The following is a 136,927-nucleotide window of genomic DNA, read 5'->3' as shown; positions in this document are numbered from 1 at the left end:
ACATATCTACGGACATATCAATATACATATCTACGGACATATCAATATACATATCTACAGACATATCAATATACATATATACGGACATATCAATATACATATCTACGGACATATCAATATACATATCTACGGACATATCAATATACATATCTACAAACATATCAATATACATATCTACAGACATATCAATATACCTATCTACGGACATATCAATATACATATATACGGACATATCAATATACATATCTACAGACATATCAATAAACATATCTACAGACATATCAATATACATATCTACGGACATATCACTTTACATATCTACGGACATATCAATATACATATCTACGGACATATTAATATACATATCTACAGACATATCAATATACATATATACGGACATATCAATATACATATCTACGGACATATCAATATACATATCTACAGACATATCAATATACACATCTACAAACATATCAATATACATATCTACGGACATATCAATATACATATCTACGGACATATCAATATACATATCTACAGACATATCAATATACATATCTACGGACATATCAATATACATATCTACGGACATATCAATATACATATCTACGGACATATCAATATACATATCTACGGACATATCAATATACATATCTACAGACATATCAATATACATTTCTACGGACATATCAATATACATATCTACGGACATATCAATATACATATCTACAGACATATCAATATACATATCTACGGACATATCAATATACATATCTACGGACATATCAATATACATATCTACAGACATATCAATATACATATCTACGGACATATCAATATACATATCTACGGACATATCAATAAATATATCTACGGACATATCAATATACATATCTACGGACATATCAATATACATATCTACAAACATATCAATATACATATCTACGGACATATTAATATACATATCTACAGACATATCAATATACATATCTACGGACATATCAATATACATATCTACGGACATATCAATATACATATCTACAGACATATCAATATACATATCTACGGACATATCAATATACATATCTACAGACATATTAATATACATATCTACGGACATATCAATATACATATCTACGGACATATCAATAAATATATCTACGGACATATCAATACACATATCTACAGACATATCAATATACATATCTACGGACGTATCAATATACATATCTACAGACATATTAATATACATATCTACGGACATATCAATATACATATCTACAGACATATCAATATACATATCTACGGACATATCAATATACATATCTACAGACATATCAATATACATATCTACGGACATATCAATATACATATCTACAGACATATCAATATACATATCTACGGACATATCAATATACATATATACGGACATATCAATATACATATCTACAGACATATCAATAAACATATCTACAGACATATCAATATACATATCTACGGACATATCACTATACATATCTACGGACATATCAATATACATATCTACGGACATATTAATATACATATCTACAGACATATCAATATACATATATACGGACATATCAATATACATATCTACGGACATATCAATATACATATCTACAGACATATCAATATACACATCTACAAACATATCAATATACATATCTACGGACATATCAATATACATATCTACGGACATATCAATATACATATCTACGGACATATCAATATACATATCTACAGACATATCAATATACATATCTACGGACATATCAATATACATATCTACGGACATATCAATATACATATCTACGGACATATCAATATATAGATATCTACGGACATATCAATATACATATCTACAGACATATCAATATACATTTCTACGGACATATCAATATACATATCTACGGACATATCAATATACATATCTACAGACATATCAATATACATATCTACGGACATATCAATATACATATCTACGGACATATCAATATACATATCTACAGACATATCAATATACATATCTACGGACATATCAATATACATATCTACGGACATATCAATATACATATCTACGGACATATCAATATACATATCTACAGACATATCAATATACATATCTACGGACATATCAATATACATATCTACGGACATATCAATATACATATCTACGGACATATCAATATACATATCTACGGACATATCAATATACATATCTACAGACATATCAATATACATATCTACGGATATATCAATATACATATCTACAAACATATTATTATACATATCTACGGACATATCAATATACATATCTACGGACATATCAATATACATATCTACAGACATATCAATATACATATCTACGGACATATCAATATACATATCTACGGACATATCAATAAATATATCTACGGACATATCAATATACATATCTACGGACATATCAATATACATATCTACAAACATATCAATATACATATCTACGGACATATTAATATACATATCTACAGACATATCAATATACATATCTACGGACATATCAATATACATATCTACGGACATATCAATATACATATCTACAGACATATCAATATACATATCTACGGACATATCAATATACATATCTACAGACATATTAATATACATATCTACGGACATATCAATATACATATCTACGGACATATCAATAAATATATCTACGGACATATCAATATACATATCTACAGACATATCAATATACATATCTACGGACGTATCAATATACATATCTACAGACATATTAATATACATATCTACGGACATATCAATATACATATCTACGGACATATCAATATACATATCTACGGACATATCAATATACATATCTACAGACATATCAATATACATATCTACGGACATATCAATATACATATCTACGGACATATCATTATAGATATCTACGGACATATCAATATACATATCTACAGACATATCAATATACATATCTACGGACATATCAATATACATATCTACAGACATATCAATATACATATCTACGGACATATCAATATACATATCTACAAACATATTATTATACATATCTACGGACATATCACTATACATATCTACGGACATATCAATATACATATCTACGGACATATCAATATACATATCTACGGACATATCAATATACATATCTACGGACATATCAATAAATATATATATGGACATATCAATATACATATCTACGGACATATCAATAAATATATCTACGGACATATCAATATACATATCTACAGACATATCAATATACATATCTACTGACATATCAATATACATATCTACAGACATATTAATATACATATCTACAGACATATCAATATACATATCTACAAACATATTATTATACATATCTACAGACATATCAATATACATATCTACGGACATATCAATATACATATCTACAGACATCAATATACATATCTACGGACATATCAATATACATATCTACAGACATATCAATATACATATCTACAGACATATCAATATACATATATACGGACATATCAATATACATATCTACAGACATATCAATATACATATCTACGGACATATCAATATACATATCTACAGACATATCAATATACATATCTACGGACATATCAATATACATATCTACAGACATATCAATATGCATATCTACAGACATATCAATATACATATCTACAGACATATCAATATAAATATCTACGGACATATCAATATACATATCTACGGACATATCAATATACATATCTACGGACATATCAATATACATATCTACAGACATATTAATATACATATCTACAGACATATCAATATAAATATCTACGGTCATATCAATATACATATCTACGGTCGTACCAATATATATATCTACGGACATATCAATATACATATCTACCGACATATCAATATACATATCTACGGACATATCAATATACATATCTACGGACATATCAATATACATATCTACGGACATATCAATATACATATCTACAGACATATCAATATACATATCTACGGACATATCAATATACATATCTACAGACATATCAATATACATATCTACAGACATATCAATATACATATCTACAGACATATCAATATAAATATCTACGGACATATCAATATACATATCTACGGACATATCAATATACATATCTACGGACATATCAATATACATATCTACAGACATATTAATATACATATCTACAGACATATCAATATAAATATCTACGGTCATATCAATATACATATCTACGGTCGTACCAATATATATATCTACGGACATATCAATATACATATCTACCGACATATCAATATACATATCTACAGACATATCAATATACATATCTACGGACATATCAATATACATATCTACGGACATATCAATATACATATCTACGGACATATCAATATACATATCTACGGACATATCAATATACATATCTACGGACATATCAATATACATATCTACGGACATATCAATATACATATCTACGGACATATCAATATACATATCTACGGTCGTACCAATATATATATCTACGGACATATCAATATACATATCTACCGACATATCAATATACATATCTACGGACATATCAATATACATATCTACGGACATATCAATATACATATCTACGGACATATCAATATACATATCTACGGACATATCAATATACATATCTACGGTCGTACCAATATATATATCTACTGACATATCAATATACATATCTGCCGGCGTCATCTTTTTAATAATTGTTGATCGATTCCCTTTTATGTTACTCATCATTTTTATTTTGATGGTTGATTTATATCAATTTAAGATACTTATCATCTTGATATTAATGGTTGATTTATTCCTAATTTGGTAAGATACAAATATTTCTACAAAAACGAAAGATACATACTTAATGGAACATATCAATATACATTTATGATAATCATTCTGCTGCAAACAAATCCTCATTGTTATCGGTGAAATGTGACTGTGTAGCATAAGAGATGCTTCGTGATTCTTACCCTTGGTTTAAAATGCTCGTTTGTCTCATTTACGAATTAATTGATAAATGATCGTGTTGAATAATTTAGGACATGGTTATCGTCACTTGGATATTGATACAGTTTTATTGATCAAGGCTATGTATGAACAAGTGTTCGAATGTCGCCTATTTAATTAAATATTTATTTAAGACTTAAGTTAGGAGCTAGGTTCCCGCTGACATCAGTCACGGTTGGGTTGACAGCTTATAGTACATTGACCAGGAGGTAGGCTTACTTATTTTATCTATTTCAGATATCAAGGATTTTACATATTAATCATCGACGAGTATAATGAATTAGATGGATATGATGCCGATTTCCCGTAGCGAGTTCCTTTCCTATCGTTAGCGAATTATCAATTCAACAAGCTGTATTGATAATTAATCTATATCCAAGCCGTGTGACACTACGTCAGGTACACAGCATCCAGGTAGGCGGACGGCGGTTACACAGATGGACTTGTTCTTTCTGCGATGATTTAACAGTAATGGATAGAAGTGCTATGGATTCCATCAACATATTTGGCTTCCTGTTTTTTATTCTACTTCAAGGTAAGTAATTATAAATATTTTGTTTAATTATGGTTGATAATTGTTTATGTATTAAGTTTCCTCCGGTAGGTATTGTGTTTGATGTTATCCACGTATGTTATAATGTAATTGCATGAGTAAACTCATTTACGTCTATCTAATCTGAATAATATTTATGATGGTAGAGATGTTTCCTCGAACATTTGTCGCATATCATAGGGTAGATGGACATGAGTAAAACGGTATGACTTAATATCCAATGATAATATTCCTAGATCACTTAGCTAGGATGTACATCTGATAACTCAATATATTGGCCATAGGTACAACTTATAATTCAACACAGCTCCGAAATATAAGTTATAACTAAGTATTGGTCATAGGTACAAATTATAACTAAACACAGGTCCGAAGCAAAAGTTATAACTCAATATTGGCCATAGGTACAAGTTATAACTCAACACAGCTCCGGTATACAAGTTATAACTTAATATTGGCCATAGGTACAAATTATAACTCAACACAACTCATAAGTACTGTACAACTTAAATTGAATGTAGAGTATGAAGAAAAGAGATTTACTGAGGGTCGGTTGAATAACAAATCGGATAAAGTGATGAAGAGGAAAATAATCAGAGTATCAAGATGGCCATAGATTAATTCCTTTTGCCATAGATTAATTAGTCTTTCAAGATTCACTGCTCTTTGACACTAGACGTTAGTCTTACGAGATTGAAGGAGGTAAACACCGCTCTTTGACAATAGACGTTAGTCTTACGAGAATGAAGGAGGTAAACACCGCTCTTTGACACTAGACGTTCGTCTTACGAGAATGAAGGAGGTAAACACCACTATTTGACAATAGACGTTAGTCTTACGAGATTGAAGGAGGTAAACACCGCTCTTTGACACTAGACGTTCGTCTTACGAGATTGAAGGAGGTTAACACCGCTCTTTGACTCTAGACGTTAGTCTTACGAGAATGAAGGAGGTTAACACCACTCTTTGACAATAGACGTTAGTCTTACGAGATTGAAGGAGGTAAACACCGCTCTTTGACACTAGACGTTCGTCTTACGAGATTGAAGGAGGTTAACACCGCTCTTTGACTCTAGACGTTAGTCTTACGAGAATGAAGGAGGTAAACACCACTCTTTGACACTAGACATTAGTCTTACGAGAATGAAGGAGGTAAACACCACTCTTTGACACTAGACATTAGTCTTACGAGAATGAAGGAGGTAAACACCGCTCTTTGACACTAGACATTAGTCTTACGAGAATGAAGGAGGTAAACACCGCTCTTTGACACTAGACATTAGTCTTACGAGAATGAAGGAGGTAAACACTGCCCTTTGACTCTAGACGTTAGTCTTACGAGAATGAAGGAGGTAAACACTGCTCTTTGACACTAGACATTAGTCTTACGAGATTGAAGGAGGTAAACACCGCTCTTTGACACTAGACATTAGTCTTACGAGAATGAAGGAGGTAAACACCACTCTTTGACACTAGACGTTAATCTTACGAGATTGAAGGAGGTAAACACCGCTCTTTGACACTAGACATTAGTCTTACGAGATTGAAGGATGTAAACACCGCTCTTTGACAATAGACGTTAGTCTTACGAGATTGAAGGATGTAAACACCGCTCTTTGACACTAGACGTTAGTCTTACGAGATTGAAGGAGGTAAACACTGCCCTTTGACACTAGACGTTAGTCTTACGAGATTGAAGGAGGTAAACACTGCCCTTTGACAATAGACGTTAGTCTTACGAGATTGAAGGAGGTAAACACTGCTCTTTGCCACTAGACGTTCGTCTTCGATATTCGCATGTTCTTTTGAAATCCGTTATTGAAAATTTTGAGTTTGGTTTAACCACCGGGAAATCTGCCCCTCCACATTCTAACTTTGAAATTTCTGTCGGTCTATTTTGAAAGCTCCGTCACATTCAGGAAGGTCCCATTATAGCTGAAAATTTTCTCTTTTTTTTTCTTTTTTTTCAATCCATTGTAACACCGTCAGAATTTAAGGGTGTTATATTCCAAACAAGAAACAGGATGTAACAACTTAGTATTGATATCGTGAACGTGCACATTATAAATAATGATAAAGTGTTGATATCTTGTGAAAGATAAATACTTACAAAGGCAAAATATGTCAATTTTATCAATGACATGTTACAAAAGTATAAAATGCAAGCACTGTTGGGAGATATTTGAAATGAGGCTAACATTACAATTAAATGGTTCTAAGATTTAAAATATGTTCAGTCCTCATCTGACAAGTCACCGAAGGATAAAAACTGTATCGTATAAATAAATATCATGTAATAACAAAAGCAGCATTTTATTCTTAATATTATCAGTAAACATATATATATATATATATATGTGTGTGTGTGTGTGTGTGTGTGTGTGTCAAGTAGTAATAACGACAGTACAGACAAGTAAATTGTCGAATTTTCGAGGCAATCTGCCCCTTTATCAAGACACATGTAAATTACATACGATCACATATAGACATAGAACATGGAAAAGTTACACAAATATAGTAGGTATAAACAACAAAAAATATCGTAATGTTGTAAAAATGATCCCCCTCGGCCGATACTTAATTCGCCGAGGGCCTATTATGATTAATAAGGAAACATCTTTGGTGGTGTACAGATGCGAAAAGTAAATGTTTACACTGTTTGAATTACTTCTTTACCCCATATAAACATTACAAGTAATTCGTATCCTCCATACATTTATGTGAGGATCCAGTGTTATCTGGATTATACTGTTCATATTACTTCTTTGACCCTTATATATATATATATATATATATATATATATCGATGTGAAGATTGTACGCGATTGATAGGAAACTTCAATACATTACTTGTCTTGGCGTTTACTTAATTAAAGAGACGTTTTAAACAGTGCTTCGATCTACCGATAAAATTGATTGGAATAAAATGATATGTCATTTTTTCCTTGTGTGATTTTGAAGTATAACCATTTCATATTTAAGATTTTTCCTGGATGAGTCAGAAATAAGCTGTAAATGTTTGAATCAATTAAAAGAATGGTACCATTTCCCAATAATGATTACTCTACCGTAAAACAGTAATAGTCGTTACAGTGTGTTAAGGGAATGACAATGAAAATTCAATCAATAGACAAGGAATCTGGCCAGGAATCTCGTTCTATGTGGCAGGCATGAAGACGTTTATATCTTTGAGAATAAAAATATAATTATGACATTTATAATAACAGTGTTGTAATGTACCTGGTTATATAAACACTAGATATATATATAACTGTAATTAATCTGGTTATATAAACACTAGATATGTATATAACTGTACTGTAATTAAATTGGTTATATAAACACTGGATATCTATATAACTGTACTGTAATTAAATTGGTTATATAAACACTGGATATATATTTAACTACTGTAATTAATCTGGTTATATAAACACTGGATATCTATATAACTGTACTGTAATTAAATTGGTTATATAAACACTGGATATCTATATAACTGTACTTTAATTAATTTGGTTATATAAAAACTGGATATCTATATAACTGTACTGTAATTAAGCTTGTTATATAAATACTGGATATCTATATAACTGTACTGTAATTAAGCTTGTTATATAAATACTGGATATCTATATAACTATACTTTAATTAATTTGGTTATATAAATACTGGATATCTATATAACTGTACTGTAATTAATCTGGTTATATAAACACTGGATATCTATATAACTGTACTGTAATTAATCTGGTTATATAAACACTGGATATATATATAACTGTACTTTGATTAAGCTTGTTATATAAACACTGGATATCTATATAACTGTACTGTAATTAAGCTTGTTATATAAACACTGGATATCTATATAACTGTACTGTAATTAATCTGGTTATATAAACACTGGATATCTATATAACTGTACTGTAATTAATCTGGTTATATAAACACTGGATATCTATATAACTGTACTGTAATTAAATTGGTTATATAAACACTGGATATCTATTTAACTACTGTAATTAATCTGGTTATATAACACTGGATATCTATTTAACTGTACTGTAATTAAGCTTGTTATATAAACACTGGATATCTATATTACTGTACTGTAATTAATCTGGTTATATAAACACTGGATATCTATATAACTGTACTGTAATTAAATTGGTTATATAAACACTGGATATCTATTTAACTACTGTAATTAATCTGGTTATATAAACACTGGATATCTATTTAACTGTACTGTAATTAAGCTTGTTATATAAATACTGGATATCTATTTAACTACTGTAATTAATCTGGTTATATAAACACTGGATATCTATTTAACTGTACTGTAATTAAGCTTGTTATATAAATACGGGATATCTATTTAACTACTGTAATTAATCTGGTTATATAAACACTGGATATCTATTTAACTGTACTGTAATTAAGCTTGTTATATAAATACTGGATATCTATTTAACTACTGTAATTAATCTGGTTATATAAACACTGGATATCTATTTAACTGTACTGTAATTAAGCTTGTTATATAAATACTGGATATCTATTTAACTACTGTAATTAATCTGGTTATATAAAAACTGGATATCTATATAACTGTACTTTAATTAATCTGGTTATATAAACACTGGATATCTATATAACTGTACTGTAATTAATTTGGTTATATAAACACTGGATATCTATATAACTGTACTGTAATTAATCTGGTTATATAAAAACTGGATATCTATATAACTGTACTTTGATTAAGCTTGTTATATAAATACTGGATATCTATATCACTGTACTGTAATTAATTTGGTTATATAAATACTGGATATCTATATCACTGTACTGTAATTAATCTGGTTATATAAACACTGGATATCTATATAACTACTGTAATTAATCTGGTTATATAAACACTGGATATCTATATAACTGTACTTTGATTAAGCTTGTTATATAAATACTGGATATCTATATCACTGTACTGTAATTAATTTGGTTATATAAACACTAGATATCTATATAACTGTACTGTAATTAATCTGGTTATATAAACACTAGATATCTATATAACTGTACTGTAATTAAGCCTGTTATATAAATACTGGATATCTATTTAACTACTGTAATTAATCTGGTTATATAAACACTGGATATCTATTTAACTGTACTGTAATTAAGCTTGTTATATAAATACGGGATATCTATTTAACTACTGTAATTAATCTGGTTATATAAACACTGGATATCTATTTAACTGTACTGTAATTAAGCTTGTTATATAAATACTGGATATCTATTTAACTACTGTAATTAATCTGGTTATATAAACACTGGATATCTATTTAACTGTACTGTAATTAAGCTTGTTATATAAATACTGGATATCTATTTAACTACTGTAATTAATCTGGTTATATAAAAACTGGATATCTATATAACTGTACTTTAATTAATCTGGTTATATAAACACTGGATATCTATATAACTGTACTGTAATTAATTTGGTTATATAAACACTGGATATCTATATAACTGTACTGTAATTAATCTGGTTATATAAAAACTGGATATCTATATAACTGTACTTTGATTAAGCTTGTTATATAAATACTGGATATCTATATCACTGTACTGTAATTAATTTGGTTATATAAATACTGGATATCTATATCACTGTACTGTAATTAATCTGGTTATATAAACACTGGATATCTATATAACTACTGTAATTAATCTGGTTATATAAACACTGGATATCTATATAACTGTACTTTGATTAAGCTTGTTATATAAATACTGGATATCTATATCACTGTACTGTAATTAATTTGGTTATATAAACACTAGATATCTATATAACTGTACTGTAATTAATCTGGTTATATAAACACTAGATATCTATATAACTGTACTGTAATTAAGCTTGTTATATAAATACTGGATATCTATATCACTGTACTGTAATTAATCTGGTTATATAAACACTGGATATCTATATAACTACTGTAATTAATCTGGTTATATAAACACTGGATATCTATATAACTGTACTTTAATTAATTTGGTTATATAAACACTGGATATCTATATAACTGTACTGTAATTAATCTGGTTATATAAACACTTGATATCTATATCACTGTACTGTAATTAATCTGGTTATATAAGCGCCTTAAATCGTATTGAAAATTACAGTGAAATTACAACACAAAAATAAAATATTATTTTATAATATACACTTGCACTTTAATATTAAACATCTAAAGGGTCTTACAAATATTGTATTCAACATTTTGTGTTACTATTGTAAAAAGAAAAAAGTTATCCATTCAAATGTCTTGTGCATAGCAGCCGTTCGAACTTGAACCATTCCCATTAATATTGTGTAAATCAATCGAGTTGAAAATAATAAGTATCGGCTTTAACAATAATTTGCTTCTCGCGAAGAACATCAAAGGCGCCACTCGGAGAGTTGCTTACCTTCACCAGAAGTACATGATATTTAGATAATCGTTCGGGAACGATTGTAGGAATACTGTCAATAATTTACTAAATAGGCCTACATTATTTGGTTAGGAAATGATGATTGATCCTTCACATACACATAGATACTGTTGCAGTGTGTTTATAATTAATATTACCTTAACAATGGCAAGCTTAATGAAACTTAACGTTAAAATCAGGTCGAGCCAGGTGGTTGGGGACATTTTTTTTTTCCGTGTTTGATGAATATCACCATATGTGAGGTTTTCGTTATAAGATTTAATACTAATGATAAAAATAACTACTTACAATTACCTCTGCATGACACTGAAATAGAATGAAACTGAGAAATACAATAATTCTACCTCCTCGATGTTATTGATTCTTCCAACAGACTACCTTATAACACTGAACGCCATTCGTCTATACAATCAGTGACTATTGTACTAAATAGATTTGGTTCTGACACGTTTCGGCCATCGGTGACGCAAATGTATTTCAATATATTTGAATTGATATTTCTGTTAATGAAAAACCGTTTGCATTTATAATGCAATCAATTTCTTGATTTCAATGACAGTTTGCCATTTCATTTTCATTAAAGGTCAAAAAAAAGTTATTTGGTTCCCAGCAGGGGAATATTTTTCAGAACTCGTTTTCCTAATTTTTCTTCTCGAGGTTATAAAAAGAAATTGTAATGTTTCAACACTGCTTATTTAATCATGTTTTTATCAAGTAATGAGAAGTTTCAACGCTTCACTTTAGCAACGAGATTACTCGAATTTTGTTATATAAACATGAATTAGGTTTGGTGCTTTTGCATGTTGATTTCAATTAATGACGACATGTTCTCATTAAGGAGTAGAACCGGTAATCGTAATTGCTTATTTTTTCTTGAATACATTTCGGATTTACTGTCTATACCTATCGATAAATCAACTCCAGAATACGTGAAAATATTACACGAAATATCAAGTTTTCCCTGTGTATCACGTTAGCAATTGTTGAATGGAAAATGTCATAGGCTATCTTATTCATAACTTTCATTACCCGACATTATGTAAACAGCCCAGGAACATCTCAGGAGAGATGCCGATGTTCCTTATGTTTACCCTGTAGGTGTAGAAATAAATTAAACCATACTTGTGGCAACTCATTTCGAATGACATTTAATTGGAAAATACATCTCCTATAACTGCTATTGTTCATCATGTCTAGCCCTGTGGTAAGTCTTCTAGTAAATAAGCAAGGGGGTGGGGATGGGGGGGGGGGGGGGGTATGAGATTAGCTGACCATTGCATTAGAAAAGTACGAAGGCGGATATCAGCCGTCAAGTTACTCGCATTTATGTGATGCGAATAACCTGACATAGTAAAATCACTTGACATGTTACTCTCATGTGATACGGGTAAGAGTTCGCACCATTGAAGAAGGTGACAATACACATGCCAAACCCATTAACATTCCAGGGTTAACACGTGCTTCACATCAACATAGCAAGTTAAAACCTTATCTTTGATTATTTGTGCTGCATAAAAAAATCTCTTGTCCAATGTCACTCAAGAGGATAAAATTGGGCTCAAATTTGGTAAATTAAGTAATTTCTCTTATTTCCTCAATTCTTTTTGGTATATAAAACCATTTCCCCCAAGTTAGATAAAAAAGAAATTCTCTTGCAATTAATCTGTGGTCATATATACATGCCACACGTTGGCTTAAAAACCCGGTTTAATCTTCGACAGTTGCCATGATAGCCTCTTTTGAAAGGTCAAGTAAAACTGTACTCTGGAATGTTAATGGGTTTTGCAAGTGAACAGTCATCTCCTTCGTGACTGTATACAGTTACTCGCATCATATGAGAGTAGCATGTCAATTGAATTTAGCCTATGGCAGGTTACTCGCATCTCATAAATGCGAGTAACGTGACGGCTGATATCGGCCATCGCAGAAAAGTGAATTACTGACACTATCTCAATGATGGCCCATTTTTGTTAAGCTCTTAAAATTCTTATTAGAAATTATAATCAATCAACCAATAGTACATGAAATCTATCACCTGTGTGCTAATGTTTATCTCTATACCGAAATATATAAACACATCCCATACGGACAAAGCCAGCTTGTATCAACTATATATATTTGTAGTCTTCAATATTACACACAGCTGAAAGCTGAGCAACATCGACTAATTGCTGACATACCAAACTAAAACAAATTCACAACCATGGTTCTGCTTTAACTCTTGTAATGAAATTTGATAAGAAAATCAAAAATATTTTTAAAATATATCAGTATAATATGATATATAATCCACAAAATAAAATATATGTATAATCCATACATTTTGATAGATAATACAAATAATTTGAGATGTTGCAACAATGGGTGAGATTAGAATTTGAAAAATTAGGTAAGCAAAAATAACAGAACAAAAAATAGATTCATGTATAAACACAAATAACGTTATTAATTCTATATATTAAATTTGTTGAGTGGATATCATTTTCACTTGGAACGAAACATAGGCGGAATTTTTAAGATTTTAATTATCAAATCGTGATTTCATATATAAATGCCGTCGTGTTGTTTAACATAACGTAACCCTATTGACAAGACTGTGAAATATGACTTCCTTGATCACCCCTCTTTAAGAAATTCCTAGAAAATAAGAGCTTTTATCAGCATATTTCTCGAGATATATATTATATTACATTCTTGTTCGCATGATATTTTGATTTATTATGCCATTCTACAAAAGCCATATAAGGTACAAGAAAATAGCTCAACATAAGTCGAAGGAAATGTCAAAACCTGGATAGTGAAGTGCAATATCCCGTAATTCAAAAAGTCTACAATTTTAATCAAAAAGTCAAAACAGTGAAAAAAAAACTTGGCATGTAGGTTCAGGTTCATGACTTAATTCCGCAAATAGTGTCTGGAAATACTGCAAGGCAAACATCGTGTTTTTATAATACATTTATAGTGCGATATAAGAAAGTGTAATATCGGTGCTAAAACGCGGTAGAATGATCATCAAATATACCTGCATTAAAAAAAACATTGGATAATGATGGACACTCCAATGGCATCTACCTCGGTATTAACGTTATACCTAAATACTACTGATTGACGGACACTCCAGTGATATCTACCTCGGTATTAACGTAATACCTAAATACTACTGATTGACGGACACTCCAGTGACATCTACCTCGGTATTAACGTAATACCTAAATACTACTGATTGACGGACACTCCAGTGACATCTACCTCGGTATTAACGTAATACCTAAATACTACTGATTGACGGACACTCCAATGGCATCTACCTCGGTATTAACGTAATACCTAAATACTACTGATTGACGGACACTCCAGTGACATCTACCTCGGTATTAACGTAATACCTAAATACTACTGATTGACGGACACTCCAGTGACATCTACCTCGGTATTAACGTTATACCTAAATAATACTGATTGACGGACACTCCAGTGACATCTACCTCGGTATTAACGTAATACCTAAATACTACTGATTGACGGACACTCCAATGGCATCTACCTCGGTATTAACGTAATACCTAAATACTACTGATTGACGGACACTCCAGTGACATCTACCTCGGTATTAACGTAATACCTAAATACTACTGATTGACGGACACTCCAGTGACATCTACCTCGGTATTAACGTAATACCTAAATACTACTGATTGACGGACACTCCAGTGACATCTACCTCGGTATTAACGTAATACCTAAATACTACTGATTGACGGACACTCCAGTGACATCTACGTCGGTATTAACGTAACACCTCAATACTACTGATTGATTGCAAGCTGATTGGCCTCGTTGTAATTGAAGTTTGTTTTTTTCCACGCATGATTGTTAATGTTGCGTCCCATTTTATTGATGATATTTTATTACTGTATTCATGTCAAATGTAAATCGTCGCAACAGGTCCCGCGTTGTGTCTGCACCACCTCACACGAATGCTTCATTTCTTATTACATTTATAAATATTTTTTACGAGAAACGCCATGTTGCATACAAGACTTCAACTTTCACATTATCGGGTCATTCGTGATCGCAGCTTGGATCACCTGTCATGGCAACAACGAGGATGATGGTTTTATCACCGTTTCGAATCTACAAACTTGTATGTACTACCAAATACTTCTAACAATACCTTTTTGTCTTTGAAATCATCTTTAAAAAAAATTGAATTAATTACGATCCATTGCATTCGTCTATCAACAATTTTTCGTCTCTAGGATCTATATGCCGATTTCGATACTTAAAACACTGTAGAGTTCAAATACTATCAACATCAACATTATCAACTTTAAAGCCACATCCTCCCAAAAAAAGTTTTCAGACTTAGTATATACCTAACAAATCATCGTGAATAAAAATAAAACTGGAGGAAAATGTGTATCTATGAAAGTATACGGGTAATTCTCAAAAATAATAACTTGGTCCGACAGACCAACGCCGAAACGCCGAATGCGTGAACTTGCCAAAACACAGATTCTGCCAAAAAGTATGCAAATGGGACTGGAATCGGCGAAACCCGAATATTTCCTTAGGAAAGGACATGATCCTTTGGAACTTAGCGAGAGAAGAAAAGGGAATATACTCGAATTCCGATTTTGCGCAGGACGTCTGTTAATTGGATTGCTGGCTAGGTTTTGAACATTGTCAACTTCACCGATCTAAAATTTTATCGATTTGCAAATTAAGTATTTAGATGTATGTTTGTTTATTTTGTTCAGTTATTACGCTAATATGCTGTTAATATGTTTAAATGGATGCATTATTAGGCAAAGCTTGCGTATATTCGATATTTAAACAACGGCCGTGTCTGTAGTTTATATCTGCAGTGCACGTTATTATAGCCTCGTTCCGTTCACGGCTCCGTGACAAATCTCCCGATAAAATTTAATGCGGCAAGTTATTTTTCGGCATAGCCGTCTAATTTTGTTTTGGCCCCGGATATGACGCGACAGGTGGCGTTTCTGTCAAGATGAAGTACGTGATTGGTCAATGTAGCGGTCAATGCAAAATGCAGATTTACAGTTTAAAACGAAACAAAGTTAAAGGGACCTCACGGTAAACCAATATTTATTTTGTATTTTCTATCTTATCATTGGGTATATCTTTAAAAAAATAACCTTCTGAACAAAAAATAACCATTCGAATTTGATGATGTATGCACATAAAAACATCAATTATCAATTATTAAAAGGTTATCACTCTGAATATGCAAATTTTGTGACATATACGATAAACGCATGCGCACAACAAACTAAAACACATGGAAATAAAAATGGCTTCCATTGTGAATCGACTGCGGTTGGAAACGATAACAGCTTCCGCAATGAAGAGAATAATAGGGAAATGGGTCAAACACAATCCTAGAATTAAACTTGGGAAGCAGTACAATAGATTGTAACAGTTCAAACATGAAAACAGCAGTAATACGGACGCCGCTCGTATTCTGCTTGATTGTTTGATAGTAGGTCATGACAATCTCGGTAATATTTACACAAACTCTGTAATAGTTTCACAAGCTCGGTAATATTTACACAGTCTGTACCAGTACATCGCTACTGTCACTATACTATATGAACAGTGTTTACACTTATTTACACATAAATATGTGTGCCGTAATATATACAGAACGTGTTATTTAACATTTAAACCACTGTATAATATCGTTATCCAACTAACCCAGACGGAATATAGATATTGCCTTGTAAACTATCGTCTGTTTGTGTTGCCACGATTTCAAAACAGTCACGTAATAATTTAAAAATAATTTCCGCGCTAAATTAAGAGGGGGATTCCCAACTAAATCGAGTGGTCAAGCTGGACATAGGGATTGACTGTGAACATTGGGACAGCACAGAAACATAACTGGAAAGGAACAAAACGCGTACATTCAGTGAAAATTGCAACGTTTATCGTGATGTCCCTTTTAAATTGAATGCAATCTGAATAAGTGGATGCATCTATTCAAATGACACATTTGCAGTCCTATCATCACCAAAAATGATTCAAACTGATATAATTTTGTTATCCGTGCTGAAACTGCGTATTTATTAATTAAAATGTAGTTCATTAATTTATTTCACCAGTAGTTTTACATTATAACCACCAGCATTAAAACTATGCCGTTTATCTTTTTTAAAGATATTTCAGGCGGCCAAGTCAGTGGTCATTTTAATGTTAAGAGAGCGTGAATGAGCATCCTGGATTACCATTAATACATATGTGTAACTAGAATTATTAGTTATTTGAGTGACTTTAACGCTTGCTGTATAAATCGTCCTATGGCACCCGATTACCCAAAATCAATTTTCATGAAACAGATAGAAGCGTGAAGGTATTTGTACATGAACAACGAAAAGTGCTGTACATTCTGACGAAGTGTTAATGTAGTCTGTTCGTGCCAGTCACGTGACCACACGAGGACCGAAGAAAGCATCCCGATAAGGACGTTGGACACTGAACATTGAAATTCGGTTGCGAAAACACGAAGAACTGACAGGGAAACTATTACATGATCTATTTATTCAAAAACAAAATAATGTATGTTCTGTTCAATTATAAATGCAACATTAACCCACATGCGCATGCAAACTGTTCTATTTCAGATTGACTATTCGTTCAATGATATCTGATTTGTGGAGGAGGAGATGACAATCTAGACAAAGCGTTCGCATCGGTCTTATTCCATACAAATTACGTAGCTGATCACTATCTCAACTGGGGCGCTAGCATCACGCTATATTAGTCTTTTGTACATTAAGCAATCATGATTGAACGTTTTTTTTTTTTTTTTTAATTGACTCTGAAATAAACCTCGCACACTGGTGAGTATGTAATTACCAAAGCTTTAGCAAACTACTCCCTTTGTTGACAATTGTTTCCATCGCGTGATGAGGGAATGAATATTGACAGATTCGGAGTTTTAATTGTATTGATGATTTACATTTGTCACGTGTCTGAACATTATAAAGATCAATAACAGCCCTTGTTTAAAGCGAAAATGTACACTTGGCAACATGTGGGCACACCTAGAGATAACTGTCCAACAGGACGACGATGGCAACATTTTACAACACCTAAAACACCTAGGACAAAGTCATTTGAAATGTTCCTTTTTAATGGATTGATTTCTGCATAAAATTATTGCCAATGACGTAATAAACAATAACGTGTCAACGACATGCCTATGTAGGGCCACCCAGCTCCGAGGTCACTACTCCAACGATATGTCTATGTAGGGCCACCCAACATCAAGGTCACTACTCAAACGACATGTCTATGTAGTACCACACAATATCGAGGTCACTACTCCAACGACATGTCTATGTAGTACCACCCAACATCGCGGTCACTACTCCAACGACATGTCTATGTAGTACCACCCAACATCGCGGTCACTACTCCAACGACATGTCTATGTAGTACCACCCAACATCGAGGTCACTACTCCAACGACATGTCTATGTAGTACCACCTAACATCGCGGTCACTACTCCAACGACATGTCTATGTAGTACCACCCAACATCGAGGTCATTACTCCAACGACATGTCTATGTAGTACCACCCAACATCGAGGTCACTACTCCAACGACATGTCTATGTAGTACCACTCAACATCGAGGTCACTACTCCAACGACATGTCTATGTAGTACCACCCAACATCGCGGTCACTACTCCAACGACATGTCTATGTAGGGCCACCCAACATCGAGGTCACTACAGCAATCATGTCTATGTAGTACCACCCAACATCGCGGTCACTACTCCAACGACATGTATATGTAGTACCACCTAACATCGAGGTCACTACTCCAACGACATGTCTATGTAGTACCACTCAATATCGAGGTCACTACTCCAACGACATGTCTATGTAGTACCACCCAACATCGAGGTCACTACTCCAACGACATGTCTATGTAGTACCACCCAACATCGCGGTCACTACTCCAACGACATGTCTATGTAGTACCACCCAACATCGAGGTCACTACTCCAACGAAATATCTATGTAGGACCACCTAACATCGCGGTCACTACTCCAACGACATGTCTATGTAGTACCACCCAACATCGAGGTCATTACTCCAACGACATGTCTATGTAGTACCACCCAACATCGAGGTCACTACTCCAACGACATGTCTATGTAGTACCACTCAACATCGAGGTCACTACTCCAACGACATGTCTATGTAGTACCACCCAACATCGCGGTCACTACTCCAACGACATCTCTATGTAGGGCCACCCAACATCGCGGTCATTACTCCAACGACATGTCTATGCAGTACCACCCAACATCGAGGTCACTACTCCAACGACATGTCTATGTAGGGCCACCCAACATCGCGGTCATTACTCCAACGATATGTCTATGTGGGGCCACCCAACATCGAGGTCACTACTCCAACGACATGTCTATGTAGTACCACCCAACATCGAGGTCACTACTCCAACGACATGTTTATGTAGTACCACCCAACATCGAGTTCACTACTCCAACGACATGTCTATGTAGTACCACCCAACATCGAGGTCCCTACTTCAACGACATGTCTATGTAGTACCACCCAACATCGAGGTCACTACTCCAACGACATGTCTATGTAGGGCCACCCAACATCGAGGTCACTACTCCAACGACATGTCTATGTAGTACCACCCAACATCGCGGTCACTACTCCAACGACATGTCTATGTAGTACCACCCAACATCGAGGTTATTACACCAACGACATGTCTATGTAGTACCACCCAACATCGAGGTCACTACTCCAACGACATGTCTATGTAGTACCACCCAACATCGAGGTCCCTACTCCAACGACATGTCTATGTAGTACCACCCAACATCGAGGTCATTACTCCAACGACATGTCTATGTAGTACCACCTAACATCGCGGTCACTACTCCAACGACATGTCTATGTAGTACCACCCAACATCGAGGTCACTACTCCAACGACATGTCTATGTAGTACCACCCAACATCGAGGTCATTACTCCAACGACATGTCTATGTAGGGCCACCCAACATCGAGGTCACTACTCCAACGACATGTCTATGTAGTACCACCCAACATCGAGGTCACTACTCCAACGACATGTCTATGTAGGGCCACCCAACATCGAGGTCACTACTCCAACGACATGTCTATGTAGTACCACCCAACATCGAGGACACTACTCCAACGACATGTCTATGTAGTACCACCCAACATCGAGGACACTACTCCAACGACATGTCTATGTAGTACCACCCAACATCGAGGACACTACTCCAACGACATGTCTATGTAGTACCACCCAACATCGAGGTCACTACTCCAACGATATGTCTATGTAGTACCACCCAACATCGCGGTCACTACTCCAACGACATGTCTATGTAGTACCACCCAACATCGAGGTCACTACTCCAACGACATGTCTATGTAGTACCACCCAACATCGAGGTCACTACTCCAACGACATGTCTATGTAGTACCACTCAACATTGAGGTCACTACTCCAACGACATGTCTATGTAGTACCACCCAACATCGCGGTCACTACTCCAACGACATGTCTATGTAGTACCACTCAACATCGCGGTCACTACTCCAACGACATGTCTATGTAGTACCACCCAACATCGCGGTCACTACTCCAACGACATGTCTATGTAGTACCACCCAACATCGAGGTCATTACACCTACGACATGTCTATGTAGTACCACCCAACATCGAGGTCACTACTCCAACGACATGTCTATGTAGGGCCACCCAACATCGAGGTCACTACTCCAACGACATGTCTATGTAGTACCACCCAACATCGAGGTCACTACTCCAACGACATGTCTATGTAGGGCCAACCAACATCGCGGTCACTACTCCAACGACATGTCTATGTAGGGCCACCCAACATCGAGGTCACTACACCAACGATATGTCTATGTAGGGCCACCCAACATCGAGGTCACTACTCCAACGACATGTCTATGTAGTACCACCCAACATCGAGGTCACTACTCCAACGACATGTCTATGTAGTACCACCCAACATCGCGGTCACTACTCCAACGACATGTCTATGTAGTACCACCCAACATCGAGGTCACTACTCCAACGACATGTCTATGTAGTACCACCCAACATCGAGGTCATTACTCCAACGACATGTCTATGTAGTACCACCCAACATCGCGGTCACTACTCCAACGACATGTATATGTAGTACCACTCAACATCGAGGTCATTACTCCAACGACATGTCTATGTAGTACCACCCAACATCGAGGTCACTACTCCAACGACATGTCTATGTAGTACCACCCAACATCGCGGTCACTACTCCAACGACATGTCTATGTAGTACCACCCAACATCGAGGTCACTACACCAACGACATGTCTATGTAGTACCACCCAACATCGAGGTCACTACTCCAACGACATGTCTATGTAGTACCACCCAACATCGCGGTCACTACTCCAACGACATGTCTATGTAGTACCACCCAACATCGAGGTCACTACTCCAACGAAATATCTATGTAGGACCACCTAACATCGCGGTCACTACTCCAACGACATGTCTATGTAGTACCACCCAACATCGAGGTCATTACTCCAACGACATGTCTATGTAGTACCACCCAACATCGAGGTCACTACTCCAACGACATGTCTATGTAGTACCACTCAACATCGAGGTCACTACTCCAACGACATCTCTATGTAGGGCCACCCAACATCGCGGTCATTACTCCAACGACATGTCTATGCAGTACCACCCAACATCGAGGTCACTACTCCAACGACATGTCTATGTAGGGCCACCCAACATCGCGGTCATTACTCCAACGATATGTCTATGTAGGGCCACCCAACATCGAGGTCACTACTCCAACGACATGTCTATGTAGTACCACCCAACATCGAGGTCACTACTCCAACGACATGTCTATGTAGGGCCACCCAACATCGCGGTCATTACTCCAACGATATGTCTATGTAGGGCCACCCAACATCGCGGTCATTACTCCAACGACATGTCTATGCAGTACCACCCAACATCGAGGTCACTACTCCAACGACATGTCTATGTAGGGCCACCCAACATCGCGGTCATTACTCCAACGATATGTCTATGTAGGGCCACCCAACATCGAGGTCACTACTCCAACGACATGTCTATGTAGTACCACCCAACATCGAGGTCACTACTCCAACGACATGTCTATGTAGTACCACCCAACATCGAGGTCACTACTCCAACGACATGTCTATGTAGGGCCACCCAACATCGCGGTCATTACTCCAACGATATGTCTATGTAGGGCCACCCAACATCGAGGTCACTACTCCAACGACATGTCTATGTAGTACCACCCAACATCGAGGTCACTACTCCAACGACATGTTTATGTAGTACCACCCAACATCGAGTTCACTACTCCAACGACATGTCTATGTAGTACCACCCAACATCGAGGTCCCTACTTCAACGACATGTCTATGTAGTACCACCCAACATCGAGTTCACTACTCCAACGACATGTCTATGTAGTACCACCCAACATCGAGGTCACTACTTCAACGACATGTCTATGTAGTACCACCCAACATCGAGGTCACTACTCCAACGACATGTCTATGTAGGGCCACCCAACATCGAGGTCACTACTCCAACGACATGTCTATGTAGGGCCACCCAACATCGAGGTCACTACTCCAACGACATGTCTATGTAGTACCACCCAACATCGAGGTCACTACTTCAACGACATGTCTATGTAGTACCACCCAACATCGAGGACACTACTCCAACGACATGTCTATGTAGTACCACCCAACATCGAGGTCATTACACCAACGACATGTCTATGTAGTACCACTCAACATTGAGGTCACTACACCAACGACATGTCTATGTAGGGCCACCCAACATCGAGGTCCCTACTTCAACGACATGTCTATGTAGTACCACCCAACATCGCGGTCACTACTCCAACGACTTGTCTATGTAGTACCACCCAACATCGAGGTCACTACTCCAACGACATGTCTATGTAGTACCACCCAACATCGAGGTCCCTACTCCAACGACATGTCTATGTAGTACCACCCAACATCGAGGTCATTACTCCAACGACATGTCTATGTAGTACCACCTAACATCGCGGTCACTACTCCAACGACATGTCTATGTAGTACCACCCAACATCGAGGTCACTACTCCAACGACATGTCTATGTAGTACCACCCAACATCGAGGTCATTACTCCAACGACATGTCTATGTAGGGCCACCCAACATCGAGGTCACTACTCCAACGACATGTCTATGTAGTACCACCCAACATCGAGGTCACTACTCCAACGACATGTCTATGTAGGGCCACCCAACATCGAGGTCACTACTCCAACGACATGTCTATGTAGTACCACCCAACATCGAGGTCACTACTCCAACGACATGTCTATGTAGTACCACCCAACATCGAGGACACTACTCCAACGACATGTCTATGTAGTACCACCCAACATCGAGGACACTACTCCAACGACATGTCTATGTAGTACCACCCAACATCGAGGTCACTACTCCAACGACATGTCTATGTAGTACCACCCAACATCGCGGTCACTACTCCAACGACATGTCTATGTAGTACCACCCAACATCGAGGTCACTACTCCAACGACATGTCTATGTAGTACCACCCAACATCGAGGTCACTACTCCAACGACATGTCTATGTAGTACCACTCAACATCGAGGTCACTACTCCAACGACATGTCTATGTAGTACCACCCAACATCGCGGTCACTACTCCAACGACATGTCTATGTAGTACCACTCAACATCGCGGTCACTACTCCAACGACATGTCTATGTAGTACCACCCAACATCGCGGTCACTACTCCAACGACATGTCTATGTATTACCACCCAACATCGAGGTCATTACACAAACGACATGTCTATGTAGTACCACCCAACATTGAGGTCATTACTCCAACGACATGTCTATGTAGTACCACCCAACATCGAGGTCACTACTCCAACGACATGTCTATGTAGTACCACCCAACATCGAGGTCAGTACTCCAACGACATGTCTATGTAGTACCACTCAACATCTAGGTCACTACTCCAACGACATGTCTATGTAGTACCACTCAACATCGAGGTCACTACTCCAACGACATGTCTATGTAGTACCACCCAACATCGAGGTCATTACACCAACGACATGTCTATGTAGGGCCACCCAACATCGAGGTCACTACTCCAACGACATGTCTATGTAGGGCCACCCAACATCGAGGTCACTACTCCAACGACATGTCTATGTAGTACCACCCAACATCGAGGTCACTACTCCAACGACATGTCTATGTAGGGCCAACCAACATCGCGGTCACTACTCCAACGACATGTCTATGTAGTACCACCCAACATCGAGGTCACTACTCCAACGACATGTCTATGTAGTACCACCCAACATCGAGGTCATTACTCCAACGACATGTCTATGTAGTACCACCCAACATCGCGGTCACTACTCCAACGACATGTATATGTAGTACCACTCAACATCGAGGTCACTACTCCAACGACATGTCTATGTAGTACCACCCAACATCGAGGTCACTACTCCAACGACATGTCTATGTAGTACCACCCAACATCGCGGTCACTACTCCAACGACATGTCTATGTAGTACCACCCAACATCGAGGTCACTACACCAACGACATGTCTATGTAGTACCACCCAACATCGAGGTCACTACTCCAACGACATGTCTATGTAGTACCACGCAACATCGAGGTCATTACTCCAACGACATGTCTATGTAGTACCACCCAACATCGAGGTCACTACTCCAACGACATGTCTATGTAGTACCACCCAACATCGAGGTCACTACTCCAACGACATGTCTATGTAGTACCACCCAACATCGAGGTCACTACTCCAACGACATGTCTATGTAGGTACCACCCAACATCGAGGTCCCTACTCCAACGACATGTCTATGTAGTACCACCCAACATCGAGGTCACTACTCCAACGACATGTCTATGTAGTACCACCCAACATCGAGGTCACTACTCCAACGACATGTCTATGTAGTACCACCCAACATCGAGGTCACTACTCAACGACATGTCTATGTAGTACCACCCAACATCGAGGTCACTACTCCAACGACATGTCTATGTAGTACCACCCAACATCGAGGTCACTACTCCAACGACATGTCTATGTAGTACCACCCAACATCGAGGTCACTACTCCAACGACATGTCTATGTAGTACCACCCAACATCGAGGTCACTACTCCAACGACATGTCTATGTAGTACCACCCAACATCGAGGTCACTACTCCAACGACATGTCTATGTAGTACCACCTAACATCGAGGTCCCTACTCCAACGACATGTCTATGTAGTACCACCCAACATCGAGGTCGCTACTCCAACGACATGTCTATGTAGTACCACCTAACATCGCGGTCACTACTCCAACGACATGTCTATGTAGTACCACCCAACATCGAGGTCACTACTCCAAACGACATGTCTATGTAGTACCAACTCAACATCGAGGTCACTACTCCAACGACATGTCTATGTAGTACCACTACCACCCAACATTGAGGTCATACTCCACACGACATGTCTATGTAAGTACCACCCAACATCGAGGTCATTAATCCAACGACATGTCTATGTAGTACACCAACCCGAGGGTCCCCCCATACTCCACCGACATGTCTATGTAGTAAATACCACTTCAACTCTAGGTCACTACTTCCAACGACATTCTATGTAGTACCACTCAACATCGAGGGTCACTACTCCACGACATGTCTATGTTAGTACCACCCAACATCAGTTCATACACCAACGACATGGTCTATGTAGGGCACCAAACCCTCGAGGTCTACTCCAACGACATGTCTATGCTAGGGCCACCAACATCGAGGTCACTACTCCAACGACATGTCTATGTAGGGCCAACCAACATCGCGGTCACTACTCCAACGACATGTCTATGTAGGGCCACCCAACATCGCGGTCACTACTCCAACGACATGTCTATGTAGGGCCACCCAACATCGAGGTCACTACTCCAACGACATGTCTATGTAGGGCCACCCAACATCGAGGTCACTACTCCAACGACATGTCTATGTAGTACCACTCAACATCTAGGTCACTACTCCAACGACATGTATATGTAGTACCACCCAACATCGAGGTCACTACTCCAACGACATGCCTATGTAGTACCACCCAACATCGAGGTCACTACTCCAACGACATGTCTATGTAGTACCACCCAACATCGAGGTCACTACTCCAACGACATGTCTATGTAGGGCCACCTAACATCGCGGTCATTACACAAACGACATGTCTATGTAGGGCCACCCAACATCGAGGTCCCTACTTCAACGACATGTCTATGTAGGGCCACCCAACATCGAGGTCCCTACTTCAACGACATGTCTATGTAGTACCACCCAACATCGAGGTCACTACTCCAACGACATGTCTATGTAGGGCCACCCAACATCGAGGTCCCTACTTCAACGACATGTCTATGTAGGGCCACCCAACATCGAGGTCACTACTCCAACGACATGTCTATGTAGTACCACCCAACATCGCGGTCACTACTCCAACGACATGTCTATGTAGTACCACCCAACATCGAGGTCACTACTCCAACGACATGTCTATGTAGGGCCACCCAACATCGAGGTCACTACTCCAACGACATGTCTATGTATTACCACCCAGCATCGCGGTCACTACTCCAACGATATGTCTATGTAGTACCACCCAACATCGCGGTCACTACTCCAACGACATGTCTATGTAGTACCACTCAACATCGAGGTCACTACTCCAACGACATGTCTATGTAGTACCACTCAACATCGAGGTCACTACTCCAACGACATGTCTATGTAGGGCCACCCAACATCGAGGTCACTACTCCAACGACATGCCTATGTAGTACCACCCAACATCGCGGTCACTACTCCAACGACATGTCTATGTAGTACCACCCAACATCGAGGTCATTACTCCAACGACATGTCTATGTAGGGCCACCCAACATCGAGGTCATTACTCCAACGACATGTCTATGTAGTACCACCCAACATCGAGGTCATTACTCCAACGACATGCCTATGTAGTACCACCCAACATCGCGGTCACTACTCCAACGACATGTCTATGTAGTACCACCCAACATCGAGGTCACTACTCCAACGACATGTCTATGTAGTACCACCCAACATCGAGGTCATTACTCCAACGACATGTCTATGTAGTACCACTCAACATCGCGGTCACTACTCCAACGACATGTCTATGTATTACCACCCAACATCGAGGTCACTACTCCAACGACATGTCTATGTAGTACCACCCAACATCGAGGTCACTACTCCAACGACATGCCTATGTAGTACCACCCAACATCGCGGTCACTACTCCAACGACATGTCTATGTAGTACCACCCAACATCGAGGTCACTACTCCAACGACATGTCTATGTAGTACCACCCAACATCGAGGTCATTACTCCAACGACATGTCTATGTAGTACCACCCAACATCGAGGTCACTACAGCAATCATGTCTATGTAGTGCAGCCAAACTTCGATGTCATTACTCCTGGCTGCGGTTACTAAATCACGCACAAAATAAATAAATATCGTCGTGTATTCTCAGATATGACAGGAATAATAATTAAGAGTAACACTATTTGTTCTGAGTGTGATGTCATAATTACCCTGTCAGAAACATCCGTTAACACTAAATTTACGCAGTATGCGACACTATAACCGTCATTCGTGGTCACCAATTTTAGTAGATTTAATTTATCAAGTAATGATGTACTTATACATAAGTGTCTAGTGATGTAATTATAACGATAATCCGTCAAATAATGATGTACTAATACATCAGTATCTAATGGTATAATTACAACGATAATCCGTCAAATAATGATGCACTTATACATCAGTATCTAGTGATATAATTATAACGATAATCCCTTAGATATTGATGTACTAATGCATAAGTGTCTTGTGATATAATACAAGAAATACTAGCCGCAATATACCGCTCGGCTAGAGAGGTCTCTATAGCACGATCGGTTGAGCGTAAGACTAGTAAGCACGATGCTCCGGGTTCGATCTCTAGCGGAGGCAGTGATTTAAATCTAATTAATCATGCGCCAACGTAACAGAGCGCATGATTAATTAGATTTAAATCACTGCCTCAGCTAGAGATCGAACCCGGAGCATCGTGCTTACTAGTCTTACGCTCAACCGATCGAGCTAGAGAAGATCTCTCTAGCCGAGCGGTATATTGCGTCTTGTATTTACCAGGGTTAATCCGTCAAATAATTATGTACTTGTACATAAGTATCTAGCGATATAATTATAACGATAATCCATTAAATAATGATGTACTAATATATAAGTGTCTAGTGATATAATCATAACGATAATCCGTCAAATAATGGTTTACTAATATATAAGTATCTAGTGATGTGTTAAATACGAACACATACGTATCTAATGATATAATTATAACGATAATCCATTAAATAATGATGTACTAATATATAAGTATTTCCTGATATGATGAATAACATACTGATAACAGTTACGTACAGTATAGTGTACGCCATCTGTGAGATATTTTGTGAAAAACTACCCTATTGCAAACATCGTAGCAGGGCAAATATTTGCTATATAAGAAGTTAAGCACGACATCAGAAGGGTATCGATACAATGACATGAAACAAATTGATTTTATTAAAGCACCATTAGCCTACCATGACCAGATAAACACTCAAATTGCTCAGTAAATATTTCCTCGTCGTTGTTTCTGATACAATAACTCGGATATTAAGGTCACGACCTTTTCATATATAACTATAGAAAACATTTAATTATGTTTGATTACTTTAATTATACACAATGTTGTCACTATGTATCGGAAACTATCCTGACAAATGATGTATTAGGCTGGATCAACAATAAACAAAGTACCCATAGAATGATGAATGATCTATTGATTTTTACAATTATTGACCACTATTTAGGAATGAGTTCTATTTGATAAACGTGCAGGTGTTGCTGGGAAGGTTAACGTGTCTGCCCTTATGACACATCTCTTTACGAACTACCATAAAGACATCAAGCCTGTCTGCGATAATACCAGTCCGATCGAAGTTCGCATTGGATTAGCTCTCCGACAGATTATCGAGTTGGTATGTGATGTAATTCAGATTATTTCAGCGTGTACAAACAAATATTTCTGTCATTATTCAATTAAACCCCTGGTGTGCCTTGAGTAAAACCACTTCAGTCTAAAACCATTATGTACTCTTCTTCTTTGTCCAGATAAAATGTTATGTGAAACTTTGATATATATTAAACATATACATATGTAAGACCTGACTACCCTAACAATGCAGTCGAAATTAAGTGATTTGTTGTTGACTTTTAAATACACCGGTTGTCTCACATATTAAGCTCTATTAAACATGTTAATGTTGTAAACTTCTAATTATCTACTGCTTAATGTTTTCTTCAGAATGAACCAAAGCAGCTACTTCAGATAAACGCTTGGTTAAGATGGGTAAGTAAAATATTCCATGCGACACATAGTATGAAACACAGTCCCTTGTAATTAAACCTGACAATAGTGCTATAATCCATCAACATATTAATCAGAGTATAAACCTTAAATACGGCAGTTATGATATCACCCTAAAAAACATGAAAATAATTATATAAACCTTAAAATATGACAATTATGATATCAAACTTTAAAACATGACAATTATTATTCAAACCTTAAATATGGCATTGATGATGTAAACCTTAAAAATATGACAATTATGATACAAACCTTAACAACATGACAATTATGATATAAACCTTAATCATGGCATTTGTGATGTAAACCTTAAGCATGACAATTATGATATAGACCTTAAAAAAAATATGACAATTATGATATAAACCTTAAACAAGGCAATTATGATACTAACCTTAAATAGGACAATTATGATATAGACCTTAAACATATGCCAATTATGATATTAACCTTAAATAGGACAATTATGATAAAGACCTTAAATAGGACAATTATGATACTAACCTTAAAAATATGAAAATTATGATATTAACCTTAAACATGACAATAATGATATAATCTTAAAAACATGACGATTATGACATAAACCTTAAATATGGCATTTATGATACAAACCTTAAAAACATGACAATTATGATATTAACCTTAAAAATATGAAAATTATGATATTAACCTTAAACATGACAATTATGATATAATCTTAAAAACATGACGATTATGACATAAACCTTAAATATGGCATTTATAATACAAACCTTAACAACATGACAATTATGATACAAACATTAAACATGACAATTATGATATTAACCTTAAAAATATGACAATTATGATATAATCTTGAATATGACAATTATGATATAAACCTTAAAAATATGACAATTATGATATAGACCTTAAAATATGACAATGATGATTTAAACCTTAAATATGACAATGATGATTTAAACCTTAAATATGACAATGATGATTTAAGCCTTAAATATGACAATGATGATTTAAACCTTAAATATGACAATGATGATTTAAACCTTAAACATGACAATTATGATATAAACTTTAAATATGACAAATGTGATATAGACCTTAAATATGACAATGATGATTTAAACCTTAAATATGACAATTATGATTCAAACTATAAATATGACAAATGTGAGGTAAACGGACTATAGTAACGAGGTGGCGGAAAACGGTTACGGATCACTAAATGATTATCAACTAGAAGGCGATCGTTTTGGTTGTCTTACATAGAGAGTAAAATTCATGTTAGATATATTTGGTATTATACTTTTTTTCTTCTTTTTTTTTCTTTTTTTTTTTTTATCTTTGAGTATTAACTTGTCATTTAAACTAGGACATTTAACAATTATACATCGTATACACTTACACTACTCGTGTTTATCCTGTTCTGGGACAACTAGTTCCTGTTATAAAGGATACAAGTGCTGAGGAGACAAATTACACGTTTCTAACGCCATTATTAATATACTCTCACATTTCAATGTAATCATGTTTTTTGCATAGAATTGGGAAGACTGCAACCTTGTGTGGAATGCAACAGAGTTCGACTCTATTGACCATCTGATTGTCCCTGTCAGTAAAGTCTGGATACCAGATATCACTCTCTACGACAAGTAAGTCTACAGTCCATCTGATTGTCCCTGTCAGTAAAGTGTGGGGACCAGATATTACTCTCTTAGACAAGTAAGTATACTGTCCATCTGATTGTCCCTTTCAGTAAAGCCTGGGTACCAGATATCACTCTCTACGACAAGTAAGTCTACTGTCCATCTGATTGTCCCTGTCAGTAAAGTGTGGGGACCAGATATTACTCTCTACGACAAGTAAGTCTATTGACCATCAGGACGTCGCTGTCAGTAAAGTGTGGGGACCAGATATCACTCTCTACGACAAGTTAGTCTATTGACCATCTGATTGTCCCTGTCAGTAAAGTGTGGATACCAGATATCACTCTCTACGACAAGTAAGTCTATTGACCATCTGATTGTCCCTGTCAGTAAAGTGTGGGGACCAGATATTTCTCTCTACGACAAGTAAGTCTATTGACCATCTGATTGTCCCTGTCAGTAAAGTCTGGGTACCAGATATCACTCTCTACGACAAGTAAGTCTACAGTCCATCTGATTGTCCCTGTCAGTAAAGTGTGGGGACCAGATATTACTCTCTACGACAAGTAAGTCTATTGACCATCTGATTGTCCCTGTCAGTAAAGTGTGGGGACCAGATATTACTCTCTTAGACAAGTAAGTATACTGTCCATCTGATTGTCCCTGTCAGTAAAGCCTGGGTACCAGATATCACTCTCTACGACAAGTAAGTCTACTGTCCATCTGATTGTCCCTGTCAGTAAAGTGTGGGGACCAGATATTACTCTCTACGACAAGTAAGTCTATTGACCATCAGGACGTCGCTGTCAGTAAAGTGTGGGGACCAGATATCACTCTCTACGACAAGTAAGTCTATTGACCATCTGATTGTCCCTGTCAGTAAAGTGTGGGGACCAGATATTACTCTCTACGACAAGTAAGTCTACAGTCAATCTGGACGTCGCAGTCAGTAAAGTGTGGGGACCAGATATTAATCTCTTAGACAAGTAAGTATGCTGATTCTGGGTACCGAACATCACTCCATTAGACTAGTAAGTCTACTGACCTTCTGACCATCCATGTCAGTAAAGCCTGGGTACCGAACATCACTCTCTACGACAAGAAAGTCTATTGACCATCTGATTGTCCCTGTCAGTAAAGTCTGGGTACCAGATATCACTCTCTACGACAAGTAAGTCTATTGACCATCTGATTGTCCCTGTCAGTAAAGTCTGGGTACCAGATATTACTCTCTACGACAAGTAAGTCTATTGACCATCTGATTGTCCCTGTCAGTAAAGTCTGGGTACCAGATATCACTCTCTACGACAAGTAAGTCTATTGACCATCTGATTGTCCCTGTCAGTAAAGTCTGGGTACCAGATATCACTCTCTACGACAAGTAAGTCTATTGACCATCTGATTGTCCCTGTCAGTAAAGTCTGGGTACCAGATATTACTCTCTTAGACAAGTAAGTCTATTGACCATCTGATTGTCCCTGTCAGTAAAGTGTGGGGACCAGATATTACTCTCTACGACAAGTAAGTCTATTGACCATCAGGACGTCGCTGTCAGTAAAGTGTGGGGACCAGATATTACTCTCTACGACAAGTAAGTCTATTGACCATCTGGACGTCGCTGTCAGTAAAGTGTGGATACCAGATATTACTCTCTACGACAAGTAAGTCTATTGACCATCTGATTGTCCCTGTCAGTAAAGTGTGGGGACCAGATATTACTCTCTACGACAAGTAAGTCTATTGACCATCTGATTGTCCCTGTCAGTAAAGTGTGGGGACCAGATATTACTCTCTACGACAAATAAGTCTATTGACCATCTGATTGTCTCTGTTACTAACGTATGGGTACTGGATATCAGTCCCTGGGACGAGAAAGCATAATGAACATGTGATCGCCCCTGTCACTAACGTATGGGTACTGGATATCACTTCCTGGGACGAGTAAGTTTACTGAACATCTGAACGTTCTTGTCACTAAAGTCTGGGTAGCGGATATCACTATCAGTGTACCTGATGTCTCTCCTACCATGTCAGTATATATCTAAATAAACTCTTTATTCTACAGAGTGATAAAGCCGGTAGTTCTATCGAAGGAGTATAGTGAACATGTCAGAGGTTCGTTTAATCTGGAAAGTGTTTGTTTGTTTGTTTGTTTTTTTTGGTTGTCCTGTCGAAGGAGTAGAGAGAATATGTCGCAGATTTTTTTGTCGTGCTAGATCTGTTGAAGAACTAGAGTAAACATTCTGAGATTGATTTTATCTTTCTAGTGCCGGTAGTTCTGTCGAAGGTGTGAAAGACTACAGACTCAGCATTGGATCGTCTGGCTCAATGGCTTACAACTTCCCAACTGTCATCACAAGTCTCTGTCAAGTAGATGTCACTTACTTTCCATTCGACACGCAGACATGCGCACTTACGTTTGGTTCCTGGGCCTACCATGGGTTACAGCTGAACATCACCAACAAATCCATATCGGGAGACCTGACATCATTCGTCAGCAACGTAGAGTGGGACGTGAAGGCCATCAACATCATACGTCACGTGACCTTCTATGGATGTTGTCCGGAACCATACCCGGATGTGACGTTTTACCTCGTGCTCGACCGGAAGCCGCTATTTTACTTGCTGAACTTGATGTTTCCGTGTATGTTGATAACATCTGTGGCATGCCTAGGATTTCTGCTTCCCCCAGACTCTGGGGAAAAGGTGTCACTGGAGATAACAGTCCTACTGTCCCTTGCTGTTTTCCTCCTGGTCGTATCTGAGACATTACCGCCGTCATCGGAAACTTTTCCATATATAGGTAATGATGTTCTGACAAGGACATATTTGTTTTAATATTCAAATATTCATACACTGCATCCTATAGTAAGGGTTTGGGATTGTCCTTTCCTATCTCTTTTACCTAGAACGTGGCGAATTGTGTTCGTTGGGTATATAAATCTAGCAATAATGAAAAACATAAGAGGGGTTTCTTCTTCATTTCGTGTTAGTTTTTTAGCAATAGACTTTGAAGGTCAACTGACCCGAAGGGACATGATAACCTATAGCCATCTTGCTCCGTCCGCTGCCGGCCGTCGTCCGCCGTTAAACTTTTACTTTCAAACTCTTTGGCGTGAAACATCATTGGGAAGGCCAATCATATGCAATGTAAATGAGGCTGGTTGAAACACTACTTCTCTTAAACATTTGAGTAGATTTCTACCAAATGGTGTGAAAATTAATTGGAAAAGGGTAATCATACTTTGTATAAATGAGGTAGATCTGACCCTCCGGACAGAGTAACAGGGTCATATCACATGGACACTTTTATAGATTATCTATATATGATTGTTCAATTGTCAGTTGACCGTTAAGGCCCATGGCCCTCTTGTCATTGGTGTTATTGCCAGTGCTTCCTCCAGTGTTATTTTTAGACGAATATTTTCGTCAGTACATTCATCAACTTCCTGTTTGATACTATTAAAAATGACACATATTTTACGACTACAGTTAAACAATTTTGAAACAAACCTACCTAAAACGAATTTAAGTTCCAATCAAATATTACCGTGATATAAGTCTTTCGTTAGTTATATTGTATTGATTTTTCCTATAACGAAAGATGTATGATTTTTTTTCCAACCTTCGTTATAAACTATATTTATAACAAACTAATGTTCTTGGTCACCAAATAATCGTTATAAATGTATTTCACTGTACAGACATTTACATCTGGCGTGTTAGTAATATTAGGAAAATACAGACATCTGCTTCCGTTGGGTTATTTCATTATACGATATTTCCCTTAGTAAAGGTTCATTACTTAATCAGTCGGATATTTCCCTGACTTCATGAATCTATTTCCGGTATGATGATTTTATTAGAGGAATATTTTACTGACTACAGGTGTCTATTTCCGGTATGATGTTTTTATTAGAGGAATATTTTACTGACTACAGGTGTCTATTTCCTGTGTGCCATGCTGTTGGTTTCCATTTCCTGTCTGATGACTGTCATCGTACTCAATCTTCACTACAAGGGCAATCACGGGAAGGAGGTCCCGAAAATCATCCGGCAATTATTCTTCGGTATTCTTGGGAAACTGGTCCTCGTTAAATTACCTAAGACGTCCACTGCAACAGTCTCTCCATCCCCGACAACGGTTTGTAATACACTCTATAAATCAGAGGCATGCGGTTCAAAAATCCTGCCTGTGTTATATTTTAAATCGTCCGTCTGACATTCAATTCGAAGTGTTGATACTTGATAGTTACTACTTTAAACACTTTATGTGTTGATAGATAGTTCTCGAAACTTCTTTTTCATCAGGTGCAATGCTCTACAGGTTTATGCTAATGTATCTCTTATGCTTGTATTTACAGCCTAAAATCATAGAGGTCCAAGCATTCGATTTCGAATCGAAAACCAGCAGCCTCGAGAATGGAAAACAAAATAATAAGAAATTGGATGAAACGAATCTTTATGAAAACAATAAAAACGTACGCTCGACTGATTCCGATTCCACACTGAACGCTAGTGAGCTGATACACATCCTGAGGAAGCAGTTAGACTCACTGTCCAAGATCGAGAAGTTCATGCGTGATCACAACAAGTGGGAGGAAAATGTGGCAGAGTGGCAACTTGTAGGCCAAATTGTGGACCGGATCTTCCTTTTCTTCTTCATACTCATCAGCTTTATCACCACAATAACAATTTTTGTCCAGACATCGTCTAATTGACACTCTGTGGTATAAACAACACATCATCAATGCCGCCATTGACACTCTGTGTTATAAACAACACATCATCAATGCCGCCATTGCGTCTTGCGCTTCTGCAATCACAAAAGAACGAACATGAACAAAAGCAATGTTTGTAGCAGAAGGCAGAATTGCGATGCAACGTCTGGTGTCATATATAATATATATAGATCTATAGCTTGTATAGTTATGTATTGTAATCTGTAAATATGAATATCAATTCATCATCACGTGTTCTGTAAATGCAAATTGAAATCAATTATGATAATATATTGATTATCTATCCTCCACCACGCGATCTATAAATGTGGATATCCATTTAGCATCACTTTCTATAAATGTTAATTGAAATACATCCATCATGTGATAATTTATTGAATACCCCCTCCATCACGTGATCTATAAATGTAAATAGAAATCTCCAAACATCACGTGATATCTATCCTCCACCACATGATCTATAAATGTGGATATCCATTTAGCATCACATTTTCTATAAATGTTAATTGAAATATATAAATCATGTGATAATTTATTGAATACCCCCTCCATCACGTGATCTATACATCTAGAAATCCATTGTAACCAGTTAATATATTGCATACATATTATCCTCTACCACGTAATCTATCAATATAAATAGAAATCAATTATCACGGGGAAATATATTGAATACATATCCACCACGTGATCTATAAATGTGGATATCCATCAAGCACCACGTTATTTACAAATGTAGATACAAAATCCATTACAACGTGACAATATCTTGAATAACCTTCCTCAACCACTTGTTCTGTAAATGTCTTTCCTTCCATCACGTAATCTATGAATGTGGATATCAATCCTCCACAACACGGGATCGATAAATGTGGATATAAATCCTCCAAAACAAGTGATCTATAAATGTGGATATCAATCCTCCAAAACACGTGATCTATAAATGTGGATATCAATCCTCCACAACACGGGATCGATAAATGTGGATATCAATCCTCCAAAACACGTGATCTATAAATGTGGATATCAATCCTCCACAACACGGGATCTATAAATGTGGATATCAATCCTCCAAAACACGTGATCTATAAATGTGGATATCAATCCTCCACAACACGGGATCGATAAATGTGGATATCAATCCTCCAAAACACGTGATCTATAAATGTGGATATCAATCCTCCACAACACGGGATCTATAAATGTGGATATCAATCCTCCAAAACACGTGATCTATAAATGTGGATATCAATCCTCCACAACATGATCTGAATGTTGATATCCAGCTAGCATTATGTTATCTATAAATGTAAATAGAAATCCATTACCAAGTGATAATATATTGAAAACCTATCCTTCACGTGATCTATAATTGTGTGTTGTCAATCCATCACGTGATCTATAAACGTTGATATTCATCAAGCATCATTTTATCTATAAATGTAAATATAAATCATTTACCGTGTGATAATATATTGAAAACCTATCCTTTACGTGATCTATAAATGTTGGTATCCAGCTAGCATCATTTTATCTATAAATGTAAATAAAAATCATTTACCGTGTGATAATATATTGAAAACCTATCCTTCACGTGATCTATAAATGTAAATAAAAATTCATTGTCTCGTGATCTATAAATGTAAATAAAAATCCATTGTCTCGTGATCTATAAATGTAAATAAAAATCCATTGTCTCGTGATCTATAAATGTAAATAAAAATCCATTGTTTCGTGATCTATAAATGTAAATAAAAATCCATTGTTTCGTGATACTATATTGAATACCCATCCTCCACGACATGATCATTCAATGTGAATATACATCTAACATCGCATGAGCTATAAATGTAAATATAAATCCATTACCACGTGACAATATCTTGAATACCCATCCTCAACCACGTGATCTATAAATGTGTCTGTCAAACCATCATGTGATCTATAAATGTTGATATGAATCCTCCACCACGTGATATTTCAATGTGAATATCCATCTAGCATCGCGTTATCTATTAATGTAAATAGAAATCCAACAATCACGTGATATCTATTCTCCATCAGTGATATATAAAGTTGATATTCATCTAGCATCACATTATCTATGAATGTAAATAGAAATCTAACCATCACTTGAATACTTACCTTCCACAACGTGATGTATTAATGTGGTTGTATATCCATCATGTTATCGCAGAATTTGGACAAGTATTCATCATCACGTGATCTATAAACCCGGCATGCATCCAACAACACGTGGCCTATAAATTTGGATACACATCTATACTCAGGTGACTTATAAATAGGGATATTCATGCATCACTACATTATCCTAAATATCGATATCTATCCTTCCTCACATGGCCTATCAATTTGGATATCTACCAGCTATTACATGATCTATATCTGGGGATATCTACCAACTATTACATGATCTATATCTGGGGATATCTACCAACTATTACATGATCTATATCTGGGGATATCTACCAACTATTACATGATCTATATCTGGGGATATCTACCAACTATTACATGATCTATATCTGGGTAAGGATATCTACCAACTCTTACATGATCTATATCTGGGTTAGGATATCTACCAACTATGACATGATCTATATCTGGGTTAGGATATCTACCTACTATTACATGATCTATATCTGGGTTAGGATATCTACCAACTTTTACATGATCTATATCTTGGTTAGGATATCTACCAACTATTACATGATCTATATCTGGGTTAGGATATCTACCAACTATATATATATTACATGATCTATATCTGGGTTAGGATATCTACCAACTATTGCATGATCAATATCTGGGGATATCTACCAACTATTACATGATCTATATCTAGGGATATCTACCAACTATTACATTATCTATATCTGGGTTAGGATATCTACCAACTATCACATCATCTATATCTGGGTTAGGATATCTACCAACTTTTACATGATCTATATCTGGGTTAGGATATCTACCAACTATTACATGATCTATATCTTGGGATATCTACCAACTATTACGTCATGATCTATATCTGGGTTAGGATATCTACCAAATATTACATGGTCTGTATCTGGGTTAGAATATCTACCAACTATTTTCAATTTCAAATAATTTTATTGACAAAAATACAATTGTCAAAGGGATTAGACATCAGACATTGCCTATATAAGTCTTCTCCCTAAGAACAACACAGTGGTACAAAATACAGACATTCATTAACAGTACACATACTCAACACACAACAAAACAATGATAGTCATCTAAATTAAAATGTAAACAATTGAAGGGAGATAACTCCAATATGATTATCATAATTAAATGAGATTTAAATGGTGTAAGAAAATAAATATATAATTCAAATTTTTCATTAACATAATAACTTGAATAAATGATTCAATCTTTTTAGTTGGTGATTATATTTTACAAATATTTAGTGAAATTGTGGCCCCCTCCAAATACAGATACAGGCCAAGGACTGTCCATTTCACTTTAACCAACTATTACATGATCTATATCTGGGTTAGGATATCTACCAACTATTACATGATCTATATCTGGGGATATCTACCAACTATTACATGATCTATATCTGGGTTAGGATATCTACCAACTATTACATGATCTATATCTGGGTTAGGATATCTACCAACTATTACATGATCTATATCTGGGTTAGGATATCTACCAAGTATTACATGATCTATATCTGGGTTAGGATATCTACCTAAGTATTACATGATCTATATCTGGGTTAGGATATCTACCAACTATTACATGATCTATATCTGGGTTAGGATATCTACCAACTATTACATGATCTATATCTGCGTTAGGATATCTACCAAGTATTACATGATCTATATCTGGGGATGTCTACCTACTATTACATGATCTATATCTGGGGATATCTACCAACTATTACATGATCTATATCTTGGGATATCTACCAACTATTACATGATATATATCTGGGTAAGGATATCTACCAACTCTTACATGATCTATATCTGGGTTAGGATATCTACCAACTATTACATGATCTATATCTTGGTTAGGATATCTACCAACTATTACATGATCTATATCTGGGTTAGGATATATACCAACTATTACATGATCTATATCTGGGTTAGGATATCTACCAAGTATTACATGATCTATATCTAGGTTAGGATATCTACCAACTATCACATGATCTATATCTGGGTTAGGATATATACCAACTATTACATGATCTATATCTGGGTTAGGATATCTACCAAGTATTACATGATCTATATCTGGGTTAGGATATCTACCAACTATTACATGATCTATATCTAGGTTAGGATATCTACCAACTATCACATGATCTATATCTGGGTTAGGATATCTACCAACTTTTACATGATCTATATCTTGGTTAGGATATCTACCAACTATTACATGATCTATATCTGGGTTAGGATATCTACCAAGTATTACATGATCTATATCTGGGTTAGGATATATACCAACTATTACATGATCTATATCTGGGTTAGGATATCTACTTACTATGACATGATCTATATCTGGTTTAGGATATCTACCAAATATTACATGGTCTGTATCTGGGTTAGGATATATACCAACTATTACATTATCTAAATCTTGGGATGTCTACCAACTATTACATCATCTACATCTGGGGATGTCTACCAACTATTACATGATCTATATCTGGGTTAGGATATCTACCAACTATTACATGATCTATATCTGCGTTAGGATATCTACCAAGTATTACATGATCTATATCTGGGGATGTCTACCTACTATTACATGATCTATATCTGGGGATATCTACCAACTATTACATGATCTATATCTTGGGATATCTACCAACTATTACATGATATATATCTGGGTAAGGATATCTACCAACTCTTACATGATCTATATCTGGGTTAGGATATCTACCAACTATTACATGATCTATATCTTGGTTAGGATATCTACCAACTATTACATGATCTATATCTGGGTTAGGATATATACCAACTATTACATGATCTATATCTGGGTTAGGATATCTACCAAGTATTACATGATCTATATCTAGGTTAGGATATCTACCAACTATCACATGATCTATATCTGGGTTAGGATATATACCAACTATTACATGATCTATATCTGGGTTAGGATATCTACCAAGTATTACATGATCTATATCTGGGTTAGGATATCTACCAACTATTACATGATCTATATCTAGGTTAGGATATCTACCAACTATCACATGATCTATATCTGGGTTAGGATATCTACCAACTTTTACATGATCTATATCTTGGTTAGGATATCTACCAACTATTACATGATCTATATCTGGGTTAGGATATCTACCAAGTATTACATGATCTATATCTGGGTTAGGATATCTACTTACTATGACATGATCTATATCTGGTTTAGGATATCTACCAAATATTACATGGTCTGTATCTGGGTTAGGATATATACCAACTATTACATTATCTAAATCTGGGGATGTCTACCAACTATTACATCATCTACATCTGGGGATGTCTACCAACTATTACATGATCTATATCTGGGTTAGGATATCTACCAACTATTCATGATCTATATCTAGGTTAGGATATCTACCAACTATCACATGATCTATATCTGGGTTAGGATATCTACCTACTATTACATGATCTATATATGGGGATATCTACCAACTATTCATGATCTATATCTAGGTTAGGATATCTACCAAGTATCACATGATCTATATCTGGGTTAGGATATCTACCAACTATTACATGATCTATATCTGGGTTAGGATATCTACCAACTATTACATGATCTATATCTGGGTTAGGATATCTACCTACTATTACATGATCTATATCTGGGTTAGGATATCTACCTACTATTACATGATCTATATCTGGGTTAGGATATCTACCAACTATTACATGATCTATATCTGGGTTAGGATATCTACCAACTATTACATGATCTATATATGGGGATATCTACCAACTATTACAGGATCTATATCTGGGTTAGGATATCTACCTTCTATTACATGATCTATATCTGGGTTAGGATATCTACCTACTATTACATGATCTATATCTGGGGATATCTACCAACTATTACATGATATATATCTGGGTTAGGATATCTACCAAGTATTACATGATCTATATCTGGGTTAGGATATCTACCAACTCTTACATGATCTATATCTGGGTTAGGATATCTACCTACTATTACATGATCTATATCTGGGTTAGGATATCTACCTACTATTACATGATCTATATCTGGGTTAGGATATCTACCAACTATTACATGATCTATATCTGGGTTAGGATATCTACCAACTATTACATGATCTATATCTGGGTTAGGATATCTACCAACTATTACATGATCTATATCTGGGGATATCTACACATCATGTATACTGAATATCAAGATGGTCATCTGCCACTTTAAAATGTTTGTGTTAATACATTTTCTTAGTTTTGTATAATCACTTTTTTTCAATCCACACTTGTCATGATTTTACACAATTAAATAGAACTATAGGTCGACAAACATCTTTTGTTTTATTTTGTAGCTACATTAATTTCGTCTTTTAAGTGATATATTACTACAGTTTCTTAAATTACATTTCGGCTATCTTAGTATATTGTGTATTTAATCCGACTGTCAATTGCACTCCTAATGACAAAACATAATAAATTCATGAGTATAACTAGCATTTTTTTTAAGGATATACCGGTCGTATCTATCGTATTATACATATGCACTGGCATACGGATCGTTGGTTTCGAATATAGTTCCTGTGCATGCTTCAGTCTGTAAACACATTTCACTTCGAAACAGATGATTCCGTCGTTTAAGGCAGATCAATCAAAGAATTAGTTGTGACTGTTAACTTAATGAAGGACCAATGTAAGGATTGGTTGTTAATGTTAAATTAAGGACCAATGTAAGGGTTGGTTGTTAATGTTAACTTAAGGACCAATGTAAGGATTGGTTGTTACTGTTAACTTAAGGAAGGACCAATGTAAGGATTGGTTGTTAATGTTAACTTAAGGACCAATGTAAGGATTGGTTGTTAATGTTAACTTAAGGACCAATGTAAGGATTGGTTGTTACTGTTAACTTAAGGAAGGACCAATGTAAGGATTGGTTGTTAATGTTAACTTAAGGAAGGACCAATGTAAGGATTGGTTGTTAATGTTAACTTAAGGACCAATGTAAGGATTGGTTGTTAATGTTAACTTAAGGAAGGACCAATGTAAGGATTGGTTGTTACTGTTAACTTAAGGACCAATGTAAGGATTGGTTGTTAATGTTAACTTAAGGAAGGACCAATGTAAGGATTGGTTGTTACTGTTAACTTAGTGACCAATGTAAGGATTGGTTGTTAATGTTAACTTAAGGAAGGACCAATGTAAGGATTGGTTGTTAATGTTAACTTAAGGAAGGACCAATGTAAGGATTGGTTGTTAATGTTAACTTAAGGAAGGACCAATGTAAGGATTGGTTGTTACTGTTAACTTAAGGAAGGACCAATGTAAGGATTGGTTGTTACTGTTAACTTAAGGACCAATGTAAGGATTGGTTGTTAATGTTAACTTAAGGAAGGACCAATGTAAGGATTGGTTGTTACTGTTAACTTAGGGACCAATGTAAGGATTGGTTGTTAATGTTAACTTAAGGAAGGACCAATGTAAGGATTGGTTGTTAATGTTAACTTAAGGAAGGACCAATGTAAGGATTGGTTGTTAATGTTAACTTAAGGAAGGACCAATGTAAGGATTGGTTGTTACTGTTAACTTAAGGACCAATGTAAGGATTGGTTGTTACTGTTAACTTAAGGAAGGACCAATGTAAGGATCGGTTGTTAATGTTAACTTAAGGACCAATGTAAGGATTGGTTGTTAATGTTAACTTAAGGACCAATGTAAGGATTGGTTGTTAATGTTAACTGAAGGACCAATGTAAGGATTGGTTGTTAATGTTAACTTAAGGAAGGACCAATGTAAGGATTGGTTGTTACTGTTAACTAAAGGACCAATGTAAGGATTGGTTGTTAATGTTAACTTAAGGACCAATGTAAGGATTGGTTGTTACTGTTAACTTAAGGAAGGACCAATATAAGGATTGGTTGTTAATGTTAACTTAAGGACCAATGTAAGGATTGGTTGTTACTGTTAACTTAAGGAAGGACCAATGTAAGGATTGGTTGTTAATGTTAACTTAAGGAAGGACCAATGTAAGGATTGGTTGTTACTGTTAACTTAAGGACCAATGTAAGGATTGGTTGTTAATGTTAACTTAAGGAAGGACCAATGTAAGGATTGGTTGTTAATGTTAACTTAAGGAAGGACCAATGTAAGGATTGGTTGTTACTGTTAACTTAAGGAAGGACCAATATAAGGATTGGTTGTTACTGTTAACTTAAGGAAGGACCAATGTAAGGATTGGTTGTTAATGTTAACTTAAGGACCAATGTAAGGATTGGTTGTTAATGTTAACTTAGTGACCAATGTAAGGGTTGGTTGTTACTGTTAACTTAAGGAAGGACCAATGTAAGGATTGGTTGTTAATGTTAACTTAAGGAAGGACCAATATAAGGATTGGTTGTTAATGTTAACTTAAGGACCAATGTAAGGGTTGGTTGTTAATGTTAACTTAGGGACCAATGTAAGGATTGGTTGTTAATGTTAACTTAAGGACCAATGTAAGGATTGGTTGTTAATGTTAACTTAAGGAAGGACCAATGTAAGGGTTGGTTGTTACTGTTAACTTAAGGAAGGACCAATATAAGGATTGGTTGTTAATGTTAACTTAAGGACCAATGTAAGGATTGGTTGTTACTGTTAACTTAAGGAAGGACCAATGTAAGGATTGGTTGTTAATGTTAACTTAAGGACCAATGTAAGGATTGGTTGTTACTGTTAACTTAAGGAAGGACCAATGTAAGGATTGGTTGTTAATATTAACTTAGGGACCAATGTAAGGATTGGTTGTTAATGTTAACTTAAGGACCAATGTAAGGATTGGTTGTTAATGTTAACTTAAGGACCAATGTAAGGGTTGGTTGTTAACGTTACCTTAGTGACCAATGTCAGGATTGGTTGTTACTGTTAACTTAAGGACCAATGTAAGGGTTGGTTGTTAATGTTAACTTAAGGACCAATGTAAGGGTTGGTTGTTAATGTTAACTTAAGGAAGGACCAATGTAAGGATTGGTTGTTAATGTTAACTTAAGGAAGGACCAATGTAAGGATTGGTTGTTACTGTTAACTTAAGGACCAATGTAAGGGTTGGTTGTTAATGTTAACTTAGGGAAGGACCAATGTAAGGATTAGTTGTTACTGTTAACTTAAGGACCAATGTAAGGATTGGTTGTTAATGTTAACTTAGGGACCAATGTAAGGATTGGTTGTTAATGTTAACTTAAGGACCAATGTAAGGATTGGTTGTTAATGTTAACTTAGTGACCAATGTAAGGGTTGGTTGTTAATGTTAACTTAAGGAAGGACCAATGTAAGGATTGGTTGTTAATGTTAACTTAGGGACCAATGTAAGGATTGGTTGTTAATGTTAACTTAGGGACCAATGTAAGGATTGGTTGTTAATGTTAACTTAAGGAAGGACCAATGTAAGGATTGGTTGTTACTGTTAACTTAAGGACCAATGTAAGGATTGGTTGTTAATGTTAACTTAAGGAAGGACCAATATAAGGATTGGTTGTTAATGTTAACTTAAGGACCAATGTAAGGATTGGTTGTTAATGTTAACTTAAGGAAGGACCAATGTAAGGATTGGTTGTTAATGTTAACTTAAGGACCAATGTAAGGATTGGTTGTTACTGTTAACTTAAGGAAGGACCAATGTAAGGATTGGTTGTTACTGTTAACTTAAGGAAGGACCAATGTAAGGATTGGTTGTTAATGTTAACTTAAGGAAGGACCAATGTAAGGATTGGTTGTTAATGTTAACTTAAGGACCAATCTAAGGATTGGTTGTTACTGTTAACTTAAGGAAGGACCAATGTAAGGATTGGTTGTTACTGTTAACTTAAGGAAGGACCAATGTAAGGATTGGTTGTTAATGTTAACTTAAGGAAGGACCAATGTAAGGATTGGTTGTTAATGTTAACTTAAGGAAGGACCAATGTAAGGATTGGTTGTTACTGTTAACTTAAGGAAGGACCAATATAAGGATTGGTTGTTATTGTTAACTTAAGGAAGGACCAATGTAAGGATTGGTTGTTAATGTTAACTTAAGGACCAATCTAAGGATTGGTTGTTACTGTTAACTTAGGGACCAATATAAGGATTGGTTGTTAATGTTAACTTAAGGACCAATGTAAGGATTGGTTGTTAATGTTAACTTAAGGAAGGACCAATATAAGGATTGGTTGTAACTGTTAACTTAAGGAAGGACCAATGTAAGGATTGGTTGTTAATGTTAACTTAAGGAAGGACCAATGTAAGGATTGGTTGTAACTGTTAACTTAAGGAAGGACCAATGTAAGGATTGGTTGTAACTGTTAACTTAAGGAAGGACCAATGTAAGGATTGGTTGTTAATGTTAACTTAAGGACCAATGTAAGGATTGGTTGTTAATGTTAACTTAAGGAAGGACCAATGTAAGGATTGGTTTTTAATGTTAACTTAAGGACCAATGTAAGGATTGGTTGTTACTGTTAACTTAAGGAAGGACCAATGTAAGGATTGGTTGTTACTGTTAACTTAAGGAAGGACCAATGTAAGGATTGGTTGTTAATGTTAACTTAAGGAAGGACCAATGTAAGGATTGGTTGTTAATGTTAACTTAAGGACCAATCTAAGGATTGGTTGTTACTGTTAACTTAGGGACCAATATAAGGATTGGTTGTTAATGTTAACTTAAGGACCAATGTAAGGATTGGTTGTTAATGTTAACTTAAGGAAGGACCAATATAAGGATTGGTTGTAACTGTTATTTTTATGTTGATGTTTCCTTCTAAAACGTCAATTACTAGCGACTTTATATATTATATCAGCTTCTGGGTTATCCAGCCGATCATTCATTTTCATGATTTGTATCTGTCAGACAGACAGACAGATTCTTTATTTCCTTTATTTTGAGATTACATGTCTTTTATCAGTGAACTAATTAACATGAATAAAGTAAAGAAAACGTGATATATACATGTTACATTGCTACATTATAAGCGTTGCAGATTATTTACATAATTCAGTGTCACTGGTATCTCAAACACAGAAATTTATGCCTCAAGAAAAGTGCTAACTTCAAATAACATCTGTTCTACGCAGTGCGCAACTCCAGTGATGCAGTTCTCCCACTCACTATCGTCTATATCCATCACCATTCTACTTCCTAACAGAAACAAGTACTGCTCATCTTCTTCCAGCGAATCAAATTTAACGTAATCACTAACTTTCAGTGTGTTAACAACATGCTCCAATAGCACATCTCTACTGCTGAATAGATATGGACATTGCACAAGAAAATGCTTTGCTATGTTGTCTGTTTCTTTTCGACACAATTTACAAGTTACTCTTTCGGCTTCTGTCCTATACGATAATTTTATTAATTCCGCTATTGTCCACATTAGGTTTGGATACTTCAAGCTCAATTCCCAAAGAGGATTTGGGCCAATGTGTGGGTGTATACTAGTATAGCACTTCAGTAGATAATTGCTCTCACTTTTATAGCACCACTCATTGAAATAAAACTGTTCGGTAACGTTTTTAACAAAGAGTTTCCACTGTCTTGAGTTGCATGTCAAAGATGAAAGAACGAATTCAAGGAAGAATGAGTGTATTCCAAATCCAAACTCGTGAGGCCGCCGAGGTGATGAAGTGTCCTATTAAATGCCTTTGGCTTTTTTTTTATTGTCGTAGCCACTATATACTCTATCTCCGATAGCTGACGTTTCCGAAACATGTTATTGCGATCATCATCTTTTCGTTGTCTAAAATGATCGGAGTGACGCCTCGGACGTTATCACATTTGCACACAACACAAACCACGTTTTTACGGTTGACTGCGCAAACTTTATTGCAGCATCCTGATTGGTCAATTTTACATAATTTTTATGGCTGCACTAAATGCGGTCAGGACTGATCCGGATTACATAATAATACATACAATAATGGGAGATAACTCCAATGAGCTTATAGCTAAGTATTATGACATCTCCTTTTTTAAAGAAAGAATATACATATTATTATCACTTGCTTGAGCTTTAAGTAAATTTGCAGAAAACTGAAATTTGGCACATGAAAAATGTTTTTTCAATTATACTCTTAGTTCACAAGTGTCCATTGTGAAGTTTGTAATATATTTCAAATTGATTATTACCTTTATGAAACTGACAAAGACTAGTAATTTTAACTCAGCAAATTAACTGTCAATTATAAAAAAACACTTGAACTGTCAAAACAATATAACACAGTTGGGGACAGCGGTTGCTAGCACTTGACCCACCGTTGGGACCAGGTCTTTACCACCTGTCCATACACAAAGTATCAATGTCTCAATGTCACATTACTTTACGTAATCCTTGAAACGACCAGGCTCCTTCACGACTCTTCCGCTAGATGTTGTCTTGACATCTGGTAGTGCAATCTGAGTGTTCATGGTACTTGTCACTGCAGGATTAGTAGTTGGCTTACAATTTGGCGTCACAGTTGGTTTGACGTCATCGTCTACATCAGGTCCAATGATGACTGGGGGTTCTTCCGGTGTTTTCAGAAGATGGTTCCGGTTCCTTCTATATGATCTACCATTGGGTGTCTGGACAACATATGATCTTGGTGTGGTATGTCTTTGCTGTACCACAGCCGGTTCCCATGTTTTCTGTACTCTCATCCTGACAGCATCTCCTGGCATCAGAGATGGTAGACATTGTGCATGTTTATCATAATGGAACTTTTGGTGTTCCTGTCGAGTAGTTAGTTGTTCCCGGGCATTTTCAGCAACTTTTGGCATTAACATAGTGTTCTTTACGGGAATCTTTGACCTGAGACTTCTGCTCATGAGAAGTTCAGCTGGAGAGTAGCTCAGACCTGACAGCGGTGTGTTCCTATACTCGAGTAGTGCTGTATAAGGATCACTCTCCTCCTCACCTGACTTCCTCAGCATGTTTTTGACTGTCTGGACCATTCTTTCACTTAGTCCGTTGGACTTTGGATAAGTTGGACTGGATGTGACCAAGTCAATGTCCCACGCATTGGCAAATCCTTTGAACTCCTTCGAATTGAAGGGCATATTGTCAGACATTATAGTTTCTGGTATACCATGTCGGGCTAGGATGGATTTAAGGTGCATGATAACTGTACTTGCTGTCTTGTTCTCAAGCAAACAGATTTCCGGATACCTTGAGAAGTAGTCCACCACAACAAGGTAGTCTCTTGAGCCGTATTCAAACAAATCCATGCCCAACTTCTGCCAAGGGCGTTCTGGTATTTCGTGAGGTATTAAGGGTTCTTTCTGTTGCTTCCTTTTGAAACGATTGCACATTGGACACTTTGAGATGTAGTCAGCTATTTCCGCGGACATACTGGGCCAATAAAGAGTAGACCGTGCTCGTGCCTTACACTTTTCAATACCAAGGTGGCATTCATGAATTGTGCTCAGCATGTCTCTACGCATTTCCCGCGGAATTATTAGACGGTCTCCACAAAACAATAGTCCTTCTACCTCATGTATTTCATCTTTCAGGTGGAAATACTGACGGACTGATTTGGGTGTGTCACATTTCACTGCTGGCCATCCTGACAAAACCACATCGAGGAGGTCCTGTAGCTCAGAATCTGTAGATGTTGCTTGTTTTAGTTGTTCGCGTTTTCCATCGCTGGCAGATAAGTTGGCGACAACCCCATGGACCATGACTTCCATGTCCTCGTTTAATTCTCGGTCATGCTCAGTTTGCTCTGTATTCAGGTATGCGCGTGACAGCGTGTCCGCAATAAACATGTATTTCCCTGGTGTATAGTTGATTCCAACATCGTATCTTTGGAGTCTAAGCAACATACGCTGGAGTCTTGGCGTAGCTTTTGACAGTGGCTTCTTTATGATGGCCTCCAATGGTTTATGGTCTGACTGGACGTCCACCCGTTTTCCATAAATGTATTGATGGAACTTGTCGCACGCGAAAACGATTGCCAGCAGTTCCTTTTCTATCTGCGCATAGTTCTTTTCAGCATCAGTAAGGGAACGTGACGCATACGCTATTGGCTGTTTTTCCTGGAGTAGACAGGCTCCCAAACCGCTCTGTGAGGCATCAGCTTGAATGGTGATTCGTTTCTCAGGGTCGAAAAACCTTAGTACAGGGCTATTAGTCAATGCATCCTTTATCTCCTGGATTGCTCGATCTTGGTTTGAATCCCATACCCACTCACTGTCATTCTTGAGAAGACTGCGTAGCGGTGCTGTGATTGCTGACATGCGCGGTATGAATTTTGAAAGGTAGTTGACCATGCCCAGCAGCCTCTGTAGTGCTGGCTTGTCTTCTGGAACAGGCATGTCCAGAATAGCTTTGATCTTCTTGTCGTCAGCCTGAAGACCTCTCTGAGTAATGACATGACCCATGTATTCGACGGTGTCGACATTGAACTGTATTTTGTTTGGGTTGAACCTTACGTTTTGCTCACGGGCTCTCTGCATGACTTTACGTACGATTCTGTCGTGTTCTTCGTTGTCCACGGCAGCAATTATCATGTCATCTGCAATCATGTGTACTCCTTTAATATCACCAAATATCTGCTGGTTTTTCTTTTGGAAGACCTCAGACGCAGAACTTATGCCAAAGGGCATTCTCTTGAACCTGTAGCGTCCGAAGGGTGTGTTAAAAGTGCAGAGGATAGATGAGGCGTAATCGAGTTGAACCTGCCAGTACCCATCTTTCTCGTCGAGTATGGAAAACACTTTCTTCCCGTGAAGCTCAGCAGCGACATCTTCAGGTGTTGGTATCTTAAAGTGTTCTCTCTTGATTGCTGTATTTAAATCTCGAGGGTCTAAACAGAGTCTCAGTGAACCATTTTTCTTTTCAACAACCACTATACTGTTTACCCATTCAGTGGGCTCTTCCACTGCGGCAACAACGCCTTCCTTTTCCAGCCTCTCCAACGTTTCCTTAAGTTTAGGCTGAAGGCTAAATGGCACTTTTCTTGGGGAATGTACCACTGGTCTCACACTGCTGTCAACTTCTATCTTATATTCACCTTTAAAGCATCCTAGGCCTGTGAACACATCGCTGAACTCTGTGACTAGGGAATCTTTCGTCAAAGGTTTTGATGTCTCGAAATTTCTGTCAACAGTGTCCACCCTTTCAATGAGACGTAAGTCGCGACATGTATCAAGTCCCAAAATGGCTGGTGACTGAACATCGACAACATACAAAGGCACTCTAGTGTTGTTGATTTCAGTAATAATTTGTCCACTTGGTTTTATCCTCTGGCCTCCATAGGCTGATAGCACTGTAGTAGTTTTTGCAAGGCTAGGCCTGTTCGGGATCTTGTTATATAGTCTCTGAGGCAGTACGTTTGCTTCGGCCCCTGTGTCAAGCTTGAACTTGATTGGTGTGGTTGAACAACTGAGCTTCAAGTCAGCATACCAGGCATTGTGTTTTGATTCAAGCTCACCAATTTGAAGCTCACCAATAAACAGTGTTTGAAATGCTGGGTCCACCTCTTCTACAAGCGTGTGTACTTTCCCATGTTTGTTCTCATAGTTGGCACTTCTACACATTTTGGCGAAATGGTTTTTCTTACTGCATTTCATACAAACTTTCCCAAAAGCTGGACATTCGCGTTTACCATGCGTGTTTCCACAGTTCCTACACTGAAAGTGTGTCGTGCTAGCGGTACTAGGGGTGGTTTTGGACGATTTTGCGTTTTTTGCATTGTAGTTTTTCTTGTATTTTGGTTTAATGGCATGAACACTTGCGGTTTGTGCTGTAGCACCGAGTTGTTGAAGTTGGCGGGAACTCGCCTCTGCTGCTCTGCAAAGTTCGACAACTCTGTCTAGTTTTGGATCAGCGGAATCGCGTAGAAGACGTTCCTTTAATCGCGTGTCCCTTACACCGAATATAATTCTGTCTCTTATCATGAGATCTTTTTGTTCACCAAAATCACAGTTTTTAGCATGGTTCTTTAATGCAGTAACGAATTGATCGATAGTCTCACCTTCATGTTGGACTTTCTCCCAGAATGTGTAACGCTCCATCACGGTATTTTTACGTGGATTACAATATTCATGGAACTTGTCAATTACTGGCTTGAGTTTACTTTCATCGCCCGCAGTAAGGTTGAACGTGTTGAAGATTTCAAGACCTTCATCACCGATCGTGTGTAACAAGATGGCGACCTGGGCTGCCTCATCTTTCGTGCTGGCACCCGACGCTAATAGGTATAACTCATACTTTTGTACCCACCGTCTCCAGTTCTCGGAGAGATTGCCGTCAAAGTTGAGTGTTCCGGGAGGCTTGAAATGCTCCATTTCTCTAATGTGGCGTGAAATTCTTGAGTTTCACCCAATGTTCTGACACCATATCACATTTGCACACAACACGCCTCCATAGATTCATGGATATCAACAACGGTTGTTATACGATTTTGTGCCATTATATTTTCAATAGTCTGTGACACACCCGCAACTCATCGGGAAGGATTCATCCTCGTACACATCATGATTATACCTATCATTTCACATCCCCGTCCCCCGGAGATCATTTCAATAAACAACGGTATAAAAATTAAAATACATTCGTGTTATATACTTACGCATATCTATGTATTACATACTATATACAATAATTTGAATTGATACCAAAGGACAATTATTTATGATACAATGCGCATTTTTTCTTTGATTTGCAAGCAGGATCTAATGATATGTATATAATTATGTAGCATACACTGTATAGTTATATTAGGTATTGACCCGCCCCTGACAAGCGATGTGACAACGAAAGTCAAATATTCTTTTACTAGTAAAAACTTTTTCATAAAATACTCGTAATCTAGCATTATTCAGTTTGTTAATCTGTGGTGTTTTTAATTTGAATACTATTACAATTATAACAATTTCTCTGACATAAAAACAAATAAGTAATCACATACAACAGGTGTCCACAAACTGTAGTTACATGTTATACACAATTACCTCAATGTTATCTTCCGTTACATTGAAAACCGGCCCGTGGGATTCTTAACGACTACTGTATATTAATAAAACCTATAACTATGGAAAAAAAATCAGTTTGTTTAATGCGTATATATAAACTAATTGTAGTACATGTTGTGACGAGAGGTATAGAAACGAATTGTCCCATCTAAATACCCGATTGTTGCATTTCAGCAATTTTTAAACAATTGGATAATCATAAAGATTTTACAAAAATATAATCAAAATGCAATTTAATGAGTTATGAAGCTACATGTATGTAGTAAAAATAGCGAGATAGTACGAGTCCAAAATCATAAGGACAGAATAAAAGTATATGCTTTCCCACCATTTTTCCCTCTGAGAGAATTTTTAAGCCAATTATACATCGATTTTAATGCGTTTTTGATTTAAATGAATTTATACAAACCAGTTACCCTCATCATCATCCGCATATACCCGCATCATCGTCCATAGATACCCACATCATCGTCCACAGATACCCACATCATCGTCCATAGATACCCACATCATCGTCCATAGATACCCACATCATCGTCCATAGATACCCACATCATCGTCCACAGATACCCACATCATCGTCCATAGATACCCACATCATCGTCCACAGATACCCACATCATCGTCCACAGATACCATCATCGTCCATAGATACCCACATCATCGTCCATAGATACCCACATCATCGTCCATAGATACCCACATCATCGTCCACAGATACCCACATCATCGTCCATAGATACCCACATCATCGTCCACAGATACCCACATCATCGTCCACAGATACCCACATCATCGTCCACAGATACCCACATCATCGTCCACAGATACCCACATCATCGTCCACAGATACCCACATCATCGTCCATAGATACCCACATCATCGTCCACAGATACCCGCATCATCGTCCACAGATACCCGCATCATCGCGATTTGGACATTCTCAGTTACCGTCATCACATCAAAACTTTCTATGTTAATGTCAGCTTAATTACACCAGTTATCGGTAACTCATCAATTCAGATTACATTTACATTGAACCCACCATCGATACGCTTACTCAGAATGCCATATAAAGTTGTAGAACATTAATAATTCACATCAGTTAATACTCACCGTTTCCACCCTGCGGGTACCCGCATCAGGTTAACCCCTGTGAATATACATTGTATAATAATACTCACCGTTTCCGCCCCGGGTACCCGCATCAGGTTAACCTCTGTGAATATACATTGTATAATAATACTCACCGTTTCCGCCCCGGGTACCCGCATCAGGTTAACCTCTGTGAATATACATTGTATAATAATACTCACCGTTTCCGCCCCGGGTACCCGCACCAGGTTAACCCCTGTGAATATACAGTGTATAATAATATATCAACCTCTCTTACACAAAACAACATCAATAGATATTTTCCAGATAGGCATTGTAGTGATTTAACAAGTATCGGAATTGGGTGGAGTTGGAGGGGGGCTTATGCTATATGCTATTGATAATTGATTTTTTTCTTCAAAATATGCTAACATTTTAGGCTACGATGAATTACACGACTTGTGATCTGCTGTTTCGACTCAGAACTAATCTGAGATTTGGATTACACCTCACTTATTGTAGAGGTAAATGATCGGGGATAAATGTAAATAAAGTTTCAATACGCCCATTGTTACAGCACAAATCAGTCGAATTGTGGCATGAAAATTGAAAAGAAAAGCGTGTTCGACGTGATCCATATTATATTATCGCACTAACGGTATCCTACACAATGTATCCTGAAGATGGACGCGTTAAATAAACGACTACATGCTCTTTGATTGTTTATTTGAGAAGCAGGTGAATTACTCCTGGCTACATTTATACATTTTGTTTCTATGTTGCACAAGTTTAATCAGCGAATATATCCGGATTACGCCGTGTCCGTCTACCAATCAGTTTTGTAGTGTAGTTGCTATTTTAACTTCCTGTTGTGTTAATTGTACTTTCGTTTGGTCGTTTGGAAGGAAGTAACAGATCTATCCAGTGAGTGATTTAGCTCTTGTCACAGTCGGCACAATAATTATATCCATAATCCAGGCAGGGCTGATAACGTGAGTAATAAACAGGCCGACATACGACAAAGGGACAGCGGCCTATGATGTAATAAGGAATCCTTATAAGATTTTCTAAACAAAATCAATATCTACATTGTATACATTGCTTTGCTATTCAGCAAGGTATACACTGTAGATATTGATTTTGTTTAGAACATCTTCACAATTTCGTTATCAACGGTTATATACATTTTAAAACACTTTGTGGGCGAATTACATCGCAAAAACAGTTTTTATCTATAAAACGAATTTTATTGGACACAGATCAATAGCTAATTGTATCATTCAATTTCATATTTTTCTCCTGTTTTCTGTTTCAAAACTGTGAATTCGATGTAAGTGCATATATATATAGCAAGAACAAGAAGAGTGTACATGTCGCCCTACCAGCAGCTGGTGGGGATCTCCCATCGCCATTATAGTATTGTATTGGCGGTCCACCTAATGAGTGACCTGTGGGGAATGAGTGTCCTGTGAGAGTTTTTTCACGCCCCGCAATTCGTTAAGTAATATTTTTAAATAATTTTTTCTGTATCATACAGATGAACGTCGAACCCATTACCATGCCAAATTTCACTTTGATTGGACGTGTGCATATTATGCATTTTTTTACGACAAAGTTACGGTGCAGCGCACATGCGAGTGTCCTGTGAGGTTTTTTCACGCCCCGCGATTCGTTAAGTGACATTTTCGAATATTTTTTTCTGTATCATACAGATGAACATCTAACCGATTAATTTGCCAAATTTGACTTTGATTGAACGAGTGCATATTATGCTAATGTACCGGCAAAGTTACGATGCATTACACATGTGAGCGTCCTGTGAGGAATGAGTGTCCTGTGAGAGTTTTTTCACGCCCCGCGATTCATTAATAGACATTTTAAAATTATTTTTTCTCTAGCATACAGATGAACATAGAACATATTAGCACGCAAAATTTGACTATGATTGGACAAGGGCATATAATGCAAATATATGCAAATCTATCGGCGAAGTTACGGTGCACTACACACGCGAGTGTCCTGTGAGGAATGAGTGTCCTGTGAGTGATTTTACACGCCCCGCAATTCGTTAAGTGATATTTTTAATATTTTTTTTTGTTTCATACAGATGAACATCTAACCCATAACCATGCCAAATTTGACTTCGATTGGACGTGTGCATATGATGCATTTTTTACGACAAAGTTACGGTGCTGATCGATTTGTTCGCACGCCCCATTTACCGATGGTTATACACATGTACCACCTGTGTCCTGTGGCGCCGTGCCAACCTCGGGTACCTTGACGTGTTAGTTATATATCCTTGCCGCAGGCATGGATCACTGTTAATTAAACTGCTGAAATCTTTTTTTCTTAAATGTGCGGGCCGGTTTGTGCTGCTCCTTTTACATGTAATTTACGCACATATGATAACTTAATGCATTGTTTAAGCTACTTGAGTTAGACGTATTAATATAGAATTGAACAATATAACTTATACATAATATATAACCAAATATAATGGTAAACTGTTATTAATACATAGAATTTGTTAATCTCAGTCTGAAAACTTGTAATGTACAATCACAAACAGGTCGACAGGTGATATATTGTCATGTTAATAAAATTTGAGCGTTTTTGTTCACGCCTCGCAATTCATTATCTGATGTTTTAAAATTATGTTTGCTGTATAATAAAGATGGACATCTAATCGATTGATCTGCCCCGCAATTCGTTAAGTGATATATTTTTTTTTCTTTTCTGTATCATACAGAAAAACATCTAACCGATTAATATGCCAAATTTAACTTAGATGGGACGTGTGCATATTATGCTAATGTACCGCCAAAGTTACGATGTGAGCGTCCTGAGAGGAATGAGTGTCCCGTGAAAGTTTTTTCAAGCCCCGCAATTCGTTAAGTGATATTTTAAAATATTTTTTTTCTGTATCATAGAGATGAACATCTAACCAATTAATATGCCAAATTTAACTTAGATGGGACGTGTGCATATTATGCTAATGTACCGCCAAATTTACGATGCATTACACATGTGAGCGTCCTGAGAGGAATGAGTGTCCCGTGAAAGTTTTTTCAAGCCCCGCAATTCGTTAAGTGATATTTTAAAATATTTTTTTTCTGTATCATAGAGATGAACATCTAACCAATTAATATGCCAAATTTAACTTAGATGGGACGTGTGCATATTATGCTAATGTACCGCCAAATTTACGATGCATTACACATGTGAGCGTCCTGAGAGGAATGAGTGTCCCGTGAGGAATGAGTGTCCTGTGAAAGTTTTTTCACGCCCCGCAATTCGTTAAGTGATATTTTTAAATATTTGTTCCTGTATCATACAGATAAACGTCGAACCCATTACCATGCCAAATTTCACTTGGATTGGACGTGTGCATATTATGCATTTTTCACGACAAAGTTACGGTGCAGCGCATATGCGAGTGTCCTGTGAGGTTTTTGCACGCCCCGCGATTCGTTAAGTGACATTTTAATATATTTTGTTATGTATCATATAGATGAACATCTAACCGATTAATATGCCAAATTTGACTCTGATTGGACGAGTGCATAATATGCAAATATACCGGCGAAGTTACGGTGCAATACATATATGTGAGTGTCCTGTGAGGAATGAGTGTCCTGTGAGGAATGGAGGAATGAGTGTCCTGTGAGGAATGAGTGTCCTGTGAGAGTTTTTGTACGCCCCACAATTCGATAAGTAGTACTTTTTGTTAACTCCTTCTGTACCATACAGATGAACATCGAAAATTTATTCATTTTCGGTGCAGTGTCCAGTGCGGTTTTTGCACACCCCACAATTCGTACATACACGCGATGTCTATTACTATCAACAAGTAAATTTTAGCAAATGCTACGAAAAACAAGTAATAGATTTTAAAATGCATGATATTTGTTTGTTCTGTACTTCCTGCCTTTTGACAAATCGGAGAGCAATGTTACAAAGATATTACAAAAATATTGAATTGGTGACCTTTTAGTCTTTATTTTGTCAAATATTGTAATTTTGTATTTGTTTTGGGAAAGGGCGTTGATAAGTTGCAAAAACTTGTGCCAAATCCCCCTGTACTTTTTGTCAATAAAATATATTTGGATAAAATAAATGCTACGACGAATTTACAGTAAGTTTAAGGTGAGTGCCATGTCAGTTTTTTGCACGTTTTGTTGAATTGATAGGCGTGTAATAGATATGAATATTAACTAATAGTATAACTATTTTGAAGTCATCACTGAGTAAAGGGTAAATAGGTTAAGATTTTTGCGCTGCTCTACGAAATAAAGGCCTTAAATTTTAAACGTTAAAAACAACTGTTATTGGTAATGTACGAAAAGCAGTACTGCCGTCAATTATATGTTTAAATGTATTTAAACTTTAAAGTGCGTTAACTATGTAGACAGTGTATTTGTTCTTTTAATAAATACGTGTAATTAGAAATTACATTAAAAGTTAAGACTGTGCATTTTCTTGGTGTACATGTTGATCGTGAGCGTTAGTTAAATATTGAAGGATTTTACTTTTCATTACATTTTATTAACCATAATTATTTGTTTACATCGTTCCTTTTTCAAAAGGTAATTAACAGTAGTGTATATGAATTGATTAGTGATGCCAACTAACTCACTTTATATACATATACATGTATAATTATTATATACGGACTTGGGGAGAAAATACGTATATTGTAGGCGTAATAAAGTTAATTCTTGTAGAATTCTTATAAACGGACTTAGGGATAAAATACGTATATTGTAGGCGTAATAAAGTTATTTATTGTATAATTCTTATAAACGGACTTAGGGAGAAAATACGTATATTTCGAGCATGATAAAGTTATTTTTTGTATAATTATTATATACGGACTTGGGGATAAAATATGTATATTTCAGGCGTAATAAAGTTATTTATTGTATAATTCTTATAAACGGACTTAGGGAGAAAATACGTATATTGTAGGCGTAATAAAGTTATTTATTGTATAATTCTTATAAACGGACTTAGGGAGAAAATACGTATATTGTAGGCGTAATAAAGTTAATTCTTGTAGAATTCTTATAAACGGACTTAGGGATAAAATACGTATATTTCAGGCGTAATAAAGTTATTTATTGTATAATTCTTATAAATGGGCTTAGGGAGAAAATACGTATATTTCAGGCGTAATAAAGTTGTTTCTTGTAGAATTCTTATAAACGTACTTTGGGAGAAAATACATAAATATACGTATATTTCGAGCATGATAAAGTTAATTTTTTGAATAATTATTATATACGGACTTGGGGATAAAATACGTATATTTCAGGCGTAATAAAGTTATTTATTGTATAATTCTTATAAATGGGCTTAGGGAGAAAATACGTATATTTCAGGCGTAATAAAGTTGTTTCTTGTAGAATTCTTATAAACGTACTTTGGGAGAAAATACATAAATATACGTATATTTCGAGCATGATAAAGTTAATTTTTTGAATAATTATTATATACGGACTTGGGGATAAAATACGTATATTTCAGGCGTAATAAAGTTATTTATTGTATAATTCTTATAAATGGGCTTAGGGAGAAAATACGTATATTTCAGGCGTAATAAAGTTGTTTCTTGTAGAATTCTTATAAACGTACTTTGGGAGAAAATACATAAATATACGTATATTTCGAGCATGATAAAGTTAATTTTTTGAATAATTATTATATACGGACTTGGGGATAAAATACGTATATTTCAGGCGTAATAAAGTTATTTATTGTATAATTCTTATAAACGGACTTTGGGAGAAAATAGGTGTATTCGTATTTCTTATATAACGGACATAGTTTTGAAGTTTGAGCAGTTCAGTCACCAGTGACCATGCCTGCGGCAAGGTACCCGAGGTTGGCACGGCGCCACAGGACACTCACTAGTTAGCCTAGTACACACTGTATTCGAAAGGTAAACAAAATCACGGGGCGTGCGAACACCTCGCGGGACACCCTGCAATGTAACTTTGACGGTGCATTTATATAATATGCACTCGTGCAATCAAGGTCAACTTTTGCATGGTAATAGGCTCAATGTGCATTTGTATGATACAGAAAAAATAATTCTAAAATATCATTTAATGAGTTGCGGGGCGTGCAAAAACAATCACAGTACACTCATTCCTCACAGGACACTCGTATGTTTATGGCACCGTAACTTCGTGTTCGCCGGTACATTTGTATAGTATGCACTCGTTATATCACAGTCAAATTTTACATGTTAATAGGTTAGATATTCATCTGTATGATACAGAAAAATAATTCTAAAATATCATTTAATGAATTGCGGGGCGTGCAAAAACACTCACAGGACACTCATTCCTCACAGGTCACATTCCTCGCAGGACACTCGCAGTTTTATGGCACCGTTACTTCGTCTTCGCCGTTACATTTGCATGTTATGCACCCGTCCAATCAAAGTCAAATTTTGCATGTTATTAGGTTTAATATTCATCTGTATGATACAGAAAAAATAATTTTAAAATATCGTTTAATGAATTGCGGGGCGTGCGAAAACCTCACAGGACACTCGCATGTGCACTGCACCGTAACTATGTCGTTAAAAATGCATAATATGCACACGTCCAATCCAAGTCAAATTTTGCATGTTAATGGGTTCGATGTTCATCTGTATGATACAGAAAAAAATATTTAAAAATATCACTTAACGAATTGCGGGGCGTGAAAAAACTCTCACAGGACACTCATTCCTCACAGGACACTCATTAGGCACACCCTTGTATTGGTATAGTGGGGATCTCCCATCGCCATTATAGTATTGTATTGGTATAGGTAGCAGTGTACAGTAAAAATGCCAAATTCTGAAAAATATGGCACATGCTTTAGATATGTAAACATTGCCAGTTAACCTTACATATAACCTCTAATAAAGTATATATATTTGAAATCTGTACAACATTTGCAATTTTAATAGAGCTCTGAAGGATAAGTAAACTGATATTTTCTGTGATTTTTAGAGCTGTGAATACCATGGTAACAGCTTAAAAAATTCTCAAAAATTGCAAAATATTATGATATTTGACCCAAAATGGCACAATTCTCTACACAATTTTTTTTCTGAAACCTATTTAAAATTAAATATCTCTATCCCAAAGACAGAATTAATCTTGTTTGGACATATGTTGTAAATTAAGTTTTTCCGCTCTCTTACCTTTTCTGTGGGCTTTCATTTTGCGCTGTAGGCGAAACTAAATTTCCTGTGTAAACACACGTTCGGAAAATCCGGATATTTAAAATCCAGAACCAATTTATTGATTTTTGTTTTAATAAATGTGAAGCCTGTATGTACTACTTCATACTGGATATACCAATTATAGTGTACATTTATTTTTTCATTTTTTATACATATCATAATACAGGAGTTATTTGCTTAACAAAAAAATTGCCCATGGCCAGGCTGTCTTACTGTGGTGTGCTACCATAGTGGGGATCTCCCATCGCCATTATAATATTGTATTGGTATAGTGGGGATCTCCCATCGCCATTATAATATTGTATTGGTATAGTGGGGATCTCCCATCGCCATTGTAATATTGTATTGATATAGTGGGGATCTCCCATCGCCATTGTAATATTGTATTGGTATAGTGGGGATCTCCCATCGCCATTATAATATTGTATTGGTATAGTGGGGATCTCCCATCGCCATTATAATATTGTATTGGTATAGTGGGGATCTCCCATCGCCATTATAATATTGTATTGGTATAGTGGGGATCTCCCATCGCCATTATAATATTGTATTGGTATAGTGGGGATCTCCATCGCCATTATAATATTGTATTTGGTTATAGTGGGGATCTCCCGTCGCCATTATAATATTGTATTGTATAGTGGGGATCTCCCATCGCCATTATAATATTGTATTGGTATAGTGGGGATCTCCCGTCGCCATTATAATATTGTATTGGTATAGTGGGGATCTCCCATCGCCATTATAATATTGTATTGGTATAGTGGGGATCTCCCATCGCCATTATAATATTGTATTGGTATAGTGGGGATCTCCCGTCGCCATTATAATATTGTATTGGTATAGTGGGGATCTCCCATCGCCATTATAATATTGTATTGGTATAGTGGGGATCTCCCATCGCCATTATAATATTGTATTGGTATAGTGGGGATCTCCCATCGCCATTATAATATTGTATTGATATAGTGGGGATCTCCCATCGCCATTATAATATTGTATTGGTATAGTGGGGATCTCCCATCGCCATTATAATATTGTATTGGTATAGTGGGGATTCTGTTGAAGATAACATGAAGGTAACTGATGTTTTAAAAAGAAATACCCTATTAGACGATTGATCAGTCAATATCGTATTTCAAAGGGCATCACAAACGTCAGAAACTTCAGTAGTAGAGAGGAAGGAGGGTGTGGGGGGGGGGGGGGGGGGGGGGGGTAGTTGATTTATCAAAAATATTTAATATAAGACTTGACATGCCCTGTGGTGTGATAAAACATTTTTATTACAAATGATTTTTTATTATTATGATTATATATCCGTTCTTTGTAGAGATCTGGAAACGCATTGTATATCATCCATGTCGAGTGAAACCTTTGATTTCTACATTTGCAACCACCAGGCAGATAATGATAAAGCATTCAAGATTCTGGAATATCTCGAAAGAGAAAATGGACTGAAAGGTTTCCATGACGACAGAGATGCTGTTCCGGGGAGGCTAATAATTAACAACGCGATGGAAGCTATTGAAAATAGTCGGTTTATATTTATGGTTTTATCAGAACATTCCATGGAGGACAAGTGGCTTGAATTGAAGGTTCAAACCGGACTGATGCATACACTTAACTCTGCACGCAGAAACAGCGTCATACCTGTGTATATAGCACCCTCTAGTGGGGAACTTTCTGTGCCAAGTTATCTTAACTCCATCAACGGGATAGAATACAGTGATGAGCCTGGCTTTTTCTATAAATTGTCAAGAATATTTTAACATAATATATGGTACATACATCTTAATTTTGTTATTGTTTTTCATCTCGTTACTAATGATTTGCGTTGGTTAAGCACAATCTGGATTCCGGTGTTAGATATACCTGATGAAACAATACCTTGTACTCCTATAGACACCATTTTAGGACAAAAATACCTTGTACTCCTATAGACACCATTTTAGGACAAAAATACCTTGTACTCCTATAGACACCATTTTAGGACAATAATGTTTCCTATAGACACCATTTTAGGACACTCATACCTTGTACTCCTATAGACACCATTTTAGGACAATGATACATTGTACTCATATAGACACCATTTTAGGACAATAATACCTTGTACTCCTATAGACACCATTTTAGGACACTCATACCTTGTACTCCTATAGACACCATTTTAGGACAATAATACCTTGTACTCTAATAGACACCATTTTAGGACAATGTTTCCTATAGACACCATTTTAGGACAATAATACATTGTACTCTTATAGACACCATTTTAGGACACTCATACCTTGTACTCCTATAGACACCATTTTAGGACAAAAATACCTTGTACTCCTGTAGACACCATTTTAGGACAATAATACCTTGTACTCTAATAGACACCATTTTAGGACAATGTTTCCTATAGACACCATTTTAGGACAATAATACCTTGTACTCCTATAGACACCATTTTAGGACAATAATAATGTTTCCTATAGACACCATTTTAGGACAAAAATACCTTGTACTCCTATAGACACCATTTTAGGACAATAATACCTTCCTATAGACACCATTTTAGGACAATAATACCTTGTACTCTTATAGACACCATTTTAGGACAATAATAATGTTTCCTATAGACACCATTTTAGGACACTCATACCTTGTACTCTTATAGACACCATTTTAGGACAATAATACCTTGTACTCCTATAGACACCATTTTAGGACAATGTTTCCTATAGACACCGTTTTAGGACAATAATACCTTGTACTCCTATAGACACCATTTTAGGACAATAATAATGTTTCCTATAGACACCATTTTAGGACAATAATACCTTGTACTCTTATAGACACCATTTTAGGACAATAATAATGTTTCCTATAGACACCATTTTAGGACAATAATAATGTTTCCTATAGACACCATTTTAGGACAATAATAATGTTTCCTATAGACACCATTTTAGGACAATAATAATGTTTCCTATAGACACCATTTTAGGACAATAATACCTTGTACTCCTATAGACACCATTTTAGGACAATAATACCTTGTACTCCTATAGACACCATTTTAGGACAATAATAATGTTCTATAGATGTTAGTGGTAACCATTTTGTGTATATTATTATGTGGAAACAAAGACCTTGTAGAGTGAAGGCATGCAATCGTCATATTTTATATTTTGTATAAGTTTGTTTTATCTTTGATTATAAAATGAGACCTGCCCTGAGGTATTCCGCTCGTACATTATAGGATTATGATGCTGATCCGGTTATCACTACTTTTTGATGCCTATTACTTAGGAAGTTTTGTATCCATTTGAGTTTTTAGGCTTATGCCATAATTTAACGTTTTTGTATCAGACGGAGATGGGGTACCTTATTGAAAGGCTTCATAATAGCCATGTAAACGACATCAATTTCTCCTTCAGTATCCAGCATCCGCGTCCACTCATCCAGGACAATTAGCATTTGAAGTGTTGTCGGCTTTCCAGGAAGAAATCCAAACAGATTTTTCACTGAATAAATTGTTCAGTGGCATGCACTAAACTGTCTCTTATGAGTTTATCCCTGGTCTTAACGACGATACCAGTCAAACTAACCGGTCGGTAGTTTCCAGGGTCACTTTTGGGCCCTTTTGTATATGGCTGTAATGTTTCCTTCCAGGATTGGGATAATTTACCTTCCGACAAGGATTCTGTTTAAAGATCATCGATATTGGTGTACAAAGACTACCATACAGTTCTCTTAGCACTTCTGGGTGTCATCCGGTCCAGGTGACTTGTTATTATCTAATGTGAAGAGTAGTTCTCGCATGTTGTGTCTTGAAATGGTTGACTTACAGGCCTTGCTGTGAACGAAGGTAGCCTTCCAGATGGTTCCTTAGTAGATACGCCGCTGAAGAAATTTACTTATACAGCTGTACTTCTGCTTTTTCTGAATCATTTGTTTTGTTGCTTTTTGCTTTGCATCCCTATTAAGTCACTTTAAATCCGAAATTCTCGATTTTACTTTCCTCTACGCATTTATATATTTCCGGAATCTTTTGGGCTGATGTTTAGCTTAAGTGCAATTTCCTTTTCGATATCTTTATTTACCGTCCGGAGTTCCCATTTTACTTGATTTCTGAGCTTGGTATACTCCTTGCATCGGTCGTTTTTAGGTCATCTGACCCGAAGGGTCAGGATGACCTATAGTCATCATGTTTCGTCCGGCGTCGTGCGCCGTGCGTAAACTTTTCACATTTCAAACTTCTAATCAAGTTCCACCAGTGGGATTGACCTGAAATGGTGCTGGGATGGTCCTGACCAAGTGTTGTTATTTTTCAGGTCGGTCAGAAATCCAAGATGGCCGCCACATCCGCCATTTTGAAAACATATTTGAAACTTCTTCTCAAGTTCCACCAGTGGGATTGAGCTGACACTTGCCTGAAATGATGCTGGGATGGTCCTGACCAAGTGTTGTTATTTTTCAGGTCGGTCAGAAATCCAAGATGGCCGTCATGACAGCCATCTTGAAAAACACAGTTTAAACTTCTTCTCCAGTTCCACTGGTGCCATTGAGCTGGAAATTGGTGAGGATGTTAAGGAAGGATAGCCAAGTGTTGTAATTTTTTTGCCTCGTAAAAACTTTGACATGGCAGCCACGGCGGCCATTTTGTAACATGATTGCGCAATCATGGTTTTTAGGTCATCTGACCCGAAGGGTCAGGATGACCTATAGCCATCATGCTTCGTCCGTCATCGTGCGCCGTGGGCCGTGCGCCGTCCGCAAACTTTTCACATTTCAAACTTCTACGCAAGTTCCACCAGTGGGATTGAGCTGAAGCTTGCCAGAAATGATCCTGAGATGATCCAGACCAAGTGTTGATATTTTTGGGGCCGGTCAGAAATCCAAGATGGCCGATATAGCCGCCATCTTGAAAAACACATTTTAAACTTCTTCTCAAGTTCCACCAGTGCTTTTGAGCTGAAACTTGCTTGAAATGATCCCGAGATGATCCCGACCAAGTGTTGTTATTAATCAGATTGGCCTGAAATCCAAGATGGCCGTCATGGCCGCCATCTTGAAAAACACATTTCAAACTTCTTCTCCAGTTCCGCTCGTTCCATTGAACTGGAAATTGGTGACGATGTTAAGGAAGGAGAACCAATAAAATGTTATTTTTCGGCCTCGTTAAAACTGTGACATGACAGCCACGGTGGCCATTTTGTAACACAAGTTCGCAATCATGGTTTTCCTGAACATCACCTATTTCAGACTTCTCAAATTCCGCCAGTGGGATTCAGCTCTGGCGGCCATCTTGTTTTGTTTTTTTATTCACGAGGTGCATTTGTTGGAATGTTGATGCAGATAGTTGTCTGTAACAACTTTATGAAAGTATCTCCTTGTCTATCTGCCCTTGATATCCATGTCTTCTAATCTATTCTTGGAAAGTTGAAATCCTCAATATTACAAGGTGTGAAAACTCTTTATCGGTCGAAACTGAGGTAAAAAGGTTGTGCAACTCTCGGCTGTTTTCTCTACCAGAATTTCGACTTCTATAGATACAGCCAATCAACACGCTAGTTTCCTTATTTGGCGATACCAGTTTAACCCAGATGCTCTCTTTGAAGCCGATTTTAAAGTTTACTTCCGCTGAGATTCTTCCTGATATATACCTATTCCACGGTGTCATTTTCATATACAGAAAACTCATAACCTTTAATCGATACAAATCTGAACCACAGAACCACATCTACAATGTAGTCCGTTTGGTTGAGAAATTCATATTCCGTGTCATCTTTCTGAAGGTACGTGGTACAAAATCGATCCCTTCTGCGTTTACACTCCCAACAGCTTAGCATCGGGGCCATTATCTGCCTTTTTATACAATTTGCAAATCCAGATATCCGTTAAAAACGGGTTTGAGCTACGCTTATTGCCTTCTCTTCTTCTTTCTTGTCGCTTACTTAACTTGACGACGATGATCCTCCATTATTAGGTCCCGCTAGAGGCATTGCGAAAATGGAAATAATCTAGCTTCTTGGTGGGAGAGAAATCCGAACACTTCACGCCCTGATGTCCCATGGTGTATTTACATACCAAATGTCATTAACATCGGACAATATCTAAATTTCGATCAATCAGAGGCCAGGATTGTGTTGTTATGGTGATAGTTATGGAAACAACCAATATGTCAAATTATATGCTTTTGTAATGTTTTGTAATATAATTTGTTTTATTTACAGTATCTATTGCTTAATTGTATTTATGTCGTTATCCTGTACACTTGATAATTGTTCCTTACTCGTGTAGGATTTACCTGTAGTCATTGGTGCGTGTCGTATTGTATTGTAGACTGTGAATTAGATTCACTGACGAAGCACGTGCAATGTAACCATGTGTAGCATACCTGTGGAGTTATACGGGAGTACGACCTTATTGGTTAGGTTACACTCGGGTATATAAGGTCGGGGTACCAGTAATACGGGTCCTTCTCTCTTCTGCTGGGGTTGAACTGGACAGACGTTCCAAATGGTAAGGATTGGTATAATGACAGAGCAGCTTGTAACTCAGTGAGGGGAATGCTACCATCGCCAGAGGTCTGGGATCGCCGCTAACAGCAGAACGTAGGTTTGGCGCGGACGCCGGGGAATTGTGGGCGTAAGGGGTGACGCGGACGCCGCGATTTGGCGGAAGGTTGCCAGGGCGCCGGTGACGGTACTGCGGGACGGGCGAGGGCAGACAGACGACAACGGCGATGTTGGTACCTCCTCACTGAGTTGCGTATTACATTTTATAGCAATATCAATTGGCACTGTTATTAACGCCGGCGTAACGCCCGCGAACGCCAATATTACGCCAGTTAGTGCAGGACGCATTTTCGACCAAATATATTTATATTCCCAAGAGCCGTACTCCCAATATTATTGTAGTGTGTGTCATTGAAATGTCCAAAGAAGTAAATAAATTTATGTGCATAGACAACTGTTTTTGTTAGATATATAATTAATTAAGACGCAACTGCTAGAAACGCCAACTTGGCAGGGAGACGCCTCGAGGAGCGGCAAAAGACCTCAAAATATCTAACCGGAAACGGAAGGCAATCCTTTACACTTTGTTTACCTACAACATTTGACCAAAGATGAGTAACAGCTCTTTATCGGAGGAAAATGTCACCTCACCAAAACAAGTGCCTTACAAACTCCGCCTTCTTAAACAAACAAATCATGGACTTTCAAATTTGGCCAAAGATCTACATTTAAATAGATTAGTCAAACTCGCCATCTATGATATTCATTTACAGTACAGTACATGTAAACAAAACACACAGAAACAGAACTAGTGTTTCAAAATTGGAAATGGTCTTCATGTTCAGTACACTGCAGGTTCGTTCGATCGGAGCTGGTGACAGGAGCCTTGATCGAACGTTTGGCCTACACTACACATTACGCCTGTGCTAGTTGTTATGTAAACGTAGGCTGGTTCCCTTGGTTGTTTCACGTACGATGGCACCTTTCTTTCTTTTTGTGATATTCAGGTATTAAATTAAGCAAAACATTTAGTTTGCGACAGTAAAGATGAATATTCATTTTTCATTATTATTACTTACATCAATCCGGTTCTTGACTTCCGGTTAAGATCTACAGTAACCATTGGTTTAAAAAAAAAACACCAGCCGCCTCCACAGTGTCTTCTTTTCGTTTCACCAATCCTTCGACCCGTGGGAGCACTGGCTTGCGAAACCGGGTCTGTTTGACAAGGATATTAATAATGAATTCCTAGTATTATTGTATGGATTATTAATACTTAATAATAAATGATCATAAAATAAATGCCTTTTTTTCACAACAGCTTGTCATATAAAACATAATAGGTCATACTATTGCATCAAAGACTATTTTGACAAGGAAAGTGACAGCCGACAAAGTCATTTACCAATATTACAGTAAGAGGGGAGGCAATACTTAATAAAAAAAAAAAGAGAGTAACATAAAAAGAAAAAAGTCAATCTTTTACAATAAAGATTTCTGAACAAAACAAATTGTACATGAGTATTTTGAACAAATATAATACCGTGTATCGGTTATATTTTTTCTGATGTCCTTTATGTTTTAATTTTGTTTTATTTTTATTTATCTATTAATTGTTTTATTAACGCCAGGATGCCTTTGTCACCTGCCGTTATAGTCGTGCTGGGTAAATTTTGTTAGTCACACTTTTGTTTTCGGCTAACAACTTCTCTTTTCTGGAATACAAATAATATTCATCCCCAGCCTAATATAGTTCCTATTTTAACAGAAATTATTGGCACGATTTAACTGATGGTTACCGTGTTTACTGTAATTATCTTAATTGAAATATGAATGTTCGGTGTTCTAGACTATTTTAGACTATATATACAATTTTGTTGGCGTGGGATTACGTATTCTGTTCTAATCCTGCCTTGAAAACGAAAGTAAAAAATTCAGTTTGATCGTCGTGGAAATTTACATGCGTTCCCAGAAAAACTATCCACATGTCTTAGACTCATATGTTCATCCTGAGATCATTTGCAGGAACATTTCATATAAGCCTAAAACCAACCGTGTTTACGTAGTCAAATGTTTACAATTCTATAAATAACTTCGCAGCGGAACAGCTAGCTAGACCCACCAACCACCTACCCACAAAAACCCATATACCAAATTGTTCCCAGCACCATTCATCCTGCAACAAACCCTGCTAACATGTTTTGTACCATAATCACCCCGCACCCATCACTACTTCTTCCCCACCACAGTACTAAATCCTCACTATACGTATCACAACAATATAATAAAACGTCGGAATGTGTACAGACTAGTAATGTCGGAATTGTGTGGCTCTAAAGGAAGTATAGACATTTGGAAAAGAGGACAATGCATATTATGGCAGAGAGACACCGAAGAAGGTTACAAGCGAGGACACCAACAATAAGACACAAGCACTAAACACTAACCACTAACCACTAACACCTACATGTAGTCCGTCGGACGGGACTTTAAACGGTGCCCCGTGTAAGAATGTCCAACTTGCACGATAAAGATCCCTCTGCGGTCTTTCGACGAAGAGTAGGTATAACACCGGCCCAGAGGATTATGGATAGGTTTTTTGTTTTTGTTTTTTGGTGTTTTTTTTAGGCTTATTTTTCATATTATTTAATAGGTATTAATTAGACGGACATCAAAACTTCGATAAACCAAATTTATATATAGGGTAGGGTCCTATCTCTTCTCCACTCATCATCGATAGGGTAGGCGTAAATGCTACTAAACAGTGCCAGGTTAGGACTCATTCGGACTCGGGGAGTCGTCTCAAAATTACCCATAAGTTCTCCAACCGACTCCCTCCTCTAATTTCCCACTCTCTCATTTCACTCCATACTGTACCCACTCTACTCAATGTCCTATCTGTTCTCGTCAGCTGAAAGGCCGTGAGGCCGTAATAGCGAACGTAAAACCCATAAATAAATAAATAAATAAATAACAAGGATAACTTCAGCTGTCAAGTGACTAATCACGTGATCATCAGCCAAAATGGCGGTTATGTCTTTTTTTCAATTTCAAAATATTTTATTGTCAACACAACAAGTATAAATTTACATTGAATATCGTACAGAATTGGTGTTGGCAAAAGGGATTGGACAACAGGCTCAGCCTATATTAGTCCTTTCCTATAAATTTCCAGTTTGGTGAACATGAAGTAGGAAAAGTCAATAATTAATATATATAAACAAAGAAAACACATTCTCACTCACTCTCACACTACTATGTACTCATGATATATTTTTAAGTTGATTTAACCTTTATATAAACAAATGAGTATATATAGACATAAATATTACTTATAATTTTTAAAGCGTTTACTTTTGTTCAGGTAAGAACTAGTGTTGGAAAGTATGGTTCTGTTTAAATCAGTTGACAAGTCACTGATACCATATAAAAGAACTTGAAGATTAATATATCCTAGAAGGTTATAAACTGTTATAATGTGATGTCGAATATTCAAGTAAAGTGGACATTGAAAGAAGAAGTGAATTGCATTTTCAATATTAGCACCACATGTACAAGAACCATCATCAACCAAGTGATCCATACATTTATCATAATTTAAATCACTAGCTTTGTTTCGTAATTGACATAAAACTATATTAAGACTACGAGGGCTGCAATTGATAAAAACATCAGAAATCATAGTTGGAAGTACAGTTTTTAGTTTGGATTTGAAGCTAGAAATAGAAACAGAATTTCTTAAAGGGTCCTCGAGAGAGTTCCAGTAATTCATAGTAGAGGGGAAAAAACTGTTGTTATAATTGTTAGTTCTAGTATTAGGTACATTGAAGTATCTTTCATTTCTGAAATTATAAGTATTATTAGTATTCATGAATGGTTGGATGATGTTATAGAGATATGCCGGTGTATACTTATTAATGATTTTATACATGAGTGTAAGTTTATGAGTATGTCTTCTGGTTTGTAATAATGTATCTAATTGTACTTCTGAGTAAAGTATGTGGTGGGATGTGCCTTTTCTTAAACCGGTTATGATCCTTAGGGCTTCTAAGTGAACAGATTCAAGTAAATCAGATTCATGTTTTGTACAGTTATCCCAAACTATATCTGCATATTCTAGTATTGGTCTAATGTATGCTATATATATTGTTTTGAGAGTATTTCTATCAACTTTATATTTTAAAATTCTAAGGATATTTAGTCTAGTGGAAGCTTTTTCATAAATATTATTAATATGGTCAGACCAAGTACCTTTTTTGTTAAATGTTAACCCTAAATGTTTATGATAGTCAGATTCAGTTGTTGGATGATTATCAAAGAAGATAGTTGGATGAGGATTAGTATGTTTGCGGGTGAATGTTATTGCAACTGTTTTATTTGGATTAAAAAGGACTTGCCATTGGTTAGCCCATGCAGTAATAGCAGAAAGATCATCATTGAGAATGTCAGCTAGAGCATCAGGATCATCATTAGTACCTACAATTACATATAAGGATGTATCATCAGCAAACAATTTAATATTAGAAGTTACATTATCTGTAATATCATTAATAAACAATAAAAATAGAAATGGTCCAAGAACAGATCCTTGAGGAACACCTGCATGTATTGACTTGATGTTCGACTGATAATTATCAATAATTACTCTTTGTTTTCTATCAGATAAGTAAGCTTTGAACCACTCAAATACTTTTCCTTTGATACCGTATTTTTTCAATTTATATAAAAGACCTAAATGCCATACTCGATCAAATGCCTTACTTATATCACAGAAAACAAAACGCAAATCATTACCTTTATCTAAATTGGAACTAATTGTGTTAAAAATGTCAACGAGTTGATTAACAGTTGAATCTCTGGGTTGAAATCCAGACTGATTTTCACTTAGTAGATTATATTTCATTATATAATTATAGGTATACAATGTATACTTGAAGATAATTTTTTCCAACATTTTGATAAAAGTAGAAGTAATGGCTATGGGTCTATAATTGTTTAAATCATTAATATCACCCTTACCTTTATAAAGAGCATTTACATCAGCTGTTTTAAGAATGTCTGGAATTTCGCTTTGAGATAGAGTTAGATTGAATAATAACTTGAGAGGATAAACTAGTGAGGTTGGTAAGTTTTTTATGATCCGAGGTAAAATTCCATCAGGACCAACAGGTTTATTAGAATTAAGAATATGAAATTGATCTTTAATATCCTGATCAGTAATGATAATTTCGGAAAATTCAAAAGGACAAAGTGGTGGTAAGTCGGGAAGATTTGTGTCTGTAATGTCAGATGCAATCGAAGTGAAGAAATCATTAAAAGCTGTGGCTTTATCAAGGGGATGAACAAGAATTTTACCATTAATATGCAGTGGACTTGAATTAGCATTAGTATTATTCATTTTAGTTAATGACTTAGCAATACTCCACCATTTCTTTGGATGAACAGATTTATTGGTAAGTTCATTTTGTAATTTTTCCAAGTAATTATCTTTAGCATTCCGAATAAGTTCAACAACTTCATTACGAATAGTTCTGAAATTAGCCCAGTCCTGGTTTCGATTATGATTTTTTGCTCTTTTGTGTATCCTATTTTTTTGCCTAAGTTTACATCTTATTTCTGTTGTCATCCAAGGTTTGTCATCAGGGTGAATTGTTACTGTTTTGTGAGGAATATGTTTGTTAGTAGATTCATTAATTTTATCTATTAAAATTGAATAAAGTTCATTTATGTTGGTGTTCTCATGAAATAATATATCCCAGTTAATATTAAGTCATTGTTGATAGCATTCCAATCAGCAGTATTGAAATCATATATACACTTCTTGTAAGATTTGATTTTTAATGTTTTAAAGGAGACATGCGCTAATATTGGACAATGATCACTACAAAGAGGAGACAAAACTTGTGTGTTACTAAATATATTGATATTGTTAGTAAAAAATATATCAATTAGTGTAGATGATGTATTAGTAATACGAGTGGGTTCTTGAACAAGATTATGTAGTTGATATTTAGTCATAATCATTGATAGATGGGAGTTAGGTCTAAGTGTCTGCACATAAGCTAAATATCGAGTGTGGCAGATATAACAGAATCGAAAGACAAAACAGATTATGTACATTATGTGACTTGAATGATGTCGAAGATGAGTTCCATTTCATTTTGAAATGCCCCTGTTATATTGACATAAGGATAAAATTGATTAAGAAATATTATGCAAGACATCCAAGCATGTATAAATTAATTCAACTTCTTACGTGTGAGAATTTGTCGGAAATAAGAAATCTTGGCAAGTATTTGTTACAAGCAAACAAAAGGAGATCTGAGCTGATTACTGCGACTTAGTGTTTACTCTCCACTGTATGTAATGGTGTGTGTGGCGGTGTGTGTGTGTGTGTGTGTGGCGGTGGCGGTGTGTGCGAGTGTGTGCGTACGCGTGTATAACTGTTGTTGTCTTTGTATTATGTTGTTCTGTATATATGTTATAACTGATAAGTCAGCTGACTTAAAGTAATAAAGAACTTGAAGTGTTAATAAGTCGATATTAATGTCACCAGTAATGATAACGTTAAGATTAGTATCAATAAGATTATCAATAACATTATCAAGTTTTGTCCAATATTCTACAGATGAGTTAGGTGGCCTGTAGAGACAGCAGAGAAGAAATTTTTTATTTGTAATATTAATTTCCAGTATTAATATCTCAATATTTTCCGTTTCTAAATCATTTCTACGAGTAGCTAGTACATTGTTTTTAGTATATATACTTATACCACCGCCATAATGTGTTTGTCTATCTTGTCTATAAATGTTTGGATGAGAATTGATTTGTATGTCAGTATTAGTAATTTCAGGATTGAGATGTGTTTCTGTAATGCATAAAATATCATACTCCGAGAATTCAGTAGAGAGGGTATCAGTTTTGTTCCTAAGAGATCGAACATTCAGATTGATAAGAGATAAATCTTCTAAGTATAATTTGTTGTTCCAATTGGTTGATGATGGACCTGGATTAGAATGAACGTTGCCTGATATAATAAGTAGTTGTTTTATAAGATTTAAACTATCAATTGAATCAACAAATAGAATAAAGATAGATCCGGTTATGTCTTGTCTGACTATAAAATCCAATTTTAAATTTCTTATTAAATGACCTCAGACCCTGACGTTTCTCAGGGCCTTTGGCCCTTTAGTTTTTATTTATCTATTTAATTTTGCGAGTTAAGCCTTTAACGATCTGTCAATCATACATGTATGTGAATTATATGTGAATTATATGTGAATTATACTTATTTTTATGCGTTCATCTGCATACTAGTTGTATTTCTTATCATTATTTTCATTTGTCGCAACTATGTGGATTTCTTAATCAATGAATTAATCACAAACAAAATATATCGGTGATGATAAGTTATAAAAAAAACTGCATCAAATTCAGAATGTAATACAAAAATAAGTTTTGCTTACCTGTAAAATACCACCTTTTTTTTAAATAGCCGCTCAATGATGAAAAATAGCTTTCATCTTGGATTGGACAATTCTACGTTTATTTTCGATTCCATGAGATAATTTACAGGGACAGTAATTCCTTAGATTACAGATATTGTATATCAACAGTTTTTATCTAACCTTAAAAGAATCATAACGTGTCTAAATATTAGAGCCATACAGGTGGTCTGAACTAGTGGTCCAAAGGGGCCCTTCATAATTGATAATTTAGAGAGAAAAAAAAGTAAAACATGTTAGATATGAATTTAAAATAATTAAGGTCAAATGAACCATAACAGCAGTAAATTGGCGTACTTATTTGAATAGGCCTCTTGTTCTTTATAAGAGTGACGCACAATAATTGTAAGAACTGGGAAATACAACAACTACAAACTTCGGCTTAGGGTAAACCCTACCTTTTAGAAAAAAAATAATAGCGATTTTATTTATATGTAAGTATATACTGTATTACATTCGCGCTCATGTTAAACTTTCTATTGTTTCCACGAAATGTTCATGATATTTAAGTATTGATGTCAGTATTTATTTATTTTTTTTTTTTTTTTAGTTTCATAGGGGTATGCAAAATGGAAAAATTATTTGCAAACTGTATGAATCCGCGTAGCTGAAACTGTATTTCAAATTTAAATACGTTTTATGCATAACTTTACTTATTCTTTTGAACAAATCTTGAAGACAAGGTTTTCGCGCCATTCACGTTTTTTCATAGAGGCAGAGACCTATTATATAGGTCTCTGATAGAGGTATGAAAAGAAAAAACTCAACCAATCAGAAAGCTATATCTGCATACAAACAATATGGAAAATTAATGATAAAGGAATTTAAAGAAATCTATTTCCTTACTCCTTAATTCACAGATTTGGTGTTTGACACGTAAAGTACCATTAATAATTAGATACATCAGAGACCTATATTAATTTTTTTAGTATATAGGTCTCTGGATACATGATGTAAACCATAATAACTGTTCGATCCCGTCTTCTGTGGGAGAAAAAAGAAACACCGAAACAAGAAAAACACGACGGTCACATAAGTTCGAACAAATACAAACACATACAGACCTCTTTAAAACACATTCTTTCCACGCATCATTATAACTGGAATAATCTACCCATCGATATAGCCGCTAGCAACATCCTCACTTCGTTCAAAACCAGACAAGTTAAACACGCTCGCCACCCTTACCTAGTTAACAAACGACCATCCTCTTCTTTTAAATTGCACAAGTTGACTATTTTATATAAAAGAACATAAACACACACCCCCCCCCCCCCCCCCCCCCCCCCCACAAAAAAAAATCTCAATATGTATACCTTTCTGCGCATGCGCCCAGGAGGGATGCCATAAATTTTTCCTAAGAGTCTATTTCCTAAATGGAAGAAGTAGAAGAGCTTAAAATGATTATAGAGAATCCAATAATTACTGCACGCGTCATATTGTTTTAATCGAACCAAATAGATACAGTACAAAAATGATGAAAATATACTCTAGTGTTGGCAGAGAAATCAAGGATAGACCCATGTACTTAAAAGGGTGTTCAGTCCACTATGGGTTTTCTTTGTAATTTATGAAGTTGTTTAGCCGACAGTCCGGAAATATTTCCCGTGAATTGGTTTATGTTTTACCAATATCGCCCAGCCAATTTCCGCCAAAACTGTAGAGGGCGCTGCTAGTTTCCGTTAAAGTTTGTTGTATGACAGAAAACCGTCTAATTTGGCAGGATGAACCAACTTAAAAGAAATCAACCTACGTAAATGATACTCCTTCCCGATTTCAGCTTTTGCAGATATATTTGTCACAGCGAGACAACATGTCAAAAGGTTTGTGTTGATTGAATGTATACAACGCTGAAATATTGACAGATTATCGAGATACTAGCGAAATGGGTGCACCTAATGAGTGACCAGGGAGGAATGAGTGTCCAGGGAGATATTTTTCACCCCGAGGAATTCGTTAATGAAGATTTTTTTTCTGTAACATACAGATTATACCTTCATCTAACATCGTGCAAAATTTCACTTCGATCGGACGAGTGCATAATACTGAAGTTTAGCATTAAATTTAACGAAGTTACGATGAATTTGCCCTGTAGGCTGTAGTACGACTGCAGTCGGCTCTCGAGTGTTACGATGAAGTTGCCCAGTAGTCCGGCTGCGGTCGGCCCTCGAGTGTTACGATGAATTTGCCCTGTAGTCCGGCTGCGGTCGGCTGTCATCAGGTCCGGTTTTTTTCACGCCCAGGAATTCGTTAAGATTTTTCTATAGTCTGGCCGTGCATTTTTCCACTCCTACTACAGTTGGTCTTGTGACCAAACCTTGTTTCAAGTGAGATGAATACTTGGCAAGGGGATACTCGAGTCTGGGTTGTGAGTTGTGAAGTCTTCTGGGTGGTAGACTTAAAAAAGGGAGGGAAGAGTGTAGCGGAACTGGACCGGGTCAATCAGCAACCAGGTAGCTCAATCGGTAAAACATCCGGCTAGTGTTCGGAGGTCCTGGGTTCCAACCCCGGTCTGGCCGTGTATTTTTCCACTCCTACTACAATAGAATACTTTAAGTGTCATATATATCTTTTACATCAAACATTAATTTAGAAGTCACAAATTACAAGTGGTGTAAAACCACTTGGGGAAAACCACCAACTTGCGTATAATATGTGAATTCACATATTATATTCGCGCAGTTGAAGTATGGATTTGTTACTAAAAATAACCAAAATCAATAAAAAAAAAAGTACACTTTATTATAATATTTATTTACAATTTAGTTACCGACAAGGTAAAAAATATTCTACCAACCATGGTTGGGGAAAACCGCCAACTTGTGTATTATCTGCCAATTGAGGTATAGTACTGTTACTAATTACTACATTCAGGGTCACAGGGGTCAAATAGACTAAAACTCTTCAAACTACATCTGCTCAATAATCAAGAGACCAGGAAGTTGATAGTGGGCCTGTAGAATGCTGGGGTGAAGGCCTAGTTTGTTCAAATGAATTACCTTTGACCTGCATTCAAGGTCACAGTGGTAAAATGTGCTAATATCTTTAAACAACTACTTCTCAATAACAAAAAGGCCCAGAGACCTGACATTAGGTTTGAAGCATGCTTAGGGGAAGGGCAACCAAGTTTGTTCAAATTATCCATATTTAACCTGCACAAAAGTTCACAGGGGTAAAATGTGCTAAAAATGCTAGCTGATACTGTAGTAAAACTCATGTTAATGATGAATATCATTTCAGCAAAATATTTTTGTTCCATACATAGGCCTACTGCCAGTATTTGTTTATATTGATTTAGCTTTTTGTCTACCTATATAATTTGTTTGTAAATCTTTGTTTCAGCTTGGACAGGATGTAAGCTTAAAAGCAAGGAGTTTGCTAGCTCTGAACAGCATCTGAGCACCGGAAAAAATCCAAGCAAAGACATATTTCTATACACACAAATGAGACAGTATGGAAACCTAAAGAAAAAAGCACAAACAGTTGTGAATGACTATATAGCTAGAGCTGTGCCGAGCCTGTTGGTAGAGAAAGAATTTGACTTGGGTGAAATAAACAAGGTCTTTTCTTCTCACTGGCTCAATGATAGACAGGTCGCCTTCGGTACAAAATGCAATAAAGTAAGTATTACAGAGATAGAAAAAAATACATTATTCAGATCCAAATTTAACACACAGCTGATAAAAGCAGGGATTTTAAAACCTTACATATATATATAAAGGTGTATAGTTAGATGTCTTTAATGTGTAAGGTAATACTTATAGACACAGAGATCAAACTTCAAAGTCAAAACTTTATTTGTGTTCTACTTCTTAATTTTCAGTTGATGGTGTTAGATTCAATGACAGGAAAACTTCTTCAAATTCCGTCCATAAAAAGCAGTGATGATAGTTACCCAGCGGACTCTCCTTGTGGAATACATAGCATTGCTCTAAATCCATCAGGGACATTGTTTGCCACTGGGGCTGAGAACACCAATGATCTTGCTATTTACCAACTGCCGACCTTTGACCCTGTAATGGTTGGAGAGGTAGGATAAAGTTATTATCAATACATGATCCAGTGGTATGAAGATTCATAAATCTTAAGAAAACTTAAGAGAGATTTTCAAGGCCTTTCCTTTTTGTTTTGAATCTGTTGTTTATGTTTATTTTGATTTGATAAGCTGTGCATGTATTGCAGGAATATGATACAATGATAGGATATAAGAAAATGGACCTGGCCAAACATTCCTGTGTGTACACGACCCAGACTGGCCAACACAGACATGTCACATAGTACATACTTTTACATATGATTTGTTAAATCTTTTCAATATTGGGTGGGTGATATAGGTGTATTTGGGTCTCTTGTTATATTTCCTTTCCATTCTTTCTAATGATTTCTACACTTAATAAGTTATTATGCTTAGGACATGATAAACCTGGGACTATAGACATGGCCCTAATAATTCCAAGGGGACGCGGTGGCCGAGTGGTTAAGGTGTCCCGACGCTTTATCCCTAGCCTCCACCCCTGGGGGGGCCGCGGTGGCCGAGTGGTTAAGGTGTCCCGACACTTTATCACTAGCCCTCTATCTCTGGGGGGCCGCGGTGGCCGAGTGGTTAAGGTGTCCCGACGCTTTATCACTAGCCCTCCACCACTGGGGGGGCCGCGGTGGCCGAGTGGTTAAGGTGTCCCGACACTTTATCACTAGCCCTCCATCTCTAGGGGGCCGCAGTGGCCGAGTGGTTAAGGTGTCCCGACACTTTATCACTAGCCCTCTATCTCTGGAGGGCCGCGGTGGCCGAGTGGTTAAGGTGCCCCGACGCTTTATCACTAGCCCTCCACCACTGGGGGGGCCGCGGTGGCCGAGTGTTTAAGGTGTCCCGACACTTTGTCACTAGCCCTCCATCTCTGGGGGGCCGCGGTGGCCGAGTGGTTAAGGTGTCCTGACACTTTATCACAAGCCCTCCATCTTTGGGGGCCGCGGTGGCCGAGTGGTTAAGGTGTCCCGGCACTTTATCACTAGCCCTCCATCTCTAGGGGGCCGCGGTGTCCGAGTGGTTAAGGTGTCCCGACACTTTATCACTAGCCCTCCATCTCTGGGGGGCCGCGGTGGCCGAGTGGTTAAGGTGTCCCGACACTTTATCACTAGCCCTCCATCTCTGGGGGCCGTGGTGGCCGAGTGGTTAAGGTGTCCTGACACTTTATCACTAGCCCTCCATCTCTGGTGGGCCGCGGTGGCCGAGTGGTTAAGGTGTCCCGACACTTTATCACTAGCCCTCCATCTCTGGTGGGCCGCGGTGGCCGAGTGGTTAAGGTGTCCCGACACTTTATCACTAGCCCTCCATCTCTGGGGGGCCGCGGTGGCCGAGTGGTTAAGGTGTCCCGACACTTTATCACTAGCCCTCCATCTCTGGGGGCCGTGGTGGCCGAGTGGTTAAGGTGTCCCGACACTTTATCACTAGCCCTCCATCTCTGGTGGGCCGCGGTGGCCGAGTGGTTAAGGTGTCCCGACACTTTATCACTAGCCCTCCATCTCTGGGGGGACGCGGTGGCCGAGTGGTTAAGGTGTCCCGACACTTTATCACTAGCCCTCCACCTCTGCGTTGCTAGTTCGAAACCTATGTGGGGGAGTTGCCTCGTACTGACCATAGGTCAGTGGTTTTTCTCCGGGTACTCCAGCTTTCCTCCACTTCCAAACCTGGCACGTCCTAAAATGACTCTGGCTGTTAATAGGACATTTAAACAAAATAAGTTAAAAAAAAAAAAAAAAAAAAATTAATTCCAATTTAACAGAACTGCATATATTTTAGATATGAAATAAATGGTGGTTTTCTGTGACTTTCAGAAAGGCCACACAGATTGGATATTTGACATTTCATGGATTGATGATGAATTTCTAGTGACAGGTAAGTGTCTAATAGTAAGGAAACATCGATCTCTCTGTTTTCTTATGTAGGAATTAATGTAAATCAAATTTCCTTATGTTTGATGGTTTAAGGCTCACGAGACAGCAGACTGTGTCTTTGGCGAGTAGACAACACGGAGGACATTGATCAAACTTCACGACTACAGAGCCTACAGGTGCCAGAGTATGCTATCAAGGGTCCAGAATCAGTCGAGTACTGTGATAAGGCTAACAAAGTGCGGGCACTTTGCTACAACGATTACAGAAAGGTAAAACGGAGAGCAAGTGTTGTTTTGGAAAAAAAATTATCTGTGTTCAAAATAAGCACATAACCAACCATTTTTATGTCACCTGAGACATAATCTCAAGTGACTTTTTCCAATCAACTTTTGTCTGTTGTCATAGTCAACAATTTCCATTTTCAACTTCTTCTCAGAAACCCCTGAACCAATTTCAATGAAACTTTGCAGAAAATCTTTCATGGCCAAAGGTCAACCAATTCAAACTTGTGAGTTTTATGGTCCTAAAATTGAGTGTGCTTCAAAAATCTTCCCAATACTCACACCCAAATATGGTAGAATCAAATACTTTTCATAGATGGGAGGGTCTTAGGTACTTTACCAAAATTGTGAATTTCATGACCCTGGTGTCTCACGTTTGCCCCTGGGAGGGGGTAAACTTTACTATAGTTTGTATGGGGAAATCACATTTTTGATTATCATTGGTTTAATTTCTTTAGAATTCATTCTAACATTGTTAACATTATCAGCATGGAACGACTGTGTTTGTTGGTATACACCTGTTTGCCTGACTGCGCCCAAGGGCTGATAGGCGGATCAGAAAGGGTCAAATTGACTGAAATATTTCAAAACTTAGGTGACCGTTAAGGCCCATGGACCTCTTGTATCAATAGTGTTGAGAAAGGTACAATTGTTTGTCTATATGTTTGTGGATTTCCATGTAAACCTGAAATACAGAATATCAATACAATGTGATAAAGTAGTAAGGTGATAAAGTGGATGTTTGGAATCTGGAGTCATTCCAGTTGGAATCAGTGATCATCATTTAGTTTATACCATTAAAAAGAACAGAGGTTATGCTCCTAGAAACCATACAACTATCAAATACTGGAAATTCAAGGACATCAACCTGGAAGACCTATCAGCTGACATGCAGCAGGTCCCATGGAGCTTAATTGAAGCATTTGACGATGTTGATGATGTTTGGGCTTCTTTTAAGGATCTTTTTATGAGTGTTATTGATAAACATGCACCAATTCATGAAAAACGGGTCAAAGCACACTAAAAAAAACGGATAAATGATGATATTTTAAATGAAATGCACAATCGTGACTATCTTCACGAAAAAGCTCGAAAATCAAAATTAGAGGCTGATTGGGTGCTCTTTAGAGTTCTTTCCAAAATTAGAAAAGCAAAACGAGATTACCTAGATGAGGCTCTCATGCAATGTTCTCAAAGCTCAAAAGAAATTTGGAAAAAGATTAAGGAATTTTTGCCCAGTAATAAATCCAAAAGTACAGTGAATCTCAATGTTGACGGAATTCAAATAGATGATAAAGTTGACATATCCAATAATTTCAACAAATTCTTTTGTAGTATCGGTACCGTTATTGGTAAAGATTTTGATGAAAGTCTTCCGGACATTGAGAACTTTGATATTGAGATACCATATAGCATTCCAAGCATTACAACAGATTTTGTACGCCGTCAAATTAAACTTATGCCTGATGGTAAAGCCACTGGTTTAGATGGTATATCTGTATAACTTTTGAAATGTGCTGGTGAGACAATTTTATCTCCTCTAATATAACCTTTTTATTGAATATGTCTATATCAAAGGGTATTTTTCCCTCCGAATGGAAAAAAGCAAAGGTCACACCAATTTTTAAAGCTGATGACCCCACATCGTGTAAATAACTATAGACCAGTTTCTGTACTTGTTGGCTCTTAGTAAAATATTAGAAAGACATGTACATAATACATTTTACTAATTTTTAACTTCTAATAAACTAATTTGTTACAGTCAATTTGGGTTTCGACCAAACCACTCAACAGAGACTGCTCTAGTAAGTGTGGTCGATAAATGGCTGAAGAATATTGACGAAGGGTATCTTACTGGTGTGGTGTTTATAGATCTTCGTAAAGCTTTTGATACAGTTAACCATAGCGTTCTGTTGCATAAGCTCAATGCATATGGTGTATCTACTTCAGCCATTAACTTCTTTAAATCTTACCTGACTGGAAGAACACAAGCTGTCAGTTTCTCCGGTGTTTTATCAGACTTTCTCCCAATTAATATTGGGGTACCTCAAGGCTCTATTTTAGTACCTCTACTTTTTATTTTAAACATTAATGATTACCCAAAGTGTTTAAAACACTCATCAGCTATGATGTATGCAGATCATACATCGCAGAGTGTGCGGGGGGAAACAGTAGATGATTTAGAATCAAAAATGTCTGACGATATTTTAAATACAGTAAAATGGATGAGAGACAATAAATTAAGTCTAAACTGAACTAAAACCCAGTGTATGATGATAGGGTCCTCTCAGAAGCTTGCAAGATGTCGGCAGCTGTCTTTGAAAGTTGGGGGTCTCACGATTGAAACTGTAAACTGTGCTAAGTTACTGGGTGTTTTTATTGATCGTTGTCTCTCTTGGAAAGAGCATATAGAATATATTTCGAAGAAAATATCTAAAAAGGTTGGTGTTTTAAGAAAGCTAAGTTCTTTTATGTCAAGTGATGTTTTAAAAACTGTGTTTAACAGTGTTGTGTTTCCACATTTTATGTATTGTTCAACTGTCTGGAGTGAGCCTAGCAATAAAGCACATTTAAATAAGATTTTGAAATTACAGAAAAGAGCTGCAAGAATATTGTTGAATGTCAGAGATGTCCTTACTCCTTCCAGAATACTCTTTGAAAAATTAAAATGGATGCCATATTATCAGACTTTTACATTTTTAGAAAAATGGTTCTCTCTTTTAAAATTTTACACTGTGAATCACCTAATACTCTTACACATATGTTTTGTTATGTAAGTAATGTTAATATAAGAACAACCAGAGCTTCTGTTTCCAACAAATTATATATTCCAACAACAAGAACAAAGTATGCCAAACGTTCCTTAGTATATATACTTGTTCAGTCCAGTGGAACGAAGCAAGTAATGCCATAAGAGACTCTAGTAGTGTTAGAGTTTTTAAAAGCAGATATCTGCAGGATTATTTCTCTCAATCTTCACCTTACCAGATATACACCAGTATTTTATATTCTATATGTAATTTTAGTCGAAAATTTTCAATCAAAACTTTTATAAAACTGACTTCATTGTCTCATTTTAATACACACTATACTAGTGTATATCTTGTCAATTTTTACCATGTGCTATATTAGCATTGTATGTATATTCCACTATCATAGTGATTTAACCATGTTAATTAGTTACACTTGTGTGATATACAAGTACTCACTATTTAAGTTTTACAATATGCTAAATTTTAAGTTCCATTAACTGTGATATTTGCTTACATTATGATATTGTTATCTTAAATTGTATTATGTTTGTACATATACAGGAGGCAGGGCCATGTTGTAAACTAGACATTGTCTAAATATGTAACCCTGGATAAATAAAAGATATTATTATTATAGTAGTAAGGGAGATAACTCTGGTAGACAAGCATGCTATATAATAATTGTGTTTTAAATGTTTACAGGAGCTAGCTGTCCTGTCTCTGAATGCTTATTTTTATCTCTGGGATGTGGAAACGTTTACTGCTGTAAGTATCTTTGCGTTGTACTTAAAGTACTTCTTTTTATGTGAAAATTGAATTTGCTCAATATTTTCCATGAAATGTAGAAATTTAAACTGAAACTATGAATTAACATGTTCATTTATTTACAAAGATATTTTTAGTGTAAAGTTACATGTTGTTTGTTGTGATTTGGCTATATTTTTGTATTTCATGCTAACCTTATATGCTTTCAGTCCACTTTTTAAAGCTTCTTTTGCCAAAGAATCATCAATACATTACATTAAATTAATTTTATCAAAGACATCTGTGTTTTGGCCATTAACAGGTTTTTTAGAAGAACTTTATATATAGCATTTTAACATGTGTATAATGTGTGTTTTATAGAGAAGTAGAGAACCTATATACATATGTGTGTTTTATAGAGAACCTATATACATATGTGTGTTCTATAGAGAACCTATATACATATGTGTGTTTTATAGAGAACCTATATACATATGTGTGTGTTTTATAGAGAACCTATATACATATGTGTGTGTTTTATAGAGAACCTATATACATATGTGTGTGTTTTATAGAGAACCTATATACATATGTGTGTGTTCTATAGAGAACCTATATACATATGTGTGTGTTCTATAGAGAACCTATATACATATGTGTGTTCTATAGAGAACCTATATACATATGTGTGTTCTATAGAGAACCTATATACATATGTGTGTTCTATAGAGAACCTATATACATATGTGTGTTCTATAGAGAACCTATATACATATGTGTGTTTTATAGAGAACCTATATACATATGTGTGTGTTCTATAGAGAGCCTATATACATATGTGTGTTTTATAGAGAACCTATATACATATGTGTGTTTTATAGAGAACCTATATACATATGTGTGTTTTATAGAGAACCTATATACATATGTGTGTGTTTTATAGAGAACCTATATACATATGTGTGTGTTCTATAGAGAACCTATATACATATGTGTGTTTTATAGAGAACCTATATACAAATGTGTGTGTTCTATAGAGAACCTATATACATATGTGTGTTTTATAGAGAACCTATATACATATGTGTGTGTTTTATAGAGAACCTATATACATATGTGTGTGTTCTATAGAGAACCTATATACATATGTGTGTTTTATAGAGAACCTATATACATATGTGTGTGTTTTATAGAGAACCTATATACATATGTGTGTGTTCTATAGAGAACCTATATACATATGTGTGTTTTATAGAGAACCTATATACATATGTGTGTTTTATAGAGAACCTATATACATATGTGTGTTTTATAGAGAACCTATATACATATGTGTGTTTTATAGAGAACCTATATACATATGTGTGTTTTATAGAGAACCTATATACATATGTGTGTTTTATAGAGAACCTATATACATATGTGTGTTCTATAGAGAACCTATATACATATGTGTGTTTTATAGAGAACCTATATACATATGTGTGTTTTATAGAGAACCTATATACATATGTGTGTGTTCTATAGAGAACCTATATACATATGTGTGTTTTATAGAGAACCTATATACATATGTGTGTGTTCTATAGAGAACCTATATACATATGTGTGTGTTCTATAGAGAACCTATATACATATGTGTGTTCTATAGAGAACCTATATACATATGTGTGTTTTATAGAGAACCTATATACATATGTGTGTTTTATAGATAACCTATATACATATGTGTGTTTTATAGATAACCTATATACATATGTCTGTGTTTTATAGAGAACCTATATACATATGTGTGTGTTCTATAGAGAACCTATATACATATGTGTGTTTTATAGAGAACCTATATACATATGTGTGTGTTCTATAGAGAACCTATATACATATGTGTGTTTTATAGAGAACCTATATACATATGTGTGTTTTATAGAGAGCCTATATACATATGTGTGTTTTATAGATAACCTATATACATATGTGTGTGTTTTATAGAGAACCTATATACATATGTGTGTTTTATAGAGAACCTATATACATATGTGTGTTTTATAGAGAACCTATATACATATGTGTGTGTTCTATAGAGAACCTATATACATATGTGTGTGTTCTATTATAATAGAGAACCTATATACATATGTGTGTTTTATAGAGAACCTATATACATATGTGTGTGTTTTATAGAGAACCTATATACATATGTGTGTGTTCTATAGAGAACCTATATACATATGTGTGTGTTCTATAGAGAACCTATATACATATGTGTGTGTTCTATAGAGAACCTATATACATATGTGTTTTATAGAGAACCTATATACATATGTGTGTTCTATAGAGAACCTATATACATATGTGTGTTTTATAGAGAACCTATATACATATGTGTGTTCTATAGAGAACCTATATACATATGTGTGTGTTCTATAGAGAACCTATATACATATGTGTGTTCTATAGAGAACCTATATACATATGTGTGTGTTCTATAGAGAACCTATATACATATGTGTGTTCTATAGAGAACCTATATACATATATGTGTGTTTTATAGAGAACCTATATACATATGTGTGTGTTCTATAGAGAACCTATATACATATGTGTGTGTTCTATAGAGAACCTATATACATATGTGTGTGTTCTATAGAGAACCTATATACATATGTGTGTGTTTTATAGAGAACCTATATACATATGTGTGTTTTATAGAGAACCTATATACATATGTGTGTTCTATAGAGAACCTATATACATATGTGTGTGTTTTATAGAGAACCTATATACATATGTGTGTGTTCTATAGAGAACCTATATACATATGTGTGTGTTCTATAGAGAACCTATATACATATGTGTGTTCTATAGAGAACCTATATACATATGTGTGTGTTCTATAGAGAACCTATATACATATGTGTGTGTTCTATAGAGAACCTATATACATATGTGTGTGTTCTATAGATAACCTATATACATATGTGTTTTACAGAGAACCTATATACATATGTGTGTGTTCTATAGAGAACCTATATACATATGTGTGTTTTATAGAGAGCCTATATACATATGTGTGTGTTTTATAGAGAACCTATATACATAATGTGTTCTATAGAGAACCCATATACATATGTGTGTTTTACAGAGAACCTATAGAAGACTTTTTCACACCAAGGAGAATGTATGTATGTGTGTGTCCAAGGAAAGAACATTGTATGCAGTAGGATCACAATCTCACATCAACTTAGTTGACCCTCGCTGCCCAAACACTCTCACAACCATCATCTCTCGCTATCGTGGCGGAGGTTAGTATATCTACTTAATACATAATTATACGTGTTTAACAATGAAGGAATTGATTAATTCTGCTATGTTTAAAAGTACCTAATCCATCGATAGGTCTTATGGGCCCCCTCATCCTGATTCAGAATTCAATCACTATGAAAAATCCAGAAGATTTCCTTGATCATTATTTGCTGTTTGAACAGATTGCTCTGTCTATAACTTTGTTTTAAGTCAGTAACGTAATAGATGTTTCTGCATGGTACAATTACAGTATATGATCTGTAAATTCCTCTCTTGGATTTCTGTCTTTCCAATAGTCACAGAGTCAGATACCAAGTCATATTCCATTGCCTCAATAAAAACAACTAAATTGATTTGTCATTGATACCATGTTTTGTAAGCTGATACAAATTCAGAGGTCAAAGATTGTTAAAAGTGATAAATTTAGAACATATTAGTCTGATATAATTGTTTGGTGAATTCTCAACAGGTGTGCGATCGGTGAGTTTCCGAGATGATGTTCTGACAATAGGAACAGGTGTAGGCAATATCCTGTTTTTTGACACCAAAGCTGGGAAATATTTGGAGTGTGGTTGCGGACATCCATGTACGATGACAGTAGGAAATGGTTTCTTGGTAAGTTTGGGTCATTATCATTGTGGTTCAGCTCCAAATGTCTTTTGTTAGAAATTCCTGTGTAGGTTTCCCTTGATATATTGTCCGACTTCATTACAATGCCAATACTCTAACTGCATTTATTAAATTGGCATTATGTAAATATGGTTATAGATATGTACTGTGTTAGTACATTATGTAGATATGGTTATAGATATGTACTGTGTTAGTACATTATGTAGATATGGTTATAGATATGTACTGTGTTAGTACGTTATGTAGATATGGTTATAGATATGTACTGTGTTAGTACATTATGTAGATATGGTTATAGATATGTACTGTGTTAGTACATTATGTAGATATGGTTATAGATATGTACTGTGTTAGTACATTATGTAGATATGGTTATAGATATGTACTGTGTTAGTACATTTGAGGATACAAATCCAGGTATCACATCCAGAGTTTTCAATATTTCCTCTGAATTATTTTCGAATGATTTTTTTATCTTTTCACAGTCAAGAGATGAAAACTACAGAGAATTTTTCATGGACAATAGTTATCCCAATGCCATCTATACACATCAGTTTGACAGTACAGGGACACGATTGTTTGCGGCCGGTGGACCTCTACCAGCAGGACTGTGGGGAAACTACGCTGGTCTGTGGCATTGATGTTACTCCTCATAGGATTCAACAACTAAAATATAATAAACGCGGCAAGGGCAGATACACTTATAGACATGTACAGGGCCTTCTGTAGACCCTAATTATAGACATGTACAGGGCCTTCAGTAGACTCTGATTATAGACATGTACATGGCCTTCAGTAGACCCTGATTATAGACATGTACAGGGCCTTCTGTAGACCCTAATTATAGACATGTACAGGGCCTTCAGTAGACCCTGATTATAGACATGTACAGGGCCTTCAGTAGACTCTGATTATAGACATGTACAGGGCCTTCTGTAGACCCTGATTATAGACATGTACAAGGCCTTCTGTAGACCCTGATTAAAGACATGTACAGGGCCTTCTGTAGACCCTGATTATAGACATGTACAGGGCCTTCAGTAGACCCTGATTATAGACATGTACAGGGCCTTCTGTAGACCCTGATTATAGACATGTACAGGGCCTTCAGTAGACCTTGGAAAGAATGTTTCCATCTCCCTTTTACATGAGTTTCTGTAGACCCTTGAGGATATTTAGGACTCTTTAATATGAGTTTAGACATTTGAATGGACTTGTCTATTATTTGGCATATGTGTTAACTCTTCAGATTTGTAATCTAACTTTTGAAATTGCTATAAGTCGAGGATCATCTGAAAACCTTTACACATATCACTGGCAATCAGATATAGCAAGATATATCTCATTAACTTTATCAAACATAATGGATAATTCAGTATTTATTCTAACATAAGTAACATGGGGAAGTGGGTGGGTGGGCAACACATCTTCTCAGAATCAATATAGTGCTGATTACAAGACCATGTTTTTTTCTGAGGTGCAAGACATTTGGATGTGCTAGACATGGGCTTAATACCAGACACAAGCTTATTGTCAGACATGGGCTTATTACCAGGCATGGTCTTATTGCCAGACATGGGCTTATTATCAGACATGAGCTTATTGTCAGATATTGGCTTATTACCAAGGATAGGCTCATTGCCAGACATGGGCTTCTTGTCAGACATGGACTTATTGTGGAAAAAATACATGAATTAACATTTATCATTGTTTCAAATGTATACCATTTGATCATTTTTTCTACATGTAAATAACTTTTTTATCAATGCCACATTATAACTAGGTGATAGGCAGCTTTGATAATATTGCAAATGTTCCATTCTTGAAAGTATGTTGATGCTGGATGATAACGAGGGGCATTATAATTATAATTGTAAACATATTCAAGTCGTTGTATAATTGACTTTCAATATAGTTATAATAATTATTGCATTTTTTTTTCTTTTTCCCATCTTGACAGTCAAAAATACATACCCTAAGCATTGGTTGTCTTTCTTCTGTTTGGACTATGGGTCTTACACTATGGTGCAAAAAATGTAAAAAAAAAAATGAAGATTACTTTTGCTTGTGGATTACAATTTTCAAAGCAGTCAAAAGCATTGGTTAATATTTTGGCCCTGATGTCTTACATTGTAACATCTTGTGTTTTAGACTTTCACAGTTAAAATAAACAAAAATTTGCTCAGCTATATATAGTGAAGATATTCCTAGATATTACTTGACAGGGTCGTTATTCCTAGACCAGCACTATTATGACTATACCCAACAGGTCTTGCAAGAGCACTGCAGGTTTAAAACCTGCCATCATACCCGCCAGTACTAACTAATGAGGGCACTACAGGTTAGAAACCTGCCATCTTACCCTCCAGTACTAATGAGGGCACTAAAGGTTTGGAATCCTGCCATAATACCCTCCAGTACTAATGAGGGCACTATAGGTTTGGAATCCTGCCATAATACCCTCTAGTACTAATGAGGGCACTATAGGTTTGGAATCCTGCCATCTTATCCGCCAGTACTAATGAGGGCACTACAGGTTAGAAACCTGCCATCTTGCCCTCCAGTACTAATGAGGGCACTATAGGTTTGGAATCCTGCCATAATACCCTCCAGTACTAATGAGGGCACTACAGGTTTGGAATCCTGTCATCATACCCGCCAGTACTAATGAGGGCACTACAGGTTAGAAACCTGCCATCTTACCCTCCAGTACTAATGAGGGCGCTACAGGTTAGAAACCTGCCATCTTACCCTCCAGTACTAATGAGTAATTGGGTGATGTGATCCTCCATATTGTTGAGCGATGTTTCCTCCACATAATTGGATGATGTGCTCCTCCATATAATTAGTCGATGTGATCCTCCATATTGTTGAGCGATGTTTCCTCCACATAATTGGATGATGTGCTCCTCTGTATAATTGGGTGATACCACAAATAGGGGAATATGGGTTTGTTACAAGCGCAAATCTCTCTTGTCAGTTTTTTGATTTGTAAAGTTGGGTTTTTTTTACCAACACTGAATAGCATACTCGGTAAAACTATAGGTGTGTTTCAGCAAACAATTCCTCTTCAAAAGAATGAAGTGTTTCTGATCAATTCTTTCAGAAGTCTGCCTTTGTGCATCCACACTGGAATATTTAGCCACGCCTCCTCCACTTCATTAAGATATCACATGACACCACAGACAACCCGTAAACAGATCACAGCATAGCGAAAATGTAGATGTATCGCTTTTGATGTGATGATAAACCCCAATTATGGCCTGTTTTGCCTCAATTACTTATGACATGGTAACATGTATAGCTAGTAAATGAGTTAAGAATATCAAAGACATTTAAAGTACTACACACAAACATTATCTTACTCATGCACTAACTTTCAGAAATATGTGTGACATGAATGTAAATGAAGGAATTGCCCACAGATTGAGTACAAAGATAAGACAAATACACAGTATACTTGTAATATACAAATACAAACTTTAGTTGAGAGCAATCCTTGGTTACAGGGGGGGGGAATCGTTCAGGGCAGGTCCGTAAAACCCTGGATTGCCTGGAACTAAAGTCTGCATTTACTTTGATATATGGTTTATATTAATTAAAAAAAAAAACAAAAAAAACTAAGAAAGTTCCTTTAAAATACCTAATCACATCACTGGGGGGTGGTGGGTCCCCCAGGTCGCCAGGTCTGTGGAATGTTACATTAACCTCTGCTAAAACTACACATTGCTCAGGTGACATAATTTCTATTTTTAGAGGGAGTCACTATAAGATTACATGGACCTGACAAAACATTTTATTGACTCCTTGGTGATGTCATAATGTATTTCCAAGGAAATAAGTGATGTCATGTGATTCCATTAGGACCAATGAGTGTTTGTGTTACATGCCAATCATATAATAAAATAATTTATTGTGGTTCAATGAGGTAATATGAAGTTTTAGTGTCTACAATTTAATTGTCAGCGCAGTAGCAAGTTAGTAACTTTGACCATAATTTCATTACGAACCTGTCAGGCTATCCAGTTGAGTAACCATGCAGAACTTTCAAGAAGTAACTCGAATTCCACATTTGACTCGACCGACACGGCTTCCTTAGTTCTCTTACCATCTAGTTGCTGATATTTATACAATATTTTTTACGGTCGCCATCTTGTCCTCATTTTCTTACTGCTTCCGATTTCTGTGACCAACTAGCTATTTGGTTACTCTGGGAGCTACGTACATCATTTTCAATTCCGTTTGTGAACTTGCCTGCGCATGCTTATATTGATAGTCGTTGCATTTTCAAAAACTTATATTTCTAAGAACTTGAGGTTATCTTCCGACTTAAGAGTTATTACGGTAATGTTTATAACTGTAACTAGTCGAGAGAAATACAAGATCCCGTTTACTTTTATTTTTATAGCTTAAACTCATTTCAACGACAGAATGTTGATTTAACTTACATTCATGGTTACAAAATAAGATTGATATCAAAATGGTGTATTTACATGTCTTTACGTTGAAGTATTGAGTGAAATCATTATCATATAAGGAATCTTTTTCGAGGAATAAATGTTTGTATGATGTCACTTTCTGTTCTTTCCTTTATGGAACTATATGTATAAAATTGACATACATGTGATTGTCCTTATTCTATAAAGTTTATGTTTGTACGTCATAGACATTGTGAATGTGCAGGACATCTTGTCTGTTGTGTGTGAAATTATTTAACTGAACACTTTTAATTATTATTTGTGAACATTAGGACTGTAATAGAAGTCATATGCTGTCATCACCAAGATTAACAACAGATTTTCAAGAACTTCAGTTTTTTAATGAATCCTCTGGTAAACAGAACCAGTTTAGTTTTCAAACAGTCAAGTGTGCGTTTTTTTTTTTGTTTTTTTTTGTTTTTGTTCTTTTTACATGGTAGGTGGCAAAGAATATCAATTTCATCACATAGTGTATATGTAGAATTTTACCCAGTGGAATGTTGAATTCTTTACATGATCAATACTTTTTAGGATGATAAAATGAATTTTTTATATTTTGATTGTCGACATGATTTATTATATCATCAACTTTTAATGGTATTACATGTTACATTTCATTATGCAGGAATGTAGTAGCACAAGATGTTAATTTTGTAACCACAGGGATATTATGTAAATTCTTTAGGTTTACTTCTTTCCTGTAATATTCTTGTCCAGTGCCCCTAATATTCTTGTCCAGTGCCCCTAAATAATATTTAGAAATTTTGATTGTCTTGGTCTTCTTATAATTGTTACATATCAGTGTAATGATAGGAAGGGTAGCATTTGATAAGTTAATACCATATAACTCCTTATTAACAGAGTTACTGCCCTTAGTTAGCACGAGTGCAGTATTAACAGAGTCACTGCCTTTAGTTAGAATGGGTACCATATTAACAGAGTTACTGCCCTTAGTTAGAATGGGTACAGTATTTAGAGAGTAACTGCCCTTATTTAGCATGGGTACAGTATTTACAGAGTTACTGCCCTTAGTTAGCATGGGTACAGTATTAACCGAGTAAATGTGCTTTATTTACTTGGCATTGTAAAATTTCCAGAATGCCATCAGTTGCCAAATGACACTGTTACATGTAACAAGGATGTAGAAAGGTTCAGGGCAGAACATCTGTAGAAAATATAACTACAAAGATGAGATAACCAAATTGAGATATTTATCAGTTTATTGTCTGGAATCTCACCAAACATTAGCAATACTACAGTTCTATTCCAAGACACGAGCAAGTTCACCATACATATAGTCACTGAACCGAATAAAAAACATAACATAATTAGAGTTACAACCAAATAAGGGCACACCAGATATTAATCCAAAGGTTTCTGATGTTTTACTTGTTTTTTTATCAGCCTGTGGATATCGGCCTGTAAATTTATCAGCCTGTTGATATCGGCCTGTTAATTTATCAGCCTGTTGATATTGACCTGTACATTTATCAGCCTGTTGATATCGACCTGTAAATTTATCAGCCTGTTGATATCGGCATGTTAATTTATCAGCCTGTCGATATCGGCCTGTAAATTTATCAGCCTGTTGATATCGGCCTGTTAATTTATCAGCCTGTGGATATCGACCTGTAAATTTATCAGCCTGTTGATATCGGCATGTTAATTTATCAGCCTGTTGATATCGGCCTGTAAATTTATCAGCCTGTTGATATCGGCCTGTAAATTTATCAGCCTGTTGATATCGGCCTGTAAATTTATCAGCCTGTTGATATCGACCTGTAAATTTATCAGCCTGTTGATATCGGCCTGTAAATTTATCAGCCTGTTGATATCGATCTGTAAATTTATCAGCCTGTTGATATCGGCCTGTAAACCGATTGGCCTATATTATATTTATGAAAAGGCTGATAAACCCCTCAGAAACCTTCGCTTTAACAAGATATATTTACATGTTATCTTTAGACTAATGATCATTGTACATCAAATGCTGCATTAATTATATTTTAAGTCCAAGTAATGTCAAACTATATAGCTATGTTAATGAACTTGACGTATAAAAATATGTTAATTTTCTGTTGGTATGTTTGTTTGGTCTTTCAATACTTTATCTACTAAATATTTGTTGTGGTTTAATAGGAATGTGATCTTGTGTCTTGTTATAAGACAATCCTGAATATGACCTACAGGGAATAAGATGTTTACTGTTATACATATTATAGGAGAGAACCGGAGGGAGGATTCAGTTATTCTAGTACTTTATATTAATTATGTTTATACGGTAATATAAAGTAATGATGTTGACCAATCTCTCCCAGAAGAATGCATTAGCTTGTGTTTGAAACCCTGGGGGAGATTGGATGTTGACATAGATTGTAGAAAATTGCATTTTAAAAATTTCGAAATAAATCTCTGCCATATGTATAATTTTGATATTGTTTTTTTATCTAGCATACAAGGTGAAGAATATTGATTTTTTACATTTGTATACCCCACAATGATGAAGTATGAGGCCCTCAAACCTCCCATCTACCCAGTTTACATTTCCACATTGTATTATGTTTATTCAGAGTAAACACATGACAAGTGTGACGTCCCTCGATGAAATATCACTGTAAATGTTATATTTCCCAAACACATATTTATACCTCGATGAAATATCACTGTAAATGTTATATTTCCACAAACCTACATTTATACCTCGATGAAATATCACTGTAAATGTTATATTTCCACAAACCCACGTTTATACCTCGATGAAATATCACTGTTAATGTTATATTTCCACAAACACATATTTATACCTCGATGAAATATCACTGTAAATGTTATATTTCCACAAACACATATTTATACCTCGATGATATATCACTGTAAATGTTATATTTCCACAACACATATTTATAGAATCTTTTAGCCCTTGGGAGTGAGATGGGGATCTCAATCCCAGGGAGAAGATTGTAAATATGAGGCTTGCCAAGTGTTTGAGAGCTTAAGAATCTTGCCCCCAGATCGCTTAGTCCTCTTGGGGGGTGGGGACCATATCATTCACTTTGGTTGACCTTTGGCCATGGAAGGTCTCTGCTAAATGTCAGCAAAGAGGTTTAATTGTTTATGGACGCACGAAAGACAAAAAGGTGGATAGAATATGTTACTGGAGACTTTGTCTCGGGTGACCTAAAAAGTTGTACAACAATTAAGAACTTTCATCACTATTATACATTTGTATTTTCACCGCTAAAAGGGGGGATGGGATTGTATATGTACAAATATGTATTTAACATTACCACCAGCAGTGCCCAAAGTTAACAAGAGGCCCATGGGCCTTAACGGTCACCTGAGATTTGAAATATTTCAGTTAATTCAATTGACCCTTTTTGGCCCCGCCCATCAGCCCCTAGGGGTCAGTCAGGGCCAACATATGCAAATTATCAAACATATATATCATATTATCATCCCATACTGAAAATGTTAACCAAGTTAGAATGAATTCCAATAGAAATCAAACAAATCAGTCAAAAATGTGATTTCCCAATATAAACTATAGCAGTGCTTTTCTTACCCTGATTATACAGGGGCCTGTACCTTTTCCATTGGGAAAATATAGCTATATCTTTTTAATTTCGGCAAAAATGTACAGATGTACTTTCTTCCAAGCTCAAAAATAATCATCAAGTCAATGGTTTAATATCATTTTGAATAAGCATAATATAGCTCTATGATCAATCAATTATAGCATTGGCTTGTGTAAACATTATGTGAAATGTTATATGATCAACATTTCTTCATATTTATTCACAAACAAGGGAAAATATGAAGTAAAAATTGGGGAAAATACAGCAAATTTTCTTTAGGGGAAGGGGCCTGTATTCGGCCCCAAATCCATGCCAAAAAAATCACTGCATAGTAAAATTTACTCCATCCACAGGGGCAAACTTGTGACCCCAGGGTCATGAAATTCATAAATTTAGTAAAGCAACATAAGGCTCTTCCACCTATGAAGATTATTTGATTCTACCTTATTTGGGTCTTGAAAAGAAGATTTTTGAAATTTCAGTCAATTTGGCCATTTTTAGCCCCTCCCATCAGCCCCTGGGGGTCAGTCAGGGCCAACATGTGCATGCCATCAAACTGTCATCCCATGCTGACAATGTTTACCAAATTAGAATGAATTCCAATAGAAATAAAACAAACAAGAGGCCCATGGGCCTTAACGGTCATCTGAGATTTGAAGTATTTCAGTTAATCTAATTGACCCTTTTAAGCCCACCCATCAGCCCCTAGGGGTCAGTCAGGGCCAACAGGTGTATACCATTAAGCTGTCATCCAATGCTGATAATGTTAACAAATTTAGAATGAATTCCAATAGAAATCAAACAAATAATAGTCAAAAATGTGATTTCCCTATATAAACTATAGTAAAATTTACCCCCTCCCCAGGGGCAAACTTGTGACCCCAGGGTCATGAAATTCATAACATTAGTAAAGCACCATAAGACCCTTCCAACTATGAAGAGTATTTGATTCTATCTTAATTGGGTCTTAAAAAGAAATTTTTTAAATTTCAGTCAATTTGACCCTTTTTAGCCCCGCCCATCAGCCCCTGGGGGTCAGTCAGGGCCAACATGTGCATACCATCAAACTGCCATCCACAAACCCAAGCTGAAAATGCTAACCAAATTAGAATGAATTCCAATAGAAATCAAACAAATAATAGTCAAAAATGAGATTTCCCTGTATAAACTATAGTAAAGTTTACCCCCTCCCCAGGGCAAACGTGAGACCCCAGGGTCAGGAAATTCACAATTTTGGCAAAGCACCTTAAGACTCTTCCATCTATGAAGAGTGTTTGATTCCACCATATCTGAGAGTAAAGAAGATTTTTGAAGTTTTAGTCAATTTGACCCTTTTTAGCCCCACCCATCAGCCCCTGGGGGTCAGTCAGTGCCAACATGTGTATACCATCAAACTGTCATCCTATGCTGATAATGTTAACCAAGTTTTAATGAATTCCAATAGAAATCCAACAAATTATAGTCAAAAATGTGATTTCCCTATATAAACTATAGTAAAGTTTACCCCCTCCCCAGGGGCAAACGTGAGACCCCTGGGTCATGAAATTTACAATTTTGGTAAAGCACCTTAAGACCCTTCCATCTATGAAGAGTGTTTGATTCCACCATACCTGAGAGTAGAGAAGAAGATTTTTGAAGCTTAAGTCAATTTCATCCTTTTTAGCCCCGCCCCTCAGGCCCCTTGGGGGTGGGGACCATATAATTTACAATTTTGGTTGACCTTTAGCCATAGCTGCTTCCTGCCAAATTTCATTGAATTTGGTTTAGGGGTTTTGGAGAAGAAGTCAAAAATGTAAATTGTTTACGGACGGACGACGACCGACAAAAGGGAATTAGAATAGGTCACTTGAGACTTTGTCTCAGGTGACGAAAGGGAATTAGAATAGGTCACTTGAGACTTTGTCTCAGGTGACCTAAAAATCTACCTACACGTATGATCTGGACAAACATTTTGTTGTGAATCTGATGACCGATAAAAATTTGATTAACAAAAAACACAAACACAATATATTTACGATGTGTTGATTTATCATCACTGTCACATGTATAACAAAACATGCATTGAATTTCTAGAATAAGCTGACCAAGGTTACAAAGATGAAAACCATGGATGACAAATTACGGAGTCAACAAGTAGAGAAAGTTGTCAACTGGTTGATTTACAAGGCGATTCTTAAATACACAAGATTAAATGACTTATAGAATATAGTTAGACTGTATCTCCCAGTAAGTTCTCTGGAAACCTGAACTGATTAACACTGAGCTTTCAAACAAACAAAAATATCATAAATTTTCTACTTAAAGTTCAATATTTAAAATAAACAACTGTTTTACACAAAGCAGCACTTTTAAATGAGATAGTTTTATATCTTACTTAAAGTAATGTCCATACTGTACTGGTAACGAGCCAACACCTTGACTCAAAGCTGGAGGTGGGCTTACTACAAGGACATGGAATTATAGTACTTGTTGGCATTTATATCGTAATGCAGCACAGATGTGTGGACTCATTACTACAAGGACATGGAATTATAGTACTTGTTGGCATTTATATCGTAATGCAGCACAGATGTGTAGACTCATTACCAGGAATAAATTGTCAGATAGGTACAGGTAATGCCCTGTAGATAAAGTAGATATTAGTTTTTCTGTACCTACTGGCCCACATTAAAACTTATTTCTGATGCTGTGTACGAGATGTGCCACAAGAAAAGTCATTGAGCCGGAAAAATCTGTATTAATCTGTACACAAACCAATAGTCTGTGATAGAAATGTGTCAAGTCATTTGACTTTCCCTTCACTTTCAATAATAACTCCATACACTGGACATGCTTTATGGTTCGGACATAATTTACTGAATGAGGGGAAAAATCAATTCTGAACAAGATTTTAAAAACTAGAAGGCAAGGTATTAAAATGAAGTAGACCTGTCTACACTGACTGATTTTAGGATTTCAAGTCTAACATGGAAAATCTTAACACAATGTTCAAGCAAACAAATATAAAAATATCGCATCAATTTGTATATGGCTGTCTTTCATTAATGATGTCCTGGGGTTGAGTGATTGGCACACTTACTCAATTTCTATAAGATATGCAGATAATATCAAAAAATAAACCATCACACTTGGAGGAGAAATGATTCAAAATAAATTTGATTTAGTTTTATGAAAATTCGGCATGATTTTTTCCTTCACTAATTCAAAAGCAAATAATATTTTCTGCAGTACTGATTACAAAATATTGTCACTACGAAAACAAACGTGTGGAGTAGTTAAAAAATAAAATGACCTGATTACTGTACAGTTTGTAAAGCCATCATCATGTCTACACAGTAATTCACAATCATGGCATTAACAACTCCATGGCACATCTTTTAATCCTTCATACACTCTACAATTTCTCAAAATGACTGCATACCCTTATCATGTCTTAAAAGTCTGCACCACAGAAACACCTTGGTTTGTACCTGGCACATTCTACACATTTCAAATGAGAAAACATGACCAAGAGGACACAGTAAGTCCCAACCCAAGAGATATGCTTTCTTTGTACTGTTCAGTGAACTCCAAACAGAAAGACTTTATCAAGAGAACTACTAGTATTACAGGAACAGATATAAATGAACACAAGTATCAGTTACAAACAAATTTAACACAACATAAAGATGAGTACCTTGGGACAGAACAGTATGTGCCCACCACATAGTGACTCACCAAATACCATAGTGACTCACCAAATACTATAGTAATTCGTCAAATACCATAGTAATTCATCAACTACCATAGTGACTCACCAAATACCATAGTAATTCATCAACTACCATAGTGACTCACCAAATACCATAGTGACTTACCAAACACCATAGTAATTTGTCAAATACCATAGTGACTCACCAAATACCATAGTGACTCACAAAATACCATGGTAACTCACAAAATACCATAGTAATTCATCAAATACCATAGTGACTCACCAAATACCATAGTGACTCACAAAATTACCATGGTAACTCACAAAATACCATAGTGACTCACAAAATACCATAGTGACTCACCAAATACTATAAGTGACATTATTATCCTTTAATCAAAATTTAAACTGGTAAGATATGGAAATGTAAGAAGAATTGTTCAATCAAAACACTTCAATACTTCTAAGAAACTATTACAACCAGTATTGTCATTGTAACAAATCCACTCCCTCCCCAACCCCTGAAGTTTCAACAAAGGGCAATAACTCTTTTTAAAATCGTTCAAGGGAATTGTTTCTCTGGAAAATAACTACATAGTATGATTATAAAGCGATACAAGTTAAAGATCGGTCTGAAACTGACAGATCCGGAAATGTCAAAGTGCTAAGCTAAACAAAGGGTGTAATTTTTTTTTTTTTTTTTTTCAAATTGTCAAAATGCCACCAAGGACTACGGACATATACTTACTATGATTAGAATGCCTACCTAGTTTAGTCTTAGATACAGATGATGGATGGTGGGACAATGCCATACCATAATACTTTGCCAAATTTTGGTGGGTTTAAAAATACATGCAAGTTTGTGACATACACTTTGTATTCACAAATGCAAAGCAGAGAAAGGTTGAAGATATCATGTTTTATTTCTTTTAATTAGCAACTTTAATATATTATAATTGTTCCTGTAACTGAAATGTCACTACTGGTAGCAGGCACAAAAATGTGGAGTGGAGCAGTATGGAAATATGTAAATTATTTTCCACACAAAAAGTGACTGAATTCTATATACATGCTGTCTGATTTACATTACAATTAAAAACTTGAGCTAAAAAAAATAATTTTAAAAATAGAAAAAAATACACCACCACTTTTCCAACGAATGAATCGATCTTAAAGAATTTCTGAAGATGTACAGGATGAGAGAAAATACCGGACGACTTATCCAGAGTGTGAACAAGTCTCCAGGAGAAAACTACAACCCACTACCCCAGAAATGTAACATCACAAGAGGAAAATTAATGGCTTTTTCTAAATTCTGTTCTTATTTACCAAACACCAAAACTTCCAGAGGTTTCTGAACAAAATATGCTATTAAAGTTTCTTTAATATATTAAACCTAAAACATTCTGCAATGTGATACCATAGCACTTGCACAAAGAAATGCTTCCATCTGGATTTCTATTGGTACACTGGTTAGGATACAGTGACACCACCATATTCCTTAAGTGTTATCAACTATGGCAACAGATCCTACATCAGCTGTCCCCTTATAAAATTTTAAATTCAATTGATGGAATTAAATTCACTATCATGAAGTGTTAATATGAGAGTCCGATTCATTTTGTAACAAATCACTTACTGCATCAATTCCTGCAGTTAATATATTGTCCATTAAATGTGCCAAAACCAATGACAAACTTGTCAATCTTCTTTGTTACAGAAGGATGCCAGATTCAAATACAGGTAGGACCTTTTGAGAAATTTCATTTCACACAGATTTCATTGAATAAACAAATTAAATTGGCATTGAGCAACAAGCTTTTGTGTGCTATATAAGACCTCTCCCTCTACCTGATATCACTTGTCTTACAGGATATTTACAAATTGGACAAAAATATACAATAGAATCTAATCTTGAGAAGTCGAGATATATATTTCATACGAATACCAGAATTATACACCAGCCTGTGGAGGACAAAATCACAACCCAAGTTTGTAGTGTACTTTCATCTGTGTGGTTTTCCAGGCTATAGTGAAATTGTGATTATAAATTAAGTACATGTGTTCACAACAGGACATGCTAATTATCACAAGTAACACCTGACTGTTATCATCGCACGTAACAATCGACTGTTATCACACGTAACAACCGACTGTTATCACACGTAACAACTGACTGTTATCACACGTAACAACCGACTGTTATCACACATAACACCCGACTGTTATCATACGTAACAACCGACTGTTATCACACATAACAACCGACTGTTATCATACGTAACAACCGACTGTTATCACACATAACACCCGACTGTTATCACACATAACAACCGACTGTTATCACACATAACACCCGACTGTTATCACACATAACACCCGACTGTTATCATACGTAACAACCGACTGTTATCACACATAACACCCGACTGTTATCACACGTAACAACCGACCGTTATCACACGTAACAACCGACTGTTATCACACGTAACAACCGACTGTTATCAGGTGTAACACCCGACTGTTATCTCAAATAACAACTGACTGTTATCACACATAACAACCGACTGTTATCACACATAACATTGACTGTTATCACACATAACAACCGACTGTTATCGAACGTAACACCCGACTGTTATCACACATAACACCTGACTGTTATCGAACGTAACACCCGACTGTTATCACACATAACACTGACTGTTATCACACATAACACCCGACTGTTATCGAACGTAACACCCGACTGTTACCACACATAACACTGACTGTTATCACACATAACAGCCGACTGTTATCACACATAACACCTGACTGTCCACAGGTAACTGTGATTGTCTTCAGTTTTAATAAGTTGAAAATAAGGTTTTCTGATGAATGATCACATCAATATATCAGAAATATTAGCAAAACACTATTCTTAAAAAAACAAACTAATAAATGTAAAATAGGAACAAGAGGCCCATGGGCCTTAACGGTCACCCAAGTTTTGAAATATTTCCTTTAATTTGACCCTTTTTTTGCCCCGCCCATAAGTCCTGGGGGTCAGTCAGGCCCTACATTTGAATGCCATCAAGCTGTCATCCCATGCTGATAATATTAACAAAGTTAGAATTAATTCCAATAAAAATTAAACAAATGATTGCCAAATAGAGACTTCCCCATATGAACTATAGAAAAGTTTACCCCTTTCCCAAGGGCAAATGTAAGACATCAAGGTCATAAAATTCACAATTTTGCTAAAGAACCTTTAGACCTTTTTTATCTGTGAAGAGTATTTGATTCTTAATCTACAGTACCTGGGAGTTGAGAAGAAGGTTTTTGAAATTTTAGTCAATTTCCCCCTTTTTAACCCTGCACCTAAGGCCCCTGGGGGTGGGGACTATATTATTCACAATTTTGTTTGACCTTTGGCCGTAGAAGCTTCCTTCTAAATATCATTGAATTTGGTTAAGCGGTTTTGGAGAAGAAGTTGAAAATGTAAATATTTTTTTATGGACGGACAACACATGACGGACGACGGACAAAAGGCGATTAGAATAGGTGGCAGGTAACCTAAAAATACTGTGGATATATATATACAATAGTTGTTGGGAGTCGTTTCCAAAGCTGGTATAAAATAACAAATAAACAAATCAAATTTAACTTATATTTGTATATACGAGGTACCCTTGAAAGTTTATACAACAAAAAAAATCTAAATTATTTGAAACCAGGTACGAAAGTGTTCAGAATATTTCAAATTATATAAATAATAGATGGAATACATGAATACTCACAATTCACCGACCTACTCATTATCTTAATGGTTGGTAATTTACTACCAGTCCGTGTGTAACACCAATTACAGGTATTTGTATTGAGCTTATCTTCTATGTTTCTGTGTGGTCAGCTGAACTATTTTTTGTTAGATTTTGTGGTATTCAATATTTATTTTATGAATATGGCAAAGACACGGTCAGTGTACACTGGTGTCTTTTTACCTAAAATTGCAAAAAAAAAAAAAAAAAAGCAAAGAATTTAAAGAAAAAGAAAGATTTCAAATGTGTACAGTATTCAGAGGTTTAACTTTTAGTACCAATATTTCACTCTATTAATAAAACAAGAGGCTCAATGGGCCTGTATCGCTCACCTAGTTCTACAGCAACTTTGCAGTTGAATTAGGTCACTTCTGCACAGTATGATTACCACTTTATTCAAATATCAGAGAAGGCTAGCTTTATTCATGTTAATAAATGTCCTTCATTCCAGCACACTATTGGTCTAATATCAGGTCTTGGAGTCTACAGGCTATATGGGAAATCATCGTTTAAAGATTTTTGCCTATTTGATCTCTGTGACCTTGAATGTATGTCAAGGTTAACTATTTGAACAAACTTGGTAGCCCTTCACTGCAGCATGCTACAGGCCTAATATCAACTACCTGAGCCTCTTGGTTATTGAGAAGAAGATGGACAGATGCCACACCAAGGAGTTAATAACCATGGAAATTTTTTCTGAAAGATTGCAAAGATATCACTTAAGAAACAAAAGAGTATCTAGAAAGCTTTCTTTTAACCAGGCTCCAAATGAATATTTTCAATGAATAATGAAAGTTAATTTTGAAAAAAAAAGAGAAGTTTTTGAACACCTTTTGTTGCTAAAGAATTTCTAACTCTATAAAATGTTGTTCTCATAAAACACGGAATCTCGTAGCTAAGAAAAAGACAATGAATAATGAAGTTATTTCAAGGTAGAAAATGTAGACCTCTTTCATTTACTTTAATAAGTGGTTGCAATGGCTGACCTAGGAGTGAATAATATATCAAGGAATCATTCCAAACAAACTATAACATTAGGTCTTCATCTACAAACAATCATAGACTAAAACATAACATTAGGTCTTCATCTACAAACAATCGTAGACTATAACATAACATTAGGTCTTCATCTAGAAACAATCGTAGACTAAAACATAACATTAGGTCTTCATCTAGAAACAATCGTAGACTAAAACATAACATTAGGTCTTCATCTACAAACAATCGTAGACTATAACATAACATTAGGTCTTCATCTAGAAACAATCGTAGACTAAAACATAACATAAGGTCTTCATCTACAATTAATCGTAGACTAAAACATAACATTAGGTCTTCATCTACAAACAATCGTAGACTAAAACATAACATAAGGTCTTCATCTACAAACAATCGTAGACTAAAACATAACATTAGGTCTTCATCTACAAACAATCGTAGACTATAACATAACATTAGGTCTTCATCTAGAAACAATCGTAGACTAAAACATAACATTAGGTCTTCATCTACAAACAATCGTAGACTAAAACATAACATTAGGTCTTCATCTACAAACAATCGTAGACTAAAACATAACATTAGGTCTTCATCTACAAACAATCGTTGCAAAGTTCCCATTCCACAACAAGGTTTAACCATGATATTTCTGTATGAATTTTGTTCAGCCATTCCAACCATTTAATGAAAGTGTTAAACAGTAATTCCTGGGACTGCTGTAGTAGAGGTCAGACCACCATCCTTCCAAGGTGATTCCGGGTACCACTTTGTTAGTAACCAGGTATGTTGTGTCTGTCACAAATCACTTAAGTCTCTTTCCGATTTTTAGTCACTATCATCGTTGCAGTAATCTCTCGACTGCCGCATTCACATCTCCTAACGTAGCTTGTAACGCTGGAACACAGAAACAGAACATAGGTAATAGCTCACTTCAAATGACGCGAGTAAAAGAGCACGGAATGTTTTTAGCCCGACACCTATAAGACAAACTACATAGCCAGACACACCTATTACACAAACTACATAGCCTGACACACCTATTACACAAACTACATAGCCAGACACACCTATTACACAAACTACATAGCCTGACACACCTATTACATAAACTACATAGCCTGACACACCTATTACACAAACTACATAGCCTGACACACCTATTACACAAACTACATAGCCAGACACACCTATTACACAAACTACATAGCCTGACACACCTATTACACAAACTACATAGCCAGACACACCTATTACACAAACTACATAGCCCGACACACCTATTACATAACCTACATAGCCAGACACACCTATTACATAACCTACATAGCCAGACACACCTATTACACAAACTACCTAGCCTGACACACCTATTACACAAACTACAAAGCCAGACACACCTATTACACAAACTACCTAGCCTGACACACCTATTACACAAACTACATAGACAGACACACCTATTACACAAACTACATAGCCAGACACACCTATTACACAAACTACATAGCCCAACACACCTATTACACAAACTACATAGCCTGACACACCTATTACACAAACTACATAGCCTGACACACCTATAACACAAACTACATAGCCTGACACCTATTATTGACATCTGAAAAGTGATAGAAAACCAGTAACCAAACCAAGAGACAGACTTATCATGATCTGTGGAATGTGACTCCCTACTGGTGTCCAGGTACACAGTGGTATAATTAGAAGAATTCCAATCATTTTCCAGTTCTGCTATACTAAAGCAAAAAACGGCCTTAATGTAGAGTTTCAATGATTTGGTATTTACATCTTCTGTTGTATGGCAAGTGTGAATGGAGGTTGTAATGGAAAGCTATGGTCTCTGTCTATATCAGACAGATGTTCTGAGTTACAGAATCATGTTTTATTAGTTGTATTTGAATTAACAGGTGATCAGGTAGATATTATTGGGGTTTCCTTGGATTTGTAAGCAGCAGCAGAAATCTCACCTCGAATGTTAGCCTCTCGATCAACAAAACCCATCATGGCTAACTGATCTAGCTCTGATGCGTATCTCTGTTCAGGTGGCTGGTTCTGAAAACACAATTTTGACATTAGTTTTATTTTCTCAAAATGTAAATACTTTAAATCTTAAACAATAACTTTTCATAACAAGAGGCCCATGGGCCTTAACGGCAACCTGAGGTGTTCAAGTCCTCAATTTTAGCATATATAACCCCCCCCCCCCTCCCGATCTTGAATAAAGGACAAAGTCATTCATTTGAACAAAATTGTAGCCCTTCATCCCAGCATTCTACAAACCAAATATCAGGTCTCTGGGCCTCTTTGTTATCAAGAAGAAGTCATTTAAAGATTTTAGCCTATTTGACTTCAACTCAGGTGACCTAAAAACTTTAAATATTCAACAAAGATGTTTTGATGCAGTTAAACTAGATTCAGACACAGCTATTTGTCAGTATTTTAAAACACATTTTTCTCATCAATCAAAGACAATTCATATTAATGCAAACATTTCTTAATATTCCTAGGGCACTAAACATGTTACTTTCCTTATTAGGAATTCAGAAAGGTATAAACATTTATCGGGAGTATGTTATAAAGGACAAACTTTCCTAAAAGGGTATGAGATGAACAGATGTTTTCTCTGTGTGATACACAAAGGTAAACTGGTCAAGGCTATAATTTGGGTTAAGATAATAACATGACTTCCAACAATGCTCTATCGTCGTGACGATGACTTACAATATTGCTCTATCATCGTGACGATGACTTACAATATTGCCTTGTGACATCATCTGCATCATGTGTGACATGAGATTGGTGAGTTGTTCTTGGCTGGCTGCGGGTGTGGTCCCCGTGGAGGGTGTGGTCCCCGTCGCTGTCGTAGTGGTAGTGGTGGAGGCGGTGGTGGAGGCGGTGGAGTCCGCTGAGGGTGAAGAGGGGGTACCTGGAGAGTCAGTCGTGCCAGGAGTTACAGAGGTAGTGGGTACACCAAGAGCCATTGAAGGATTCAATCTGTAATATAACAATATTGTCAACTCTGTAATAAACAAACAAAAACTGTCAACAAACATCTTTATAGACAACCAAATAAGCTCTTTTTCTACATGCTGAAATGTGACTTTAGGATGCAAGGAACCATCTTTAGCCAACATTTATCCATTCAGTGACTTTAGGCTGTGATGGAACCATCTTTAGTCAACATTTATCCATTCAGTGACTTAAGGCTGTGATGGAACCATCTTTAGTCAACATTTATCCATTCAGTGACTTTAGGCTGTGATGGAACCATCTTTAGTCAACATTTATCCATTCAGTGACTTTAGGCTGTGATGGAACCATCTTTAGTCAACATTTATCCATTCAGTGACTTAAGGCTGTGATGGAACCATCTTTAGTCAACATTTATCCATTCAGTGACTTAAGGCTGTGATGGAACCATCTTTAGTCAACATTTATCCATTCAATGACTTTAGGCTGTGATGGAACCATCTTTAGTCAACATTAAGAGAGCCTCAGTTAGTAACTTATGTAAACATTTTATGAGGGAAAAGGCCAGGAGCCTCAGTTACTACTGTGTACACTTACTGAGGGAAGAGGCCGGGAGCCTCAGTTACTACTGTGTACACTTACTGAGGGAAGAGGCCGGGAGCCTCAGTTACTACTGTATACACTTACTGAGGGAAGAGGCCGGGAGCCTCAGTTACTACTGTATACACTTACTGAGGGAAGAGGCCGGGAGCCTCAGTTACTACTGTATACACTTACTGAGGGAAGAGGCCGGGAGCCTTGCTTTGTTACTACTGTATACACTTACTGAGGGAAGAGGCCGGGAGCCTTGCTTTGTTACTACTGTGTACACTTACTGAGGGAAGAGGCCAGGAGCCTCAGTTACTACTGTATACACTTACTGAGGGAAGAGGCCGGGAGCCTCAGTTACTACTGTGTACACTTACTGAGGGAAGAGGCCGGGAGCCTTGCTTTGTTACTACTGTGTACACTTACTGAGGGAAGAGGCCAGGAGCCTCACTTTGTAGCTGCTGAAGGCCTGACTGTACTTGCATCATGGCCTCCAATGCCCGTGGATTGGTCATCACCCTCTGTATGTCGGGATTCTGCATCTGAATTGAACAATGTCATATTATTATACATAAAGACTTCGTTTATGATTCACCAAATCTTGAGTAGAACTAGAACTGTCGCCAGGATGGCTGACTAATACCCCCGCAATTGGCATGAGTCAATGGTGAACTGGAACTGTTAATTAGAGGCTAACTAAGATAACCCAGTGATATAGTGACCAGTTGCCATAGCAACCATAATTTTGAGAAAAAGAAAGTGAGATGCACATCTACACATGGTTCTCTATATTTGAGTTAAGTTTCATTGAAATCGGCCCTTCAGTTTAGAAGGAGTTGTCCGGACAATCTTAAAAGTTATGGTTCTTATCGGAAAACCTGTTTTAGTGACCAGTTGCCATAGCAACCATAATTTTGAGAAAAAAGAAAGTGACATGCACATCTACACAGGGTCCTCTATATTTGTGTGAAGTTTCATTGAAATCGGCCCTTCAGTTTAGGAGTTGTCCAGACAAACTTAAAGTTATGGTTCTTATCGGAAAACCTGTTTATAGTGACCAGTTGCCATAGCAACCATAATTTTGAGAAAAAGAAAGTGGCATGCACATCTACACATGCTCCTCTATATTTGTGTGAAGTTTCATTGGAATCGGCCCATCAGTTTAGGAGGAGTTGTCCGGACGAAATGCGTCTACAGACAAACGGACGGACGGACGGACGGACGGAGCACGGACCACGGACACAGGGTGATTTGAATAGCCTACCATCTGATGATGGTGGGCTAAAAATATTACAAAACCGACATTTATTCAACAAACTGAACAACTTCACTTTCGTAGCTTGCAGATTTCAACTTTCTTTCATTTCATCAAGTAACTTAGTATTATAATCTCTGATCAATACAGTTAGTGATGTTCCTCAAAATCCAACATTTTCCCAATGCTATGTCTATTTAGAAATTTTGTTGAATTGAGAGCATATTTTCTCAGAATAACAAAATTTTTAATAATGCATAGATTTTTTATGCATTCCTTGAATATCTTGGAAAATAGGTCCCTCCCTTGACCCTCCCTGAAACTTTAACGAGCTAGGTCATTTTCATTATAACTTGTCATTTTCACGGAGAAATTAACATTAAAGAAAAAGTTTTTTTTATGGATGGCAGTGTATATCAAAGCAGGAGATTATATCTGGATGTGCTGATTACTTCTTTGATATGGAATCCTCTATTTGAGAAATCACGATAACTCATTTCAATCCCCCACACCTATCCATTCCACAAAAAAGCTTCATGTAATCAAGATGATGTGATGCAAGTTTGCTATTTTAATAATTTCCATATCAAATGAAAAGCAGATAGACAAAGGACAGGTAAAGTAATTCAATGCTGGTTTTTAGAGATACAATCAAACTGCCAAGGACATTCATATAGGTGCTGTGCATGAGGGATCGGAATAATGGAGAAAAGCAACAAGTATAGTATATTATGGTTCTCAAGTTTTTAAATTGTACTCAATTTACTGGGTTTTTTCTCTCCATATTTAAATTGGTCTGTATCATGATTAGATATTTGACAACTTTTTTTAGAAGAGACTAGGAAATTGATTGTTACCTTATCAGTTCCAGTGACTTGTTGAATCATACATTCATGTTATATACATTGTACAAGAATTTCAATATCAACTGATTTAAACCATGCAACCTCTATTGCTATCAGAATCTATGGAAATAAGCTAAAGTTAGGTTTCACTTCATAATCAATTCAACCAGCACGGCCATTTTCACAGGCCTATTTCTTGGAAATGACGTCAGAGCCAATCAGAAGTATTCTACTTTCATTTAAGTACCAACTGTAGAAAAATTCGGAGATTTTACTTATTGATTGCAAATTAGAAAATCCAAGATTAAAACCAGTATTGGACGGCTGAGGGCCATTTTTATTAACCCACGAGCTCGAGATGACTTTCCAATTTCGCATCAACTAGAGCGTGTATGAGTTACTTCCCCTCGCACATACCAAGCAGCAAGCGTAATCATTTGTTAATAAATTGTTTTTCTTTAATTTATCTTAAGCAGATGTCTCCAAACATACGAAAGTGTGAATCATATTATTGAAAAAAACAAACAAATACTTAGTGGAAAAAGATAGATTGTCTAGTGGGTTGTTGGTATTTTTTAGGGAAGAATAACTGAACTCATCTGGAATTTATCATAGAAATAAGCGATAGTTTGATTCCCCCAAAGTTCCAAATGAATTTGTTCTCAATGAAAGTCGATGAGCATAGCTATAGGTTGCTGTGTACTACAGCACCTAAAAATTGTAACGTTCATACAAACCTGTTGCATCATGGCTGGCATGTGTTGTCTCATCTGCTCCTGGAGTTGGGGATTACCAGCCAACATAGGGTGGGCACTCAGCATCTGATATGTATAATACAACTATCAGCAAACTTACAAATTATAATCTTCATTATAAACCTGACCCTTAAAACATGCATTAAGGTCTTCTCCAGTCACAGTGGCAGCTGTACTGCTCCGGTCACAGTGGCAGCTGTACTGCTCCGGTCACAGTGGCAGCTGTACTGCTCCGGTCACAGTGGCAGCTGTACTGCTCCGGTCACAGTGGCAGCTGTACTGCTCCGGTCACAGTGGCAGCTGTACTGCTCCGGTCACAGTGGCAGCTGTACTGCTCCGGTCACAGTGGCAGCTGTTCTGCTCCGGTCACAGTGGCAGCTGTACTGCCCCAGACAGTGTGGCAGATGCACTGCTCTGGTCACAGTGGCAGCTGCATAAGCATGACATCAGTGGTGGGATGACATCCAGAACTTTTCATCATTTCTTACATTTAATTAGTTTTATTATTTGATGTCGAGGAATGGTGGGGCCTCCGTAAAAAACCCACCAACACCACACAAACATCAATGGTGGGGCCTCCGTAAAAAACCCACCAACACCACACAAACATCAATGGTGGGGCCTCCGTAAAAAACCCACCAACACCACACAAACATCTTAATTTAGAATAACTCCAGATAGAATGCTGATGTGGACTTCTTAGCTCTAAACAGACAGAATTTATTTTTGTATTGAGTACAATGTACTGTTCATAAAGGTAAAATATCTATAACATGTGCAGCTGAAATTATGGATTATCTCTGTAATAATGTTGCAGACTTAGAGTGTACTTGTCATAATGTTGCAGACTCAAAGTGTACTAGCTAGTGGATTTTCAGTGAATATGAAGAATCAAATGTAATAATATCCCTGATCTGTGTTTTGCGTGACTTACCTGTTGTGCCATGTCTGGGTTGGCAGCCATACTCTCCATCATGGACTGCATGTAAGGTGCCTGTAACATGTTTTCTATTAACTGTGGGTTCTGAGTCATCTGCTGCATCAGACTCTGCATCCCTGGTGTCTCAAACATTCCTATAGTAAAATAGTGTCAAAATCAACTGAAATCTTATAAACAAATATCTAATAATACAGTAGTCAGTCAGGTGAGTTTCTATCAAAAACAAAGACTTGACATAAATGTGTTGATCCAAAAAAATAACCGATACCTAGATCTGACTTCTGAATGTGAAGAGGACTGTAACATTATCCCACTCCCCGCCCTCTAATGTCCCTAATCGTGTAAACCATGTTACATTATCCCACTCCCCGCCCTCTAATATCCCTAATCGTGTAAACCATGTTACATTATCCCACTCCCCGCCCTCTAATGTCCCTAATCGTGTAAACCATGTTACATTATCCCACTCCCCGCCCTCTAATGTCCCTAATCGTGTAAACCATGTTACATTATCCCACTCCCCGCCCTCTAATATCCCTAATCGTGTAAACCATGTTACATTATCCCACTCCCCGCCCTCTAATATCCCTAATCGTGTAAACCATGTTACATTATCCCACTCCCCGCCCTCTAATGTCCCTAATCGTGTAAACCATGTTACATTATCCCACTCCCCGCCCTCTAATGTCCCTAATCGTGTAAACCATGTACATTATCCCACTCCCCGCCCTCTAATATCCCTAATTGTGTAAACCATGTTACATTATCCCACTCCCCGCCCTCTAATATCCCTAAATGTGTAAACCATATTACATTATCCCACTCCCCGCCCTCTAATATCCCTAATCGTGTAAACCATGTAAGTAGATCGATGTATCCTAACACACCACACACATCAATAAGGGTTTGCTGTAGCTTTGGATATTTTAGATGTACATGATCATTATAATGGTGAATAAAAGGCTGAATGTTATTTTGTTCTCTAATTGAACACTCACAAGTCATTTCATAGGAATGCCATCACCACTTTGATATGGCCAGGAGGGGTGGGAGACATTATAAATTGATGGGTGATGGGGGGGTTATGTCCCATTTTCTAGACCAATGATACCATATAATTGTACTAAATTAAATTTAAAATAAGTTTTAATATTTGATGGGTGGTAGAGTCTTTGAAAAATTGCCTCTAACCCGTCCCACAAGGATAATTTTGGCACAGCCCTTACAAGAAAAGCATCAGTCATCTCCATTTTCCACCCATCTCTGCACAATTTTCTATGACTTACCCCTAGAGGGCGTTGTGGTGTTAGAGGTGCCTGTGGTTCCTGATGCGGTAGTTGTTGCACTGGGAGACTGGGGTGCCCAAGGATTTGGCAATGGTTGTGTGTTTTCTCTGCCTTGTTGACCATCTGCATTAGCTGTAAAATAAATATAAACTCAGCAGTTTTAACTGTAAAATAAATATAAACTCACGGTTTTAACTGTAAAATAAATATAAACTCAGCAGCTTTAACTGTAAAATAAATATAAGTTCAGCAGTTTTAACTGTAAAATAAATATAAACTCATGGTTTTAACTGTAAAATAAATATAAACTCAGCAGCTTTAACTGTAAAATAAATATAAACTCAGCAGGTTTAACTGTAAAATAAATATAAACTCACGGTTTTAACTGTAAAATAAATATAAACTCAGCAGCTTTAACTGTAAAATAAATATAAGTTCAGCAGTTTTAATCAACGGTTACTGTTCTTATTGCAACAATAAATAGAAACAAGTTTACACAGTAATTACAAGCAAAAATCGGCCCCAAAAATAAACAAAAGTTATTCCTCTGTATAGAATATATAAAGGATATCTTACAGTGTCTTCAGTAATACCAAATATATGTCATGAGTGTGGTTAATATTTTGATATTTTTTCACGAGTGTGTATGTAGCACGAGTGAAACATATTTGGTATTACTGAAGATATTGTTACATATTCTGTTTATTATATTTTATAGCAAAATATACCAAGGCAGCTCAATCTCTCTCAGAATTCATTGAAGCCCTAGTCAACTGCTCACAAATTGTGACATTATGTATTCTATCATGCATCATGACGTCATATAACATGACAGAGAGCTATATGCAAATCTTGTCCAGCAGAAACTTGTACATAAAAGCAGGGAGTAAAGGTATAAATACACCATAGATCTGGATGTTCCTTACCCAAGTCACAATTAGAGACTAAAATTGTAAAATATGTCACAAATATAAATATGAACTGATCACCTTGAATTTTGTCCCCAATGTACCGATATCTGATTATAACAGAGGGAAGGACAGATAGTTGTAATGTTTACTACCTACTGACTGTGTTAAGATGCCAATGACACCCATATTCCCTATTCCACCAAGGACACCCATATTCCCTATTCCACCAAGGACACCCATATTCCCTATTCCACCAATGACACCGTTATTTCCCTATTCCACCAAGGACACCCTCACCCAAACCAATATTTATATCTGATAAGCTACCTCCTGATGATTCCCCGGGGACGAGGGAAGCGAAGGGATTCCTGCTCCCAAAGCCTTCCTGTGCTGCATTCATCATTGGCTCCTGAATGTCGTGGTACATCCTCTGTAGAGCATTAAAACCACCGGGAATACTCTGTGAAAGAATAAAACATATGTACAGACAAAAATATCAGTATTGGGTTCCAGCCTCTTTAACATGTAACTGATGTGGTAATGTTACATAACATGTACCTGATGTGGTAATGTTATATGTACCTGGTGTGGTAATGTTATATAACATGTACCTGGTGTGGTAATGTTCTATGTACCTGGTGTGGTAATGTTATATAACATGTACCTGGTGTGGTAATGTTATATGTACCTGGTGTGGTAATGTTCTATGTACCTGGTGTGGTAATGTTATATGTACCTGGTGTGGTAATGTTATATGTACCTGGTGTGGTAATGTTATATGTACCTGGTGTGGTAATGTTATATAACATGTACCTGGTGTGGTAATGTTATATAACATGTACCTGGTGTGGTAATGTTATATGTACCTGGTGTGGTAATGTTATATGTACCTGGTGTGGTAATGTTATATAACATGTACCTGGTGTGGTAATGTTATATGTACCTGATGTGGTAATGTTATATAACATGTACCTGGTGTGGTAATGTTCTATAACATGTACCTGGTGTGGTAATGTTATATGTACCTGATGTGGTAATGTTATATAACATGTACCTGGTGTGGTAATGTTCTATAACATGTACCTGGTGTGGTAATGTTATATAACATGTACCTGGTGTGGTAATGTTATATAACATGTACCTGGTGTGGTAATGTTCTATGTACCTGGTGTGGTAATGTTCTATAACATGTACCTGGTGTGGTAATGCTATAGAACATGTACCTGGTGTGGTAATGTTCTATAACATGTACTTGGTGTGGTAATGTTCTATAACATGTACCTGGTGTGGTAATGTTTCTTTTTTACAGAATTAAAATGTAGTACATTCTTATAACATGCAATATTCTATGTTAGTATAAACTATTAGTAACACTGTCAGAGGATAACACTATTAGTAACACTGTCAGAGGATAACACTATTAGTAACACTGTCAGAGGATAACACTATTAGTAACACTGTCAGAGGATAACGCTATTAGTAACACTGTCAGAGGATAACACTATTAGTAACACTGTCAGAGGATAACACTATTAGTAACACTGTCAGAGGATAACACTATTAGTAACACTGTCAGAGGATAACACTATTAGTAACACTGTCAGAGGATAACACTATTAGTAACACTGTCAGAGGATAACACTATTAGTAACACTGTCAGAGGATAACACTATTAGTAACACTGTCAGAGGATAACACTATTAGTAACACTGTCAGAGGATAACACTATTAGTAACACTGTCAGAGGATAACACTATTAGTTACACTGTCAGAGGATAACACTATTAGTAACACTGTCAGAGGATAACACTATTAGTTACACTGTCAGAGGATAACACTATTAGTAACACTGTCAGAGGATAACACTATTAGTAACACTGTCTGAGGATAACTCTATATAAGTATAAACTATTAGTAAGACTGTCAGAGGATAACTATCAGGAAATATCATTAAACTACCCACCTCTAAATTACTCATAGCACGGTCTTGTGATCTCATTAATTCCTGTAGCATGGCAGGGTTCCGTGCCAGTTCCATTGTCTACAACGCAGTAAAGACATAGAATCAGGAGATGAGTGAGGCTATACCAGGAATCACTGAGGACACAACATACTAATTTACTACTCTGTCTACATACACAATACTGTCTCATGCTTGACACCAGTTTTAATTGATTCAAATGGATGCCACATTTTTTAATAATATAAATTTGTTTAAAATTTAATCAAACATAAATACCTTTATGTCACATAAACAACACAGCTACCTAGCAAAATTTAATTTTAAAAGTTCAATGTTGAATTAAGGCAGTTTGTTTGGTAAAGACCCAATGCTAAGAACTTACCTGTCGCATCAAATCTGGGTTGTTCAACATGTGTGTAATCTCGGGATTTCTCTGTAAATACAGTAGACAATTTGACCATTGCATTACTACTTGGATACACTAGATGTTATGCCAATCAGCTAAATCTTTCAATTAACATGATTTTGGACATTTATGAAGCAACTAGACTACAGATATCTTACTTTATTAATTGGTCAAATAAGTGATACTCAACAACTCGATTAATTGGAACAACAATACTTAGAATGCTAACAGCACTTTCCATTCTACCCTTACATAACAAGTTTACCTGTTGTTTTACAAGCACACATTGAAACATCTATGTAACAAAATTAATGAAAACAAAGTGAGCTATACCTCCAATCCCTCATCAATAAAATAAATTTGCCATGGGTTGATGAGATATCTTGTACATTATTTTTTTTCTTTTTTTTCTTGCAAATGGTTAAATGAGACCTTTGGCCTTTTACCCTAACAACCAGAATCTAATCAGGTAAAGAACTTGATGGTGTGGTGTTATTGTGTAAATATCACTGATTATGTTCAGTAGTTCATATCTTGTACTCAACACTTTTCTTTATAAACTGGTAAACAAGATTTTCATTTTAATAGTTGTCAAATATGACCTTTGATAGTGCTGCAATGATACGCTTCCCTTATCTCACAATACGATACATATCGTGATACTTATCTCATGATACGATACATATCGTGATACCTATCTCACAATACGATACATATTGTGATACTTGTCTCATGATACGATACATATCGTGATACTTATCTCACAATACGATACATATCGTGATACTTATCTCATGATACGATACATATCGTGATACCTATCTCACAATATGATACATATCGTGATACCTATCTCACAATATGATACATATCGTGATACTTGTCTCATGATACGATACATATCGTGATACTTGTCTCATGATACGATACATATCGTGATACTTATCTCATGATACGATACATATCGTGATACCTATCTCACAATATGATACATATCGTGATACTTGTCTCATGATACGATACATATCGTGATACTTGTCTCATGATACGATACATATCGTGATACTTATCTCATGATACGATACATATCGTGATACTTGTCTCACGATGCGATACGTATCACGGTACATTTACAGCGTGCCCCATTAGTTTATCCTGTCAGGGGTAAAGTGTACCCCTCCTCTGAAATTTGGAGGGATACAAAAGGGTACTAGTACAAATTCACTTATGAAGGTTATTCCTTTGTAAAAATACAGCATTACAGCTGTAATTATGAAAATGCTAATAAAGTTAAATTGAAAAAAATATTGACCCTAAGAAGTTTTGACATGCTTCTTATTAACAATTAGGTATATTGACACATTGGGTTAATATACGTTTTATAAAGATGAATTGTTTTCCTCTTAAATCATTTAATTTAAATCTTGAATTATTTCATTTCATTCTTTTATTTTTATTTTATTCAATTCTACAATTCTACACAATTTCCAATTGATCTGATATTAATGAGTGAACATTTTTCTTTCGTAGGCTACCAGCTCATGATCAGGAACACTTCACCTCTTCACAAAATCGTATTTTCTTCAGACAATTTTGATTCTTAAATGAGTTCAAGTTTCTATATATGTGATTTAAATGAGCGATACTAATTATGGCGCAGAAAACCGGAAACGGCCTGAACCATGAGCGTTTTGTGATGCAAGAAAAAATTACTGTGGACCGAACCGTGCCATTTATACCGCGATATATCGTACTACGGATTACTGTTGCAGCACTAGTAGGGGATAATCAAGTTATCTACCATGTCACTAGGTGGGGATTTTTCTGAAGCAGCAATCCAACTTTAAACAATATTGTTGTAATTTTGAATAAGTTAGACTATACAGGCCTACAGACCTCCATCAATTCCCTCATCTGTGGGTTGGTAGTAATCATTTGTCTCATCACATCTGGGTTGGACATGAGCTGTTGGACGAATGGGTTGTCCATCATGTTACGCAGCATTTCAGGGTTACTCATCATCTGTAACAAGGACATGTGTAAAATTTCAAAAAATCAAAGTACTGAAAGTACTGTAGGAGGCGTTAGTCAGATGTAAAAGGAGATATTTGAAATAAAGCAAGAATACAAATTAAACTGATATCAACATGACTAAACATTTCCACTTAAATGTGTCAAACCAACCGGACATAATGGTTTTCACAGTCCTGATGAATGTAATGGTTTAGACTGTTCCGATGTACATAATGGTTTTAACCATCTTAAAAGTTGCAAACCTACTTCTAAAAGAAGTTAAACATTTCTTATTTCAATCAAACCTTTACTTAAAAAGTCAAACATTTTAATTTTTTTCAAATCAACGTCTACTTAGGTACATGTCATTAACATTCATACTTTAAACCATCTTTTATACTTAAGTAGTTCAAAATTTGCATTTATGTGTTTAAAACAAACTTACATTTTATAGGCCTGGGTATTAGAAATGACCAAACAATAAGATATGCATTTCGATAAGTTATAGCAATACGCGATATGTATTGAAAATACAGGGAGTGTCTGCTACTTTTTTGTTGAAAGTGTACAATGTCTTTCAATATCTTGTAAACAAAATTGTTTATTCCTTTCTATTTTGATCTTAGAATAATATCAAAATTAGATTGACAGCTTTTAAAAGTTATTACACTTTTTTTTTAACAAAAACCTCATTTTTAAGGACAATTATTTCAAAATTAGATATCAATTCCATCTATTTTAATAGATCCAATGTCAATATTAACAATAAACTGTGATTTGTTGCTTTTTAATTTACCACCAAGATGTAGATAATAGCCTAGTAGCTATAGGTACTGTGTATAAATATACAGCGTTTTACATGCAAAATATTGAAGAAAACTTTCATATTTGATATCAATTCAATATGATTGTATAGGTCCCTTGGGGTGGGGAAAGAACCCTGGGCCTATTTTTACATCAGGATTGTGTAAAAATGTCAATTTAGCGAAATTGACCTATTTTGGTCCCATCCTTCAGCCCCCGGGAGGTTAACCCCAACATTCGTACAATTTTGAATACCCACCCCATAACCATGCTACCATACAAATGTAGGTTTTATACCAAATTGTGCAATTAATCCATGAAATGAAATTGACTTTGGGTACAACCCCATAGGGATTGCTACCACACCAATGTGAGTTATATCCATAACTTAGTTTCAGAGAAACCAATTGACCCCTTTTGACCCTGCCCCCCGGGGGTCAACCCCACCATTTTTACAATTTTGAATCCCTACCCAAAAGGATGCTACCAGTCAAGTATGAGCTATATCGATTGCTTAGTTTCAGAGAAGTTATTTATGTCAATTGAGCCAAATTGACCCCTTTTGAGCCAACAATTGAATTGCAGTTTAAGGATAATTTTTGATTTTGGCAAGAAAACATTCTTTAAAGGGCATGTCTGCATCATTTTTAATAATTTGCCCTTGAAACTTCGCACACACCTTCATAAGAGCCGGTTCTTTAAAATGTGAATGAAGGTCAAGGTCAGAGAGATAAACTCAATATTTGTAGCCAGTTACACATGTTACATGTATCTGTTTGCCAAATATCCAGCCTTCATGTGTATGTGCAGTTTTGGGTCATTTTTTCATTTTGGTAGGAATTTCTTTTTAAAAGTGCCATATCTGCGTCATTTTGATTATTTGACCTTGATACATTGCACACACCTTTAAAAGGGCTGATTCTTTAAAATGTGACCCAAATTAATAATTTTGAAAGAACTTTGAATTTTCTTCATCATTTGACCCCCGTGACCTTAAATGAAGGTCAAGGTCAAATATAAGTATAACATTTGTAGCCAGCCATACGTTATCGATGCGCCAAACATCAAGCCTTCATGTGTATATTATAGATAAAAGAGCAGAAACCTTTATTCTGCAATTTTGGATTATTTTTTAATTTTGGCTGGAGAAAATAGCTTTATGATTCTTTTCCAAGTGCCATATCTTTCTGCCATATTTTTATCTGATGACAATAAAATATGCACATTCTGTTTCAGTGGACTATGTTCTTTCATATGAAATGAAAAAAATAATCAATATAAGATTTTTATTTTTGACATTCGAACCCATAACAAGTCGTTGGCCTTGACATTCTCTGACAATATATCATTTCCAATGAAAATGAAATAAATTATGCTAAAATATGTGTGATGAGTTTCCTATATAAACTATAGTAAAATGTATCCTCTCCCCAAGGAGAATGCGACACATATGGGGTCATGAAATTAACAATTTTGATGAAATAGCTTAAGAACCTTTTGTACACCATTCTGCGATATCTTGGTCTTAAGAAGAAGTCCGACGCATGACGACAGATCAAATTATAATGGTGTATATTATGAGCTGAATGTCAAAGGATTGTAAACTCTGTACAAATTATATTATCAGGCAGTCAGCCTAAATGTATGTTTCATATCTACCATATTAGAAGTTTGATGTTTTGTACGATATATATATATACTTAATTTTTACACATACATTAAAGGAGTTAGCTACTTTCATAAATTAAGATGTTTTTTCTAGAGTTTACTAGGCCGGATGAAATATGATCATGAGCAATCAGTATGGTCAATATGAGATTTGATAAAATGCCTCTCGTAGTCAACCACTCATGATCACTCAACTTCTTTTTGTAGGAGTCAATATTATATGTAGGAGAATTAAACTCTTGCGATGTCTGTTGCACACAAGTACAAAGAAATACATTATCACTTAAGCCGAAAAAATTCACACTTAAGTATCAATAACACATAATAGTCAAAAACCAAATATATGTGATCAGTGATAAGAAACAGTACTTATAAGCATTTTTGGCAATTTATCCTGAAACAGCTATATAGCCTTCCATATTTGACATCCCACAGATTGTTGCTTGTATATATATAGTTTTAAAGGTCAACATTGGAAAAAACCTAAATGGTTATACATGAATTCATAATAAATAGAATTATTGACAAAAAAGTTTCATTTATTTTCACACTTTCTGGAGACCAATAAGGAGATTGATGATCGTTTTAAGGGATTTGTTCGTGACATGAATATCAAACATTTTTAATTAAATTTCAAAAGCAAATATAGATTTATTTTGAAAGTTATGAGGAATATTGATATTTGAGAAAGTCTTATATTATATGAATTTGATATATCGATTGCCAATAGATATACATGTATTTATCATTTTACATGAAAACAACAAAAAGTTATATTACATGAAAACATTTGAAAAGGTTGAATCGTGAGCTGAATAATATATAAATAAGACAAGCTGGTTCAATAATAATTTAGCATTTTCATATATATTACGAGTGCGAGTAGCTACTGCAGTAAACCTTATCACAAAAGCCCAGATTATGTATATTGTCTCTGTCGGGGAAGGTACAGCACAAATGACCACCACGACAGATATGTGCCAGTTTTCTTAGTTTTAAAAAATAAACGATCGAATTCCATCACGCCATCACCGATCACGTTAGGTCTACCGATTCATAGATTTGAAACACAGGGACTTCGATCAGTTATCGCAGTAATCCGAAGGGTTCTGGTGTTGATATCGCTGATTAAAGTCTGCATATAGTATATAGCAAGATCGTCAGAAAATTCGGACTATAATCGCAGTAGATATTGTGATTTTGAGGTCTGGACAGGCTTGAACAACTTATCGTAAACAGTTTCGTCCTAAATAAACAAACGCTTATTTCAGTGGGTCAACAAACAGATTTAAACTTTGTAAGCAACTTGCCTTTAATTCATGTTGATAGATATTAATTTCTAGCGACAAACATCACACTTTGATGCTTCGTGTGAAGCCCGTGTCCACGTGCCTCCATTTTGACAGAGTGCTCGCTCACGAAAACAGACGGAACACGTGATCGCTAAATATCGGACCAAATCTCGTGAACAAACTACCAAGTTGTAAACAAAAGAAATGTTGTTAGCCAAAACCTGGAGGGTATTATGAAAATCGGGAATTTGTTTGCGCTTGGTTGCTATGCCGTCTTTATTCCTAGTAGTTAAACAAGTGTCCTCTGTAAGGTAACGTCAGAATCTCGCAGTTATCTCCCTTCAAACAGTATTTTCTATATAGATTTGCAAAAATCGATGCAGGTGTAGATATTTACAAGACATTATTCTTATTGGTTATTCAAAATAGTTCCTGAAATGTTCACAACATTATAAGCATAGTTAATACATTTCCGTGCACATCTACTTTGAATGACGGACTACAATGACGTGCCTCATACTTGGAACTAATAGTATAAGCGAATCATTACCCCTAGTTATAGAAATTACCACCAGAGGTCTCAAATTCCGGGCTTCCGCCGAAGAGAAATTTATACTGAATCTTAGTAAAACTACATGGCAAATTATGTGTAACTGCATTACAATTATTTGCTGTGGTGTATGTGATACCTCACTGTGATGTATGTGATCTCTCACTTTGGTATGTGTGATCTCTCACTGTGATGTGTGTGATCTCTCACTTTGATGTGTGTGTGATCTCTCACTGTGGTATGTGTGTGATCTCTCACCGTGATGTGTGTGTGATCTCTCACTTTTATATGTGTGATCTCTCACTGTGATGTGTGTGATCTCTCACTGTGATATGTGTGTGATCGCTCACTGTGATGTGTGTGTGATCTCTCACTGTGATATGTGTGTGATCTGTCACTGTGATGTGTGTGATCTCTCACTGTGATATGCCCACCTCTCTCTGCATCCTCTGCTGCATCTCCATAAAGTTGGCTGAGCCCATCCCCAGGTTTCCAAGCCCAGCTAAGCCTCCAAGACCACCAACTCCAAACGGGGTCTCCCCAACATTTGGCTGTGCAGCTGGAGGCTGCAACACACAATTAAAAAAAACCAATAACAATATTTATATTGAAATACAATCAAACCTTCAAATACTAACAATAAAACACCATCAAACATTTAAATATATAATGAACATCAAAATACTATAATTATAATAGATAACATTGAATAGTATAGACTGGTTTCTTGATTGATCAATTTGTCAACAAAAATCTTTGCTTTAATTGTTGATTCGAGTAAGTGATCACTGAAATTACTGAGGTCATTGTAAAGTTTACACCAAGATATTGAATGATGCCATAGTCTTAGCTCCAAAACACTCACATACATAGGTATGCTATTCTTAAATCACAGTTTTTAGGAAAAGATGTCACAGTGACCTCATTTTGAAAAATCCAGTTCAGCACTCATTGTTCCTCCAAGTTAAGACCTAAATGTTCGTTTCCATATGACAATACTAGATTGGTGAACCATTGTTAAAATTTCTTCTGTTGATTCTTCTATAATTCTAATGAACATCCACATTTCTCTAACCCTTAAATATCAAGTCTTTATCTTATACCTTCACACAATATCTTTTGTTAGCCTGCTATATACACTGTACATTAAACTTCCTTGGCTATTCTCTGTGACGATTGTATATCAAAATCCAGTGGCATATATGTGACTTACTGTTACACCGACAGGAGAAGGCAAATAGATGTGACTTACTGTTACACTGACAGGAGAAGGCCCATTGATGTGACTTACCGTTACACTGACAGGAGAAGGCCCATAGATGTGACTTACCGTTACACTGACAGGAGAAGGCCCATAGATGTGACTTACCGTTACACTGACAGGAGAAGGCCCATAGATGTGACTTACCGTTACACTGACAGGAGAAGGCCCATATATGTGACTTACTGTTACACCGACAGGAGAAGGCCCATAGATGTGACTTACCGTTACACCGACAGGAGAAGGCACATAGATGTGACTTACCGTTACACTGACAGGAGAAGGCCCATAGATGTGACTTACCGTTACACTGACAGGAGAAGGCCCATATATGTGACTTACTGTTACACCGACAGGAGAAGGCCCATAGATTGACTTACCGTTACACCGACAGGAGAAGGCGCTGAAGGACTTGCTGCTCCACTAATTTCTGCAGCCTGCTGCTGAGACTAAAATATAAACAAGACATGAAAACCTTAGTATCTAAAGATATCAATATCATTCTTATGAACTTCAATGGATGTTTGTTGGAAGATAAAGTGTAAGTGACCAGACTATGTGACCAGTCAATACATGAACGGACTATGTGACCAGTCAATACATGAACAGACTATGTGACCAGTCAATACATGAACGGACTATGTGACCAGTCAATACATGAACAGACTATGTGACCAGTCAATACATGAACAGACTATGTGACCAGTCAATACATGAACAGACTATGTGACCAGTCAATACATGAACAGACTATGTGACCAGTCAATACATGAACGGACTATGTGACCAGTCAATACATGAACGGACTATGTGACCAGACAACAAAAAGTTACCAGCCCAATTAAGTTCTGCACTTGAAAATTGAGACCGAGTATAATAGAAGTTATATAACACATACAACCAATATGATATTTAAGAGTGTGACATTTCCTAACGAAACTGTAACTTTCATCAGTCTAATGATCAATATGAAGTATACTAGCACTGACACATGTAGTGTCCGAGATGGTTGTAGACTTGATCAACCGTTTAGGTTGTTTCGTCTCCATCATGATCCTATTGACCTGTCAATTGTCCAAATCCAAGATGGCCACCTGTCTGTCATATTTTTTTCCAATTGGTCAAAATAAAATATGCATAACTGTGGACCAAGAAGAATCTACATATGAAATTTGAGAAGGATCCCTTCAGTACTTTCTGAGAAATAGCAATAACAAGATTTTTTAACGGGGGAACAGACAAACGGATTGATGAACAGACAGACATATGGTGGTCCGTGGTCTGTCTGGCCATCAATTTTCATTTTGTGACGAATCGGAAAACAACATGGCCCAGCCAGGCCGACTGAGGAACTAAATAAGATATAGTCACAGTGTTACTGTATAATAACATGATAATGAGGAACTAAAGATATAGTCACAGTGTTACTGTATAATAACATGATAATGAGGAACTAAATAAGATATAGTCACAGTGTTACTGTATAATAACATGATACTGAGGAACTAAATAAGATATAGTCACAGTGTTACTGTATAATAACATGATAATGAGGAACTAAGGATATAGTCAGTGTTACTGTATAATAACATGATAATGAGGAACTAAATAAGATATAGTCACAGTGTTACTGTATAATAACATGATAATGAGGAACTAAATAAGATATTGTCACAGTGTTACTGTATAATAACATGATACTGAGGAACTAAATAAGATATAGTCAGTGTTACTGTATAATAACATGATAATGAGGAACTAAAGATATTGTCACAGTGTTTCTGTATAGTCTGACCATCTTACCCTGTTTGCTGATTTGATGACGAGGTGAACTGTGAGACCATCTTTAATTCCATGTTGCTCCAATGTGTCAGCATCTTTCAGAATTTTACCAGCAAAGATTAAACACAGCTGTTCACAGGGTGCACTGAATTGTTTTGCAACAATTTCTCGAAACTGTAAAGAATTGAAAAGTACTATATGTATTAGGAAAAAGTTTTAAATTTGATAATTATAATGATTACATTTTGTTGAAAGAAACTCAAATTCAAAACAAGGTTTAATTTTACTGTGCTATTTGCCTCCATATTTAAATATGAAACACATTTCTGTGTAAAATATAAATCATAATCACATAATGTTTTTTACACTTTAAGTTCCTGATTGGCTAAAAGAGTGGAATGAGATTCCTAATGAAGTGATTATGATAGTTCATGTCAAGAAAGCAAGTATGTCTGGCTGCTTTTAAAAATAGCATAGATTCTCTGAATTATATTTACTTCCCCTTGGCATTGTCCAACATATTATGTGGTCTTACAACTTTGACAAACAACTCTGAAACTTTGAAAGATATTCATAAATCAGTGTGCACTTTCACTGTTTTGATTGTGCTGTGATTAAAAATCAAATTGAATAGGAAGATTTGTTCATATTGTAGTCTCTTTTAACTAAATGGATCCTTAATTAATATATAAGCTTTCATTTGTTGATTTTTAAATAGCAAAATATTTCCTTGGTGAAGCTGGAGACTTGACTGTCCAATAAAGTCAACGAAAGAAGGAATTGACATCCGGAGGCAAAAAGTAAATGGTTGTGTTAAGATTTAACAGAATACACTGTTCCCATTATAAAAAAATGTTTCCTAAGTGGTCACTGACCACATACATAAAGCACAATGTAACATTTACCATTTACCTACTGGTCACTGACCACATATATATGATAATGAAGCAAAAGGTGACATTTACCATGTTTTTTAAAGTATTGTTAGCTTTACAACTGTTTGTTTGATTTTTTATAATTAGCACCAATTTTTACCTACTTTCGAAAAAATTTCCCGACATTAGGTATGTTTTACTTCCTTGAATGGAATTTCTGTATTTATAGGAGGAAAAAATCACTTGCATGCTGTAAGTTCTAGATAAGCCCTTGCGAAGCATACTTCTCGCCCAGACTAGTACCTTTAACCAGATCCTATGGCCCAGACTAGTACCTTTAACCAGATCCTCGCCCAGACTAGTACCTTTAACCAGATCCTATGGCCCAGACTAGTACCTTTAACCAGATCCTCGCCCAGTCTAGTACCTTTAACCAGATCCTCGCCCAGACTAGTACCTTTAACCAGATCCTATGTACTTCTCGCCCAGACTAGTACCTTTAACCAGATCCTATGTACTTCTCGCCCAGACTAGTACCTTTAACCAGATCCTATGTACTTCACGCCCAGACTAGTACCTTTAACCAGATCCTATGTACTTCACGCCCAGACTAGTACCTTTAACCAGATCCTATGTACTTCACGCCCAGACTAGTACCTTTAACCAGATCCTATGTACAGACTTATACAATCTATTTTATCACAATATCAATCGATCCTGAATGATTGATAATTAAAATATAAACATCATTAATTCTTTTTATGATGAAAACTGTCATATACACTGATAGTAAGCTATGGTAAGCCTTGTAGCCATTTTGTGAGAAATGTAGTATCGTACTGTACTGTTATTAAACTGCATAAGCCTTGCACTTTATACTTATTCTGTTTGAAAAAATATGAAATTTCATATCTTTGAGTCCTTGTTCATTTGTCATACAAATGTACTTCAAGTTTATCCAAAGCATATATAATGGGTCCAAGATCAGCGAAACTGAGTAAGGTTTCTAAGGTAGATACATGGGTAAGGTTTCTAAGGTAGATACATGGGTAAGGTTTCTAAGGTAGATACATGGGTAAGGTTTCTAAGGTAGAAACATGGGTAAGGTTTCTAAGGTAGATACATGGGTAAGGTTTCTAAGGTAGATACATGGGTACGGTTTCTAAGGTAGAAACAGAGCCTCGGATGATTTTACATCAACATGCATGGGTCATTGGGCCAATCTAGACCAGATAGGGGCCATTTGCGCCAGCATTTATAAAGCCTCATTTTATTCTCATACTAGTATACTAGCTGCGAATGATAAATAGGGACACATTTTGTATGATGATAAATTATAGGGACACGTTTTGTACCAATGATAAATAGGGACATGTTTTGTATGATTGATAAATAGGGACACGTTTTGTACCAATGATAAATAGGGACATGTTTTGTATGATTGATAAATAGGGACATGTTTTGTACGATTGATAAATAGGGACATGTTTTGTGCGATTGATAAATAGGGACATGTTTTGTGCGATTGATAAATAGGGACATGTTTTGTACGATTGATAAATAGGGACATGTTTTGTACAATGATAAATAGGGACATGTTTTGTATGATTGATAAATAGGGACATGTTTTGTACAATGATAAATAGGGACATGTTTTGTATGATTGATAAATAGGGACATGTTTTGTACGATTGATAAATAGGGACATGTTTTGTGCGATTGATAAATAGGGACATGTTTTGTACGAATGTACTTGTTCTGAAATTGTTTGTGTCTGTATTCATTAAAATGTCCTTGTTATGTGTCCGACACAGAATACAGTACATCGTTTTTCTTCTTATCCTACTTCAGCCAACTATACTATATTGACCAATTTGGCTGGAACTTCCTTGTATCTATCCCTGTGGAAATGGAAGAAGTTGTTTGAAAAAATCAGGGCTCAAAGTAGACATTTTTACCAGGTGGCCTATTTGCCAACCAAGCCATAAAATCTAGGCCCCAATTGAAAAAGTTAGTTGCCTGGGCTAGTTGTCATAAATTTGAAAAGGAACTAATTTAGTTCTTTAGATCAGTATAACATCTCTCTATAAACTTTTCAATTGTGAACATCATTTTAGCATTGACTGCAACCTTTGAAAAATTAACCAAATTGCAAATTTACACAATTGTTTTAGTTGCCATGCAGGCGCCTTATAGGTCAATAACTGGTCGCCAATGGTGAATTTAAGGTGACATGGCCACTAAAATAGGCGCCACATTGAGCCCTGGAAAATTCAGATATATGATCATCTGCCTTCTGCTCAGCTTGATCTGAGCCATAGCCAATTTGTTTTTAGATAATTGATGTTATTATCATTATCACCATGATCGTCTGTTTTGTCCAACAGATTGAATTTAACTAAAGTGAAATTCATAAGGTTTTCTCAAAACGCAACTGTCTACTTAAATTTTGACTGAACGTTGTTAAAATCAAACTTTAAGACAACGGGACAGCTACAGGTACCCCCAGAGCCCCAAAACACAGTCACTGAGCCAATATATCACCAAATTGTCTACAACTCTCAAGGAAATATTTGTTACACTCCAGCCTTTAATACTGGTACTATATATCAAAGATATAGTTTGGACTGTTTTCATTCAACATATATTATAAATGATCACTCAATTCTTCAATATAAATACCAAATTGTGACAACCAGGTCAATTTATTACGAGCCAAAACAAATCTATAATGCAAATAGCCATTCCAGTTTACATCTACATATATCTGACAGCAATATGCATACTATAATTCTTGAATTCAAAGAATCTAATTACCAATTCTTCTCTCTTTTTTATGAAAAAACTTGTCAATGACAGTTATGTCATTCTACTATCATTTTCGTAACATGTGCTTTTGGTTGTATGATCTTACGGAATGGGGACAAAACTTGTGGACAAACTACTTTCGTTTTATGATATGTTTGCAGTGTGCCAGCAGGTCCATGTCAAAATCAAGTCATGCGTCATTTTAAAAACTAATGCATGATTGGTGCAGGCGTACAGTCAATCAGAAGCACTGTTGAAATAGCTGTGATGTCGTAGCTGGAGACAAAGTTTTCTATTACAGGCATCGTCACAGTTACAATTGGGTTCCATATATGCCAACTTAATGAAGTTTGTGACATGCTGTAATGTCAAAACATGTATCACACTGATAAATGCTTGTATTTCAATGGAAAATTAAAATATCAATCCATTTCAGAGCAATAAAGGCTGGTAAATAGTATCAGAGGGATTCAATAATGAGTTGCTACACTATATATATATAGCTAGAGCATATGGAGGCCAACTCATACATAGCCAAGTCTATTTTAACGTTTTGACATCCTTAATCCTTATGAAGATTACTTCAGTAGCGTTATGTTACACTGAGCGCCGAAAGGAATAATGAAATATCTTACTATTGTACAAGAATGGAAACATTTTAGTGCAATAGTTGTAGGTGGAGATTTGAAGACAGTGAGAGCTTTTTTGTTGACAAATTGAAGGCATTGACATCATTATACAATAAAATTTACACAATCTATGTTGTTTATAAGCATGTGACGAGTGTCAAATTATTGACTGTGACACAGCGCAATGACTGTTGCAAAGTGCGAAGACTGACAGATGTCGGCATCCGCCTACAGATTATAATGGTTATATCCGCGTATAATTTGGAAAATTCTGAAACTCATTAACCTCTTTTACAGATGTATCTGTGTTGATTTCAATATCTTGTTTTTCTTTCGGTGTTTTCACCGAAATCGTCATCATCTTGGGATCGGACTTATCGTCATCAGCCATTTTGATTTATATTTTGAAGAATTGTGGGATAGGATAGTGATCACAAAAATGTTTGAATGGACATTCTATTTCACAAATCAGACTAGATCAAACTAGAAACGGATAACTAGATCTACTAAGGTTACTGTCCAGTAAATATTTAAATTTTTGTTTAGTAAATACATTATATTTACTTCAATTGGCAGGTAAAATAGAATGAACGTGTATAAATCCTGAATATGAATAATGTGCTATGCAGTCAAGACAGACGACATAAGCCTCTAATCTAAACAGCACAGTAGTATTACCAGTATACATGCAGGTATATGATCTGAAAAAAATCAGCAGTACTGCACATACTGCAAGCTATCATCAGGCTAATAAAAATGCCAATTTTGATTCGGGTAGTATTTTAAAATGCTGTGATACAGTATAGTACTGTGTCCTAAAAATAATCATCATCTGTAGTCAACTGTATGTTAGTCCATATGTGCACACGTGCCATCAGAGACTTGTATATCAGGTATATACGTCTCTGGTGCCATTAAATAATAAAACCTCGAAGTCAATGGGTGACCATACTTTCGCTTATCGAATGAAAGAAATTGCACGGATACAATAATATTTATCTAACGTATTTGCTATCTAAGTTAACTTTTTTTTCGTCAAAAATACGTTTCCGCTTATTGATAACCCTTTTATGGCTTTATTAGAATTGCCATTTAAGCGTTTCTGTGACAAGGTTACAAGTGCGTGGCTCTTAGAATTTTCTAGAAATGTTGACTGGCCTTATCGACAACGGCTCCGTTTCTCTCTAAGAATATTTATATAACTTCTCAATTCAACCGAAGGGTTCTGATGTTAATAACTACGAAGTAAGATCGTCAGAAAATTCGGACTAAACTGTACAGTGCCCAGTTTCTAAAGCCATAGGCTTCGTAGAGGCGGGGCAAAATAATTGCGAACTATCAAAGGTGAAAATAAATAAATGAAAATAAGACGCATATATCAAGCTCCCGGGCATGTAATTTCGCTGATTATGAACAGATGTAGGCTGTAAGGACTGTCACAACTAAATATTTTAACTATTATGATATTACTAATAACTTCATTCCCTCATTCCAGAGACGTACCAGATATACAAGTCTGCTCATTCGCACATTTGAAGTATTTGACTTGAAATTTTATTAAAGTTTGAAGTTTTCGCAACCTGTTGAATAATGTTGTATAGGTTTGGTGGCAAGTAAGAGCACACGAGTATTCGAAAGACAGTAACTGACGGGTTACGGGAGGAGGGGTCCCATCTGGGGAATTCCCGCTTTTTTCATCTGGTCCTACGTCATTCTGTTTTCAGTTGGCATATAGGAGCCTATTTTTTTTTAAATTTAAGACATTATTTTTTGTCATTGTATAAAGGAAGTCACTATTCCATATGTTTATTACTCAACAAAATAGTTACAAACTCTTAGAAACACATATTTTCGTTGGGGACTTCGTTCAGGTGAAACAGCAGCTGAGATTTAGTTGTGCGAGTCAAATAATATCAAATCAGGTAAAAGGCAATAACTTAAATGTATACATAAATTAATGACCATTAAATTACAGCGCTGACCTTAAACTAGCAATACATAAATAATACATATAAGGACTATTGCATTAGAAACTCCCTTAAATTTTCTCGGTTTTAATATGAAAAAGCAAACAAAAATGCAGTGTACATGTGTAATTAAATTGGGCGAATATGTAATACATGATAAAATTACATGTATATAATAATTGATAAATAAGATTGTAAATATAGAGGATTTATTGGTATATGCAATTGTGTATTTTGAAAGTATCATCTACACATGGACACCAAGGGCTTAACTGGGATCGCGGATCCTGCTTTCTTAAGCACATTTTATTTTATTTATTGCATTTTTATGTACATGTAGTGTGATTTTCAAATATGTAGGCCTTGTGAATGGTAAGTATTACCTGAAAAAAATGTTCAATACCAAGACAACGGAAATCTCAGCTAAAAACCAATATACATATTTGAAATATCAAGAATTAAGATATACATATATATATATATTTATATATATGTGTGTGTGTTTTTATTTTTTTGATAAAACAATAAGATAATACATGTATATTTTATATTCATGACTGAGTATGTAGATATTAACACTTACATACCAATAGATAAAACACGGACCATTCACTGTAAAACTGCACCAACGAGGTGAGGAGCTGCGAGGTTTTCTTAAGTACATGTACTAAGTTTTTCAACTTTCATTGTCCGTTCTGTCCTCTTCTTTGTCCCGTTTCCCCCTTATCTAATTTTGTCTGTCTTATCTGTAACTCTATACTGTCCAATACACATATGATGACTCTCTCGAGGTCATTACGTTATAATTGTACAAATCGAACTAAGGATCTCGATTTCCAGTCTACCAAATGTTTCAAGATGTGGTTAATGGGCTCACAATGATTGTTTATCCATTGTTTTACTACGCTACCTAATCTTTGAGATTCACTCGCGTTTTCATTTAACAGAGGTTTAAGTCTATTTCCTAACTCAGGAAAGACCGATTTGCACGAAGACAGGACTTTGTCTCACTAGCGTGAAAAATGACGATTAAAAGTCGGCTACGACCACATTTGTTTATTCTTAAATTTGTCATTTTGTCCAACTTATTTTGACGTAAATGCCGGGTATAAAACACAAGAGTCGAGACTGGGAATGTGTGTGTGAGAGCTGTTTGCATGGCCTGTTCCTCATCTGTCCTGATTACTAACTTGCTGAGGTCAGTGATCGACAGTTTGATTTTCAAATGTATGAGAGCACTGTACGTCACAATGTCGCTCTTGTCATGGATGAGCATAGGTCCAAAATAATTAAAAGGTGTATAGACACGTACACACGTAATTGGAGTATAGACACGTGTACACGTAATTGTGCAGGGATTCACTTCGTGTCATTTATAGTAGAATGGCATTTCCTGTTCTGCCTTTCTACTGGACCGTCCAAAAATATGAAATATTGAACACAAATTATTTTTAATTTTTGGTTTGTTTTGCACACAGATAAGTTATTGCATAAAAATATGACATAAACAATTACTTTTACATACACATTTGAAATATTGAACATACATGAAGACATGTTACACAAAAAATGGAGTGGTCACGTGAGTGTTTGTACATACAAATATGATCTTCAGCGATATCATTTGAATTTGATATGGAAATATTTTCAGTCTTACTTGGACTGAAATTAGCAAGCCAACTGTTAACCCATTCTATGTAAATTTGCTTGTATATCTAGACAAGAAGATGAAGACGTTGTCAAAGACGTATGTTCTAGTACTTTGGCGATACCATTTATGTATAAACTCAGTAAAATCAGCGGCCCTACAATTGTACCACGAGGTATTCCTCCACATATCCAGCATCAGAGGATGGTTTAGACACTTTCTGTTACATTAGTTCTCGTTCTAAAGACATCCTGAGATACCATAAGTTTTAACTTTACTAATTATATCTTTATTCCAGACTGTCGAAAACGTTCGAGGTGTCCTAGAAAACTAAACAAGTATACTGCGTATGATAGATGTTATATGACACATCTTCAATCGTATTTACTTTACCAACCTAAAGAAAATGTTCCAGGAGTATGCTTCTTTTAATTTAGATAAAGACATATATTAATGTTTAAAACTACTAAATCGTTTGGTTTAACGTCCTATTATCAGCCAGGGTCATTTAAGGACGTGCCAGGTTTGGAGGTGGAGGAAAACCGGAGTACCCGGAAAAAAACCACCGGCCTACGGTCAGTAACTGGCAACTGCCCCACGTAGGTTTCGAACTCGCAACCCAGAGGTGGAAGGCTAGTGATAAAGTGTCGGGACACCTTAACC

At 36.2% G+C, this 136,927-nt stretch overlaps 3 protein-coding genes and 1 long non-coding RNA gene across 4 annotated transcripts; 2 read left to right on the top strand and 2 right to left on the bottom strand.

The window, feature by feature from the left end:
- Positions 1 to 5,400: 5,400 nt before the first annotated feature.
- On the top strand, positions 5,401 to 37,272 carry LOC117334171 (neuronal acetylcholine receptor subunit alpha-9-like). The gene is made up of 7 exons (XM_033893645.1): positions 5,401 to 5,642; positions 30,389 to 30,528; positions 30,855 to 30,899; positions 32,448 to 32,557; positions 34,819 to 35,354; positions 36,493 to 36,695; positions 36,916 to 37,272. The coding sequence occupies exons 1-7, from the start codon at positions 5,579 to 5,581 to the stop codon at positions 37,270 to 37,272; spliced, it is 1,455 nt and encodes a 484-aa protein (XP_033749536.1). The 5' UTR covers positions 5,401 to 5,578.
- LOC117334172 lies at positions 36,997 to 40,382 on the bottom strand. The gene is made up of 2 exons (XR_004534056.1): positions 39,439 to 40,382; positions 36,997 to 37,367 (listed from the first exon to the last, which is right to left on the bottom strand). It is a non-coding gene; the product is annotated as an uncharacterized LOC117334172 (long non-coding RNA).
- Positions 40,383 to 78,551: 38,169 nt separating this feature from the next.
- Positions 78,552 to 97,383, top strand: LOC117334231 (DDB1- and CUL4-associated factor 12-like). The gene is made up of 10 exons (XM_033893726.1): positions 78,552 to 78,701; positions 80,221 to 80,498; positions 80,702 to 80,908; positions 82,711 to 82,771; positions 82,864 to 83,039; positions 86,507 to 86,569; positions 89,691 to 89,850; positions 90,321 to 90,466; positions 90,967 to 92,822; positions 93,018 to 97,383. Exons 1-9 carry the CDS (start codon positions 78,692 to 78,694, stop codon positions 91,120 to 91,122), a joined length of 1,257 nt encoding a protein of 418 aa, XP_033749617.1. The 5' UTR covers positions 78,552 to 78,691; the 3' UTR covers positions 91,123 to 92,822; positions 93,018 to 97,383.
- Positions 97,384 to 100,542: 3,159 nt separating this feature from the next.
- LOC117333844 (ubiquilin-1-like) lies at positions 100,543 to 133,063 on the bottom strand. The gene is made up of 15 exons (XM_033893260.1): positions 132,936 to 133,063; positions 128,359 to 128,511; positions 126,936 to 127,004; positions 125,729 to 125,860; positions 120,864 to 120,989; positions 118,944 to 118,994; positions 118,562 to 118,639; positions 116,926 to 117,058; positions 115,688 to 115,819; positions 114,396 to 114,535; positions 113,444 to 113,527; positions 111,033 to 111,148; positions 109,802 to 110,042; positions 109,016 to 109,100; positions 100,543 to 107,924 (listed from the first exon to the last, which is right to left on the bottom strand). Exons 1-15 carry the CDS (start codon positions 133,038 to 133,040, stop codon positions 107,866 to 107,868), a joined length of 1,704 nt encoding a protein of 567 aa, XP_033749151.1. The 5' UTR covers positions 133,041 to 133,063; the 3' UTR covers positions 100,543 to 107,865.
- Positions 133,064 to 136,927: the final 3,864 nt, after the last annotated feature.

Source organism: Pecten maximus, chromosome 9 (genome assembly GCF_902652985.1).
Source record: "Pecten maximus chromosome 9, xPecMax1.1, whole genome shotgun sequence".
NCBI classification, from domain to species: domain Eukaryota; kingdom Metazoa; phylum Mollusca; class Bivalvia; order Pectinida; family Pectinidae; genus Pecten; species Pecten maximus.
The sequence above is the reverse complement of the archived record's forward strand: the minus strand, read 5'-3'. Positions and strand labels throughout refer to the sequence as shown.

Excerpts from the sequence above, each read along its gene's own strand:
- LOC117334171 (XM_033893645.1), top strand. The coding sequence starts at position 5,579 with ATGGATAGAAGTGCTATGGATTCCATCAACATATTTGGCTTCCTGTTT. Across the intron at positions 32,558-34,818 it reads GATATCACTCTCTACGACAA|TGCCGGTAGTTCTGTCGAAG; the intron begins GTAAGTCTACAG and ends TTATCTTTCTAG. Across the intron at positions 36,696-36,915 it reads TCTCTCCATCCCCGACAACG|CCTAAAATCATAGAGGTCCA; the intron begins GTTTGTAATACA and ends TTGTATTTACAG.
- LOC117334231 (XM_033893726.1), top strand. Across the intron at positions 80,499-80,701 it reads TCGGTACAAAATGCAATAAA|TTGATGGTGTTAGATTCAAT; the intron begins GTAAGTATTACA and ends CTTAATTTTCAG. Across the intron at positions 90,467-90,966 it reads CAGTAGGAAATGGTTTCTTG|TCAAGAGATGAAAACTACAG; the intron begins GTAAGTTTGGGT and ends ATCTTTTCACAG.
- LOC117333844 (XM_033893260.1), bottom strand. The coding sequence starts at position 133,040 with ATGGCTGATGACGATAAGTCCGATCCCAAGATGATGACGATTTCGGTG. Across the intron at positions 118,995-120,863 it reads AGATGAGGGAATTGATGGAG|AGAAATCCCGAGATTACACA; the intron begins GTCTGTAGGCCT and ends CTGTATTTACAG. Across the intron at positions 111,149-113,443 it reads TGCCAGCCATGATGCAACAG|ATGCAGAATCCCGACATACA; the intron begins GTTTGTATGAAC and ends TGTTCAATTCAG.